The sequence below is a fragment of the Monodelphis domestica genome, chromosome 4 (assembly GCF_027887165.1).
Source record: "Monodelphis domestica isolate mMonDom1 chromosome 4, mMonDom1.pri, whole genome shotgun sequence".
Taxonomy (NCBI): Eukaryota; Metazoa; Chordata; class Mammalia; order Didelphimorphia; family Didelphidae; genus Monodelphis; species Monodelphis domestica.
In genome coordinates, this window is record NC_077230.1 from 264,136,516 (window position 1) to 264,280,694 (window position 144,179).

At 36.6% G+C, this 144,179-nt stretch overlaps 1 protein-coding gene across 1 annotated transcript; it reads left to right on the top strand.

The window, feature by feature from the left end:
• The first annotated feature begins 11,780 nt into the window (after positions 1-11,780).
• Positions 11,781-102,111, top strand: SESN3 (sestrin 3). Its single transcript, XM_007494989.2, has 10 exons — positions 11,781-12,389; positions 65,721-65,786; positions 71,555-71,752; positions 73,526-73,708; positions 77,392-77,625; positions 78,335-78,482; positions 84,525-84,643; positions 87,894-88,084; positions 91,002-91,146; positions 94,083-102,111. Exons 1-10 carry the CDS (start codon positions 12,306-12,308, stop codon positions 94,167-94,169), a joined length of 1,455 nt encoding a protein of 484 aa, XP_007495051.2. The 5' UTR covers positions 11,781-12,305; the 3' UTR covers positions 94,170-102,111.
• Positions 102,112-144,179: the final 42,068 nt, after the last annotated feature.

The following is a 144,179-nucleotide window of genomic DNA, read 5'->3' on the forward strand; positions in this document are numbered from 1 at the left end:
AAAATGCAAAATGGTAATGCTTCTTCTTTAATACTGTTTCCACTGATAAAATCATATCCATTGCTGATGCTGAACGAATCAATAGTGTCAAGGACTTTAGTGATGGGAACTTTCTTTTCTGGGTCTTCCATAGTTTTCCCCAGGGATCATTTCTCCAAGTGATGCTTGGCAGTAGAGGTGGGGAATTAGGATGGGCTGGGCAGGCAGCAAACACTGTTATTCTAGAGGCTCTTGGGTTCAGAACTCCTGATCTCTTTTCTCACTAAGTTTCTTACAGCAATGATTCCAAGGGGCTGGACAAAAAAAAAAACAGGACTATTATATGTAATTATAAGTGTGTGTGTGTGTGTGGGGGGGGACAGCTATTCAATGAAATGCCCCTCCTCTTAAATATGATTGCATATAATTTGAGGAAACAGGCCTCAAACAGACAAAGTGTGAAAATCATCACTTTTCAGATATTCAAGATTCCTCAGAAAAGGAGAAATCCCCAAACAAAAGTACCATTGACTTTTATAGAATTGGAACATTAAGATGCAACCTTTTACATTAAGATTAGGCCTTTCTCCTATGTACTCAGAATATTTGCATGAAAGGAAAGGGGAAAATATACTCTAATACTTATCTCTCAAAAATCTGGGGAAAATTGGGGGGGACCTTATAAAGTATATGCTTGTTATAAAATGGAAGTTAGGGAGTAATGCTTTACCATAATTTTCTACCCATAACAACCCAATGAAAATGGGAAATAATCCATTATTTTCAGGAAATGAAAGCAGATCAAATTTCTTTTTTGAGCAAATGACATCTTTTAGAGAATAACAATCTTATCTACAGACATTTATAAAAATTGCCACTAGGGGAGTTTTAGCTTAAATGTGTTTTTATACCAATAAAATGAAATTGGAGCTTGTGGGGTCTGCAACAGCAATGGTGGGCAGCAGTAAAAAAAACATTTTTTTTTGTCTCTTACAGATATTACTTTTGTCAGAAAAGAAAATGGACTGCCCTGAGAATAAAGCAAATTAAAACCCAACATGAATACTTAACACTATCCATCCTGAATAGGGTTATAAGATTTAAAAAGCAAGGTTCTAGAGAGGATCTTTGTCATTTAATAGGCCTAGAAAATTCATATATGCCATTAAGTTGGTATGTTCTACACTGGATAAATTATTTTATTATCCTACATAGCCAGTGCTTGAAGTGTTGCAAAGATTAAAGATTTTGGGTTTGGGGGAGTAGGATTAAAAAAACAAAACAACATAAACTTTCTCAATGTATCCATTCCTTCTTTCTGTGTATGGCAGTGACTTCTTTGTCCTATCTCTTCTAGGTTTGTTTTTGTTTTCCCTTCTTAGAATTATTCTCTCTAGTCCTCCCCCACCCAACCAAAAGTAGCAGATGGTCTGGGAACTAGTAGAAAATAGGGCATTCCTAAAAATCATAGCAATTTGGAGTTACAGTTAGAGGCCTAGTTCTTCTTTTTCTGTAACAAGAAACTAAGGTCATCCATTACATCTCAATCCATCACCATCTTGACTTTTACCTTGCCACTGGGTTTCAATGACTCTGGAAGAGAGAGGCTGACTTTGTGCATCTCTGCCACACTTAAATCCAACTAAAGTTTGAGTCAAAAGTCATCACTTAGGGATATCACGAATATATAAAAGATAATAACCACCAACAGATAAAAGAGGCAGGGAATGAAGATTCTCCCAATCCCTTGCCTCCTACCCCCACCACCCAGTCACACAGAGTATTTGTATTTGTCCAAGATTTAATAGCAAGGCCTACCTGGTAGTAGATTCTTGCTTTTGTCCTTTAAAAAGCTAGTGTCTAAATTATACTGCTATGCCCAAATTGAGCCTAATGGCAGCCAATAGATGCATCAATAGTTGGAGTAAGCTTCACAAGGGCCTGATGGAAAGGGATTGCAGAACCTTCTGGAAGAGTACAATAATCATAAGGTCTTACTGTCTCACACATTTAAGTATTGGCTAATGTACATTTATTTCTTTTATGGTAAAGGAAATATGTTATTCTAAACCTGAAAGGGAGGAAAAAAAAGATGTCTCTTGCACTGTAAGGAGAACTTAGAAGGTTGCAGGGGAAGTAGAGGACTCATGAGAAATAGTGCCAAAATGAATAATAGTAGTGACTCACATTTCTATAGCCCCACTTTTTTAAATTAACTTTGTATTTATGGTCTGTAAATTTTATATGTATTTTTATCTCCCCCATTAAAATGTAAACTCTTTGCAAATAGGAATCATTTCATTCTTTGTATTTGTATTCTGGCACATAGCAGCTTAATAAATACTTGAGTGATTGCTTTTACAGATGAAGAAATTGGAATTCTTTAGAGTTCAAGTGGGTTATCCATACTTACATGGGTAGTAAGTCTTGGAGACTGGACTGGAACCTGGGGCCTTCTCATCTGAATTCCAGTGCTCATACCCACTAATACCATTCTGCCTCCTCAGTGAATTAATTTTCCTTCATCCTCCAGTCATCAACAGATGTGTGTTGTCATGCATATGGGCATCCCCCTAAGGGAACAAATCACAACTTCACAACTCATTTATGCCTTCTCTCCCAAGGAATGGTCATCACTGTTTTCCTCAGATCTTTCATGGTGCATTTTGGAGGCCTCTTTCTAGATCAGTGATTCTTAACCGTTTTTGTGTCATGGACCATTTGGCAGTCTGGTTAAGTCTATGGACTTCTGAGAATGTTTTTAGATACAAAAAACAAAATCCATGGGATTAGAAAAGAAACCAATATTACTGAAATGAATATGTAATTTGTTTTTCCCATTCAAGGTCATAGATTCCCTGAAATCTATCCATGAACTCCTGCATTTAGTTTCTTTTTTTTTTTTTCCATTGTAGGGGTACCAGTGGAGTGCAATGGATTTGCAACTGTAATCCCTCACTTTTACACTCATTACAATGAATTTATTTTGCTTTTTAAAAAATGAGCTCTTCACAGAGTATTTATTTGAGGGGAGGAAGGATTTGACTATTCACAATGATAAGAATTCATAATCTTTTGACAGTATTTTTCAAAAGAAAACTAGAACATTGGTCCTTTCCTGATTATATACTCTTTCTCCTGGTGAGATGTGTATAAGGAAAGGAAAAAGCAGGGGCTAGGGGAGAAAAATACGAAGAACACAATTAGCAGCTCAAAGGGAGTAATCAATTTGCAACTGTGTGAAGTGGAAATTCCTTTGTGTAAGAGACAAATTACTGCATTTGCAAACTGGTAAATAATACAGCAATTTCTTAGGATCCTTGGGGTGGTGGGATGGGGGGCGAGGGTTGCATTTCCACTACAGTAAAAATGAGGAAAATAACCAAAGGGAAATCTTTTTAAAAGTCTCCATATTGTTTAATGGAATACCCATTTAGGAACCAACAAGAGAATCTAGGTTCTTAAGTCAATAGCCAGAGCACCAAGCAGGAGGCCTTTGCAGAGAATTGGTGAATCTTGAATAAATGTTTGTTGAATTATTTTTGACAAGAATGAGGGTATTCCTTTTAGAGAAACTAAGAATCTCCAGTCTCAAAATTAATATGTCTTATTTACATAGCTATATCTTTCAAATGTACCTTTATACCTATTAATTCCCTCCACATCCTTGATTTGTGGCAAGTATGAACAAAAGCAGTAAATAAACCACTAGAGAGGCAAAGCATTTTGTTGAAGGAGGAGGGAAAAAGAGACAGAAAGAAAGAGACAGTGATACAGAGACAAATACAGACATATAGAGATAGGGAGTGATAGAGGGGGCAGAGAGAAAAGAAAAAAAGGGAGACATCAGGAAGGAGACAGACAGAAACAGAAAGACATACACAGAGAGACCGAGAGGGAGAGAGAGGCTCAATGATATACAAAAATGAAACCTAAATTTTCTGAATCCCAGCTTATTACTTGTTCAAGAAATCAAATTTTCAATCAACAAATATGCATTGTCTACCACAGGCAAAGAGAATTCCTAGACTCTGTATTCATGGGACTATATGGACACATCACACAGGATGTATAGAACCTAAGAGCTTTAAGATACATAATTTTCCTTTCTTTGTCTGTATGTTATATCTCCCTACCACCAGGTAATCTCCTATGGTATGTGAGCAAATCTTCTTCCTATTCAATCAGAAATCAAAATTTAATCCAATTTTTCTACCTGATCCAAATTAAGGGTAGCTATACCAAAATGACTTGCCCAAGTCATTTTTTCCTCTTAAGAAACTGAGCACCTGGTTCACCATTTTTCTCTCCTTTTTCTCTCATTCCTTAACTTATAATATCCACTTAGATTATCCATTAAATTACCTAACTTTCCAATTTCTGTCTTATTATAACCTTTCCTCATACCTCATCTCTCATAAGCTCCCTGACTTCATTCCCTTCCTCCATTGTCTCCTTCTTTCCCCCAGTCTTTAACAAAGGTATGACTTTTCTCTCCATCAAGGCCAATCCCTTTTTATTTGTACTTTATACCTTCCCTTTTTGTCTTCTCCAAGAGGATGAAACTTCAATCATCCTCCTTTCAAATCTTCAACTTTTTCTTATCTAGTGATTTCTTCCTCTTGCCTTCAAATATGCACATGTCTCTCATCTTTAGATGTAGACATGAAATGGATAACTGTTGGATTGAAATTGAAAAGTGAAGAGGAATTGCAAAGCATGGGAATTTAAGGGAGAACCTAAGTGGATATTGGTGGTCCATTCTAAGGTCAAGAGTTAGGAAGAATAAAGCCATCACCTTAAGTTATCAATATATATCCCTCCTCCTTGATAAAGTTTCATTTCCTCTTCTCTCACTCACTACTCAACCTCAGTTTTAATCTGGTTTTTATTCTCAACATTTAACTGAACTTCTCCTTCCAAAATTACCAGTAATCTTTTATTAGCCAAATCTGATGCTCTTTTCTCAGTTCTAGTCCTTCTTGATTTATCTGTTATATTTGACACTGTTGACCATCCTCTCCTTCTGGATATTCGTCCCCTTTGAGCTTCCTTTTTATAAAATTTTTTCCAGGCTGATCCAATTTTTAGTAATTGTTTCCTAACATTTAGTGATCCATATTCTCTCCTCATTTCCTCTGAGTTTTCATTAAACTGACCTCTTCTAGTTTTGCTCCAACCTATATGAAGGCCACTTCATCATCCTCCATAGTATACTTATTAATTATGGTTAGTCTCCAAGTTTCTATTCTAGACCCTCCTTTTTCTGTACTTGAATCTCCAGTGCCAAGAGTATATAGTAGGTGCTTAATAAATGCCTGTTCATTGAATCAAAGTCATTCACTGCATCCTGGGCTACCACCAAACATCTTGACTTTTGTCCTGCCACTGGACTTTAATGAGTCTGGTAGAGAGAGTGAGACTACTGGTAGCTTTGGGCAACTACCTTACTTAAATCCAATTCATACACAAGTCAGGACATTGCTCCATAATGTCAATGGTCTTCAAAAAATGAAGGGCAAACCACCATTACAACAACAGATAAAGGTATATATAAAATAGATATGGGTTGATTGGAGGGGAGAGGGTATTAATAGTAGGAAAGAGGAACAGGAAAAAAATTCATTGAGAAGGTGGACATTGAACTGTCTTGAAGGAAAGGAAAGATTCTTGGTACTTTAAAATGTTTATTAAAATGAAATGTTTAAATCTTTGGGATCATCTAATATAGGGTGATAGGTAAATAGGTGAAGAAACAAGAGGTCCAGAGAGAAAAAAAACATGGCCTAAGATCACACAAATAGTAAGGTTCAGAGCTGGAACTAAACTACCAGTATTTTCTTCTTGCTATTATGCCAATCATTCTTGCTTTCAAAAAGAATCTAGATGAGAAGATAAAACAATGTGAAAAGTTCAATAATAGAATAGGAGTTCAATATGATATAAGAAATGTTACAAAGAGGTCTATTGTTAGCTCCCATATGACTCACATTTAAATTCAGAGGGAGAAGGAATCATTGTAGGCACTTGTGGTCTGGGAGGTCTTTGTAAGGAGGTTGATCTTAAAGGATGGGCAAGATTTTGATAGGCAGAGAAGAGAAGATAGGGTATTCCACATAGGAAGAAATGCATGATTTTTTAAAATGTCTTGTTCTATTCAATAATGCTTATAAAACTATATTCTCTTTTAGCTGACTCCTATTTTTTAAAATGACCTACAGTCAATGCAAGTAAAAGTAAAAGCTTAGTATATTTTCTATGTGGCACTTCTTTTAAGTACTATATGCTTTTTGCTTTGCACTTGTCAAGGTAAATAAAATTTCAGAAGTATTTCTTACTGATTTACTAGGTAAGCCTATCAGATATTTAGACTCAATTCAGTTCTCCAAGCATTTAATTAAATGCCTACTATATGCCAGGCACTGTCCTGAGGCCAAAAAGACAAAAAGGAAAACAGACCATTCCTCGGGAGCTTAGATTCTACCAAACAAATCCATGAGCTCATAACTAGTTCATAACAGAACCCTTCTAATCACTTGCTATTGTTCGCCATGCCTTTCTATTTATTCCCAGAAGGAGGATTCATCTACTGCGCCAGGGCCCACTCTGCTTCTTTTAATATCATATGGAGATACAATAAAGAGACAAATCAATTGCTTATCCTTAGCTCCAGATACTAGACGGACTTATCCCTTTCCCTATTTTACATAGGGTGATAGCTGGGAATCAGATCCAAGTCCTCTAGATTCAAGCGCCTTTTGATTAGCATTGTACAATGGCTTTTGGCTCATGCCCTATGCTGCAAGCCTCTATGCATCTTCCATTGACCTTGGGCTTACATGTATTTATGATTCTTCTGAGATCTGACTTTTCAAAGATTTTTAGCCATGTAGCATCAGTAGATAGAATAACAGTGTTAAATATATAGCTTTTACAACAACAAGCAAGTTAGGGTCATTGGAAGTACTATGTGCTTTCCCCGAATACATCTAATCCAATATCTTAATTCTGAACCCAACTGCCATGTACTTATATAAATTTAAGTATAGTTATAAGTAGACTAGCTCAATGTGCTGTCCATCCATCTTCATGCTATAATCTTCATGTATTTTGGTTTTCCAGCATGACTAGATAGATATCTCTTGGCTTTAACTAAGGAGTCTTCTCCAAGGGCTGCAACAAATTTAGTGGAATATTAACTATGAATAAGGGCCTTTATGAACTTTGGCATATATGTGTCATAGATAACTGAAATGCACAATAATATGAAACTTTGTTTTATCTAATGAACTCAATTTTTTTTAAACCAAAAATTTTTATCAGAATGGTTGATTTTAGCAGAATGACTACTGGAATTCAAGGCCCTGGGTCAGAACTCCAGATCTGGTACATACTAGGTTTGTGATCTTGGGCTAGTCACATAATTTCCCTAGATTTTAATTTCTTCATCTATTAAATGAAGAGGTTGGACAAAATAATGTTTAAGTTTCCATCTTCCTCTAAATCACTTCTCTCCTTTTAAATCAATGATCCTAAATATTAAAACTGATTGCTTATAGTCTCAATGCTTTAATTTTCTTAGGAAGGAGTAACAAAGGTCTTGGCTTCATTTATTCATTCAAGCATTAAAGCAGTGCCTTCTGTATATATAAACTGGATAAAAGTCGACAGAGAGAGTTGTCTTTATATCTCTCTGAAGTCTAAAAGCTGGTGGGGGTAAGAAGACGCATAGATAGGAATGAATAGGAAAGAATAGCATTTGGAATGATTTCCACAGCCAATAGCTAAAACCTTGAACACATACCAGATGACTGCAGATGAAGCAGAATTTGGCTGCTCCCTGAAATTAGACACTTTTTGGTCATCAGCAGCATGATGAGGAATTTTCAAAACCTGCCAACCTTCACAATGGACTTTTACATTAGCATGTTTAAAAAATACAAAGAACTCTATATGTTTAGTCATCATTAATGAAGATTCCTGTCTGGTTTTACCAATCCTAACAGGTGTACAAGAAAGTACAAGAAAGTACAAGGAAGTGTGTTCTGTACATTGAAATTTCCATATGCAGAGAGAGAGAGAATTCTGGCACAAACATTCACATTACTTCAAAGGGAATAAATGTGGTACAATGCAAAGGGCACTGGACTCGGAAGTCAGGAGACCTGAGTTCTAGTACTTTGCTGGTAACTGGCTATGTGTTCTTGGGCAACTCACTGATTCTAAATATAGACACAACACAGGGCTTTAATAATACCAAAGCCCTAGCAACAAAGACACACTGATCCCTGGGGTTGTAACTGTTTATTGTTTGTTTGTTTGTTTTTAAAGCATATGTTGGTTTGCTAGACATGGAGCATGGCTTAGTCTAAGTAAACCATGGGTATGGTGACCATATGTCCCAGATTTAGGGTTGGGGTGGGCAGGAAGCACAGTTCCAATTTCAATAAAATAAAGTTTACTTTTATCTAGGCTTTGCAAAGGGAATATCCTTTGCCTGATCAAGTAGCCTCATTTGGAGTATGTAAAAAATGGGCAAATAAACTCTTGGTGAAACTATGAGATACAGTTAATGTGACGCAAGGAAAGGAATATTGGATTGGGAGTCAGGAGACCTGGGTTTTAGTTCAGGCTCTGACACTAGTTGTATAATCTTGGTCAAGTCATTAAACTTTTCTGAACCTTCACATGTAAAATGAAGAGATTGGACTATGGTCATAGATTTAGAGATAGAAGGGATTTTAGAAGTCATATAGTCCATTCTAACCTCCTCACCTTACAGATAAGGAAAATAAGTCCTAGAGTGGACAAATGTTTTGACCAAAGTCATAGGTCAAGGTATCAAGTGGTAGGACTGGGATTCAAACCCATGTCTCTGTCTCTGATGTCAGTTCTCTTTCCATTAAACCACACTCATGGTCTTTAAGATTCTTTCAAAGCTCTACCATTTCATGATGCTAAACTGAAGGATAAAACAATATTTCCCATCCTTTCCCCTCCCCTAAACAGAAGCTTTGAACCTTGGGGGTAATCCAAGTTTGTCCTAGGTTTATACTTGTAATGATTCGAAAATGTTTACATGATTGCACATGTAAAATCTATAATTGAGTGCTTACTGACTCAGGGGGAGGAGAGTGAAAGAATTTGGAATTTAAAAAAATGTAAAGAATATTTTAAAATTCTTACACTGAGGAAAAATGAAATATTAAAAATAATAATAAAAGAATGCTTCCAAGGGCTCTTGAGTCAGTCCAATCTCTCTCTCTCTCTCTCTCTCTCTCTCTCTCTCTCTCTCTCTCTCTCTCTCTCTCTCTCTCTCTCTCTCTCCTCCTCTCCCTCTCCCTCTCTCTCTCTCTCTGAACGAGAGTAGAGCATCTAAATCTTAGGTCTTTGGTTAGTCCACTGTGTGTGGGTACAAGGGGAGAAGATTGGGGGAAGGCTGTATACTCACTAAAATACTAAAAGTACTGCTATAATACTATTTGCTAGAGTGAAATTCAGTGTTAAGCTAGATAATTTTGGACTCACTCCAGGGGAATTTAGTTACTGAACTACCTAAAGGACCTCATTAAGAAAATAGTTTCACCTATAAAGCCAAAAACAGCCACAGAAGGAGACTCCAGTATAATAGTAAACACAACTGAAAAGTTAAAATAACATTTGAGGATATTCAATCCTATGGACCAAATTCACTTAATCTTCAGAGTTCTTTTCCTCTAAAAAACTAATTCACACAAAAACTGCATTAGGAGGAGCCAGCCAGGATACAGCCCAAGAAATTTAGAACTAAAGGAGGAAACATATGTGCTCCAGTTCCTAGGAACATTGCCTCCCTGACTTTCTCATTGTGTCCCGTGTTTCTCTGCACTGAAGGACTTATGTTGTGTTTTTCTTTATAAAATTTCCTTGCTTTTACACTTTGATCTAGTTGAATATATTTTTCTCTTTTCCAAATCCCATTACAGGTTATGTCTTCACAGTTCCAAATGATGTGGCATGTAGTAGTTATCCGGTTAAGCTCATTAAGCCAGTCAACCAAACCAGATGAGACAAACTCTATTATCCATTTGATGAAATTGAAAATAATAAAAAAATAATTTAAAAAGCCTTTTCCATTCCCTTTGTCCAATGTATAGAGCTGCCTAAATATGTAAAGCTTTCACAAAGGGACTTAGTGGAGGCAGGTGCTAGGAAAGAGAGAAAAGGAAGGTTTTAACCACAAAATTTTGTATAACAGCTTTGATATGCAAACTTGCTAGCTCCTCCAAGTGTAGCTTTCAGATTTTGCATCACAACAAAACCCTAAGCTGGGGAAATCAATTGGTGTAGCTCCATTAAAAATGCAAGCAAACAGAAACAGTAGATTTAAATCACCCCTAGGATTCTGTCAACTGCAGTATCTCTCCAATTCTAGATATGCTAGAGACCTTTAAAGCGGAAGAAGCTGAGAACACTGTTCCTGTCCTAGAGGCAGAAAACAGGTGATGTCATAAAATGCTGCCATATATGCTCACAGCCTAGAAGGGCAGGTAGCTAGGATTCAGATAAAGGGAGAGCTCTCCAGAACCCCGGAGCCATAGGTTTCAAAGTCATCTCCAGATCTTACACTCGTGTGGAGGAGTTCATTCGCGTCAGTTCATAACTGTCTTTGTTCTCACTGGATTTCAAATTTCTCAGGTCACGGATTGTAAGAGTATTATACCCACCCAGTCGAACCGGGGCGTGGGGGTTTGCTGGCAACACTAGAGACCCAGTTCCACCCATCCTGAACTTAGACCACTTTCCACCAGACTCGTCCTTCTAATTATATAGTGTCTCTTCTTCGCATTAGCATGGACGCGAAAATCCCTGACTCACCATTTGTTAAAAGCCCTGGGGAAGAAAGCATTAACAACCCAACAGTTGTAAAAGGCTCTACAGATTTAGAAAGCATCTTCCTAGACCGAGCTCTGGTCTCTGCATGCTAGCGATGATGAACTTGTCTCAAAGAAGAGTTCTGGAAAGAATAGAGATGTGTCTCTATGGCCCCTGCGAGTCTCCCAAATAAATGCACTCTTCTATCACATTGATGAGAATGGAAGAATGAATGCTCTAAGAGCCAAGAAGCAGCCGCTAAACTAGGTGTCGGCTTTTGCTTTGAGACTGTTCCCTTAAAATGATCCCCTTTCACTCAGTACCTCATTCGGTCCTTCGTAAAACAAGGTTAGTGATAAATGATGTATAAAGTTCTTTGGGATTCTCAGATACAAGGTGTTATGAGGTTGCAAAGTCTTCTTATAAGGCTTTGCTTTTTCTCGACTCAGCTAGGTCAAACCCTAACCACTGAACCGTTGGCAACGAAGGCTTAACCCCGCCCCCCACCGAGAGCACAGAAAACATTTAGCTCAATCTCCAACCCGCTCCGGTTCTCTTGCCTCCAGCTATTTATCTCACTCTCCTTGTCTGCAGGGGCAGAGAAAAGGGGGCGGAGCTAGCCGCGAAGAAGAGGGCAGGGCTACCTGGATACTAATTTGCATACATGACACCCTTCCTCTCCTATTGGCTGAGAAGCGCACGCTGCGCTCATTGCCTTCCACTAACCCGCCATCTCCCTACAGCTCTGGCCTCAGAGATAAACTCAACTTGCCCGGAGATTCAAGGCGACTTCGGCCTCGGCGATTGGCCCGTGCTTCCCTGAGTCAGGGCGGCGGTCATTGGCTGCGGACTAGAGCCTAGGGGGCGTGGCCGAGGCCCTCGGATTGGACGAAGGGGGCGGTTCCGGGAGAGAGTGGAGGTGGCGAAGGTGGTGGGGAGAAAGGGGGCGGGGCCGATCGGAGTTGCTGCGGCGGCTGTGGCGGCGGCGGCAGCAGCAGCAGCAGCGACGGCAGCAGCGGCGGCGGCGGCGGCGGCGGCGGCGGCGGCGGTTCGTCTTTAGCCTGGTAGGGGGGAGGGGGCGGGGGGCTAGAGGAGGATGGGGGCGGGTGGAACCACGGGCCGGTGAGAAGCATTAGCCGCCGCCGCCGCCGTAGTTGTCCGTCGTTGCTGCCGCTGCTGCTGCCGCTGTCGTCTCCTTCTCTTCGGTCCCCGGCTGCAGCCGCTGCCTCACTTCCATGCTCCAGGTCCCGTGCTCCAGTCCTCCAGTCCCTTGCTGACCCTCACCATCCTGCCCCTTCTCACACACCCCCTCCCCACCAGGGGAGTAGGAGTCGGAGACTGGGGGGTGGGCTGTGTGCGACGGGTCCTGCCGAGGTAGTGACGGTCCACTTCACGGGGCACTTCCCCTTCGCGCCCCTCGATATCCCGGTCTCGGCCCTCGCCCTCTCCCCTCACGGCGCCCCTCGGCCAGGATGAACCGGGGCAGCAGCAGCACCCCTGCCACCGCCACCGCCGACTACCTGCTCTGCACCAACTGCCGGAAAGTGCTGCGGAAGGTACGGGACCCCCGTACCCCCGACATCGTTCCCCGCTCCCTCGGGGAAAGGCCGCCTTATAACATTGTTGGAGGGATCAGGGCTTATAGAGTTCCTAGGCTTCGGGGGCGCCCATCTGATGCTCCAGAGACTTCTTAGGGAGCTGGGTGAAAGGGGGGACTTTTTTATTTGCCCAGTGTGTATATGTATTTGGGTGCCTGATTGTGCTTTCTTGCTGTCTCCATTCCTTGGGGGGGGGGGGGGCGGGCGTGTGGTGGTAAGAAAGATGAAATGAGGAACCTGTTTTCAGTTGCCCTCTGCAACTTAATCCACCTTCTTCTGCAATTTTTTTTTATTGATATGCATTATCAGTCTGTATAAAATCTCTGTTTTTCCTAAAGAACCCGGTGAGCTCTTCGATGTAGGTTGATTCCATCTTTTTGCACACTGCCACCATCCATCTCTTACTTCCCCCACCCCACCAGCAACCCCAAACCCCCTTTTCCAGTCCTTTCCTTGTGTGCATCTATGCCTGTGACTGAAATACCAGAAAAAAAGGAACTCGAACTTTATGCCCATGGAAAAATTCTAATTAATATTTCAGTTCTTAAGTATCCCTCAGGAGGCTGAGGTAGGGATGTCTGCCCTCCCCCAGTTTATCGAACCCCACTTCTTCAAAACTATTTTCTTGATCTTACTGGATTATCAGTCTGTACCTTTCCGAGTGATTGATAAAAGTTTGTTCCAGTGTTTTTGCTAAGTATATCTGGCTTAATCTATTTTCTACTTGAAAGAAAAAAGGAAAGAAAAAAACCCTTGGGGGGGGGGGGAGTGCTCTTTTGGAATGAAAAGACTTTTAATCAGACTTCAGCATTTAAACATCCCACTGGGTAATATTATAATCAGTTTAGAATTCTTCCCAACCAATTTCTACATTTGATTAAATAGAAACATTAGTTGAGATGCTTCTGTTTGTCCAGTGTAAATGAATTAAAATTGCTGAGCTGTGCAAATGCATTGGGACCAAAGAACCAAATAGGAGGAATGCTGGACCGTTTTTAGTCAATTTCTCTAAATGCATTTTGCACTGGGATTGTTCTTGTAAATATTAAAAAAAAAAAACAACCATGTAAGTAAGCAAGCTCAAATATTTGCGCTCTTTGTCCAAAAACTGTTTTTCTTCCTCTGTGGGTCAGGCCAAGTGCCAATCAAAGTTGTTTTTCAAGCCTCTTTTCCCTGCAGTAGGGCTGCTGGCTTTTTTTTTGTCTTAGTTTTATTTGAGGGGGTGAGGGAAGCAAAGGGATTGCAGATTTAAAGTTAAACCAAAAGTGAAATATGTCTTAAATTGTGTTTATCGGTTACGTTTCTATTAAAAAAAGATTTTATTAAATGTGCATGCTTGGTATGTGCAGTTATTTTTTCCATAAACTCTGGGATCATATTACAGTTGATACTTGCTCAGCTCATTGTAGCGCAGCTTGTGAGAAATGTAATGGATCAGAAGTGCAGATCAGCGCAGTTGAATGTTAACTGTTTCACTGCAGGGCCAGATGTCATCTCACTGTTAGCTTTAGCTTATTTCTATTTTTTCTATCAAAATAAGTACAAATTATTAAAAATAAAAGTCGATGACAATTGCTTAAACTCAAGATATACGTTATGAAAGAATTGATATAACAAGTACTCTATTGACTTAAAGAATTTAAATTGATAAATTATAATACCATCCACTTGATTGATCTTTGAAGCAACCACATTTGGAAAGAATCTAAAATTACTAGCTTTAAAAATATTCCTCTTGTACATTAAACGCAATCTCTTTCCTGGTTGTTGATGAAATAAAGTATTTTTTAAAGCAAAAGTGAATGTTCTCCGTTTTCATGTAATTATACCAGCTTCTTGCAAATCTGTGCCATTTCTGCTATTTCAGTAACTTCGGGTGTATAATGTCATTATATGAAAAAAGCTTAAATTGACTAGGTGGAAATGGAATTGTTTGGACTAGTTGTGACTTGACATTACAGCATCTGTAGCTTTGGAGGTGTTGCTCCATTCTTGATTGCTCTGAAAATAAGTTTAGATTGCCAGTTTTGTCTAAATATTGACATTTGTAGATTGATGTTTTCTAACAGTTGATTATTTCTGCTAGTGAGAATAAACTTAAGTAAAATTCAGTTTCTCAATGGTTCCTTGAAAAATACTTTTTTCCAGTGTTTTACATGATTGCACATGTAAAGTTTATCATATTCCTTACTCAGAGAGGGGGCAGGGTAGGGAAGAAGGGGGAGAATTTATTGTTAAAAATTGCTTTTACATGGGAAAATAAAATATTTTTAAAAGGAAAATGCTTTTCCCTTTTTATCAATAATTTGTGGTTATTCTTTTCCTTCTTCAATCCATGATATTCAAGTGGCTCCCGAAATATTTTTAATTTAATGTGCTCTTTAGTTAAGGACTGTGTCAAGTATGTCAATCATGACTTCTGACTTTTTTTGCAAATGATTTCTACAGTTGGGAGAATAGATTGACCTTTTACTGTGGATGTTTCCCATGTGGGATTATAGTGGTTACATAGTTTATATTTTGAAACTTCAAAGAATTCAGAATTCACCTTCCCTTAAATCCTTGGCTTTTACCCCAAAGGGCATATGGGTAAAACCAGAATTTTCCATTCAATCTGAATTTGTTTCTCAAAAGTACAGAATAAATTTGGATTGCTTCTAATTTTTTTCATACAAATAGACAATAGACCAAAAAAAAAATAGAGGTGTATAATAGATTTTGGTAAAAACAACAACAACAACAAACCACGCCACTAAAATTCTTAATAATACTACCTCTTATTCTTCATATCCAATAGAATTGGTTCTGAACATTGTTGTGGTAAAGGTAGGAATTTTGATATTAGTTTTCTGAGGTTTGTAATATTCTTTTAGAGTGGAATTCTAGCTTGGCTAGGATTTTACTTTATATGTTTAATTACAAAGTTATAGGCAAAACTGAGGAGGGTAACTAAGTGTCAGTCCATAACAATATCTCTTCCTGTCAATAAGGAGTAACAGCTACATGGCTCAAGAGTGCTGGACCTGAAGTAAGGAAGTCCTGAATTCAAATTTGACTTGAGATACCAGCTATGTGACCCTGGGCAAGTCACTTAAACTTCTTTGCTTCAGTTCCTCATTTGCAAAATGAGCTGGAAAAGGAAATGACAAATCACTCCATTATCTTTGCCAAGAAGACCAAGGGGTCAAGAAGAGTCAGATGCAATTAAACAAAAACAAATGGCATAGTGCTATAATTAGGGATTCTGTAGTCAGTGCCTTTGATAAAATGAATGAGATTACTTACCAACCCATGAAAACTGAATGTTAATTTTTTGTGTCTGCAAAGCAATATAGCTTTGAAGTGACAACTGCCAGAAAATTTGGGCATTTTAACAATTTAATAGTCATAAAAGATGTTTTAAAAATTAAAATGACTACCTTAAGTCTCCAAATAGTTATTTTATAACTATTTTGTATTGTAGCTTGGTTTGAATTTATAACAACTATATCTTGCTTTGTTTAGTCAGACTTCTTGTTAACTTTTAAATTTTGCCAATGTAGTTTTTTTGTGCTATTTGAGAAATGCTCAAACTTTGTGAAACATGGGATTTTTCCTTAATAATGGTAGAGGCAAGAGTAACACTTTTTTTTTTACTAAAAAGTTCTTCATAGGGTGACTATGGCTTTTCAGACTTGGATCTTTTGGTAATTGTAGCTTTTCTGATGTGTGTGTAATTATGCTGTTCAGTAGAGACAAAGCTATTATGTTCTCAGCTAGAACTATTTATACATTGATTTTGAATTTGCATTTCTCTATTGGTATTCTACCTACTTAAAAATGCAACTTTTTATTAGATGTTTTAATCATTTCAACTTTAAATTGATTGAAACAAATTTGAAAACTTTAACAGAAAGAAATCCCACTAGCCAGAAATGAAGAATGAAATTGAGAGTTAATCAGAAGAATTAAGACATCTAAATCAGAGGGTAGGAAGTAATTCCCAAGGATCTCTCTAAGTTTTAAGATGAGGATAGGATTCCTTTCTTTTTTGTTACTCTTTAATGAAGCATTTTAAAAGCACTCACTATGTGCCAAGTTAAGGGTAAAATTACAGTGTGTTATGGGACACAAAGGCCATATGTGGCTGTTAGGTCTTTTTAAGATTGGGACAGGATTAGGCATATGGTTCTCCTTATACTTTCTGATATTTTATTTAGTTAATATTTATAGATAAGTAGAAAGAGGCAATATGGTATAATAGATAGTGTGCTGAATTTGGGTTGATGAAGAGCTTGGGCCACAGATAGGTGAGTCACTTAGCTTTTTTTTACCTCAGGTAACCATTCGAATGGATTGTCCATGCTACACATAGGAAACATTGATATATTGATGTAATATCTATAAGATAACTATACCTCACTGATTCTTGAGTAGATACTAAGGAGTAATACTGTAAATAAGGGGATATGTAATTTAAAAGATATGGTCAAGGATTATCTCTCAACTAAATACTAGGCAACACATATTTCTCTGAACTAACCTCTTCTCCAAACACCAAGCATCTGCTCTCTGTGTTCTAACCCAGTTGTATCCAACACTGAAATAGAAAATAATCTCTGTAGCTTGAATATTGCCTTAAAATATTTTTATTTGTTTTGTTAAAAATTTGGAAGATGTGCCAGTTTGACACCTTTGATCTAATAACCCTTGAGCTACCTACTTCAATATCCACTGAATAGCTTATTTTGAACAAAATTCCATACTTTACCAGCATTTCACATCATTGAAGTTTTCTTGTCCTATATCACAGAATCACTTGAATGGGAAAGGATTCAGAGGTCAAATAGGAATCCTCATGTATGATGGCTTGACGTGTTCATCCAGTTTCTGCTTAAAGATTTCTAGTGAAAAAGATCCCTTAATTTGTTAAGGATACCTACCTTACTTCATGCCTTTTGTACCTCAAGCCAAGTCTTCACATCTAAAGTGATAGCTAATTTTATAAACTAATTCAGCTTATAAATGGAAAGGGCCCTGAAAAAGTTTTAATAGTCTTTCTCCTCTGTCAGGGGCCATGTATTTTCATCCCAGATAGAAGAGAAACCAGTAACGGAGAACCTATCTACTTTAAATGAATGTCTCTATCTAGTACTTGGTAAGGCACATTCTAGGGAAATTCTGGAAGCTTGAAAGCAGACAAATGTGACCTCAGTTTTCTTAAACCCTTATCTTCTGTCTTAGAATCAATACTGTGTATTGATTGGTTCTAAGGCAGAAGAGTGGTAAGGGTTAGGCAGTGGGGGGTCAAATGACTTTCCCAGGGTCACACAACTAGGAAATGTCTGAGGCCAGGTTTGAACCCAGGATCTCCCATCTCTGGGCCTGGCTCTCAATCCACTGAGCCACCCAGCTGCCCCCAACATCAGTTTTTTAAAACCAGAAAAGGGGCATTCTGGAAACCATAATTTTTGAGCCTGATGTTAATCTCAAAATTCCCCAGTGGATTTTTAAATAGATGGTTTATTCCATAGAAAAGGAAGATCATAGAATTATAGTTGGAAGAGACCTTAGTGGTCATTATTTCAGTCACCTTATTTTACAGATGACAAAACTGAGGTCCAGAAGTGTTAAATGATTTGCTTAAAGTCACACAGATAGTAAGTAGCAAATCCAGAATTCAAACTTGTATTCATTTACTAAATCTAAAACTCTTTCCATTATTCCATGTGTCAGTACAAACTCCCTAAATCAAGGGAAACCACTCATTTGATTTTGTGTAGGGGTTTCTTGGGGGCAGGAGGAGAGCTTTATTAGCATGGTAGATCAAGGGAATGCTATAAATATAGCTTATATTTTAATAAGGCACAGAGTTGCTTGCAATGTATACAACAATTATGGGCTTGATAGTTTGGTGGATCCATAGCTTGTTGAACAAAATGGTGATTGTTAGAATAAAGTGTTGGATTTTCAGCCTGAAGGGAAGTGTAGCCCAGGACTACAGGACTCAGACCTCAACAATATCTTGTTTAATAATTTTTAAATCAAGAAGTTCTAGATGTATAAGTTTTATATATACTGTATTAATATTTGTAGATATTGTAAAGTTCAGAGTGATAACTAATCCATTGAGTAACAATAGCATCAAGATTTAAATATCTTGATGGGCTAGAACATAGAGTGAAACTAGATGGAATTTGATTGTGATAAATGTAAAGTCTTGTACTTTCAAGAAAGTTTGATAAGTATAGCATGGAAATGACATAACTTAATAGTAGCTTATGTGGAAAAGATTCAAAGATTTTAATTAATCATGAACTCAATATGAGTTACCATTATGGAATGATTGCTCAAGAAGCTAAACAATCTTAATTTCCATTTATATAAATATATTATTCAGAAAGAGGTGAAGGTCTTAATAAATTATGTGCTAATCATACCTTTCCTTGAGTTTGTGTAAAGCTCCAGGAGCCCCATTATCAAGACAGAAATCAACAAATAACAACCACCAATATTTATATAATGGGTTTACATTTGGAAAAGAATTTTTTTTACCTTATTTCATTTGAGCATCACAGTAACCTTTTAACTTTAAGGTAGATATTAAGTGGAGCATCAAGGCCAGCACCATAGGGTGGTCTGCACTGACTTTGAGATATTCATCAGAGCAAGACACTCAGAATGAAATTGCAGAGATGGAGATTTTACTTTGTATCCCCCACATTTTTAAAAACTGTTACCTTCCATATTAGAATAAGTACTGTACATTGGTTCCAAGGCAGAAAGGCAGTAATGGCTAGGCACTGGGAGTTGTGTGACTTGCCCAGGGTCACACAGCTAGGAAATATCTGAGAACAGATTTGAACCCAGGATATCCCATCTCTAGACTTGGCTCTCAATCCATGGATCCATCTAGCTGCCCTGTATCCCTCACATTTCTATACTTAGTATGAAGACCTAATTTCTGACTATATAAACCAATGACAGTGTTTCCATTTGTTATTATAAATTGTGGGATCAGTTGTACCATCACAACTTCTTAGTCATGATTTTAACCAGGCCAGATGTTTTCAAAAGCTGTGGAGACTGCGTTGAATTTAGAATCAGGAGAGCCTTGTATATAAAACCTTCGTCTAACACCTATTCGAAGTGATAGAAAAGCCATTTAACCTTCCTAGCTTCACTTTCCCTGATAAAAAAAAATGGATTAATAACCTATAGAGAATTAGTCTAATTTTCTCTCCATGAAATAACTACTTTAAATAATCAAAGAGGCAGCTCTTTGTGGTGAAATCCTTTATTTTTCTTGGCCAAACATCCATAGTTCTGCATCACTTTCTTTGACAACATGATTTTGAATCCTGACACCATCCTGGTTGAACTGCCCTGAATATACTCCCATTTGGGAGGGGCAACATAGGGTTAGGTTCAAGTGAGATTACATGTGATTTAAATACATACATACACTTTGATACTACATATGTGTATGTATATATTGTACTTTCTAAGCTTTAATAGCAGCTTATGTATATTTAGCACTTTATCCAGTCCCAACTAGATGGGTATCTGTGTTTTTGATATGTAGTCATGCAGTATCTGCACAGTTTCAAGAGGAGGTATATTTTTCAATGGCTTTTGTTGTTGAGGAGGAGGCCTTCATTCATTGAATTGAAAAATGTCTCCTTATAGCTTTGACCCATTGGTCTACTAGACCTGCCTTCTTTTGCCACATGGGATAAATATAATATGTCTTCAAAATGCCTCCAGGTATTTGAAGGCTATTATTATGTCCAGTTTAAGTTTTGCCTTCTCTAGTTCCTTCAACCATGAGACTATTTTTGAAGGATGAAGGGAAGAAGGAAGAAAAGAGTAACTTTATCTTTAACTGCTATAAGATATTTGAAGGGAATTGTGCCCATTTTTAAGTTTTACCTTTTCTGGTTCTTTCAACTAATCTTCACATTATACAGTTTTTGAGGGAAGAAGGAAAAAGAGTAGGTGGGAGAAAAGAAGGAAGGAGAGAAGCATTTATTAAATAGTTTCAGTGTGCCAGGCATGGGAGATACAAATAAAAGAAAAAAGACAGTCACCCCCTCAAAGAGCTTACACTCAAAATGGAGGAAGACAGCCCATAGAAAGGGGTCAAAAGAGGGATGAAGAGTGATGATTCTTGAGGAGGGCAAGTTTTTGAAGTCTGGAAGCCAGAAAAGGGGCCTAGAAGGGAAAGGAGGATGATCTGGATTCTCACCACAAAATGATGGAGGCTTTGGAAGACTTTAGCAACCAGATTTGGGGCTGGCTTCAGAGAGGGATATTCAGGTTGAATCGATCACAGAGAAAGTTGAATGTACCAGGGTAAAGAGGCCCCAGGAGCTGAGCAAAGTTGGAGGTTGAAATAGCGTCAAAGAGATGATCTTCAAAGTCTGGAAGCCAGAAAGGGAATTAATTCCCCTCATCATCCTAGCTTGTCATTCATATTAATTTTTTGGATGCTCCAGTCCATTGGTACATATTTCAAATGTTCACATTCTCTTCCCTGTAGGATATTCATTCAGGGGTCCTCCAGAGAGCTTTGCACAGAGTTCTAGTGGCTTCATGTAGAACTTTGACATTACAGTGGTATCTTTGGAACACACAAGTTTTTTGCTGCTGGATATGTTCCATATAATCAGTTACATTTAAATTCATTTAAGAGTACTTAACAAGTCCACAGAAACAATTGGTATAGTTTTATATCAAACACGATGGGGTTACCACATTATATAATGTTTCCAAAACTTTTCTGCAAATCATTTCAATGTTTGTTGTAACACAGTAGAGCATAGGCTGTCCAGAGGCTACTTTTGAGGAATAACTCTGGATCTTAGAATTAACTGTATATTAAAATAATTAAAATGTTAAAGAAAAACAAAACAAAAAAAAAAGAATTAACTGCATAAATAAACTACTTGGGGCAGAGAAATAATTCCCGAGTACTTAGTAACAAATGGACCCAGCCAAAAAGAGTTGAATAGAAATCTGAAAGATTATACTTAAAGAATTCTGGTTGAATCAGGATACAGAAATGAGACTGGTGAACTATAAACAAGCAACCTTTTTTACAGGAGAGCAAAAAAGAAACTTAAGAAATGAGAAAAGTAGCAAGATGAGAGAGTAGTGATAGTAATTGAAATTGTAATGGGGCAACAAATCTTGTAAGTCCTCTGCCAAGAAGAGAGTTATCAGCAGAATGATGGATTATTATCCATTATTTGTTCTGTTGAGCAACTATGTATTCTGGTGGACCAAACATCTACCAATATTGTTGTACAGGAGATCTGGAGTTTATTGTGTTTTTTTTTTAAACCCTTGCCTCTTCTGTCTTAGAATCAATACTAAGTATTGGTTTGAAGGCAGAAGAGGACTAGGCAGTAGGAATTAAGTAATTTTCCCAGGGTCACACCTCTAGGTAGTGGCTGAGGCTAGATTTGAACTGAGGACCTCTCATATCTGGGCCTGGTGCTCTATTCACTGAGGCACTAAGCTGGCCCCTATTAACTTGTTAAAAAAATACTTGGATATCTATTTTAATATAATTAGTTTCCTTTGTAGTTCTGTGTATTTTATATACTTAAAAACATTTCAAGAAAAGTCAATAGGTTTTACCATGCTTCCAAAGGGGTCCTTACCACAAGAAGGTAAAGAATCTTTTCTGTAACAAAATTTAAAGAAAAGATAGATCTGCTCTGGAATTTAGGGATAGTTTTCTGTCTGTATCTAATTAGCCTCTGTGACCATTAGGGAAAATTGAATAGCTAGGAATATAGTGTGCTTGAATAGAAGAAAAAAGACCTTTGCCATATGCAATATTAGAAAGACTAGCTAAGACCTAATATTCTATGATCCATGTACATTTACCACTAAAGCACAGTACAGTAGTTGATGTTTATAATGGTGGCCTATAAAAGTAAATTTCTATTTAGCATATTTTTGTTGGAGAAGATAAAAGTACTTAATACTTAGTTAAAAAGTACTTTTTATAAAACTTTCCATGAAAGAACTAAAAACAAATTACTGGAATCTAAAGGGGTTTTACACTGCCAGCTAGAAAACTACTTTTGATACTGATTATAGCTCAATCATTCCCCGAGGATTCTGGATTATCTGAATTTTTACTATATATGATTTCTTTTTAAAATCATCTAAAAGTGGTATTCCCTAGTAAAACTTTACTAGGAGGCAAAGAAAAATGGGTTTTGGTTGATTGAAGATTACACAAATTTCTTTTGTTGCAATTCCTTGTAGTTAAAATAAAAAAATACACATATTTACATATGTGTATGGGTCTTTACAGCAAATTATCCATTTTGTGCTATAGGGGTTCTTATATATCAAATGATCCAGTCTCTTATTTTACAAATGAGGAAATAGTTTAACAGAGGTGATGATGACTTATCCCAAAGGTAGTAAATTGCACAACTGAGATTTAAACTGGGGTCATCTGATTCCAAATCCAGCTGTCTTCCTATTTCACCTCACCCTTAAATATGCATTTTGTTATTTATGCCATTTAATTGTGCCCAATTCTTTATGACCCTGTGGACCTGGACCATACTGGAAGCAGTTTGCCATTCCCTTTTCTAGTGGATTTTGATTTGCCCAGGGTTACACATCTATTAAGTGTTTGAGATCAAATTTGAACTCAGATCTTCCTAATTTGAAGTAGTGGTTATAATTTAATTGAAGACTGGCATTAGTTGAAGATCTTCTTTATAGCAGGAATTCTAAAATAGACTGACTTATTGATTCCAACATACACTTTGTAAGATGTTGTTTTAACATTTTTAGTATGACATGAACTTTAAAACATTTTTCTCCTAAAAGTAGAATTAGGAGTTGGTAAAATACCAATTGAAGATTTATGTATTCTTGTTACTTATGTTTGGTTAATAGAAGTTTTACTTTAGAAAGCAATGAAATCATTTCTGATTTAAAATTTTTTAAACAACTACTTGATGCAAAGTACTATATTTTGTTAGTGCTCATTCTCTCTTGACAATAAATGTGTACAACAGAGTATACGCCTGATAAAGTAATAATAATACCTTGTTTTAAAAGCATATTTAAAACTAATTTTAAAAAAGCCTAAAAGTTGGTTAGTTAACTAAGGTGAGATAGTTGTTACTTTATGTTTTATGTACTTGTTTACTCTTATTTGTTGTATAGACACATCAGATGACAGGTAAGGTTTCAATTCAAAGAATATGTAGAGATAATGATTATACTAGAGCCTTTGAGAAAGGAAGATTCCTTTTGTTACCTATTTTATGCTTTCTTTAGATGTTTATCGGAGCATTTCAGATGAATTCTTATGCCACCTCATTCAGAATTCCTTAAAAAATTAGACTTTAGCAGGGAATATTCCTCTTGGGATTCCTAGGTGGTCTGTTTTGCCACAGAGAGGCTTAGCAGTTGCATTGGCCACTAAGTTATTTCTTGTATTGCAGTTTGGACTGCTGAATTTCAGTCTGCTTCCAGATTTGTCCCCTTAATAGGGAATCTATTTCAGGGCATTTCGGGGCGGGGGAGGGGGGTTATATGGCAGTCCAGAACAAACCTAAGCACCTACTTTGAAGTATTGCATAGATCAGTGGTGATGAACCTATGGCATCTATGGCATGCATGCCAGAGGGGGCACTCAGAGACTTCTCTGTGGGCATTCCTGCTGTTCCCCCAGCACAGTTTTTGCCAGAGCTTATTACTAGAAAGCCAGAGGGATGTGGAGCCAGGCTGCTCTCCTCCCCCTCTCCACACGTGCCCGGGGATCAGCTGCCTCTCTGAAAGGTTTGCCATCACTGTTTGGGCATACACTGTTCTCTGCTTTTGGAGCTTATATTCTGCTCTGTAATTCAACCAGTGATACTCTCATATTTCCTACTTCATCCCATTCAATTCCCCAGTACAGGTGGCCAAAGCTAGAGGCTGAGGGACAGGGTAAGGGTCTATTAGAATTAGGACAAAGGAGGGCTAGACATGTAGATTGAAATATGAGTCTTCTACCTTCCTAACAAAATCTTTGTGAAAGAGTAGTTGAAGAAAGAGTTAAGACAGTAATAACAGTTCCTGTTATAGGAGATACTTGAGCTGAGTCTTGAAGAAAACCAGGGATTCTTGAGGATAAAAGCGGGAGTTACTATTGAATCCTCATAGTAAGTTTCCCAAAATTCCAGGGAAATAATTTCTGCCTTTGGTTGGGGGGACTCCTAGACCAAATCTTCCCTGTTAATATCTATAGTCAGCTCAAGTGAGGAGTAGGAACATAGGAGATTTTTGACCTAGCAACACTGAAATGTGTTGGTTCTTTGAACACTCCAGTCCCATCTCTCATCTTTCCCCTTTCCCCAACTTCCACTCCTTAGGCAAACAGTTAAGAGACTTGCCCAGGATCACACAGCTCCCAAGTGTCTGAGGCCAGATTTGAATTCCAGAAGATGTCTTCTTGACTCTAGGCCCAGTAGTCTTTCCACTGCACCACCTGCTGCTTCCATCTCTCTTCCTATGCCTTTGTATTGGCAATCCTTCATGCTTGAAATGTTCTCCTTCACCTTGGGTTCCTTCAAGATTTTGTCCACATTACCTTCAGGAGCTTTACCTAGTCTTTTTAGGTGATAGAAGTTTTCCTTCTAAGATTACCTTCCATTTAATCACTGTATATCTTGTATATTCCTATTTTTACTTGTTTTCTTTCCTGTTAGTATATAAACTCTTCCAGAGCAGTGATTATTTTTGTTGCTGTATTCATGCACTTCACATCATGAGTTCTTAATAAAGCTTTACTTCCTGACTGACCTTAGGTGCTTTAGTTACAAAAAACTTTTTAGTTTTAAAATTATCTTTATTCTGAATTTAACAAACCCCAAATAAAAGAAACATGCCCATATATAGTGTAGAATAGGAGAGGATTGTACAGGAAACCACAAACTTCTATTATACAGAGCTTGCTTTTATCTTTAAGTATGCAATTCAACATATAACTTTCACAACTGTCCTGTTTGTTTCTGATTCCTTCTAGCGTACTAGAAATCCTTTTCTTCCAGCACATAGCAAACATGGCAATATGTCAGGATACTGAATGTTACTTGGGGAATATGTAATATGTTATATTCATTTATTACTTCTTGGGGTTCTAACATCTTATATTTTGTTACTCTTTCTGGTAGGGTGTGATAGACATTTCAATTTATGTATGCCACTAAAAATTTTATGAGACTATTGTATATAAATAAGTATAACTAAGCACAGAAATTCCTATTTTTTGGTTATGTTACACTACACTAGAGCTTCCTTAAAATTACTCAGATATAAAATATGTTTTAGACTTCTTTTTAGTCACATAGTTGGTTGGGTGATGAGATCTTTATTTACAAGCATATGACTTGTTTTTCTCTATATATAGTAAAAAAGAGGCTACGGAAAATCACATTATAATTACATGTTATTAAAATTACAACCAACAAAAATTTAGGTCAAATTTACCACACATACATGATTAATATTTTATTTCTTTGTTGAAGATTTCTGTGCTAAGTGTCAATTATATGTGTTGATGGCTCACCTCCAGCTTCATGCTAGAGATATTTCTGTATTGAGAAGTCTTGTAAAATGTTGTGTTGATAAAAGTAGATGTGACCGAATCGCTCAAGAAATTAATATTATCTAAATTTTCATATTCAAATAGTACAATTCTATTGCTACTTTCTTTTGTACCTTAGTGCGTAGAATTGTGCCTTTTATACTGGCAAATAGTCAATTTATTTTTACTTTGAAAATTCTCAGGGGTCAGGTTGATGGCTAAGTGGATTGAGAGACAGGCCTAGAGATGGGAGGTCATGGTTTCAGATGTGTCCACAGCCACTTTTTAGCAGTGTAACCCATGGCAAATTACTTAACCCTTATTACCTATCCCTTGCCATTCTTATACCTTGGAACCAATACACAATATTGATTCTAAAAATAGAAGGTAAGGGTTTAAAAATGAAAGGAAAGAAAAGAAAATTCCCAGTAGTGGATTAAAAAATATAAAGGAGTCATTTCATGGAAGCTCTCTTATTCAGGTAGTGCCAACACCCTTAAGTAAAATCTGGTTTCCCAGTCTTTCAAAAGTACTTTCCATTTTGCAATTTCTACCTCTAAAAATATTTTTGAGATGCAATCTAAAATTTTATTGAGTATTTTTATTTTTATTTTTATTACATAGTAATCAGTTTGTGAATTATTTGTTTGTAGATTCTGTGGCTAGTTTTTAGTCCCAGGTTGGATACTTCCAATGGCAGAGGATTCTCTTGGGCCATCTCCCCCTATTGCCTGGTCATCATGTTTTCAGGAAATAATGTTAATACACAAGTAAATCAGTTGTCAGGAATTTAATTTATACTATATTATTCCAAAACAAAATGCAATTTATTTTTGGATTTTTAATTTTATATAATCTACATAGTGGTGCTGCCATTATGAATGAAAAAGTACAACTCATGTTTATATAACACATGAAGATTTGGGAAATGCTTTCTGTATATTTGCATTTGACCCTCAAACAGCTCTCTGAGGTAGGTAAACATGTATTTTTATTCCTGTTTTCTTAATTTAGATGAAGAAAGTAAGATCAAGTAGTTTTCCTAGGACCCACATAGCTAATAAAAGATCAGAGTTTGGATTCAAACCTCGGTTTTTCCTGATATCCTAGTCCACAGCTCTTTCCACTAATGTCAATGTGCTAAACAAATACTTGACTGCTCCTTATTTTTGTTTGTATTGTAAATTTTCTTTTGACTAAACTTGTGTTTCTGTTGTCTTTTATATGAATAATAGGCAATGAATTGATTATTGATTATAAACTGATTTAATACTCTGCATGTTGTACTTACAAAGTATCTTCAGTTTTTATCAGTGAAGTGAACCTCATAAGTGAACTTCTCTTCAGGGCCAGGTACAAGGACAGTAAGGAGACTCTTGTTATAAAAATAAACTATTTATTAAGAATATAAAGATACAAAAAGATTTCTAACTCTAAGGAATTCTAACTCCACCCAAATAAAACTCCCTGGTTCCACAAGAAACCACTTCTCCTGTTTCCAAAGGCTACACTGATCCTTCCTGATCTGACTAATCAAAATTTTCACTTTTCTACAATAAGCTAAACACTATTATCCTTGGGTACTTCTTAACTTTGTCTCCAACTTATAAAAATAACAAAGCTAGCTGACTCAGCCTTGGTAAGAATCAAGTTAGAACCCTGAACCTTAACAGACTCAGAGCCCAAACCAGAGACCAGGTCTTTCTTTGTTCCTTCTTTTCCTATTATACCTTTCCTTCTTGATATGGTAAATTTTACTTTTGCTTTCTACTTGACTTTTAGCTTGAGGAGTAAAGTCTTGAGCTGTTTTTCCTTTACCCTATTCTTGTTTTGTAACTTTGAAGATCTCTTCTAACTCTGTCTTACTTCTTATCTCAACTATTTCACAATATCTTCAACCCAATGCCCAGATCTGAATCTAGTTTTCTTACTTTTTCTTTTGTACACCGTATCCAGAAGCTACCATTTATTAGCTCCTTTATTTTTCTCCACAAGGTTTAAACAAAGAATAAAGGAGGACTTATAGAAGGGAACCTGTTTAGCTTCAGAAAGTACTATTTTCTCATCATTTCTATCACTAAAAAACCCCTAAGATAACTGGAATGGGCTTTTAATAGCCTTTCTTGCTTTAGACTTGGGGTTAGGGACAAAGTTGCTTGATTATTCTTTCCATAATAGGGAAAAGAAACCCCAATGGAAATAGATGAGTGGCAATGAGACAATCTGAGACCTTCATTTGAAAGAAAAGAGGGTAAATATTTGGAAAGTACAAGTTAATAGTCCCTCGATAGCCTCCAGCCCTGGCCACAGTGGAAATCACTTGTCCTAAGGGGTTGGATGGGCGAGTTAGGAAATTGGAAGAGGAAGTAATAATCCCAAATTCCAGTGCCAGACTTGCAGTAGAAGAGATTTATCCCTGGCATACTAAATGGGAACTCTTAATACATTTTCTCATTGAAATATGTAGCACTTATAGTCTTCACTAATTTAGTTATGTTGCATGTAAATTAAGTTTTGTGTTTAACATAGTTTTTGTGAAAAATAAGTTCTGAGTTCCAAACAACTGATCTTTTTGTAAATTGAGAACTTCCTATACTGAGTACCCCAAATCAGTTTTCTTCTTTAGTACTTAAATTTTTTTCTGATAACTATCTTTTTAATGAGTTTACAGTGAGTAGATGTCTGTCTTTTAGAATTGGTTGTTTCATTTTCTTGGTATAGTGGAAAAATTACTTGACTAAGATTAGGGAACCTGAGTTTTGACTACTGATATTCAGCTAATTAAGTAATATGACTATGGGTTAATCACTTAATTTTTCTCATATTGAGAATTTATTATTCTATAATGCAGGAATAATATTTGCATTTCTAGAAAATGCTTTATATACAAACCACTACAGAAATACCTGCTTTTGTTATTGGGAATTGCTTTAATGTGATTCTTTCCTATATTCAGATAGAGACTGAGTCTAAAAACTGAATAGTTGAGGGAAAAAGAAGGTGTTAGGTGACAAGCTGGTCTGCCCCATTCTTCTATTTTTAGCCATAACAGGAAGTTTAGATTAGTTCATCTCATAAGTGTTCTTTCATTTCTAATATTCTGTGGTCTTTCCAAATAAATTGATAACATTATCACTGTTGACTCCTGTTAGGGTAAAATAGAATTTTATAAAAGGAAATTATATTAAATATAATCTGGTCTAAAACATTTACTTTTATAGATGAGGGAAACAAGACTCAGGAATGTTATAATTTGTCAAGGTCAGATGGCTAGTAAGTGGCATGGAACTATAACCCAGCTTGCTGGATTTTTAGTTCACCATTTAAATTCACTGATTTCACATTGTTCAGTAAAATCCTACTTTAGTTATATGTTGAAAGTTTCCATTTCATACTTTATTTAGAATTATTTATGGATCTATATTATTTTAGTTTTAAATGGTTTATAGTTAAGTATTCTACTAATTAGATTTAAATGGAGATTGAAAATGGGTACTATAAAAGGAAAAATGGGACTACATTAACAACAAACAGGTCAAGTACCAGATTCTTCTGATGCATAGTAATTTTATTTGGGGTTGTATGAAATAAGTGGATCATTATTTAGAATCCTTTATAAGGGGCAACTGGGTAGTTCAGTGAATTCAGAACCAGGTCTAGAGAGAGGAGGTCCTTGGTTCAAGTCTAGTCTCAGACACTTCCTAGCTGTGTCACTTAACCCCCATTGCCTAGCCCTTACCACTCTTCTGCCTTGGAACCAATATAGAGTATCAGAAGGTAAGGGTTTTAGAAAAAAAAATAACCTTTTTTGAAATGCTGTGAATGCAAAGTTTATATTTTCTTACCTCCACAGTGTGACCATACAACACAGATATTTTTAGAAAATTGGCTCATTCAATATGACTATACTAACATATGATACAGACCAGATTTCTTTATACTGTGAGTGTGGTAATTAGTTAGGATACCATTGATCATTTGTTTCTTTCAGGAAACCCAATTCAGTTGATGAAATTACAGAAGGGGCAGAGAAGATGAAGTGTTGATACCTTAAATGGTGTACAAGATACCTCTCTACCTTGTTTCCTTTTTAGGAAGTATGAAGTTTTCCCTAATGGAACCACAGGGAAACTTGTCATTGTGATGGTAGTCTTTAAAAAGCTAGCTAGAGAAAATGTCTAGATCTAAGGAGGAGTGTCTTGTTTGTGGAATAGCCACGAGGCCAGCATCACATGATCAGAGCCTGTGGGAGGCAGCAAGATTTTATCCTAGAAAGATAGAAGGGGCTAGATTATAAAGAGTTTTGAATGCTAGTCAGAGGACTTGGAATTTGATCATGTGGATGATAGAGAGCTATTGAGTAGTGGGGTGATATGTTTGGAGCTGTACTTTATAGGTAAGTCATACTGGGGGGATGAATGGAGGATGGTTTGGAATAGGGAAAGACTTGAGGCAGGCTTGACTATCAGGCAGTTTAAATGATGCTAACTTATAAGGGGAGAAAAGATGTACACATCTATAATGTAGGGAAGTTAAAAAAACAGTTTAGCAAAATAATGCTAAAAGAGGTGAATTTTGTTTTGAAGGAAACCTTGTATATCCTGGGTAGTAAACTTATGGAATTTGATTATTTCCATCTGTATGTCCTAAGGGAACAAGTTCAAGAAGAGTTTAGATAAATTACTAAGGAAAGCTAATTAATTATATCTTTAAAATCTCCTGGAATTGATGATGTAGAGAATTCCATCATTAAAGCAGAGGTTCTTGAATTCCACAGACTACCCCTCCCCTAAAGACTTCAATTTGTGAATATATTTCAGAAAGTCTGTGAACTTGGACGGGGAAAACAAACAAATAAATAAATAAACAAATTACATATATATATGTGTGTGTGTGTATGTATATATATATATATATATATATATATATATATATATAATTTATTTTTACTGACCTCAAATTGAAATTAATCAATTTTTCCATTTCTGAATATTGGACTTTAGCCAAAATGACAAAGAATTCTTTGACACACAAAAAGATTAAGAACCTGAATTAAGGTAATTTTACATTAGTTCAGAGAGAGAAAACCTGAGGCCACTAGTCTGACCCTATATGAAAAATGTTGCTAAATATTCTTTGAAAAAATACCCCTAAATAATGTACAAGTACCTCTCCCTTTCTAGATCCTTTTTAGTTTGAAACTAATGAAGGATGAGGAAACTTTCTGAAATTTGAGCTTGGGATATCAAAATAGAAATTTAGACCATCATTTGCGAGTATAAACTTAATATAATGCTATGCTATGTGTTTTGTGATGCCATCTTAAAGGTAAAACTTGCATTTTGAATAACTAATCATTCTTAGAGGCAGTCTTGCTGCCTAACCAATGAGTGTAAGTGCTCATTGTTCAAAGCACCTGGACCTCATTCTCAAGCTAACATGGATAAAGGACCTATAATGATATTTTGAGATATATATATATATATATACATATACATATGTATATATACATATATATATATACAGAGAGAGAGAGAGAGAGAGAGAGAGAGAGCTTTATTTATAGTTTAATCTGGGGGAAACCATAATTATTCACTTTATTGAAAGCTTATAGTATGCTTTATACCTTAATTAATTAATTTCACTCTAATTATACTTTCCCACTATTTGCAATGCTTTGTTCTCAGACAAGGGTAAAAGCGGTTTTTTGTTTCCTCTAGAATATGCATGCTTTCAATGAAATGATTAAGTAAGGAGGTAGAAATTTTACTGTGTAAAAAGAATCTAAAGAGTGTTTATAGGATCTCTGGAATATATGCCAGCATGATCATTCAAATTTTTTTAGCTATTTTTTAGTCAAGAGAGCAAAAAGTCTTATAAGCTATTGTGCTAAAATTTAAATTTGTGGTGACTGGAGAAGGGATTTCATCTGGAAATAGTTTATGTAAGCCTGGGTACTAGTGTTTTGGCTGCCATGATGAGAAGGCTATCTTTGAAATTAGAAAGACTTGGGTCCACAAAAGACAGAAAATTCCTAAAACCACAAAACCCACAACTTTCTTGAATCCATAATTTTCCATTGCCTCAGCACGTAATGTACAGAAATAACCTGCCTACACTACTTTTGGAACCTTTTGTAACAATTGTTTTTACATGGATTATAGCCACACGATCTTGTAATTAATTTTTTTTTACTTAAAATTTGTTGGTATTATTGATGCATAGCATGGTGAGTTAGTTATCAGAAAAAGAAATCTTTTATATCAGTCTTTGAAGTTTCATAGCCCAAAATGCAATTTTACAGTCATCTTTTTAACCAGGAGGTAGATCATCTGTTTTTAGTCACTTTCTTTCAATACTTAGATCTCACAGAATCTGAGTTGGATCTCAGAAAACATCTAGCCAAAATCCTATCTGAACAATTATTTCATGTCCAACACACCTGTAAAAGACATACCATATCTTTAAGACTTCTGGTGAAAAAGAAGCTTACCCTTGCTTGAGGCAGTTGATTCAACTTTAGGATAATTCTAACTTTGACCCTAGGTGAGTTATTTTTTCTTATATGTATTGATACCATGTTTTTAGCATTACATTTATTTATGAACATATCTCTCCTCCTTAACCCAGTAAAGCTGTCCCTTATAACAGTGGTGGTGAACCTTTAAGAAACTGTGCCGTGCCCCACCCCCTTCTTCTTACCTAACACAGGAGAGGGAGAAAGCGCTACTATTGGGCTACAGGGCAGAGGGTTGAATGAAGTGAGGAATGTCCTCAGCCTGGGTAGAGATGGAGAGGGGAATAAACGCTACCATTGGGCTGGTAGGGAAAATAGTGGGTAATGGAAAGGGAGCAGCTCTGCCTGAATCCCTCTGCCTTTTCAGTAATGAACTCTGGCAGGGTTTTGGTGGTGGAGGGGGGCAGCATGCCTACAGAGTGCTCTATATGCCATCTTTGACACACACATGCCATAGGTCCCTCATCACTACCTTATAACAAAGACTTTGTAAAAAAGAGAAAAACATGACTGACATTATATACCAATATTCTAAACCTAATCCCTGACAAAGAAGGAGATGGGATACATTTTCTTAGCTTTTCTGAAGCCATATTACTCATTATAATTGCATGACATCCAGATACTTTTTCCCCATTCATATTATAGTCAGTGTGAATATTGTTTTCCTCATATTTATCTTAAATATATTCATAAAAGTCTTCACATAGTTTTCTGAATTCTTCATATTTGTTTCTACATTTGTATACTGCAAAATAATTTTTATATTATATACAAAATTTTGTATATTGCAAAATAATGTTTCATTAAATTCACATACCACAATTTGCTCATCTAGTCCCAGTTGAGGGGCATCTATATACTTTGTTCCCAGTTCTTTTGCTACCATGCTAAATGCTTCTTTCAATATGTTCATATATTTAATATCATTGTTTTGACTTTGATCTCCTTGGATTATATGATTGACAGTGATCTCTTGAGTCAAAGAGTAGAGGCAGTTTATTCATTTACTTAGCATAATTTCAAATAGCTTTCCTAAAAGGTTAGATTAAATTGTAGCTTTAACAGCATTATATTAATATACCTGTCTTTCCATAGCCTCTACATCTATTCCCATCTTTTGTCATCTCTTTTAATTTATGGTGAAATCTTAGAGATATTTTTGATTTTCATTCCCCTTATTAACACAATTTAGAATAGTTCTTCATACTAATAATTTTTTATATTTTTGAGAGCTGTTGATTCCTAATCTTTAAGCACTTAAACATTGGAGAATGGCTCTCACTTTTGTATATTTGTGTTCATTGCCTATGTATCTTAGAATCAGACATGTTTTATGCAGTGACTTTTTCCTCCCATGAATGCTTTCCCTTTTTATCCTTATTGTACCATTTGCAAAAGTTTTTCAGTTTTATGTAATCAAACATTGTCTTTCTGTCTCTCTTGTTAATTCTCTTTCTTGCCTTAACCATGCATTTCAACCTTATAGTCTTTTATCTTTTTAAAGTTTATATTTAGATCATTTATACTTAGATAATGTGTGCACTTTTAGCTTATTATGGTTTACATTATATGATGTGGGCCTAAACCTTATTTCTGCTAAACTGCTTTTCAATTTCCCCAGCAACTTTTGTCAATAGTGAACTCTTTCTAAAGTAATCTATGTTGTGTTTAGTGAACTCCAGATTTTTGAGTTGTATTGTTTCTAATTTCTTTCTTATCTAGTCTGTTCTAGTGATATAATTTTACTCTTTTTTTTAAAAACAAGTTCCAAATAGTTTTAATTACTGCTTTGTAATAATATAAAGTACATAATAATTTAAGGTCTAGAAGTTGGATTGCTCTGATTTATTAGGAAATTGCTCCTTATATTAAATCCAAATTTGCCTCTTCATAACTTCCATGAATTAGGCCAAGATCTTTCACTTTGGAATAACTAGCAATGAGGTAAGCTGGGAAAGCCTCCTGTAGAAGTTGGACTTTAGTTGAGTCTTGACAGAGAAGACAGAGAAGCTAAGAAGTAAGCCAGGAGAGAGGTGATTAAAATCTGTAGGAGAGTGATGGTTGTCTGAGGGAAGGGGACCAGTGATGAATAAACTTCAGCCAATTTGAAAGAAAAGAGAGGCAAAACCTCAAGCCAAAATAATGGGTTTATTGAGAGAGAACAGTGTGTTGCAGCAATGCTGGGTCATTAGGCTTCCTCACACCTAAAGACAATTGAATGAGAGTTTCTCCTTATATACAACAATCTTTAACAAAAACTAGTATTTCTTACCAATTATGTCAAAGTGACTTTCTAGTCTAGATATCTCTGTGTGCCATCTGAGGTCAAGTCTTCTGCTCAGGGGGCATGACCTGTAGATCTTCTGCTTAGAAGACAGAACTTTTCTCTTTTCTTTTCTTTTCTTTTCTTTTCTTTTCTTTTCTTTTCTTTTCTTTTCTTTTCTTTTCTTTTCTTTTCTTTTCTTTTCTTTTCTTTTCTTTTCTTTTCTTTTCTTTTCTTTTCTTTTCTTTTCTTTTCTTTTCTTTTCTTTTCTTTTCTTTTCCCTCCCCTCCCCTTCCCTCCCCTCCTTCCAACCCCAAATGACATGCCATGCCCTTCACCCCATCAAGTTTTGGGTGTGCCCTGCCCCCCACACTAATTCCACAAAGGGGAGTAAGGAAGAGCTCTCATTGGGCTGCTGAGTGGGAGGGTGGGTGAGGTGAGGAATGTCCTCATCTAGTGTAGAGAGGAGGAGGTTGGGGAATGGCCTGAGTGCTCTCCTCCCCTCCAGCCCTGCCACCTGTGAATTGCCCACCTTACCCATTGTGCACTCTCATTGGGCTGCTGGATAGAAGGGCTGGGGAAGTGAAAAAATGCCATCAGGCATGATGGAGAGGAGGAGGAGAGCAGCTCTGTCTAAGTCCCTCTTTCTAGTAATGAACTCGGGGGAGGGGTGGTGGCCAAGTGCCATCTTTGGTACCCATGCCATAGGTTCAACATCATTGTTCTAGGATAAGGCCTTCAGGGAAATTCCCAGTTAGTACATGTGACATGAATAAAGATATATCCAGCAAAGGAAACTGAATAGACAAAAAAGATAAAAAGAATAGACATAAAAACCCAACATGGAGATAGTGATTGACAGTGTCAAAGACTACAAAAAAATCCAAGAGGGATGAAGATTGAGAAAATGTAATAAATCAGGTCTGACAATTAAGATGTCATTGATAAGTTTGGAGAGGGCAGTTTTAGTTTAATGAGGAAGTCTAGAATCAGATTGCAGAGAATGTAAGAGTGAGAAGAGAGGAAAGAGGAGGTTCCCTAAGGTAGACCAAGGATGCCAGATAGCTGGTTCAAAAGGCTTTGTAGCTAGGAAGAGATTGAAAAGTAGATAGAATGAGATAATAGCAGGGCAGATTGTAATTTGCCTGGACCCACACAGATAGTAATTGTAAAGGTAAAACTTGAAGCCAGGTTAGCCTTCCTCTATACACTAAGCCATAATGTCTATCTTTATTCTTTGTCCTACTTTATCTTCTGAGATAAATCACTAGTTCTCTGCAGTGTGTGTGTGTGTGTGTGTGTGTGTGTGTGTGTGTGTGTGTGTGTGTGTGTGTGTGTGTGTGTGTGTTTTAAATAACCCTTACTTTCTGTCTTAGAATCAATCCTGGGTATTGGTTCCAAGGCAGAAGAGTGGTAAGGGCTAGGCAACTGGGGTTATGTAACTTGCCTAGGGTCACACAGCTAGAACATGCCTGAGGCCAGATTTGAACCCAGGACCTCCTGTCTCTGGGCCTAACTCTGAATCCACTGAGCTACCCAGCTGCCCCCTCTGCATTGTGTTTTGATAAATTAATCCATGTAGGGTATCAATAACCACTAAAGGATAATACTGCTCTTCTAATCACTGATAAACTTTAAAAATGTTAGTTATATGATACCTGTGTGGTTTGCAAAAATGTTTCTTGTTCTGATGACTTTTATGTGAACTGTCATGGAGAATTTGTCACAAAGAACTACTTTGATAGTAAATCAACTTATTGTGAACTTTTGAAAAGTAGCTAAGAAATTAATTCAAATTTAACACCCCCCCCCCATGGTCACTTGCATATTTTAATTAAGTATTAGTTACACTTGAGAGATGGTATGGTGTAAAGAGCATTGGGCATGGAATCAAAAGATCTTGATTTAAATACTGACTTTGGAACTTAATACATGTAACTTGCAGTAACTAAATCACTTAAATTCTCTCCCAGACTCAGTTTTCTGATCTACAAAAAAGTGAGTGGGGAGGATAATTGCATTATCTCCTTCTGAAGGTTATTATGTGGGAAATGCTTTGTAAATTATAAAATGCTACATAATGACCTGCTGTTGTTCTGCCATTTGAACTTTTAATGTATTCAGAACTTAATCAACTCTGTAGACTGTAATTTTAAAAATCATTTTGCTCTCCAAAGTGCCTAACTTGCCTATAATTTGACTACCAGGCATGACTTCTTAGGTAATAGATGGGGGGGGGGTGATTATTTTCATTACATGAAGACATTTCCTTTATGCTTTTTTAAAACTTGAGATTCCTGACTTTTTTGTGTGTCATCGATCTCTTTGGCATCCTAGATCCCTTCTCAGAATGTTTTAAAGTACACAAAGTAAAATGCATTAAGATTACAAAGGAAACCCATTATATAGAAATATTTAAAATAATAAAACAAGTTTGGTCCTCAGGATAAGAATTCTGAATTAAAACTGCCATCATATATCATATCATATTGTATATTTTGGGATCATGAACTCTTTGACAGAATATACTTTTAAATTTAAAATTAGTAAGTTTAAGTAAATGCAAAATAAGTAATAGTTTCTAAATTTATTATGTCAATGGGAAAACACAATTTAAAATACTGAAATTTCTTTCATATACCCTTGATATGGGACACATCTAATGACGAACTGGTTAATTATTTTTAAATTCAATGAATGGTTTAGGCTATGTTTGGTTTCTTATAGTTGATATTTGTTGTTCTCTGGTAGAGGTGATTTTCAGTGATTGGTAATGGAATATAGAGCTATTTACTCCAGGTCAGTGTTTTATTTCCCTGAAAGCTAATATATCCAGAGATATTTAATGTAGCTACTTAATAGAAGCAGTTTTATAAATTAAGATGGTCTTGATTGAATTCATTTCCATTTTTAAATTGTCATAACTGAGAGTTTCCATTTTTAAAACAGCAATAGAGCATGGAGATTGAACTATTACTTACTGTATCATGTGGAAGGATAACATTTTGGAAGGCTTGAGCCATTTTAATAAAAAGGCATTTTGAAAGACAGCTGGTTATCAGACTTATTTAGTCTAGAGAGTAATCAAATGGACATTTTTATAAGAGAGAATTTATTTTTCAATTCCGTTTTTACTATATCCTGTGTAGCATAATTTATTTGGACAAAAGAGATGGAAAAAGGTATTGGGTTTTACAACTCATTGATAGAAAATCTTTAAAAATGTATTAATTGTACCAATCCCAGATTTAGGCAGGTTTTTTTTTTGCATGTATTAAAGCATACTGACTCCTAGCTTTCCATTATTTTTTAACATTTTCAAATTAAGAAAAATGAATATAGATCTTATAATTTATTGTTAACCAGGCTAATTGAGAAGATATATCTGAACTTTGGCATGCTTCCTATAACTAAAATACTCAAATAGATCCATGAGGCATTGATTTAGGTTTTCTCTCTAGTGTACAAATTGCAAGCCATTGTGGAATTGTCTCTGATATTAACTACCTGCAAAACTGACCACCTACAAGTTCATCACAGAATCTACCATATACACAGCATACCAACTATGCTGGAGGCCTTTCTCAATTTCTGGTAGCATCTCCAGAATAACAATGCAACACTCAGGCAGTCCTCCTGTTATTTCTCATCTGTGTCATGTGACCAGCCCATCTTCTTTTGTAACTGTTTTCTTAATGACATCCTTTTCTACTTATTTCTTATATTTTATACACACACACACACACATTTTCAATTTTTTTAAAGACCATTATGCCTCTGTATCTGAAATAAAGTGAAAACTGTTTCCAGAAATACAAATTTAGGGTGAAGAATGGCATAGCAGCATTGACATTTGGTTAATTATAATACATCTTATCTTCTTAAAGTATTTTGTCCTTAAGAAAATGCTGTATTATTTCAGAGTTGTTGTTTTCTTATTTCTAAAGTAAAAACTATCAGCTTCACAGCCAAGATTAGTATTGACAAATTAAATTTTTTCAAACTCTTTTGGGCAGATTTGATCTATTCAAATTGTTAGAAATTCTTTTAAACTGATTCTTAAACTTGTTGCTTCTTCATTTATAGATAGTAAGTTATGTGAAATTCTATACAGGAGACATATCTTTATATTTTTTGAAGTTTGGATTAGGATGAACTAGTGTAAGCTCTGAAAGACTGCTTTTCTGTAAGACAAATGCATTTTGTTTTCTTCAAATTTTATCTAGGACAGTTGATTGTCACTTGAACTTATTTTCATTATACATTTTGAGATAGTATGCTTTTCACCCTTATTATTTTCTTCTAACTAAATATTCTACTTTATTGATATATTTTAAACAAAATTAGGGGGAGTATATCATTACACTTTTCCCTTCACTGTTGAGTATATTAACTCAAATAGAAACATATGATTACTTGATACAAAGGGATGGGGATTAGAAGCTTACTGATGAACAAAAGCTTTTCTATTGGCCACATTCATGGCAGTTACCTTGCCCAGGGGACAGAGCTTGGGACTTGAAGTCAGGAAGACATGATTCAAATCCTGCCTCAGAGGAGCACTAGTTGTGTGACTGAACAAATCATTTATCTTCTGCCTCATTTTCATTGACTGTAAAATGAGAAAGTCAATAATAGCACCTACTTTACAAGTTTGTTGTAAAAATCAAGTGAGTTAATCTAACGTCAAGCCCTTGGTAAACCTTAAAATGCTGTATAAATGCTAGCAAATATCTTTATCATTATTATGATTTGTCTTCTACTGTGAGGAAAAGACATATATAACTTAAAGTAGAATTGTTTCCATGATAGTGGGCAGTTTGGCTTTTGGCTTTGAGATATAAAGGGAAAAAATATTTTTAAAAAGAATTTTTGGAGCAGCTAGGTGGTTCAGTGGATAGTCAGACCTGGAGCTAGGAGTTCAGATTTTACCTTCCTAGCCTTGTGTCCCTGGACAAGTCACTTAGTCCCAGTTTCCTGGTCCTTACTATTCTTTTTGCCATGTAACTAATACTTAATATCGATTCTAAGACAGAAAGTAAAGGTTTCAAAGAAAAAAATTTTGATGCTTTGAAATATCAGCTTCAAATTATGAGGATATTTCTTGTCACTTGTTTCATAACTGCTGAGATTGATGAAGTTTTTTACATAAAATACTTTTCTGAGACTTTCAAATTGCTAAAACATCTTTCCCATTTATAAATTTGAGATAAATATTGTCTTCAGTGTTACATAAAAACTGAGAAATATGGATGTACATTTGTGGGTGGAGCCTAAGAATGGAGGCTAAGTTAAAGAGGGAATGTACATTCTGGAGTTAAGACACAAGACACTGGCCTTAGGTTGCATCCTTTTCCTATAACAAAAAGAAAGCAAAATTGAATGTTATTACTTATGAGGAGAATTGGGGAAAGTTACAGAAAATCATGCTGCAGCAATATAATTCCTAAGGTCCCACATTTTGCTTCTTTCCTCCCCCAACATAGTGATTCTCGGGCTTCTTTTTTATTTCTAGAGTGCTTTAGTTGAGAAAAAAGATAACTGTGTCCTCATTTTAACTTATTGCTGTTGCCACTAATACCACCATCTGCCCACCACAAGTCTGAGTAGTTCTTTATAGACATATCTCTGAATACATAATTCAACCCTTGATATGAGGTTTTTTGGAAGGTAACAAATAGGAGAGAGGAAGATGATCAAAATGTCAGATTTATTCTTCCTTTATTTTCTTTCTGTGTGCCTGTAGGTGGTCTTCACATCAGTGATCAGAGGTAGACTAGCCCTGTCATCTCTTAAATTAAGATTGCCTCAGTAACTCAGCTTAATACTTTCAAGCTGTATATAGTTGGTGAACTTCCCACAGTAAAGTCACAGAGTAAACATCCCTTTCATTACCTCTAAGCTAACTGGGAATCTTACACTTCCTGCCCTTTGAGACCAATCCTTGTGATATTTGAGTGCATACTGTCTGAGAACACTGTTAGACAAAGGGCAGAATTAAAAAAAAAAAGTTTAAAATTTAGTTATTGCTGGTCAAGAGGTATCTCCATTGACAAGAGATTGTGTTTTCTGGATGTGCGATCATAAATTGAGGGTTAGAAGGAATATCAGAGGCCATTTAATACATCCCCTTCCTTTTAAAGATGAGGAAACTGAGTCTTAGGTAAAAGGGAAACAAGGGGAAGGGACTATACTAAACATATTTTACAAGTATTATTTTATAATTGGCCTGGGGAAATTTAATGACTTGCCCAGATCTATAGAGGTGGTAAGCATCAGAGGCAGGATTTGATCCCAGATCTACTGATTACAAAGTCAGTAGTTTCTCCACTGTGATATCTTGCCTCCTCACAACTGGAAACTACTTTGGCTCTGCAGTCAGAGGACCTGGATGCTGATCCTGTCTTTGATGCTCACTATTCCTTGTGTGACTGGGAAGCAAATCACTTTAACTTTCCTGGGCTTTAGTTTCCTTGTCTTTCAAATGTGAGGGGTTTAAACAAGATGGGCTTTGGTGTCCTTTAGAGCCCTAGATGTGAGAACCTGTGAAGAGTGTTTACTTAATGTTGGTCATAGTCAATTCCCTAAACTGTCAGAAGCCAAAGGATTAAAAGCCTCTCAGCCTTTGGCTTAACTCCAACTGTTTTTCCCAGTAATATTCCAAATGGAATGTTCCTTTTGACTGACAGATGATGTCCTTTGCTTGCATGTATATTCTCTCTTTTACAAAACCATAGTGTTAAAAGATGATTAATGGACCATCCTTCCACTTACTAAATATATTTTTTATAATAATTCATTTTATTCTTCAGTTATGTTTTTAACAACAGAGTAAAATATGGTGGTTTTGCCTCATTAGTAAAATTGGTTTAGCTCTGTGTGACAGAAGCTATATAAACCAAGAATTAGCTAGAAATGCCTTTCTCACTTTAGGTATTGTGACAGGATCCTATTCCATATCTTGTTTGTAATGCAGAAAAGTTATTTTTAAAAGTTTGTATCTAAACTATTTCTTTTTAATCTTTTCTATTTCTCTAATTCTAGTTCTGTCCCACTCAACCAGCATCATATACCTCCATTACTGGACAAAACCCCATAAAACATGTCCTTGACAAAAAAGGAAGCATATTCCCTCAATTTATATTTAGGTACCTATTGTATGGGTGTATGGGGTGTTCAGGGAGGGGTAGTATCTCTGGTATGGAGGGCTTGTCGTGCCCTCTTAGGGCAGCTCTCCAGCCTCTGACCCTCACCTGACACCCAGCTCTCACTGGTGGCTCCCAGTAGCTGCTAGCATGTAGCAGTGGCCACACCCCGGGCAACAGCTTCGACAGGCCGGCTAAACCTTATGAAGGTAGCCATCGGGTCGTAGACCCCTGGTGAACCAGGGCTTTGCTCACCCAGCATATGAAGACTGCTTTGGCCGAACAGACGGAAGAAACCAATAGGAAGGTTCAACGGCTGAGAGGGCGACGCAGCAAAGCACTGTGGAGTGCTCAGGGCGTGTTGGAGCACAAAAGACAACACAGCCATCCAATGCAGCTGAGGAAGTCTCCAGGCGTAACGACTGTTCGTGCCACTGGGCCCAGGCTTCCAATGCCGAGAGAGTGGGACTGTCTCTGTGCATCGGCTTTTCCACTTAAATCTCCTTCACGCACAAGAATCTTTGTGCACACTCATCTATCCTAACCCCGTCCACCCTCTTCAAGACCTGCGACAATGGGGGAGTGGTGACGCAACAGGTGGAGGTGACCACTGGCAGTTGTAGTCACGATCCTGCATGTAGGCGGCCCAGGGACCAGTGGTCGCTCAGCCCTGTAGGGCAGCAGGGAGGTTCGGCAGCATCCTGGGCGACTGAGCAGCCCTCTCTAGGACAGCACTGCTCACCCTAATCAAGGGAGGGGACTAGAAAAGGTGTCCCAAATATCGCCTGCCCTACAAACACTCGGTCAGCACACCGTGGCTGGCGGGTCATCCCTTTAAGCGGTCGAAATCAAAGAAAAAATACAAAGAAACTCCTACTAGGAGCATGGAACATCAGAACATTACTTGACAGAGAGAATACCCCAAGACCTGAGAGAAGAACAGCTCTAATAGGTAAAGAACTGGCGCGATATAACATCGACATCACAGCCTTAAGCGAAACACACTTACCAGAAGAAGGATCACTCAGCGAACCCACCACTGGATACACCTTCTTCTGGAAAGGTAGAGCCACAAATGAAGACAGAATCCACGGTGTTGGCCTGGCCATCAAGACCAGTTTGCTCAAACAGCTGCCAGACTTGCCTATGGGCATCAGTGAGAGGCTCATGAAGATCTGTTTGCCTCTCAGCAAAGACTGGTATGCCACAATAATCAGCGCATATGCCCCAACACTGACCAGCACAGAGGAGACCATCGAGAAGTTCTACTCTGACCTGAGTGCTGTCCTGCACTCTAGTGCCCACAAATGACAAGCTGATACTACTGGGAGACTTCAACACCCGCGTTGGCCAGGACCATGAAAGATGGAAAGGAGTACTCGGCAAACATGGCGTGGGCAAAATGAACAACAATGGCCTACTGCTACTCAGCAAATGCTCAGAGTTCGAACTCACCATCACGAACACTGTGTTCAGAATGGCGAGGCCCCAAACAACGCAACCACCAGAACTGGTTCGACGAGAACAACACTGCTATTGAAGACCTATTGAGCAAAAAGAACAAAGCCTTTATGGAGTGGCAAAATAACCCACACTCTGCTCCTAAAAAGGATAGATTCAAGTCTCTCCAAGCCACGGCACAGTGTGAGATCAGGAAGATGCAAGACCGATGGTGGGAAAAAAAGGCAGAAGAAATCCAGTGCTTTGCTGATACAAAAAACTACAAACAATTTTTCAGTGCCCTCAAGACTGTCTATGGGCCATTAAAACCCACCACCACTCCCTTGCTATCCTCTGATGGTGACACTCTCATAAAAGATAAAAAAGGCATCAGCAACAGGTGGAAAAAACACTTCATTCAGCTTCTCAACCGACTCTCTTCAGTCGACCAAAGTGCACTTGACCAGATCCCCCAAAACCGCACTATTGAACAACTTGATGTCCCTCCTTCAATAGAGGAAGTCCAAAAAGCCATTAAACAAATGAGTGCAGGCAAGGAACCCAGTAAAGATGGGATCCCAACCAAGGTGTACAAGGCCTTAAATATAAAGGTGCTCCAGGCATTCCACATAGTGATGACCAACATATGGGAAGAGGAAGACATGCCCCTAGAACTCAGAGATGCCTCCATCGTAGCCCTATACAAGAACAAAGGCTTATGAGCAGCCTGTGACAACTACAGAAGCATCTCACTACTCTCCACTGCTGGAAAGATCCTCTCCCGTGTTATACTCAACAGACTCCTGTCATCTGTTTCAGAGCAGAACCTGCCTGAATCACAATGTGGCTTCCGACCAGATCATAGCACCATCGACATGGTCTTCACGGTGAGGCAAATGCAGGAAAAATGCCTTGAGCAGAACCTGAGTCTCTACATTGTCTTCATAGACCTGACAAAGGCGTTCAACACAGTGAACAGGGACGCATTGTGGGTGATCCTTAGCAAGCTCAGTTGCCCAGCAAAATTCATCAAACTGATCCAGCTCTTTCATGTCGACATGACAGGGGAAATCCTATCTGGTGATCTGGTGGAGAGACTTATGATTGCTTCAACATCTTCAACGGCGTGATACAAGGCTGTGTCCTTGCTCCGATGCTATTCAACCTATACTTCACCCAGGTATTACGACATGCTGTGATGGATCTAGACCTGGGCATCTACATCAAATACCGACTGGATGGCTCACTATTCGACCTTTGCTGCCTGACTGCAAAAACAAAGACAACAGAGAGACTCATCCTGGAAGCTCTCTTTGCAGATGACTATGCTCTCATGGCCCAAGAAAATCATCTCCAAACCATTGTGGACAGGTTCTCTACAGCAACAAAACTGTTTGGCCTGACTATCAGCCTCAGCAAAACAGAGGTGCTGTTCCAACCTGCACCAGGGAGGCCAACTAACCAGCCCGTGCATTACAATCGACAGCACGCAGCTTTCTAATGTCAACACTTTCAAGTACAGCACCATTGCCAATGATGGGTCCCTAGACCACAAGATCAATGCCAGGATCCAAAAGGCCAGCCAGGTACTCGGGCGGCTGCGCTCCAAAGTCCTCCAACACAAAGGTGTAAGCACTGCGACGAAGCTCAAAGTGTACAACGCAGTGGTCCTCAGCTCGCTCCTGTATGGTTGTGAGACATGGACACTGTACCGGAAGCACATGAAACAGCTGGAGCAATTCCACCAATGCTCTCTCCGGTCAATCATGAGGATCCGATGACAGGACCGTATCACCAACCAGGAAGTCCTTGACAGAGCCAACTCCACCAGCATCGAAGTCATGGTCCTCAAAACCCAGTTACGATGGTCTGGACACGTCATCTGCATGGACCCACAGTGAATACCAAGACAGGTATTCTATGGTGAACTGTCAGCTAGACTCAGGAAACAAGGCCGACCGAAGAAAAGATTCAAGGATCAGCTAAAGTCCAACTTGAAGTGGGCTGGCATTACACCAAATCAACCAGAACTCGCTGCCTCTGACAGAAGCAGCTGGCGAACCCACTTTTGCCATGCTGCCACCACCTTTGAAGATGAGCGACGTTGACATCTTGCCGCTGCGTGTGAACGCCGACACCAGGCCACAACCGCACCTCCCATAACAACTGCCGTCCCATGCCCCATGTGCCACAAACTCTGCGCCTCAGCCTTTGGACTTCAAAGCCACATGAGGGTACATCAATAGATGATAATGCACAAAAAAACAATTGTCATTCTCGGTCACCGAGAGACTACCACTATAGAGGGAAAAGATAAAAGAATTGGGCTTGCAATTTAAAATATTAGGAAGAGAACAAATTAAAAATCCCCAGATAAAAACTAAATTGGAAATCCTAAAAATCATAGTGTAAATCAATAAAATTGAAAGTGAAAGAACTACTGAACTAATAAATAAGAGAAGAAGCTGGTACTTTGAAAAAAAAACACAAATAAAATAAAGTACTGGTAAATTAAAAAAGAAAGAATAGAATCAAATTATTAGTATAAAAATGAAAACGGCAATCTCACCTCTAATGAAGAGGAAATTTCAACAATAAGAGCTAATTTGCTCAATTATATGGCAATAAATATGACTAGGTAGAATTGACAAATATTTACAGAAATATAAAATGCCTGGATTAACAGAAAGAGGAAATGGAATACTTAAACAAGCTCATCTCAGAAAAAAGAAATTGAACAAGCCATCAAGGAACTCCCTAAGAAAAAATACCTAGGATCAGATGGATTTACAAGTGAATTCTATCAAACATTTAAAGAACAACTAATCCTAATTCTACATATACTATTTGACAAAATAAGCAAAGAAGGAGTCTTAACAACTGCTTTTTATGGGACAAGTATGGTACTGATTCTCAAGCCAGGAAGACCAAAAACAGAAAGAAAAGTACAGACCAATCTCCTTAATGAATATATATGAAAACATCTTAAATAAAATACTAGCATAGAGACTATAGGAATTATTCACTATGATCAGATGGGATTTAAACCAGGAATGTAAGGCTGGTTTAACATTAGGAAAACCATCCATATAATTGACCATATCAATAACCAAACTAACAGAAATTTCATTATCTCAATTATCTCAATAGATGCAGAAAAAGCCTTTGACAAATTATACCACCCATTCCTGTTATAAACACTAGAAACTATAGGGATAGAGGGCCTTTCCTCAAAAATAATAAAAAAAATATTTATTAAAAACCATCAGCAAGTATCATCTGCAATGGGAATAAGTTAGAAGTTTTCCCAGTAACATCAGGAGTGAAGCAAGTATGTTCTTTATCACCTCTATGTATTAATATTATATTAGAAATGCTAGTGGTAGCAATTAGAGAAGTAAAAGAAATCCAAGGGATTGAAATAGGCATTGAGGAAACTAAACTATTATGCTTTGCACATGATATGATGGTATACTTAGAGAATCCTAGAAAATTAACCAAAAATCTAGTACAAATAATAATTATAGCAAAGTTGCAGAATACAAAATAAACTCACATAAATCATCAGCATTTCTATATATTTACAACAAAAACCAGCAGCAAGATTTAGAGAAACTCCATTTAAAATTACTCTAGGTAATATAAAATATTTGGGAATCTATCTGCCAAGACAAACTCGGGCATTATATGAACACGACCACAAAACACTTTTCACACAAATAAAACTAGATCTTAACAATTGGAAAAACATTGTTTATGGATAGGATGAGCTAATATAATAAAAATGACAAACCTACCTAAACTAATTCAGTGCCATACCTATCAAACTGCCAAGAAACTTTTTCATAGAATTAAAAAAATTACAACAAAGTTCATCTGGAAGAACAAAAGACCAAGAATATCAAGGGAACTAATGAAAAAAAATGGAAAGGATGGGGGCCCAGCAGTACCAGATCTTAAACTGTACTCTAAAGCAGTGATCATCAAAACATTATGGTACTGGCTAAGAATTAGAAGGGTAGGTCAATGGAATAGACCTCAGCAAGTTAGCGTTTGCTTAACCCAAAGATCTGAGCTTTTGGAACAAGAACTCACTATTTGACAAAAACTGCTGGGAAAATTGGAAAAATTAGGTTTAGATCAGCATCTTATACTCTATTCCTAGATAAATTCAAAAAGGGATAAGTGACTTAAATATAAAGAGTAAAATTATAAATAAATTAAATAGAGTAGAATACCTGCCATATCTATGGGATAGGAAGGAATTTAAGACCAAGCAAGAGATAGAGAACATTACAAAATATAAAATGAATAATTTTGACTATATTAAATCAAAAGGCTTTTGTACTAACAAAACCAATGCAACCAAAATTAGAAGGGAAGCAATAAACTGGGGGAAAATTTTTATAACAAAATTCTTTGACAAAGGTCTAATTTCCCAAATATATAAGGAATTAAGTTAAATGTACAAGAAATCAAGCCATTCCCCATTTGACAAATGGTCAAACTATATGAATAGGCAATTTTCAGATAAAGAAATCAAAACTATCAATAATCACATGAAAAAATGTTCCAAATCCCTTCTTATTAGAGAAATGCAAATCAAAACAGCTTTGAGGAACCACCTCAAACCTAGCAGATGGGCCAATATGACAGTAAAGGAAAATAATAAATGTTGGAGGGGATGTGGCAAAAATGGGATGCTAATACACTGCTGGTAGAGTTGTGAATTGACCCAACCATGCTGGAAGGCAATTTGTAAGTATGCCCAAAGGGCTTTAAAAGAGTGCATATGCTTTGATCTAGTTATACCACTACTGGGTTTGTATCCCAAAGAGATAATAATGAAAGATGTTTGTACAAAAGTATTCATAGCCACATTCTTTGTAGTGGCAAAAAATTGCAAAATGAGAGGGTGTCCCTCAGTTGGGGAGTGGTTGAACAAATTGTGGTATAACATAGTAATGGAATACTATTGTGCAATAAGGAATGATAAACTGATTTCCATATGATCTAGAAAGAATTCCACAAACTGATAAAGAGCAAAATGAGCAGAAGAAGGAGAACATTGTATACAGAAAATGAAACATTGTGGGATGATCATATGTAATGGATTTTGCTAATAATAGCAATGCATTGATCCAGGATAATCCTGAGAGACTTATGAGAAAAAACTGGGAGTAGAAAGACAGAAGGAAAACACTTGAGTTATTACTGGTTTAAGAAGTGGGGTCTTGGTTTTTAAAGATTACTCTATTACAAAAATGAATAATGTGGAAGTAGGTATTGAGTGATAATATATGTACAACCCAGTGAAATTGCTTGTTGACTGGGAGAGGGGAAGGAAAGAACATGCATCATGTAACCATGGGAAAATACTTAAAAAAAAGAAGTGTTTGTAACTTTTAGTATGCTTGGGAATTTAAAGAATTTTCCTATATTAATAAAGCAAGATGGGTTTTTTTTAACAAATCTAAAGGCAATTTACTTTTTTCCCATTAAAATGTAAGTTTTTAGTTGTTTTACAGTACTCTTTTTCCAATATAGATTTACTTTCTCCCTATGAGCCCTTTAGTTTAATTAAAAAAAAAAGAAGAGGAAACAGACAGCAAAGCTAACCGATATATTGATAAAGGCTATCATCATATGCAATGTTCAATACCTAAAATACCTCACTTCTGCAAAGAGACAATATAGGAAAAGGTCTTCTACCATGTTCCTTCTTTGAGGCCATGCATCATTATATTGCAGCATTCAGTTTGATTACTTTGTTTTTCTTGTGTTTTCCATTTGCATTGTGGTCATTTCCCTACAATTTATGTAGCCATTTTCCATTTAATAATTTTCTAATTTGTTTCCAATTCTTTGTTATGACCAAAACAGGCTACTATAACTATCTTGATGTATATGGGAACATTATTTTTCTTTGACTTCATTTGAGTATATTCTTAACAGTGGGATTGGTAGGTCAGAAGGTATGGGTGTTTTAGTTATTTTTTTAAGCTTAGTTGTAAATTGCTTTCCAGAAATGTTGGATTATTTGTCTCCACCAATAATTTATTCCTGTACCTATTTTTCCATAACCCTTCCAATATCTATTGTATCCACCCTTTGTCATCTTTTCCAATTTTCTGGATGTGAGATCAAATCATGTCTCTTATTGGTGATTTTGAAAACTTTCTTATGGTCAGTTTCATGTCACAATTATTCTTTTGAAAAGTATTCATATTCTTTCAACACTTCTTTTTTGGGCAGTAGCTTTTGTGTTGGATGGGAAATGTCTTGCTAGAAAAGAGCCTATAAGATGCCATTTTATTCTAACATCAAGTGCTTTTTGGTCTGTTATTGAGTATTGCTTGCCAAAGCCTGCTTGTTTCCTACTAAGGCCTGCATTAAGGATGACCTTGATCTATCTATGTTTGGAGAGAAGGCTTATGTACAAGTCAGTAGTTATTGATGTTTTTTTCAGATACCTTTTAAAAATATAATAATAAGGCCTTGAGGTTTTTTCCTCCACACCTTTAGTATCTTTCTTTTCAAATATTTGGTTTATCAAGTCTTTTCTTGACCTCACAATTGTACTTTCTCAAGCTAAGATCTCCTTACCTTACCTGAAATCCACAATCCTTACCTTACCTAAAATCCACAATTAAGGAGGTAAGGGGAGAGATCACTCAGAGTTGGTTCAATTCAGGTGCTTTCCTTTCTTTTTACTGCCATTTCTACCTCTTTCAAGGACCTCAGGGACTGTGGTAGACATAGTAATTGATTTTTAAAATGTTCTGTGTATCCTTGATGGAGAAAACAACTTGGTAAAATGTTTTTTGCAAATCTTCCAAATTTTCTTTTTTGTTTGTGTTCTTTCCATTTTCATCCTTGAATGTCTTTGAAATGACTTTAAATCAAGCTTGGCAAGAGAGTCAACTAAACAAACTGATTATCCTCTCCTCTTTATTTTTTGATTGAGACAAAAAATGCTAATTGTTTATCTCCTTTTTTTTTTGTAATGTGAGTTTATAGTCTACCCGAGTGTTGCGTTTGGTAGCTTTTTTCATTTTGCAAGTGAGATGTTGGCTGATCAAGGCCCCTTATGGACTATTGTTTTTCTTATTGAAACAATTTAACTTTTGTTTTAAGTCATAATGAATGGTATCAATGTCTTTTTTTCTTGTCCACCCCCTCCCACCTTTTTTTGGTTCAGTGACCTAATTATGAATAACCTAATTTCAGGTTAATTTTTTAAATGTTATACCACATATTTTTCTCAACCATATTTTTAAAGCAATTTTTGTTCAGTCATTGGTCAGACTGTACAAACATGACCAAATGATAATCTCTATATTAATAGCAAATATTTTTCTATATTCAAATCTTTTTTTACTATTAAGATAAAATAAAATGTTGCAATATGTAAAATCATGGTGAAATTATATGTTTCAGACTTTATATATATTGAATTTTACTCTTCACATATCAGTGACTTTATGTTTTCATCAATGGTGGTACTGTTATCATCACTGTCTTTTCATATCCTCTAATACTGTATGTGTTTTTGTATATTCTTCATAGAACCATCCACTGTGTTTGGAAGTCTTTGTGGTACTTTATGTGGCTATTTACTTTTTCACTATCACTCAGCTTCTTTTCTGTTCATGTTTGGTATTTTATGTCTCTGTGATATTTCTTCATATTAAATCTGGTTTTAATTTTCTTTGTGTTTCATATCATTGAGTTTGTGTTTTATTCTTCATGCCATTGTTCGGCTTCTTTTATAGAATATGTTCTAGCTCACTCATAGCCACCATTGCTCTTCAGGTTACCTGCAGTTGTGATTGTTCTAAGACCATGATTCTATGATTCATAGTAATACAGTATCTCCAGGAGATTATTGGTATCAAAGAGTTGTACTTTTTATGTATAGAACTATATGGAGTTGAATTCTTATATATTTAGATTTAATGTGCTTTTAAAAATGTGGTATCTGGCTTTCCTATTTCTTTTATTTTTATGCATTTGTCCTGAAGGGTACTTTTCTAGTCATTAATAGAATATTGCTAATTTTATTTCCTGTATAAATGATTTATATAAAATGTTATAGGTACTGGGAATACCATTCCCTTGTTTTTTCCCATTTTTTGTTAATTTATTTCATTATTTAAATATTAATCTTTAAAAGTCTTATGGCTCCAGCTTAATCTAAGATATTATCTACCGTTTTTCCAAAGTATGATTGACACTATTAATACTTCTTCCTTTGCTTGTTTGCCTTCATGTTAAGACATTTTCCCAGCTGACCTCTTATTTGCTATCCCCTCTGCACACTCATTTTAAAAATTTTATTAATATTCTTTTATTTTTAAATTTTGAGTTCTAGATTCTCTGCCTTTTATCCCTCCCCATCCACTGAGAATGCAAACATATTAATTATGCATATGAAACCTTGTAAAAATTCCTACTTTAGTCATATTGCAAAAATAAAAGCAAAAAATATAAAGCAAGAAATAATTCTTTTTCTATTTAAGATGTCATAAATTTTCTCTCTGTGGATATACAGGAGTTTTTCATCATGAATGTTTTGGAATTGGGTTGGATCATTGTATTCATTAAAGTAGATGAGTCATTCACAATTGATCATTATTACAACATTGCATTTATTGTGTACAATGATCTCCTGTTTCTCCTCTCTCTTCACTTTGTATCAGTTCATATAGATCTTGCCACAGTTTTTTTTTTCTGAAACCATCCCCCTTGTCATTTCTTATAGCATAATAGTTCAGCATCATAAATATATGCCACAACTTGTTCATTCATTCCCAAACTGATGAGCTTCCCCTCAATTTCCAGTTCTTTGAAGCCACAAGAGCTATGCTAAAAAATTTTGTTTATATAGGATTTTTCCTTTTTCTTTGATCTCTTTGGTGTATATACATAGTAATGGTATTACTGGGGTTTAAAGTATGCAAGTTGTATAGCTCTTTGTTCATAGTTTCTCATTGTTCTCCAGAATGGTTGGAGCAGTTCATTATTCCACTAACAATTCATGAGTGTACCTATTGTCTCCTCATTCCCTCCAACATTTGTTATTTCTGGTAGGTATGAGATGGTACTTGAGTTTTTAAAATTTGCCTTTCTCTAATCAATAGTCATTTAAAGAATTTTTCCCATATGAATGTAGTTAGCCTTGATTTCTTCTTCTGAAAACTGTGTGTTTATATCTATTGACCATTTATTAATTGGGGAAAGGCTCTATTTTTATAGATTCAACTCAATACTCTATCTGAGAAGTGAAACCTTTATCATAGAAACTTGCTGTGAAATATTTTGCTTTTGCTTTATTGTCTTTTTTGTTTGTTTTTATACTTTTTCAAAGTATAATTTCCCTGATTATCTCTTTCAGTTAAATCTAATTTTGCTTTTACTTTGTCTGAGATCATGATTGCCACCCTTGCCCCCTTCACTTCAACTAAAACATAACAGACTAGCCCTGTATGTGTCTTTCTGCCCCCAGTGTCTCTCTTGTATACAATATATTGTTGGATTCTGGTTCCCAATCCTTTCTGTTCCCACTTCTATTTTGTAGGTTAACTCATAATCAATCTACGTCTCTGACCTTGGTTTTTCTAATGCAATGCTCTCAATACCCTTTTTAGATATAAAAACACATTTATGGGATGTTAGTACAGCAGCATCATATAGCTCACTCTAAATTCTTAAATAAATCTACCTTTCTGGGTTTCTCTGGACTCTTGTTTTTTGTATTTTAGAGTTCCAACTGAAAATTCCAACACAAAGTCCTGTATTCTACTAAAAGCTGATTTTTCTCCCTGTAGCATTGTACCCAACTTTGTAGACTGTTACTCTTTATTGTAAGTCTATAGTATACTGAGGCACATTTTCTAATGCTAGAGAATTTACCTGAGGCACAAAGATGTTAGATAGCCATGACTTGACTGTAATGGAGGGGGAGAAATAGAATCCCCCACCACTTAATTCAGGATTACAGTGTGGTAGAGATGGAATGGAGCTAAAGGGTGAAGAGGGGGGATAGATAGTTTCTCCCCTCTCTTTCCTCAGTAAACCCACACTGGCTGTCTTCGGGGTTGCAGACTATATTTCTTCAGAAACTGAGTTGACATAAAATCCAGGATTAAACTGCTGCTTCTTCCTTGGGGAGGAAATATTGTTCTCCTCCCCAAAGCTTCAAATCCCTCTCCCTAAATATTATGAGCAGGCACTTGATCTATAGAAATAGTTATTTATTTTTGAGGGACACACAAAAGGGTAGGGTAAGTGAGATTGTGGGATAAGGTAACGGGAAAATGGGAAATAGGAAATCCCTAAAGATTAACAATTGAACCCCTTCTCCCCAAATCCTGCAGGGTCAGATTTCGCCTGCCTTAACCCTCTGGGGTCAATTGTGAGAGCTGTCTTGACTTCTAACTGCTCTAGTTATGATATGAAGTTCAAGGACTGCTTTAGAGGTATAGAGAGAGGAAATTTTCCTGGGGTGGGTAGCTTTATATCAAAGTCTTATCCACTACTGTTGTCTTCTACTGGATTCAGAGGGCCTGGATTCACAGAACGATGATTAAGACTCGGAGATTCTCTCAGCTCAGTCTCTCTGGAGAGCTCCCCAAATAGAAGTGAGTTGATTATTTGGATCTTCTCACTTCCTCTGTTCCTTCTCCAGAATTCTCTGTCCTTCCTGCTCTTCTCCCACTTGAGTTGGTCTTCCAGTGTAATGAATCTGCTTTCCTCTCTTACAACTCTGAACATCAAATATCATTTACCTTTTGGAATATTGTATTCCAAGATCTCTTTTGTAGGAGAAGCTGTCAGGGCATATAATACCTGTACTGTAGTTTCTTAGTATATGGATGATTTTTTTTCATGGGTACTTACAAATATTTTTCTTTGATATGAGAGCTCTTGATTATGGGTGACATTCCTTGGACTTTACTTTTTGAGGTACCTTTTAGGAAGTGAAAAATGGGTTCCAGGATTTTTGTGGGTTTTTTTTTTGTTAGAATTTTCAGAGAGTTCAGTGATTCTTTAGCCCTCCTTGATCTGTTTGTTTTTTTTTAGGTCTTTAAAAAATATCAAATACCTTTTATTTTCTTCTATTTATTACATCTTTGTATTTCATTCTAATATTTTTTACTATCTCACAAAGTCATTGACTAGTATTTGATCTATCAAATTTTCAAGGAATACATTTTCTTGGATAAGGTATTCCTCCCTCTCTTCTAAACTACTTAATTTCCTTCTAATTTCTTTCCTGAAGAGCTTTAATTTCATTTGCTATCTCTCACTTCATTTCTTCTAGGAATTCATGTGGTACTTGTAGGAAATGAATTTCTTCCCTTAATTTTTATGCTTAAAGTTATCATAAAGTTAGATTTGTAATAGTTTTTAATACTGAATGGTGTTTTCTTTGATTAACTCATTATTTTTTTCTTTTGTGACAGGGATAGGCTTTTCCTTCCATTGTGTTTTTGTGTGTATCTCTTTCTACTAGAGTTAGGCCACTTGCATCTTTGAGATTGAGAGTACTGGATATCTATTTCAGAATATTTTCTGGTTTCTCAGGAGAGAGTGATAGCCTCAGAACCCTCAGGTCTGGGTTGTCCAGTTTTGAGCAGTAGTGTTGGTCTTGTCAGAACCATGTAATTAGCACCTTTTCTTGCCACTCCATAAGGCTTCTAAGGTTTCCATTCTGGAGATTTCTGACTACTTGTTCTTACTGTCTCTGGACTAAGAATTAGAATTGATAGAACTTGGAAGGCAGTTGGATAAGAAGGAAAAGAAGAAAAGAAGATGACTCCCAAGGTTACACGGACAGTTGGGAAGATTGTGACATCCCCTAGCATCAAGGAAATTTGAATGAGTGATGGATTTAGGAGAAAAATTAATGAATTCCATTTTGGACTTTGAGAAGCCAACAGAATATCCAGGTAGACAGATCCAGTAGATGGCAACGGAGGGTAATGTGATATATAATGGAAAAATTTTGCTGGATTTGGAGTCAAATGGCCTGCACTTGAATCTTAGCTATGTTATTCAGTAACTTTATGACTATCACTTTACCTCAGTTTTCTTTTTTGTTCAAAGAAGGTGCTTAAATAGATGGTTTCTAAAGTCCATATCAGCTCTAAATCTATGATAAGAAGTTCAGAATATTAAGAATTCATACAGAGATTTGGATATTATTTCTATGGAAAAGATCAAATTTGTGAGAGCCAGTGAGATTATCTCAAGAGTGTATTGGGATGGGGGCAAATAGGTGCTCAGTGTTTTAAGAGCCAGGCCTAGAGATGGAGGTCCTGGATTGAAATGTAACCTTGGACCCTTTCTAGCTATATGACCCTGGGCAAGTAACTTAACCCCCTTTTACTCTTGTTCTGCCTTGGAACTGGTACTAAATATCTATTCTAAGTGGTGAGAATTTTAGACATAATTAAGGTGGTTAACAAAAGAGTCAAGATTATCAAGGAAGTATTAGAAGTCTTGAAACAGGATAAACTTTAGGTTCAGGTAGAATCTAGCAAAGAGAGACAAGTGCAGGAAATGATGATCAGAGGGAAATGCAGACTTGTTGAGGAGCATGGGAATGGAAAACCTCGGAATAATGGTGAGATCTAAGGTGTGATTGCTTCCTATTAGAGGTAATAGAAAGGGATTTAATAGGTATTGGGGCTGAGGCTTGATTTACTGGTCTGCAAGGATAGAATTAGATAGAACCTGCAGGAATTTCCAAAAGAGAAATGCAAATCTTGTATAAAGAACCCCAAATTCAGTAAGAGTAGATAGGGCTAATTTGTACTTGAGAAGTTGTGCAGCCTTTTCTGCGCTCCATGCTGCTTGCTGGTGCCAAATTTTATCTTTTTAACTGATATGAATGTCTTTAAATCATAGCACACTGGAAAGATGCATAGTGGTTAGAAGTGCCCTTAGCATGTTGCCAGCAGTATCTTGTGTTTGAGCACTATGTACATCATGAAAGACATTTGCAACAGGAAAAGGAAGTGGATTGGCCACCCAGCAGATGTGAGAGATGAGGTAGAATGCCAGAATATTATAATGGTTCCCACAAAATATTTAAAGAATTAAAGTAAGGTGCCACATGAGTAGGGCAGTTTCTTCTTGGTAAGATTAATGAAAAGACATAGATTAGTCTCATAGGAGAAGGCACAGAGATATATGAGCTTTCTCAGCAGAGGGAGCACCAAAACCAATGAGATCATCATGTCCATTATCTCAGGAAGTCAGTGGAATGGATAATCCAAAATAATTTTAAAAATCATTCGTGTTAGCTTGGTTATGATTTATAGCATACAATATTTTTCTACTGATTTTGTTTTATTTATTTACATACATATTTGTTTTATTTACATAGATTAAAAGTTATTTCTTTTTCCTAGGAATACATTTGCTAAATAGTGGTAGGAGGCATTTGAAAGTATGTTAGGGAGAAAGGGAGAAACAAAATGCTATTAAATTCACTTGATTATCTACATGTAGATAAATGAATTTATTTTATGAATACAGAGGTAACTACTGCCCTGTGGAAGAATAGTGTTTTTTTAGTTATAGAGAAAAACAAAAAAAATCTTACTAAGCAATTTATTTTTGTATAAGACTAATTTATTTACAAGTAGCTAAAATAGTCAATAAAGGGCACATAATGAAAGGAATACAAAAGAGGATATATAGGGTACATTTATTTAATACAAAGTAAAAATTCATGTTCTCAATAACTTCTTATTGCACAACTTTAAAGGTAGTGGAACTTTGCAAATATTCCAAGAAGTTTTGCTTTAGTATAAACAAATATCAGCCAGTAAACTAGTATTTATTGTGTCCCTTATATGCCAAGCACTGTACTAAGTGCTAGAAGTACAAGGAATGGCAGAAGACAGTCCTTGCTCTCAAGGAGTTCACATTCTAATGTGAGAGACATTATACACACACTTATCTGCAAACGAGATATATAGGATAAACTGAAGTTAATCAACAGAAGGAAGACACTCCATTAAGTGGTATGGAAGGGTATATGGAGCTAGGGAGCATAGTAGGTTGAGTACCAGGCCTGGAGATGGGAGGTCCAGGGTTCAAATGTGACCTTAGACATTTCCTAGCTGTGTGACCCTGGGTATGCCATTTAACCCCAATTGCCTAACCCTTATTGCTCTTTTGTCTTGGAAGGGGTTTTTAAAAAAAGGAGATATTAGGAAAGACTTTTGCTGAAGGTGGAACTTTTGCTGAGACTTGAAGGAAGCCAGGAGGCGGTGAAGATGGAGAGAAATCCAGGAATGGGAGATACAGTGACTGAGAAAATGGCCAGAGTTGAGAGAGAGGATATCTTTTTAAGCAATAACATTTAATCTAATAGTACATGGGGAGACTATTTAAGAACATAAGGAGAGCACAAAGGTAGGAAGGGTCCAGGTTAAGATTAAAAATTAATATCTAAATACGTAAAGTATTATATTTTTATAAGAACTTACTAATTGACTTGAAGAAAAAGGAAAATGATACCCTTGGCAAACCAACCTGTGAAAAGCAGTAAGAAAGAGCAGGGAGGAAAGCAGGGAAGAAGACTGAAGGTGGGGTAACAGCAAACTTATTTACAAAATGTAAGGATACAAAGTGGGGAATGTAATCCAAGGAATTCTGGGAAAAGTAAAGGAATTCTGGGGAATGTAGTCTTGGGGAACACAATTCTATTTTGTTAAAATTAAAATTAGATCTCAATAATAAAAACAAAAAATATTTTAGGAGACTTATTACTGATCATTCGAAATCAAGGAATAAAGCGGATACAAAAATAAAAGATCATGTACCAGTGTCTGATTAGCCATTTCAGAATCCCCACTCACCACCCTCCCCATGTTGACAGGAAGCCAAAGAGTCTAGCAGGACCACCCACTCAATATTTATCCCCTGTCTATAGGAAGTACTGAATGACAGGAAGTCAGTGGGCTCCTGGGAAATGTAGTTCTTTTTTTAGGGTAACAGATTTTCTATTATACAACTTACAAGTTATAAAGGGTTTTAAAAGCCACTATGTTCTAGAGCAGCATTGGCGAAGTAGTAGCATGGATGCAGAGCTGGCGCTTGGGGAGATGCTCAGTTCCCCCTCTTCCCAGTGCCTGAGGATATTTTTTGCATACCCCACCCCTAAGTCCAGCCACCCAAAGCAAGCACTTCTTCCCTCTGCTCTCAAGGATAATGCTGGGGACTGATAGGAAGTTTGAATTTGCCTTCTGGGCACTTGAACTCAAAAAAAATTTGCCAATGCTGTTCTAGAGGCTGGACTTGAACCCAGGTCTTCTTGGTTTCACTACACTATACTTCTTATTGTTAAATGGATAAACTCTTCCCTAATTGTTAAAGATCACAGAATTTAAAAGATGAGAGAAAAATGAGGTATCTTTCAGGGCTATGGTTAGAGTAAATTCATAATCAATAAAAGGGAAAATAGCAAAAGACAAGATCAGTTTTGATCATAAAATTAAAAGGCATTTGTACAAATATCTATACAATTAGATTAAGAAAAACCATTGAGTTGGGAAAGAAATCTTTGCCTCAAGTATGGCTAAAACTGATCTCCAGATGTAGGAGATTGATACTGATACATACTATTTATTTACATTTTTTATTTTAACATTGTTTTAAAATTTTGATTTCTAAATTGTCTCCTCCCATCCCTCCCCCACCCTCTGAGAAACTAATCAGTATGATGTCAGTTATGCATGTGAAATAATGCAAAACATTTATAATTTAGCCACAATTTTTCTTTTAAATGCTTAATATTTTAATCTTTTTTCAACTACATGAAAAAGCATTTAATTTTTTTTTAATTTGAGACAAATTCTCACCCTCCCTGTCTTTCCTTCCTGTCCCTGAAACAGCTAGCTAGCAATCTGATACAGATTTTGCATGTGTTAATAGTATAAAACATCTTTCCATATTAGTCATATTATGAAAGAGAACTTGGATAAACTAAAGAAAAATGAAGAAATAAAGCAAAATACAGTGTTCTCAATCTGCATTCAGATTCCACCAGTTCTTTCTCTGGAGAAAAATGTTTTTCATCATGAGTCCTCGAAGACTTTCTTGGATCACTATATTTCTATGAATAGTTAAGTCATTCATAAATGTTCATCATATGATATTGCTTTTACTGTATATAATGTTCTCCTCACTTCACTTTGCCTCAGTTCATGTAGGTCTTTCCAGGTTTTTCTTATCATCTTTCCTGTCATTTTTTATAGCACAGTAGCATTCTATTATAGTTTTACACCACAACTTGTTCAACTATTCCCCAATTGATGGACAACCCCTCAGTTTCCAGTTCTTTGTCACCACAAAAAGATGTGCTGTAAATATTTCTGCATGAACAGGTACTTTTACCTTTTTAAAAAATCTGTTTAGGATACTGACTTAGTAATGGTATTACTGGATCAAAGGATATGCACAGTTTTATAATGTAGCCATATTTTAAAAAACAAAACAAGAAAAGTAAAATAAGAAAATTTTACTTCAGTTTGCAAGAGTTCATCAGTTCTCCCTGTGGAGGTAGATAGCATTTTTTCATCATGAGTCCTTTGGAATGTTCTTGGATTATTTTTATGAGAATAGTCAAGCCTTTCACAATTGGTCATCATTACAACATTGCTGTTTGTATGCACAATTTTCTCCTGGTTCTTCTCAATTCAATTTGTATTAGTTAATTGTCAGTCTTATTATTTTTTACCTGAAGCCACTCCCACCTTGTTCTTTTCTTATAGCACAATAGTACTTCATCACCATCATATACCACAATTTACAGCCATTGCCCAATTGATAAGCATCCCTTCAATCTCTTTTACATAAAAAAGGTTTGTTCTCTAAATATTTTGGTACATATATTTCTTTTTTTTTCCTTTGAACTCTACAGGACTGATAATGGTATCTGGGTCAGAGGTCATGCATAGCTTTATAGCTCTTTGGACATAATTTTATTCTCCAGAATGTTTGGAACAGTTTTCCTCTAACAGTTCATTAGTGTACCCATTTTCCCCTCATCACTTCCAGCATTTGTTATTTCTGATAGATGGTACATCAGAGTTTTAATTTGCTTTTGTCTAATCAATAGTGATTTTTCAATTTTCATAGAATTATTGATAGCTTTGATTTCTTTTGACCATTTGTCAATGGGAGAATGTCTCTTTTTGTAAATTTGACTCATTTCTGTACTCAGTATATATGTATTTGATAAATGAGCCCTCTATCAGAGGAATTTATTGCAAAAAATGTTGGTATTACTACATTTTTATGTTACTTTTACCAAAATACAATTTTCCTGGCTGTCTTTTTAAATTAGGTCTATTTTTGCTTTGTCTGAGATGATGATTGTCATCCTTGCCTTTTTAAATTCAGCTAAAGCATATTAAATTTGACTTGAGCCCTTTATTTTAACTCTGTGAGTATCTTTCTCTTTTAAGTGTATCTCTAAAAAACCTCATATTGTTTTGGATCCTAGATATCTGAGATCTGATCTGGTATCCATTTTTTTACCCACTAATGTTTTATGAATGAGCTCATCCCATTCCCATTCCCAGTTATGATAAATGTGTTTTCCACTATTCCATTTTCTTCTTTTGGTTTTATTCTGTCCCTCCTTAAAAGTCTATTTTGCTTCGAACCATAACCTCCCTTAATTCACCATCCCTTTTATAATCTCCACTCCCTCTCTTTTTATTATCTCCTTCCCCTTCTATTTCCATATTTGGTAAGTTAGATTTCCATTCACAACTCTGTGTGTATGTGTCTGTGTGTGTGTGTCTGTATCTGAGTTCCAATGAGAGCAAGGTTAAAGCATTGCCTCATTTTCCCCACTACTGAAAAAGCTTTTCTTTGAATACCTCTTTTATGTGAGAAAAATTTCTCTATTTTACCTCTTCTTTCCCCTTTCTCCCAGTCCATTCCCTTTCTTACCCCTTCATTTTTTTAGATCATTCTAACATAATCAGCTCACCCTCATGCTGTATGTCTATGCAAGTTCCTTTTAATTGCCCTAATGATAAAGTTCTTAGGAGTTACGTGTATGATCTTCCCACATAGGAATGTAAACTATTTATTGAGTTCTTTATGATTCCTCTTTCCTTTTTACCTTTCTATACTTCTCTTGAGTCTCATGTCTGAATGTTAAATTTTCTATTCAGCTCTGTGCTTGAAAGTTCTCTGTTTCATTAAATATATATTTTTCTCCTGAAGAATTTTTGCTGGGTAGACTATTCTTGGTTGTAATCCTAGCTTCTTTTGTCCTCTAATCTATCATGTACTAATAAGCCTTCCACTCTAATGTAGAAACTGCTAAGTCTTGTGTTATACTGACTGTAACTCCACAGTATTTGAATTATTTCTTTCTGGTTACTTGAAGTATTTTCTCTTTGACCTGGGAAATCTGGAATTTGGTTATAATATTCCTGAGTATTCAGTTAGGGGGTCTCTTTTAGGAGATGATTAGTAGATTCTTTCAATTCTGTTTTACCCTCAGAAATTAAGATACCAGGGGAGTTTTCCTTGATAATTCTTTGAAATGTAATGTCTAGATTCTGCTTTTGCTCATTCAAGTAGTTCAATAATTATTAAATTATCTCTACTTGATCTGTTTTCCAGATCAGTTGTTTTTCTGTTAAGATATTTCACATTTTCTTCTAGTTTTTCATTCTTTTGACTTTAATTGTTACTTGATGTCTCATGGAGTCATTCGCTCCCACTTGCCCAGCTACAATTTTAAAAGAATTATTTTCTTCAAGTGACTTGTGCCTCTTTTTCCATGGCCAGTTCTGCTTTTAAAGGAATTTTTTTCTCTGGTGAATTTTTGGGCCTTTTTTTGCTATTAGACCAATTCTGTTTTATGAGGTGATATTTTCTTTAGTATTTTTGTGCTTCTTTGTTTTTTATCAAGTTGTTAAATCTTTTCATAATTTTCTTGTATCACTCATTTACTCTACTACTTTTATCTCTTTCTTTAATTTTTCTATGAATTCTTGAAGACATTTTTTCTTTTCACGTTATTTTCTTCTAAGTCTATGTGTTGGTCTTCTCTGTCACCTATTCTGTTTGAAGAGGAAAAAAATTAAAAATAAGGCATCACAGAAATAGTAATTGGGCAAAATTGACATAGCAATCTATTTGTTGGCTATTTAAAGTTTCATAATTTGAAAATTTCAATTTCTGCATTGCCATATCTATATTCATTACAACCTAACAAAAAAAATGATGCCTGGATAGTAGTACCTTGCCTGATACAACTTATAATTTCCTTGGCAGAAGAGTTATGTGACTTTTAAAAATGGCTATTATTATTCTGGTAATGATCCTCCCCAAAGTTGGCTTGGCTGGCCCTCATATGATGGACATATCATTAGTAGACCTCTTCTTAGCTGGCTTTGTTTGGCCAAGTTAACCTTCAGTTCACAAAACAGTACTAAAGAACCACCCTTTAAATTTGAATCCATTGTAAATGTATTAGCCCTTTATAAAAAAGTCTAATTTGTTTTTCCTTAAAGAATTTTCACTGCTATTCCATGTTGGCATTCTTGTCATTTTAATTCAATAATTTATAGTGTCCTCAACTCTTTTCTATAAGAAGAAGCAACTAGGGATCATGGATAGAGATAAGAACTGACTTCTGAGTCAGGAAGACCAGGGTTCAAGTCTGGTTTCTAATGGAAGTCTCTTTAATTTCTCAGGCCTCTAGGTACTTCTTCATAGTCCTATATTGCCAAGGATTGTCATAAATGGGGTTTCCTCACAGAGAGTTCACTAAATAAGTGGAATGATAGGTCTGGACCTATCTATCTCTCTGTCAATCTATCTGTCCATCCACAGAATAATACAGAGTTTCTGCCAGTCTATTAGTGAAACTGTCTACCATGAATAAAATGTACAAGACAGCTCACCTCTCTCCTCCAAACTTTTCATTTAGGTCTAGTTAGGGGAGAGTATGGATTGAATCAAATGTCACAGGATATTTGACTTTGAATTGCTAGTCCCTGAGTCTGTAGTGAAACATATGCTAGACATCAGTGTTCTGCTTAGGAAGTGAAGAGTACGATATTGCTTTATTCTGTTCCCGTTGTTTAAGTCAAATTGTTTATGGAACCCCCCACCCCCCTTGCTTAATTTCTACTTATCAGTTCTTTCTCCAGAGGAGGACATACAAGTCATTCTTCAAATAATATTTCTGTTTCTCAGAATTCTTTTTGACAGTCTGTATTTTCTGTTTGGCAAAATTTATAAACTTGCGGTTCAAAGAATTGATGTCTAGGAGGCTGTAAGTAAGTCTTCCTAATGGAGGAATTAATTATGAATTATGTCATAATATTTGTTGTAAAGTATTTCTATTTTGGCAGAATGCTTTACATATTGAATAGATTGTTTAAAAAAGACTTTTAAACTTTTAAAGTATCCCTTGTATAAAATAATAAATAAAAGTAAAATTCTACTTTTATATTTAAATTTCATTTGCTGATTAGAGAACTTGAAATAGCAACAGCATTTTGCATATTTGGGGGTTTTACTTTTTATCAGAAAATAACCCAAAGAAGAATGAATGAAAATTGAATTTAAGAACTTAATCAAGTACTTACTAGCCTACAAAATAAAAATAGCAGGGCATTTTCATTGGTGTAGTACCTTTTGAGAGACTACTGACTTTATTCTCATTTTTATTTAAAGCTCATAATTTGAAGAATTTATTGGTCTTCATCATCTGTTGGGACTAGCTAGTAAATTGATTAACCTTAACAATTTTCCAAATTTTGAAAAAGATCATTTTGGTGTTTTTACAGTTTGTTTTCTGTTCAATTTAACAGGCATTTATTAAGTTTTATTTTGTTTAAGACACTGTGATAGGTGCTTTTCATAAAAATACAAAAGATAAAACCTGAATAAGTCTTGCTTTCAGGTATATTACATTCAATTGGGGAAATTAATATATACAAAGAATATTAAATAAAAATAGGTCAAAGTATTAAGGGATAGTTACAGATCTAAAATTAGGGAATGTTATATTATGTTAAACATGCAAATAACTGGGAATCATCTAATACATACACAGATGTATGACTAGCAGATGAGGGGGTCCAGAAAAGACTACCTGCAGTAGGTGTGATATGAACTGAATCTGAAAGAAGCCAGGGAAGCTCAGGTGAAGGGGAAAGAGTAGAGAATCTCAGACCTGGTGGTTAGCCAGAACAAATGTCCAGAATCCTGATATTCTGTGCTCAGAATGTGGATTGTAGAGAGTGTAGAAGGGGAAAACTAGAAAGGTAGGAAAGGACCCTTTCAAAAAGGACCCTTTATATGGCCAAACAGAAGATTTCATATTTGAAGTTTGAAGTAATAGAAGAGCCACACAAGTGTGTCTTTTGGTAGAATGGGGGCATTGTGCAACATAAGCCCAGGCAGGCTTGCACTTAAGGAAAATCACCCTGACAGCTTAAAAGAGCTATGGGAGAGGTGAAGGGAAAAATCTGGAATGAGTGTGAGCCAGGGATAGAGGATGCCATTAAGATTTCAAGAGACAGAGAAACCATAACTAGAGACAGGCTTCAGCATACATCTTTCCACTGTCCTGTTTGTAACCTGCAAATTAGCTTTTAGCTGCAATTTTGTTGTATAATTTGTTGTATAATTTGTAGTATTATAGTAGCACTGGGAGAGAATTTGTGTTCACCAGGTGGACCTTTGTGGTAGGAAACTGCTTTAGATCACCCCAAAGTGCAACATAGTTTCTCATATGTGACATGGCTTTCATTTGCCCTGTTTGACTGTGAACTTTTCTCATTGTTCATCTGTAGTACTCTTAGAAATGGGTGCTGACAGACTTGAACATTTCTCCCAGCATCTGACAATCTGTGTGATATACTTTCTTCTCCATTATGTTTTTTTTCATTGAAGAGACCTAAAGGGTTTCAGGGCTGGATACAATCAGCATATTACCATTCACAAATGGTAGCACCTGTAGAGCATCACCATTAATTAGGGAAAATCTTTCATTTTGAATTTTGTGTCAGGATATCCTCTGACAAACTGGCAAACTCCTTATGTGCTATTGATAGTCAAGAGAATAAGTGAATAAACTTAACTTTCTGGTTTCTTCTGTCAAGGAATTTATATTCTCCTCATATATCCATAGGAGAGATGTCTTGTTAGGGTCCTGCAGTCTGCACTTGTATAAATGTACATGTTAAAAATTTCTGCAATGACTATAAGACAAATACAACTTTTCCTAGGAAGTCAGCAGTAATATGTAACTTTTTTTTAAAAACAGGAAAAAAGAATCAGAGTATCTCAGCCTTCGACAAGAGGACCAAGTGCCTTTATTCCAGAGAAAGAGGTAAGTTAAACTATTTCAAGAAATTATAGTGAAAAATTATGAAAAATCAAGAATATTATTGTCTGGACCAAAATCTAAATTCTTTATTGAAGTGTAAGTCTTTTATTGTTTGAGAAGCATTTTTCTGTGGAAAATCCTCAGAGTATTCCTGAATTAACATTCACCATTCTGACTCTTGGGATTTTAAAATGTCTGTAATTTTAATAATCGCTGTTGTTAAGGATGTGGTATAATTAGGTTTGAAAATATGAAAAGGTACTATATCACTTGAAGAAGTCAGAGGGCACAGTGAATAGAGCACCAAGCCTGTATAGCTATATGACCTTGGGCAAATCACTTAAGCTCTGCCTGACTCCATTTCTTCATTTGTAAAATAAGTATTAATAATAGCATCAACCTCCCAAGGTTGTTGTGAGGATAAAAAAATAGCATTTGTAAAGTGCTCTGTTCTCTTTATATACTTAAAAAATGCTAGCTATTAGGGTATTATTATTGCTATTATTATATCAGCAATTTCATAGGTAGTTTTTCTGAAAAGGCACCTTAAATGCATTAAAATGCATGGATCATTTGATAGATTTGCTTTCATTTCAAACAGCCAATTTTCTAGTATTATGAGATAATATGAATTTGAAGAGATATTTCTAAAAATGGAACAATCAGTTATTCATTTCTTGATGGAGCTTTTAAAGAACATGAAATAAGGAGGGAATGTTACATTGCCAGTATTATATCTTATGTGATTGGTTTTTAGTCACTTGGATGGCCTATCATGGAATCTATTTGCTATCTTTTTTGAATCTAGGAAAATTAGACAGAGTAATAGTATTAAATGTTTACTCTTTGCAATGTACCTTTTCTCTTTCTCTTAAGATAAATCTATCATATAAATTAATTCTTTTATCTGAAAAATATGGATAAATAATACCTGTAATATTTACTTCACTGTATTAAGAGACTCAAATAAGATAATCTAAGTAAAGGACTTTTGAAACTTTATGTTGTTATGATTGATTTTGAAAGCTGGCCTAATTAATTGAGAGGAGGCAGTTGTATAATTTCTTTCCATCAAACATTCAGGGACTTCACCAACACACCCCTATTTTTTAATTACATATGTGCATACATATATGTTTATATGTCTACATAAATTAGTCATTCCCTTCCCCAAACAAAGGTTGAAAACCCACAATCTAAAAGGCTGTGGCTAATGTGTGTGTATCCTTTTCTTGCTGACAAAAATGTTGCCATAAGAGAAGTGGTTATTGTTTTAAGTTCATATATTTGAAGGGCTATCAAGTGGAAGAAGAGATTAGTCTTGTTCTGTTTGTCCTCCAAAGACAGAACCAGGATTATTCATTGAAACATGCAAAGAAGTTTAATTTGATTTGATGATTTCACTAAAACCTCCCTAACAATTACCCTTTCTTCACTGGTCTTTTATGAGAAAATGAGGTTATTCTGTTACTTTGAGGAGGGGATGAAAACATGTTAGCTATTTATGATCATCTCTTCATTATTCTATATCTTCACAAAATATTTTTTAATAATGTGCTCTAGAATTTTACCAGGAATCTAAGACAATCTCACTGCCTTTAAATAGGTTCAGCATTTGCCCTTTTCTATTCCTGCCTACTTCTTTGATTTTTCATGATCTTTCAAAGATCACTGATGGTGATCTGAACTAAAAATTACATCTGCTGGCTCTTTTAAGTACTTTGGGATGTAATTAGTCATGGTCTGGAGACTTAAATTTATCAAGGGCAGCTACGTACTCCTATCCTTGCTTACTTTGGTTTTTAACTGCTTGTTAGCCATTTTTGTTTGGTCTATTCCTGTTCAAAGTCATGCTCCTTGATAAAGAGAGCAAGTAAAATAAAGGCTGAATTATTTTTCTCTTCATTTTCAACTAGAATATTTCCATCAATCCAGAACAGTTGATTAGTTTTTTTTTTACTTCTTATAAGCTTTAGTGTATAGATTTGGCAATGTTAGGTTTAATTTGTTATTAATTGAATTATATAGCAATAATTAGAATATAGAGAGATAGATACAAGAGAAAGGATTCTTTCCTGTTCCCTGTTATATAGGACCAGGGAAAGACCACAGTGGTCACTTTAAGAAAGATTTGCATGCTGGGAAGAGAGTGAGGGGATTCTGGACATTCTCTGGTAACTGACTGGAGAGGTGGTTTCCCACTTTTCGATGCTTAATATCAGTTAGAGACTTTGGCTAAACTTAACTTGGAAACCTTACAAGAATATCTGTGACGGTGGGAAGAGTTTTTGTTTTGCTGTCAGAGCTGTTCTCCTGAGGAGTGTAGCTACAGACTAGAGTTATTTTACTCTCACTCAATCAGTGCGAGTTCTGACTCAAAGCTGAGAAGAGTCATAGGAGACATTTTGATCTAACTGCCACATTGGTCAGTTAGAGACGACAACTTATTACTTTTGTTCTATAATTGCAAGGAGGTTAATAATATTGGAGTTTATATATTATATATTAGGATAAGGACAGATAGATTTGGGTATTAGAAAGTGGTGAACAAGAAGAAAATCCTTGCGGATCAGTTTTGGTGGAATATATTTAGTACATCTTAGATTTAGAATAAGACTTTTCCTATTTTATCTTTACCTCCTTTTCCGTTCCCTGCCGCTCCTAACAAATGTAATAAATAGGTGTCGGATTATACTGTGTCCAGCAACTTTATACATCATCTACCATCAAGTGACCCCAACAGTTCAAGTCTATAATCAGCTATAATGTTATCAACAACAGATAGCAAGATCAATACCATCTATAACAGCAACATGCAGTTTGGCTGCTTTAAGGCATTTATTGCTTACATTTTTCACTCTTGACTATGTTTTGGGCAATTGAGGTTGGCCAGGTAAATGAAGAATTAATGTTGCATCTTAGGCTATAGATCTTCAAGAAGCTTCATCATAATAGCACACACATATTTAATTCTCTATGATTACAGACATATTATACATATGTATGTGTGTATAAATGTATATATATACATATATATATTTAATAAAATTCCATCTTAACCTGATTTAATACTCACAGCAATTTTATGAGTTGAGGATACTACCATTTGAAACATACTGGTTTTATTTTTTTTAACGTTAGGGGAAACTAAGACTCAGAGAATTTAAGTGGCATGGACTAGTCAGTTTAATTATAACAGCCAAACTTTAACACTGTTCTTTTAATTCACATTTGAGTGTTAATCCTCCTCAAGAGAGGATCTCTGTGGTTTGGAATTGTCTACATTCATGTTTCTCTCCTTTGGAGAATATTTTATACTAATAATATCTAGATATAGGGGAAGGGGAGGCAATGGATGAAACAACTAAATAGTTTCTTGTTCAAAAAGAGGCTCTTGTTAGTATAATTGGTTTATATACTTATCATTCATCTTTTTTATCTTAAGTTTTAAATGTTTTAGTTTTAATAATTTCCACATGAGTTTTCTGAAATTGTATAATAAAATTGTCTCCTTCCCTTCTTCCCTTTCCCCTCCTGGAGCTGACATGCAGTCCAATCTGGCTTATACATAAATTATTATGCAAAACATGTTTCCATATTATTCCTTTTTGTAAGTGAATAATTCTATAAAACCAAAACCCTAAAATTTATACATCAAATAAATAAACTATAAATCATGTGCTTTCTTCTGAATTACTACTCCATCATTTCTTTCTCTGGAGGTAGATAGCATTCTTTTTCATAAGTCCCTGAGGGGACTTATATTCTGGATCATTGTATTGCTGTTAGTAGCAAATTCTATCCCATTTGATCATTCCATAGTATTGCTGTTACTGTGCATAATGTTTCCCTGGTTCTGCTTACTTCACTCTGTATCAGTTCATGTAGGTCTTTCTAGCTCTTTCTGAAATCATCCTGTTCATCCTTCCTTATAGCACAATAGTATTTCATCATCATCATATACCACAATTTGTTCAGCCAGCCCCCCAATTGAGGGACATCCCTTTTGTTTCCAATTTTATACCACAAAGAGAGCAGCTATAAATATTTTTTGCTTAAAATGGGTCCTTTCTCATTTTTTTTAATCTCTTTGGAATACAGAGCTAGTAGTGGTAGCACTGTCATTGATCATCTTATTGATCTTTCTGTTCAACTAGAAGATGGACAAATTGACCAATGCTTACAAATTTTTTAAAATGGAAATTCTTATTTATATTGTTGCAATTTGTATTTCCTCTTAATTCATACCTTCTTTACATTGATTTCCTAATTTATCATTTGCCCAAATTTGAATTATAGTCCCAATAATTTGTGTTCATTGATGAAAATCAGTGCAAACACTGCCTTTTTGATGAAATCTTTCCTGACCCGCTTTCTCTCATTAATTTGTATTTATATGTTTATTTTGTATTTTTTGCATATTTACATTTGTATATGTTGTCTCCTTTAATAGAACATAAGCACATTCCTTAGAAATACATAATTCCAAATCATGGTATATGATAGTGATAGAATAGTATTATGCTATAAGAAATGATGAGCAGGATAATTTCAGAAAGAGCTTGAAAGACCTATATGGAACCAATGCACAGAGAAATAAGCAGAACCAGCAGAACATTATACATAGTAACAACAATATTGTATGATGATCAGCTGTGAAAAATTTAGCTACTCTCAGCAATACAGTAGTCTAGGACAACTCTGAAGGCTCAATGACAAAGAATTCTATTTTTACCTCTAGAGAAAGAACTGTGAAGAGTCAGAATGCAGATCAAAGCATACTGTTTTTCAATTGTGTGTTTTTAATTTGGGGGTTTTGGTGTTATATGAACCTGCTTTTATAACAATGACCAATATGGAAATATGTTTTATATGATAATACATGTATAACTGACATCAGATTGCTTACCATCTCCAGGTGGGCAGGGAGGAGAGAGGGAAGGGAGACAATTTGGATCTTATACCTTCAGGAAACATATGTAGAAAATTATTGCATGTCATTGTGGGAAGAAAATACCTTTTAAAGTAAATAAAATAAAAAATGAAATACATAGTTCCTGTGTATTAATCTTTTGACTCAGGAGTCCCTTGAAGCTCTGTATAAGTATTTGTTCCTTAGGAGAGGGTTTTTTTTTGTTTGTTTGTTTTGTTTTTTTTGATTAACAAAGTTGACAACAGCAGCTGGAATTCAGTGTTTGTAATCATTGTTGTTATCCACTCTGAAATTTTTCTCTTGGACTCCAAAAAATATAAAATTCTTTAGTTTATTTCTTATTGCATTAAGTAAAAGGTTGGGGGGGAGGGTAGAGGAATCAGACTGAAGATGCATGTCATAAGACATTGAGAGTATGCAACTTCATAGGTTCCTGAGATGAATTTGTAAAATCATATGACCAAATATTGGGTTTAGGTAGAAGTTCCATCAACTAGGCAAATAAACACTCAAAAGCTTTCAGCCAGCCCAACCAAACAGATGGAATTGTGTTTTTCTCCAGTTTTGCAGGTAAACAGCAAATGTCAATTATCAAACAAACTTTGTCTTTGTAATAAATTTTAGCATAGCATGCAAAAAAAATGAGAATAGCTTTTCTTTTTTATTTTTATATTCAAAGTATGAGCAACTTTTAGACTTTTCAGGATTTGTTAATAGGTTAACACATTTGTTTTAATGATTCCATAATATCAAATTGTACCTTGCTTGGCTTAATAAAGAAGATATTTATTTTGTAATAACTGTTTTTTTTTCTTTATTACTTTTTTTTGGCTCTTAGGTTGTCCAAGCAAATACAGTAGATGAACGTACTAACCTCCTTGTGGAAGAATACTCTACATCTGGGCGCCTAGACAACATTACTCAGGTCATGAGTTTGCACGCTCAGTACCTAGAGTCTTTTTTGCGCAGCCAGTTTTATATGCTTCGAATGGATGGTCCCCTTCCTTTACCATACCGACACTACATTGCTATAATGGTATGTGTGCATAATCTGAAATTGAAGCTTTAAAAAACAAACTATGAATAACAGATTTTCCCCCTCTCTATCCTTTCTTCCTCTCAAGAAAAGTATTGGGAGGGGCAATGAGGTAGCTCAATGAATTGAGAGATAGGTGGTCCTACGTTCAAATCAGACACTTCCCAAGCTGGGTGATCCTGGGCAAGCCAGTTAACCCTATTTGCCTAACTATTACCTCTTCTGCCTTGGAACAGGTACTTAATATTGATTCTAAAAAGGTAAGAGTTTAAAAAAAAAAAGGAATACTGTTTTATTAAGTAAATTGGTGTTCCATAGTTATTTTTAGTATTGCCATTGAAATATTTATGGAAATGTTCAGAATTGATGTTGTAGAATCATGTAAGCCATACTTAAAACAACATGAAAATTTTCCATTTAATTTATAAAAAATTTAATCTCCTGTGCTTTAATGACAATTTTTCCCCTAGTAAGGCTTGTCCTATTTGGAGAAAATAATTTACTTTAGGTATCTGTAAAGAATCTTTTTACACACATGAAAAAGTCAATATTTTGTAATTTTTTAAGGGAAATCTCTTTCTGAATTAGTGAAAAATCTGAATGGAGTCCTTTTACAGAAATTATTTTTTATCACCAATGTACAGATTTATAAACTTAGTTAATATAGATTGGGAGAAAATTGTGATTTGGGCAAAAATGAAGGTATTGCCAGAATTTTGCACTGGTGCTAAAGAATCATTGAGAGAATTGTCTATATGTGAGTGGAGGAGTAATATGGCTGGGAGGAAATGCCAGGAGGTAAAGATTACATTTGTCACAAATTTGACCTGTTTATCTTTCCATGGCTCCACCAATGGATAAAACTGATTTGAGCTGTAACCAGTATCTTGATACAAAATAAAATTTAGCAGGATTTCATTTTAGCTCATGTTATTTTTTTGGAACAACAAAAAAGTAAAACATAGTCATAATGATTAGGAGACAAAGAAGAAAAACAATAGAATGGATAAAATCAGATACACTAAGTTATATAAGAAGTAGCCATATAGAAACATGAGGTCTCAATTTTACCTTTCAGGGAACTAGCAATCTATTGGTAGCAAATTTCCACTTCATAGAGGGAAAGATAGTTCCTAGGAGGTAACTAATGAAGGAACTACATGTGTGGCTGCTGTAATCAGGATTATTAACACAGTCCAAAAGTTAGAAATCCCCTAGAAGTAATTATAAAATAAAAATGAAAGGTGTCCATCTTCTTTTCCTTATTTCTAAGTTGATGGACTACAATTGAATAAAATTTTTAACATGCTTATATTTGTAAATTAATACTCATCACAAGGAAAATAGATATATATTTCTTGTTGTATTATATGGAAGTAGGGATCTATTGATATCATCTTTGAATGTGGCAATCGCTGATTTTATTTTGTAACCATTCACTTGGGCATCTACCTGCTTTGTGTTTCTATCCACCTATTAAGTAGGAGTGGGTTGTTCTAGAGCAGTGATTGCAAAACTTTTAGAGATGGAGTGCTGAGCACACATTCCTTTCCTTCTAAGAATTTGTAGTAAGGGAGATAAAATATGTCTAGAAATAGTTGTAGTACAGATTGGATGATCAGTATGGAGGAGAGTTCAAAGTTCTGGAGATTTTTGAACTTTCAGAGGAGACATTATATATAGCTATGGGGTGATTACTTCGTAAAGGTAATAAAAATGAAAATATACACTTTTTCTCAGCTGTTATTCTCTACCTTTTCCCCCCCATTTAAGGCTGCAGCTAGACACCAGTGTTCTTACCTAATAAACATGCATGTGGATGAGTTTCTAAAGACTGGAGGTATTGCAGAGTGGTTGAATGGTTTGGAATATGTCCCACAAAGACTGAAAAATCTCAATGAAATAAATAAACTGCTAGCACACCGACCCTGGCTAATCACAAAAGATCACATTCAGGTACCACTTAATTCTAACTAGATTTACTATTTTGGAAACATTCTTTTTAATTAATATTCAATTTTTGAGTTTAGTGTTTTATTTAAACAATTGGTTAGAATTTGAGAACTGTCAACAGTATTGAATATTTTTATATTGAGAAGATAAATTGGAGGAAAATATCTTTTATAGGAAATTATTCTTTTTACCTGAAATATAAATACTTGTTTTGTGCTAATGTTTAGGTGATTTATTTTGAAGAATTTTAATTCATCATTTGAGGAAGTGTATGTAGTAATGGAAGCAGTCAACCAGGGGTTAGGAATTCTGTGTTTTAGTCCCATTTTTATCACTGTTGTCTGAGTCTCCATTACCTCATTTTATAAAGTAAATGGGTTGACCTAACTGGTTTTTAAGTATTCGGCCAGTTCTAAAATTTTATAATCTATTTCATTTAATTGGCAGAAATTTCTTACAAGTATAAAGGTATTTACCAATTGTTATGTGAATGCTTCATGATAAAGTACAAAATTCCTCTAGGAAGATTAACCGAAACATTCAAATTAAAATGTATAATTTTATTATTTCCACTGAAGGCCTTTATCCAGGAAAGTTCTTTTTATGGACCAGAAAAATCTTTGCTTTTTTCTAGTCTGTCTGCAAGAAAAGTATTTTTTTTTCAAGAGAATAATTACTACCTTGAAAATCTAACTATCTTAATTTTTTTAGTAACATCTTTATGTTCAAACACTTAGCCTTGTAAACTTAACCTTAATGTGTACTGGGAGTGGGACAGCATGGCATCATGATATTAATAAGATACTGTGAAGAAGCTGACAACCTACCTTGGTATAGGAATTTTCCTCTCAGGGAGTTCCTATTCCAATAAAATCACGGGTTCAATTCCTACCCATGATCTGGGATGACTATATGTAGGACTTTGAGCAATGCAGTACTTATCTAAGGCTCAGAGTTATCTGTCATTCATCCAGGTAATCTAGCCTGAGTTCCATCCCTATTATTTCTACATCATCCTAGCTAGAGGTTGGCTAGAGAAGAGGGAATTTTGCTTCTTCATGATGCAGTATCTTGATGCAGCACAGTGGATAGAGCACCAGACCTGAAGTTGGGAGGTGCTGGGATTGATTCTGGCTTCAGACATTTCATAGCTGTGTGACCCTGGGCAAGTCACTTAACCCCAATTGCCTAGCCCTTAGTACTCCTCTGCCTTGGACTGATACTAAGTATCCATTCTAAGATGGAAGGTGGTACGGGTTATTAAAAAAGAAGTAATATGAGTCCAACTCAGGTTTTGTTACCTAAATAAGTATTTTTTCTTCTACTGAGGAGCTAATCAGAACTAGTTCTTCTTTTGGTTCCTTCCTTCCCTGTTGCCTATTAATACATTTCAGGCTTTCCCATCCCTAAAAAAATCCTCACTAGATTCTGCCATTTCCACTTTCTGTTGTTTAGTATCTCTTCCTCATCTCAGCTCAGTTCCTTGAAAAAGCCCTCTGAGTTCAGTGCTTCTACTTCTCTTGTCCTACTCTCTTCTCACATGGTGGCACCTTGGTTTCCAGGGTCATCACTCAATTGAAAATGCTCTGTCCAAAGTTACCAGGCATCCCTCTTTCTATTTAAAACCATGAACAAGTAGCATATTCAGTGGAAATCCATTAGAACCTTTTCCAGTAAATAAATGATTAAAGCAAGGCAGTCATTTCTTTCAAACAATGCTGGTTATTTTTTTCTATTTATATCGTTTTAGTCATCATGTATATTGTTTTCTTAGCTCTGCTTCATTCTGCATCAGTTCATGTAGATCTTTCCATGCTTGTCTGTATTTAATACTCATCATTTTTATACTCTAGTAATTCTCCATTACATTCATGTAGCACAGTTTGTTTTTTTGTTATTGTCATTCAATAGTTTTTGAGTCATTTCTAACTCTTTGTGATCTCATCTGGGGATTTTTGGCAAAGATACTGGAATGGCTTCCTATTTCCTTCTTTAACTCATTTTCCAGATGAGGAACTGAGGCACAGGGCTAAATGATTTGTCTAAAATTATAGAACTAATGAGTGTTTGAAACTGAATTTGAACTCATAAAGATGAGTATTCTAATTCCAGGTCTAACACTGTATCCACTATACCACCTTGCTGTCCTCCTATTTAATATTAGTATGAATTTGTTTTTAAAAGTTACATAGAATTCTCTTGTTTATCCATTTTCTAAATATTTTAATTACTCTCCTTTCCTTTTTCCTGAAAAAAAAAGTTTTTTAATCAGCAAATCTAATGGACTTTTTGTTGATACTTGCCATTTTTGACCTTTCCGTAATATCTGACACTATTGACTAGACTGTCCATTCTGGGTTTTCTCTGACATTGTTTTCATACCAATTAAATGTAGATGTATATCAGAGCTTTTTCCTGGACCCTCTTCTCTTTTTTTCTCTACACACTCTCAACTCAGTGATCTCATCATATCCCACAGGTTCAATGATCATTTCTATGTTGTTGCTCCGTATCTAACTTATACTTTCCCATCTTCCTTCCAATAACATCATTTGCTTATTGGACTTTCAAACTGGATATCCCTTAGGCACCTTAAACTCAACTTGTCCCAAATAGAACTGACCATTATTTTCCCCTAAGTTCAAAATATCTCTTAGACTTCCACATTTCTGTAGTCATCCAGGAGTAAAACTTTGTATTTTATTGAACTCCTCATTCTCCCTTACTCCACATATCCCCATCAGTTTACCACTTTATGTCCACAGCATCTTTCACATATCCCCTCTCACTCTACTCACATAGCCCTAGTTTTGGGTCTTGTCGTTTCTCGCCTATGCTATTTTGGTAACCTTTTATTTGGCTTCCTTGCCTCAGTCCTGTCCTTACTCCAAATTAATCTGCCACTCAGCTAACCAAGTGATTTTCCTGAAGAGCATGCCTGACCATGTTATCTTTCTACTCAACAAACCAGTGGCCCCCATTACCTCTAAGATAAAATATGAATTCTTCTGTCTGATATTTAAACCTATCCTGTCTTCTACCTTAAAAGTCTCAATCTTTCCTCTCTTCCATGTGATCTGTGATATGTCATACTTGTTTCTTACTCATGACTCTTCATCTCCCTTCTCCATGTGGTTCCATTGGCAGTCCTCTACCTTTTGGGATTTCTAGTTTCCTTTAAGACCAGCTCAAGTGAATCTTTTGCAAATGGACTCTTATGGTTATTACACCTCAAAGGTTACCTTGGGTTTGTTCTGTCTGTCTGTCTATCTGTCTGCTTTGTCTCTTTCTCCATCTGTCTGTCCTTTCCTCCCTCTGTCTCTTCCTCTGTCCCTCCGTCCCCTACTCCCCCATATCAGAGGTGAGAGATTAGGTGTTTGAAATTTTAAATACACTAAACCTATGATCTTTCTTTGCTTTTTGTTGGCTTTATTTAATCCCCCTTTTTAATAAAGATTAAAAATTTTTATGTGAAAAAACCTATAGTTATTAACCAAAAGAATCCCTAAAATATTGGTGAGGTGTTTCTTTGGTAGGAAATCAGCATTTTTAATGTACTGATGAACACCCTTTTTTGTTTTAAGGTTTTCAGAATAAAAGATAATCAATGTGATTGAAGAATTTTTATATTGATTTGTAAATGGTCTTCTTTGCTCTCCCATCCCCAATCTTTCCTTTAATTTCAGAAACTTGTCAAAACTGGAGAGAATAATTGGTCTCTGCCTGAACTAGTACATGCTGTGGTCCTGTTGGCACATTATCATGCCTTGGCTAGCTTTGTTTTTGGTAGTGGCATTAATCCGGAGAGAGATCCAGATACTTCCAATGGATTCAGATTAATATCCATCAACAACTTCTGTGTCTGTGATCTCGCCAATGACAACAACATAGAAAATGCATCCCTCAGCAGCAACTTTGGGGTTAGTATTCCAAATCCATCTTTGTCATTTTTGCTTTAGAAATTTTGTGCTACTTTGCTTATTTTCTGTGCTTATTAATCTCAAACATGTGAAATGATTTTCTTATTTATATTTCTTCAAATAAGCCCATTTTCAACTCAATTTTTATTATGATATATGCATTCCTAATACTTGAGTACCACTTTATCTAAATTATACCTTTTCAGGCCTTCATAATAAATATAGATAAATATTTTCCTAATGATAAAACATTTAAAATGTTTCAGCTTTTTCCTGAATCATAGAGTCTTTTAGCTAGAGTCTGGGAGAGTATTCTGATCCACATGACACCAACATAATCAAATGGAAAGTTTAAAATAATAATTGGATGTATTTATCTTTGTAACATCAACTAGATTAGTCTTTTGACTTATTTGAAAGTGGCAAATTTGTGGCATTCATATTTTTATACAGAATGTAATGTAATCCAAATTCATATTGGAATAATATTTCTCCATTTATTAGTTATTTTTTGTTTTTGGACTAAAGTCAACAAAAATAATATACTCTTAAAATTTGAATTAAGTGCACAATTTTAATAGGCAATAATAATAAATAAAACAGGTGTTACTACCACCATAATAAAGTATGTTGGGAGCATAATGAGACATACCAGATTGTTTTTTTTTTTAATGGTACTAATTCTCAAAATTATCCTGTCTGAATATAGATTGTGGATTCTCTAAGTGAGCTAGAGGCTCTAATGGAAAGAATGAAAAGGCTTCAAGAAGATAGGGAAGATGAGGAAGCCTCCCAGGAAGAAATGACCACTCGTTTTGAGAAGGAGAAGAAAGAAAGTCTTTTTGTTGTTTCTAGAGGTATTTTCCATTCATTTTGTCTTATAGATGCTTTTAAAAAAACTATTTTTTCAAAAAAATTTTTATACCTGGATTTCCCTGAGCATTCATTTTTCCATTAGATTTATATTCTCTTGGGGGGTCAACTAGTTAGCTCAGTAGATTGAGAGCCAGGCCTAAAGATGGAAGATCCTAGGTTCAAATCTGGCCTCAGAACCTTCCTAGCTGTGTGGCCCTAGGCAAGTCACTTAACCACCCCATTGCTGTGCCTTGAAATCAATATACAGTATTGATTCAATGATAGAAGATAAGAGTTTAAAAAAATGATTTTTATTTTCTGTCCACAGAACTCCCAATATTTATTTTCCATATTTATTTCCATAAATATATTAAATATTTTACTTATGGATATTTTAGTATTTTGGATCCTTGACTTTCTCAGTAAGGAGATGACTGTCATTGATGCTGATCACATTCACAATTCTTTTCTATGTCTTTGCATAAAATCTTCCTTTTGTGTTACTTTTCCCATAAAAATCTTCATTGATAACAAGTCACAGCCTACCATATATTTTCCATTAGCCTTTTCAGATCCCTATTATCCTCCAATTTAGTTCTTACAGGCTTGTTGACTGAGACCAGTTTAGTTAAGTAGATTAACCCATTACCTGAAAGGCAGGCACAAAATAAAAAATATTTTAGCCATGTTGACCCTTTAAATAGTTATATTGATGATCTCCAAATATTGTACCTATTTCAGTTTCCCCTGTGGTTCCTTATGTGCTCATTAAATTACATGTAGCAAAATTATATTAAGCCAAATGGATTTAGGAAACTTTAATAGAGTTGTGTATTATATTGTATAGACTTGCATGTACATTTGGATCCTTAAAAATGTGATGTGAATTTTAAATAGCAATTTATTTACACTGCTAGATTTTTATTTATTTTTTAATAATAGTTTCTGAAGTTACATGAGTGCCTATAAAAATGTTGGGGTTTTGTCAAAAGTTTCAGTCTTGGAATATTAACTAACAGTGAAAGGGAATACTAAGAGGCTTTTCTTATAAAACAATCCATTAGAGATTGTTTTTAATGCTATAAAGAATTTTGAAAGATAAAGAACATTTCAATACATATTTTCCCTTTATTTTTTAATCAAAAGATTTTTGTTTCAATCAAGATAAAAATTTCCATGATATTAAGGGGCAAACCAAAGACACTTCTTTCCTTATGCCTTTGCCATTATAATTGGAGTAAAAATTATTCAGAATTAACTATTTTACTACATGTTGGTACTAATCTGCAATCTTTTCTCAATAGAAATTCCAGTTTTTCTGTATTCTCTTTCATTATTCAAGTCCTTCATTTTACATTCTTCATAAAAAGTGAGGTTTTGTGGTGGGCAGTTTGGAAATCATTTAATGTTGAATTTTCTTTGTAATATTTAGCCATTATAAGAAAGCCAGCTGTCCTGTAGCATTTGGTGTGATGTTACAGTTTATTAGAACACTTCTCCCTAGCCATCTCTCATAATCTTGGGAATTAGAACATCTTTTTGTTCATGTCTGAAACGAGTCTCTTTGGCAGCTGCAGCTCTACATTGTAGAGAAAGGAATATCAACTTCTTTCTACCAGTCTGATGGGGATATTGAACCATATAAATTGACCTTGTGATGAAGTCAGTCAACAAGTATTAATTGTTTATGATGTGTCGGACTCTGGGGACACAAAGACAAAAATATAAGTCCTTGGCATCAAAGAGTTCATGTTCTAATGGGGAAACAGTCCACAAGTTACTATGACTATACAGAGAAAGAATAAGATGTCCTTCAGAAGGGATAATTTGAGCTGAAACTTTAAGGAGGCCAGGGAAGGTAGGAGGCAGAAGTTATAAGGACAATGTAGAAATAGGGTACAGTCAGTGCAAATGCATGAAATTGGAAGATGGAGTATCATGTACAAGAACTATTGAGTAAGCTAGTACATGTGGAGTATAGAGAGCCTGGAGGAGAGACTAATGTATAAGAAGGTTGGAAAGGTAGGAAAGACTTTAAATGACAAACAAAAGGACTTAATATTTGATCCTGGAGCTATTACGGATCTCCTCAAGTTTATTGAGTGAAAGTAGGAGTGATGTGGTTGGAGGTTTTTATATTTGATCCTGGAGGTAAAAGTGAGCCACTGGGGTTCATTGAATAGAGGAGTGGTAGGGTTTCACATATAATAAATCATATTAGCATTAGTGTCTGTAGAATCTATTTGTTCCTTTTTTCAATTCTGGGAGTAATAAATTAATCCAATGAGGATTTGTTTACTTTGCGAATGATTCTCAAGATAATCTTGATATATAATTCTTGGGATCTAGCCAAAGATCCTTTTGAGTTCTGACTGGAGATGTTTTATTTTTTTAGGAAAATCTCTTGTGTAAAAATTCCAGAAAAAAGTGTGTTATTTTTTTTGGTATACTTTTTTCAATTCTCCTATTCCCAAGTGATTTAATTATTAAATATATAGATACAAAAAATTAAAAAAGATTAACTCAGTTTGTTGATGAAATTAATCATCTAATTAAATTTCCAATACTGTTAAGGAGAAATTTGAAATGATAGATTTCAAGAGATATTGAATCAAAATAGAAGAAAATATGCATTATTTCTTACCTCTGCATTGTACCTGTACAAAAACCATTCATTTCTTAAGACATCAAGGCCTCACAAATGCAGAAAAACAAAATATATTCAACAATCGAGTCTTAAGAGGAAGAAATTGAACAGACTATATACGTGAATTTTCAAGAAGATAAAGAAACTCAGAATTAGATGGCTTTACAAGTGAATTATATCAGATTTTCAAAAAACAATTAATAAAATTGCACAAACTCTTTGCAAAAATATCAGAAGAAAGGTTCTTACCCAGGACTTCTTTAGCACAGATATTATCTTCATTCCTAAAGTAAAGAGAACCAAAGCAGAAAAATATATACCAATATCCCTAATAAACATTAATGAAAAAATATAAATAAAATATTAACAAAGAGGCTAAAGCAACATGTTACAAAATATTTTAGCAGCTCTTTTTGTAGTGGCAAAGAATTGGAAACTGAGAGATCTATTACTTGGGGAATGAATGAACAAGTTGTGGTGTATAGTTGTAATGTTCTGTTATTGCTCCATAAGAAATGACAAACATGATGAGTTCAAAAAAATCTGGAAAAGCTTACCTGAACTGATGCAAATTTAAGTGAGGAGAACAATGTATACAGTACAATGATCATCAAAATCACAGAATAGAAAGTAAATCCATGAAAATAATAAATACTTTTATATATAATAGCAATAGTTTTCAAGAAGAAATAAAGAAACAATGTTTATAATACTTGACAATCTGCCTATTGAGATACATACAAGAGCTATAGTAACTACAGCTACATACTGTTGTTTAGAGACTACCCCTTATTCCTCTTTGATGGATCTCATTTAGGTTATTCCTTCATAGGTATGTCCTATAGGGCTCTATCCTGGGCTAAATTGTCTTCTCCCTCTATACAACTTCACTTTGTGATCACATCAGCTTTTAGGGATTTAATTATCACCCTGATTCCAAAGGATAAATAATGAAATACTGCTTATTGATAGTAAAGTGACAGATTTAGATTGCAAAATGAGATAACTTTATTTTTGTATGATCAATTAGTATTCATTAAGCATCTACTCTGTGCCAGGCACTGTACTAAGCTCTTAGGATATAAAGAAAAGCAAAAGACAACCCATATGTTCAATAAGCTCTCATTCTACAGCCAATGGGGGAATTTGTTTTGCTTGGCTTCATATTTGTTACAAGGAATTTGTCATTTTTTTCTCTTTTTTCCTTTGGGATTAGAGAATGGGGGAAAGAGAAAATAGATTTCTATTTTAGAGGTTTTTTAAAAAGAGGTTGGGGACACTAAGATGTTGAATGTTGCATGCACTTTCATATAAGGTTAATTTATCATTTTACTTTGTTATGATAGACCTCAAAGAATTGGATAATTTAAGTGTTTATAATGCAAAACCAAAACATCAACAAAACTTTTTAAAAATACTTATTGAAGATAGCCAGAAACTAACATCAAAGGCCAAAGCAGCCAACTTCTGAATAGGAAAATCTTGCCCTATAAATAGAGTTGAATAATGAAATCACTTGACTGTTTATTGAAGAAATAGAAGATAATACTTTAACTCAAAACCATATTTTGGTCACACTGTAGGCTTCTTAACTTTTTTTTCCTTGGTATAATCTTAAATCGTGGTTTTCAAGAACCTCTAGTTGTTATAGCAGCCATAATGTTGCTACTTGTAAGCTACAATTAATATTATCTTTAAATTATAAGTTTTACTAATCATAAATAAAAATAATTGAATAAAAACAAAGAATAGAAAATCTTATATAAACCCTTATTTTTAATGAGGTAGAACCAAGAAACAAATTGCTTTTCTATATCCCATTTCATATCTGCCTAGAATTCTGTATAAACTACATTTCAGACTTTTAGTTATTATATAATAGAAAAGAATAATAGACTTTGAGAGAGAGTACACTAGAATTTTATTCCTTTAATCCTAATAGAACAAGTTATTAAAGTTATCATGTACTTTATCATCCTCCTCATTATGTCATCCTTCAGTGAGAGTTGTAACAATATGAGATCATGGTGTTAGTGACTTGTGATATTTTTGATTCTGAAGTGTGTTATATGCATAAGAATTTAGAATTCCACAAAATTGGCAAAACTGGCAAAATGTCAGAATATTTCCCCATTTTGAGGAAGGCAAAGTTCATCACCCTGAAGAGTAATATTTGATCTGACAGAAAGTGAATATCTCTTTGTACTTTATTGGATGAAAGGAGTGATGAATGGGAAACAAAATCAGTAAAATAGAATATTTGTGAAAATATCTAGCACCACACGATGATATTTAACATAGGCTGAAGTCCATAGTTTTGATGGTATGCAATTGTTGATGCAGTGATGAGAATTCCTTGAAGTAAACTAAAATCATCCTAAAGTATCACCATTTATCATTTTAAAAGTAATTCTTATTAATTAGTGGAGGCTAGGTGACTCTGTGCATTGAATGCTGAGCCTGGAGTCAGAAATGAAGCCCTGAGACCAAATGTGGCTTCTCAGACATGAGCTTGCTTTGCCAAATCATTTAACTAATATTTGAGAAGGAAATTGGAAACTACTCCAGTATCTTTGTCAAGAAGACCCTTGAATCACAGGGTCATGAAGAGTTAGACATGACTTTATATAAGGCATTTAAAAAAATACTCGGTTTATAAAATTTATCATGTCCAGTGGCATTCAAATAGCTTATTGTTTTAAAATCATGTGTTGGATTTTTATACCTCCCTAAATGGCACTGTGAGGATTTTTGAAGGGTATGGAGATAGCAAATCTCATAAACATTCATATCACATGGATTTTTTTAATTGGGAAAAATTATTAAATTGTACTTACTGTGCATGAACACTTTTGAATCATATGTAGAATACTTTTAATGAAGCTTTATTTGGCTAGTCTAAAGGTGGTCTTTCATAATCTAAACCATCATAGCAAATCCTCAAAGGGTCATCAAAGGTCCAATCTAAGACTCTTCTGAAATATGCAAACAAATAACTATCTAGCTTCTTCTTGGAAACATTACTTAGTCTAACTTCAGCCATTCTGTGGCCAAGTAGAATAAATATAACAGAGTGCATTCTAAAGGAATGTTTTTTCCCCTAAATGATTCTTTTCCCCATCAGTGGAAGGAGTAGGCTTGCCTGTAACCTTTCTTATTTCAACTTTTCAACTGAATTAACATCTTTGGCCTATATACATGGCAGTTAAATACTGTTGGCATTTATTAGAGAAATTGAACCCTGAAACTCTTAACAAGACATGCTTCTATAAATTTAAATACCAAAATGAGGAACTCAATTTCAGAAATGACATTTTTTGTTTGAAGTGAGGAAAATGGAGTTCAGGTTTTGACTACTTACAATTCTTTTAATATTCTATTTTATTATTATCCTCAGCTTTTGATGATGATATAATTTCAACATCTGATGTCTCCAGATATATTGAAGATCCTGGTTTTGGGTACAAAGACTTTGCTAGACGAGGAGAAGAACATTTGCCAACATTCCGAGCTCAGGTATATGATTTCTTTAAAGCAAATCAGAATACTGTGGTTTTAACTGTTTTAATTTTATTGGAAAATAAATTGAAATATGAATGCATTAAGTAACAAACATTCCTATCCAACAAGAATTTATTGAGTATAAGCTATTTAAGAGACCTGTTACTTATTTGCTTTAGTACAGTTTGGGGCATTAGGGTGCTTTCAGGTACTAATGGATAGTGTTAACCAATTATTTCCCTTGCCAGGAACATAATGGAAAGTGAACCTTTTTGATTCTTTGCTTGCTTATGCCTTCATAGATAAAGCATAAATGGAATAGTACCAATAAGTAGAAAATTCAAATTCATCAAAGGATTTATGATCTTTGAAAACAAATTATATTGTTCATGTATTCAATAAAAAGGCAATCTATTCTTTGCTTTATTTTTATTGTCATGCAAAATACAATTCTATATTGGTCACTGTTTTAAAAGCAGGCTCATACATAACTAAAACTCTAAAATAAAATCATAAAAACAAATATATAAAGGTACTTTAAATAACTGAATAATGCCCCTATCCTAGTGGGAGGAAAAGAAAGAAAACAACTCAAGTCCATAGTGATTAATCTAATTAGGTATAGACTTAATAAGTACCAAATAAACCAAAAATTTATAACAGTGGTGCTAATCTGGCTAAGGAAGCCCCAGAGCTGGGACTGGGGGCTAACCCAGGGAACCTCTTAGATGGTCCTGATGGATCAGAAAGTATGCTAATTATGAAAGTCATTTCTCTCAATCTAGGGAGAAAAACAGTTTGGAGGTTTCCAGAGTCACAAACAACTCCAAAAACTTACAAAGATTTCTGATTCTACTTAAATGTTTATATTTTAATATCAACTTCAAATTCTACCTTTATTTCTAATCTGATTTTGTTACAGTGGTTAGTTGTAGGGTCTTTTGGAACTATAGTAGTAATTAAAGTTTGATATCTGTAGTTGACATTCAGATCATACTTCAAAGGAGGTGTTACTCCTCTCTTTTACATTTTTGTCACTCTCACTTATATGTGCTGAACCTCTCTCTTAGAAGAGGTTTATACATTTTTGTTGCATTGAACCATAGCAGAAAATACTGGAAACATAATTATCAGTAAGTTAGCAAACATTTATGAAATCACTAAGTTCCAGGTACTAGGCAAAGCAACTGAAGATACAATTAAAGGTATACAATAGTCACTACCTCTGGGAATGCACAAGTATAATGGGTGAAGACAACAGGAAAACAACTATGTACAAAAAAGACATATGCCAGATAAATAGTTGATGATCAGAGTGAAGATACTAGCATTAAAGAGGTTTGGGAATGACATAATAGAATGTTTTTTTTAGCTGTGAGTTGAAGGAAACCAGGAAAGTCAGAAGAGAAAGAAAGAAAGAAAGAAAGAAAGAAAGAGAGAGAGAGAGAGAGAGAGAGAGAGAGAGAGAGAGAGAGGGAGGGAGGGAGGGAGGGAGGGAGGGAGGGAGGGAGGGAGAGAGAGAGAGAGAGAGAGAGAGAGAGAGAGAGAGAGAGAGAGAGAGAGAGAAAGAAAGAAAGAAAGAAAGAAAGAAAGAAAGAAAGAAAGAAAGAAAGAAAGAAAGAAAGAAAGAAAGAAAGAAAGAAAGAAAGAAAGAAAGAAAGAAAGAAAGAAAGAAAGAAAGAAAGAACTCATTAATTACAGGCATGGCTGGCAGTCATTGAAAACAGAGAAAGGCAACTATGTGGCACAGTAGATAGAGTGTCTGGCTTGGAGATGGGAGGTCCTGTATTCAAATGTGACCTTAGATACTTCCTAGCTTTGTGACCTTGGGCAAGTCACATAACCCCAATTGCCTAGCCCTTGCTACTCTTCTGTCTTAGCATTGATACATAGAATATAAGGGTTTAGGGGAGAAAAAAACCAAATATATAGACTTGGGAGATTGTCTTTAATCCAGGGATATGTGAGATTTAAAATGTTTGAGGTCTTAAACTGTAGTGAGTTAAAATGGTGGAAGATATAAATTGTGATAGATATAAGAGAGGGTGAGTAAATTTGACCGCAGAAATATGTTTCACTACAGTGTCTTGGTTTTTAAATCAAATATAAGGTGGTCGCCAGGGAAATATTCCCAATTATTCAAATACCCAAGTCAATTGGGTTTTATAGAGATTTTAATTAACAATACAATGAGTAATCAAAGAAAGAGAGAGCAAGAAAGGAATAAGTATGAAGGGCCTCAAGCCAATATGGCCTAGACCTGAGTCTTAAGAGAGAAATCAGTCAGTTTTTTAACACTCACCACAAGGTCTGACTAAACAAGGATTCTAGTGACACCAGGCCAGCTCCATCTCAGCTGACTTCACCAGAGAGCCTTCCAGCGAGACCTCCTTAAAGATTGTCCTCCAAGAGCTTCCCTTCTCCAGAGCCTCTCTCAAGAGATTCTTGCCAAGCGATCCTCATCAGAGATCCTCCAAAAGGATTTCTCCAAAAAGATCTCCCCTCAAGAGATTCTGCCTTTTCTTATATAGGGGTTTTTCTCCCATGTCACCTCTCCTAAGTCCCTACATCTACCAATCACTGTAGACGCTTTCCAAAGGACTGCCCATTTGAATTCCTGCTAAGTCGACAAATATCCTCAGTAAGTCTGAACCAGTGAAAACACAGCTGAGTCAACTAATCTCATTAAGACAAAACTTGCCCAACCCTTTTAGGTACCTAGCATCCCATTGCATCAATTCTAAAAACAGGCCTGGCTCAAAGAACTCCTTGCCCTACCATAAGCATGGATCCAAGTACTTTCTTTGTTTAGCAATGAGTTTTCTCCCCTAAAGCAGTCTTAAGTACGGGTGGAGTAGAGGTCCTCCCATTTCTGATCCTGGCGAGTTCTCACATCAAAATGGGGAGTGTTTCTCAGTAGGGAATTTGTTCCAATTAAGAATTCCCCGATGGGGAAATTTTTAACATTCACAAGTCTGAGAGATTTCAAGATTTACAGATACTGGCCCCCTTGCTGTTGTTCATAAAGAATATGTGGAATTCAGAGGTCATAATTAGTTAATTTTCCACACAGGCATGTTAACCCACAAAAGCAGCTCTTCAGAAAATCTTAAATTGTTTCCAAAAAAAGTAAAACAGCAAACTTCAAGAGTAAAATGTCAAATTATCTCGTTTTAAGAAACTGGCTAAATTATGGCTATTTACAAGAGGAAGGAAAAGAATGGAGACCCTGCATATTTTTTATCTGAACTTTTAATTCTTTTAGGACTATACATGGGAAAATCATGGGTTCTCCTTGGTGAATAGGCTTTACTCTGATATTGGTCATCTTCTTGATGAAAAGTTCAGAATGGTCTACAACCTCACTTACAATACCATGGCAACACATGAGGATGTGGATACAACCATGCTGCGAAGAGCTTTGTTTAACTATGTTCATTGTATGTTTGGAATCAGGTAGGTGAATTGTAGTAAATGTGCTTGAAACTATTTAATATTTGGACATAGAGAGTACATTTCTGCCCCAAAATATTGATGGGTTCCCGACAAAAGCAACTTGATGCTGAAAATGTAGATTTTCTGTTTCAAATAAATGCTTGCATTTTAATGTGAATGTAAATATAAAATCAGTGTTTAAGTATGCTATTGGGAGAAGATGGATCAGCAGTTTTATTTTCTGTTGAAAGGGAATAGATAAAATTTGGAAAGACTTACAGGAAGAAAAATTATTAGTAATATTAGCCACTTATTGAACATTGTCTAATGTGTACTCTTTGGCAGTCTATAAAAGGATAGAAGAGATAATCTACTTATTCAATACCATCCTAGTTAAATCAGAAAAATTTTATTGGGTTAGAAAAAATAATAGCAAAATTCATTTGAAAGATTAAAAGATTAAGAATATCAAAGGTCAAATATCAGCCCAATAATGAAAAAGTGTAAAGGAAAGTCTAGCAGTACCAGATTTTATGAAAGGAATATGTGAGTCAATAAGAGAGAGGAGGGAGAGTATTGTGAAATATAAAATGGAAAATTTAGAGTACAATAAATTGAAAAGGATTTGTACAAATAAAAAAAATGCTACCAAGATTAGAAGGAAAGCAGAAAATTAGGGGGAAATTTTTAGACAGCCCTTCAGATAGAGGTCTCATATCTCAAATATGTAGTGAAATTTGTCAAATCTGTAAGAATAAGAGCCATCCCCCAGTTAATAAATGAGCAAAAGATATGAGCAAACAGTTTTGAGATGAAAAAATTAAAGCTTATATGTAGGAATATGAAAAAATACTCCAAATCAATACTCATTTTCTGCTTTCCTTCTAATCTTGGTAGCATTTTTTTTAATTTATACAAATCCCTTTCAATTTATTGTACTCTAAATTTTCCATTTTATATTTCATTATTCATTCATTAGAGAAATGCAAACAAAAGAACTCTGAGGTATTATTACTTTACACCCACCAGACTGGCTAAAATGACAAAAAGTCAGAGGGACAAATGTTGGAGGGGAGGTGGAAAAACAGGGATAATGATACACTGTTATTGGAGCTCTGGACTGATCCATCCATTTTGGAAAGCAATTTGAAATTACACTCAGAGAGTTATAAAACTGTATATTCTTAGACCCAGCATTTTCTGGGTCTGTTTCCCAAGGAGATCAGGGAAAGAAGAAAAGAACCCATATATTACAAAATTTATAGAAGCTCTCTTTGAGGTGGCATAGATTTGGAAACTGTGAGAATACCCATCAATTGGGAAATGGCTGGACAAATTGTGATATATGAGTATGATGGAATACTACTATGCCCTAAGAAATGATATAAGACTAATTTTTTTAAAACCAGGAAAGAACTTTACAAGACAATGAATAATGAAATGAGTAGAACTAGAAGAACATTATACAAAGCCACAGAACTAATATTGGAAGAATAAACTGAGAATGTTATTTCCAAAAAGTGAACAGAAAGATAAAACATGAAAGACTTAATTTATATGAGCATGTTGTCCTCCCTGACAATATTTTAGGTGATAAGGTGATATGAGACGAGTTGAAACATTGTGAATAGGATATATTATGTAGATATGAAGAAAAGTAAGTTAAACATATAGGACATTTGTGATTTCATTTGTGTAATATCTTTCTTCATACATGGAAATGCTTTAATTTGGATTTTTAAACATTTTGAATGATAATTTTTTAAAATGTCAAATAGAGATAGAGGAGATATTTCCTACCCTCAGAGCTTAAAGCTTATAGACTATACACACACACACACACACACACACACACACACACACACACACACACACACACACACAGAGGTATAAAAGTATCAAGTGCTAAGGAAGGCTAGAACTATGAACTCATAAGTGTTGAATGTTATTGATCAGGGAAAGCCTCCTAGAGAAATAATATCTAAACTAGGCTTTGAAACAATTTATGGAGAAATGTAGCCTATTCTAGTCAGGAACAGCTTTATTGTTATACCACTCCATAAATCATGCTGTAACTTTTCTTAACTTTTCCAAAAATTCTTGAGACTGGAATTAGAATTTAAATACTTGGAGTTTTATTTTCTATAATAATTCTAGATTTCTAAACTAAAATCTCAATCCTAGAAGATTTCTAACTAAAAATCAGCATACTTGTCAGAGGAAAAACAGAAAACACATTTTACTTCCAGAAAAAGTAATAGTATTAGCTCTGAAAGGAATCTTGGAGGTGAGCTAATCCAATTCCTTCATTTCATAAATGAGGCACTGGAGGCCAGAGAAGTTAAATGACTTGATTGCCTTTACATTGCTAGTAAATTGCAGATGGGGGCTTGAGCTCAGTTCTTTTGACTCTTAAGTTAATTGTGTTCACTAGGCCACTGGGTGGTGTAAGGAATAGAGTGCTCTAGCTGTGGCATCAGGAAACCATGATATGAATCCTGCTTCAGACACTTACTAGCTATGTGACCCTACTTGAGTCAGTTGACCACTATCTGCCTTATTTTCCTCAACTGTTAAATGAATATAATGAGAGAGAACCCACCTTGCATGGTTGTCATTAGGATCAGATGAGAAAACATTTGTAAAGGGCTTAACACAGTGCCTTGCACACAGCAGACACTTAATAAATGCAATTTCTCTTCTTTTCCCACAGTAGCATCTGTGATATTAATAATTAGTTTTCCTTCTTTGACATGTAGAGGATTCATTATACCATAAAGAATAAGATTGGTAAGAGTCTTTTAAGAGATCCCATGAGAATATTATGAACTTAGTCTAAGAGAAAAGAAGACAAAAAGGGACTTTCTAGAAACTTGAAGCAAGTCATTATTAATAAAGAATTATTTCATAAAACTGTTTTATTGCTTTTTTTGCTTAGGTATGATGATTATGATTATGGAGAAGTTAATCAGTTACTTGAACGAAGCCTGAAGGTTTACATTAAGACAGTGACCTGCTATCCTGAGAGAACTACCAAGCGCATGTATGATAGTTATTGGCGTCAGTTCAAACACTCAGAAAAGGTGAGCCTTTTGTAAGAAAATCTACTCTGGCAGCAGCTCAGTGGCTCAGAGGATAGAGAGCCAGGTAATAGGTTCATATCTGGCCTCAGATAATTCCTAGTTATGTGACCCTGGGCAAGTCACTTAACCCCAATTGCCCACCCCTTACTGCTCTTCTGCATTGGAACTGATATTTAGTATTAATTCTAAGATAGAAGATAAGAAAGAAAATCTCTACCATATCTTAAGATCATAAGTCTAGAGTTTAGAAGGAATTTCAAAGACCATCTAGTCCAGCCTTATTTTACAGATGAGAAAACTGAGGCCCAGAAAGATTAAGTGACTGATACATCTTTATGCTGTATCAGACTTGACAAAATCAAAAGATGGCATATGAAAGTATCCATACAACCAACAAAACTCTCCATACTTAGAGAGTAGAGTTTTGCAAACTTGTTAACTACTTATTAACTATTAAATTCCACTTGTGTCTGATTTACTAATTAGCCTCTTGGTCATACTTTTTGCCACTTGTGACCACACAAAAGGTAGAATAACAATTGCTTTTGAAAGTTTTGTCCAAAGTGCATTCTTCAAAATATACACTTAAAGAAGCCAACATTTCTAAAGATATTTTGTTCAGGGGGTGATCAATAACCTTCTCTCTCAGAGTCTCTATTTTAGATGCTCCATTAAATCTCCAGCTGCTAGACAAAATTCTGGGATCTGAGATAAACTAATTTTGATGTACAGTTCCATTTGACTAAGTTCATCATACAAGATAAAACGTACTTAATGAAAGAAACATGAACCTGAAAGAAATTGTTTGTAAAAGAAATCATATTTTGTCATTGATTTCCATTGTGTATTAGTGAAGGAGATCATTTGGCTATAAATAGAGCAATCTATTTGATGCTAAGATAACAGAAGTATTGTTGAGGATCTGAGGGTACTTATTGTTAGGGGTAGAGGTCAATTAATCAGTCATTGAGCATTTCTGCATTAAAAAACAACAACAACAACAACAAAAACCTCTTACTGTCTGTCTTAGAATCGATACAAGCATCAGTTCCAAGGCAGAAGAGTGGTAAGGGCTAGGCAGTGGGGTGGGGCTGGGGGTAAATGACTTGCCCAGAGTCACACAGGTAGGAAGAGTCTGAGGCCACATTTGAACCCAGGACCTCCTATTTCTAGGCCTTCGATGAGCATTTATTAAGTGTCATTTTGTGCCAAGTTCTGTTCTAAGTGCTAGAGCTACAAAGAAAGAGAAAAACAGTTCCTGCCCTTCAGAAAACTTCCGTTCTAATGGAGAGAAACATGTAAATAACTAGATAAATATAAGAAATATGTAGAGTAAATGGGAAGGCTATCTGTGAAGAGATAGCATTAAAAGCTGGGGTTAGTAGGGGACAGGGGTATCATAAACAGCCCCCTTCAGAAGGTGAGGTATGAGCTCACAGTGTCATATATTGTCCCTTTGTATAGTAGAGACTTTTGTCTGGGCTAAATGTGCTTTAAATAAGAGTACCACCTCTTAATTAGACAAATATATTTTGTTAGCTAAGAAAGAGAAATGATTTGAATACAGTTAAAATTCATTGATTTGAAGTGATTAAGAAACTCAGAATAATCAAGTATAGAATAAAAATATAATATTTTAAAAGAAAGTAATTTGTTACAAGAAATCTTATATTTACTTAGCACTTTAAAATTTCAAAAGAACTTTCATTTTAATATTTGACAACATCTATAAAAGACTTATTAAGCACTTCCTGAGAACCTCTATAAGAATTCTTACATGTACCATGTCTAGAAGGGGCTGTGTATCTCTAGGGAAAGTCCTAGATACTTTTTAGCAGCTTAGATAAACTTCTGTCATGGCTTTTCAGAGAAAGAGGGATGTGTGGCAAAAAAATCAGGCATTTCTAAGTACAACCTGAAGTGAGCAGTCTGAAAAGTATAATCTGAAAGAAAAGAAAAGCGTGTTCCTGCAACTCAGTGCAATAGCAAAATGGGAAATTATATGGTTTAGTGTGAAAGCAAATTGTGGGAAAATGTACCTTATGTAAATTAATTATGTAAAATTAATATTACTTTGTTTAAATAAATGTCATAGCCATTTGCAGCTAGACTAAGCTATCTGTAACTAGTGGCTCTTAAATTGGCCCAAACCATTTTCTGAAATATTTAGAGGCTAATGAAACTATTAAGATTATAACCTTATAAATGAGAAAAGGTAATATAAAGTTCTATTCACTTGAAGATTTACTCTTCTTTGACTAACCAGAACAAAATTCTTTTTAAGAAGTAGTATTATTTATTTTTCTTTCCCAATAACATGTAATAACAATTTTTCAACATACATTTTCTGAAAATTTGAGATCCTAATTGTCTTTCTTCCTCCCTCCCTTCTTTCCCCCTCTTCCTGTGATGGCAAGCAACTTGACCTGGTTTATACATATATGATCATGTAAAAGATATTTCTACATTGGCTATATTGTGAGACAATACTCATATAAACCCCCCAAATAGAAACACACACAAATAAAATAAAGTGAAAAATAGTATGCTTTGATCTGCTTTCAGAGTTATCAATTCAGAAACATATTCTTAAAACCTTAATAACTAGTTTAAAGATATCTTTAACTGAGTTTTGCTCTTAAGCAAAGTATTAGTAGTTTTGGTGTTATTTTGAATAATAACCTTTTGGGGTCCATAAGTCATTCATTTGATTTTTTTAATAAAAATTTTTTATGTTTCAGGCAAGGTTAATGTGACAGAGAGAGAAATCTTTCTACAAATGTACTGGCTCTACACAAGACTGTAAAATTTGCAGATATTTGTGTTTATATATTTAGGAAACATCTTTCTATTAATAATTATAAATCAAATTGTGAAAAATGAATGCAGAATTGCTTGCCATAGTGCTAACAGAAAAAAAATACTTTCCCCCTCAGGTTCACGTAAATCTACTTTTGATGGAAGCCCGCATGCAAGCCGAACTTCTGTATGCTCTTCGCGCTATAACTCGCCACCTGACCTGAAGCATCATTGCAGAGGAAGCGCCACGTCACTGATGTGTGAAAGACCTTTTCACAGAACATACGCACCAGAAGCTGCTTGTGATGTAGCATCAAAAAATGATTCAATTCTCTAGTGTCCAAGTTTAGCCGTGTTTTTTTGTTTTGCGGCTGTCATGTGCAATGATGTGTTTTATTTTTCTTGATGCTTAACATTACTAATGATAGCAAACATAACACTGAAGAGCACTACTTTACATCGTTTCTAGTTGGATTTTTAAAATACTGGTTACAAATCATGACCCTGCTTTGTTAAAGCTTAACTTTAGTGCTTTGAGGGCTGTGTGTGTATGTGTGTATGCATGTGTGTGTGAGTGTTGCATTTTTTGTTTGTTTTCTTCAAGTGTAGGAGAAGCGCTTATGTTCTGTTTAAGCCATCATTGTTCAGGTTATTGGAATGAATCCAGCTAGGAATGTCCCCATCTGGACATTCTCAGATCATAATGCTGTGTCCTAAGGCTGGCAGAGGAAAAGCATGTGCTGGGGAGCCGAGCTACTGCTGCTCGCTGGGTGCTCCTTTGTCTCCAGGAGATTCTTTGTCAGGCACTGGTTTTTCTACAGCTATTGGTGATATCGTGAAATGTGATGCAACCATTGTCCACAATTTAATGTGAAATTAATCATGATGAATTCTATAGCATGCTACTGAAATGCCAAATTCAGCCATTTTCCTTTTGTTTGTGCAACAGAAGTTTTAGTTCTCCATTTCAGCTGTACATAGTAAAGTGGAATGATGCACAATCCTTTCTATCACTGACAGTAACCCTCAGTCTTCTGAAGGCATGAGTGCTTATAGTGCTGCTTACAGTTCAGTTCGTGGGCACCTATAAACTTTCATACACACAAGACTGACCAAAAATTTTTTCTTTGCACATTTTTCCTTTCTCACACTGCTTTTCTCTATGGCGAAAAGCAAAGGAAGGCTAATATATTTTTCCTGTTAGGTTTTTAGGAATTATTTCCCATAATTCTCATTCATTTAATAAGTTGAACAGTTTATTCAAAGGTAAAAAAAAATTGTGTTTCTATGCATTAATGTGAGTGAACAAAAAAAAGTGCAATATGTTTTTTTTATTAAAATCACCAACTTTCCCCCTATTATGTCACTGCAAAAGTGTCCTTCTAACTATAGCCATAAAGAAATTGAGTCAAATTTCTTTATTGCACAAGGCTTAACTTTTCTGTTTTACCTTACTGGAGTTGAACAATCTGCTCTTAAAATGCCAAAGCATCCCCTTCCCCAGAAAAAAAAGCTCTTTAGACAATGGAGAATATCCAAGTGGGGGGAAGTTAGCTGCCAAAAAGTCATCTTTTAGCATTTGGTTTTTGTTGCTTGACTAGACTATCTTCCGAGAGCACAAAATGTCTGTGTTTATAGCTTTACTTTCTGTTGTGTGGATGAATCAGTGAAGTGCCTCAAGAGATGCTTACACCTATCCAGTAGGACACAACCACACTGTTCAAGTATTCTGGGGTTAAAAGTGACTTGATTTTCTTTTTTTACATATACAGACTTTCTAAAAGAATTTTCAGTTTTCCATGGAAAATATGTGAAAACCCAAATTACCCATGGAGATTTCATTTGAGACTTCTTAATTTTGGTCATCTTCAAGTAGGATAGGGCTAATTTTTTTTCCATGCAATAATCATGGATCCATAAGTTACTAAAATCAGTTCTCCCCCTTCCATTTCATCATTCCTTTCCTGTGACAAGACATTAGGTTCTTTTGTTTTGTTTTAGTTCAAGATAAGAAAATGAAAAAAATGATTGTAAATGTAATATCAGCTCAGCATTTGGGAATTGCAGACTTTTGCTTGAAATCTTCCTTGTGAGGAAAAAATCATAAATTTTTATGAAGACAGGGTGGTTTATTTAAAGAGATTACTCAAAGAAGTGCATACCAGAAATCTCTTCTGTTTTTTTTATTATATAGACTATATTTTGACTTTATTCATTATCACATATATAAATATATATACACATATACACACAATTAACAAATGTTATTCAGGAGAATGGTGAGAGGCAGACAACGACCACATAAATGTCAGTTTGACTTAGTGACATAGATGTTTCAAGTCGAGGATACCTAGTGCTCTTGACATTTAGGATTTTTTTCAAGTGAAGTTTCTTCAGTTAGTAGCCCCACTCTTATTACAGATAAGCTGTACTGTAGTATAAAAATTGTACTTCAAAGACATGAAGGGAAGAGTTCTCACAGATCATCAGAGGAGCTTTTAGAAAACAGGGTGTGAAACAAGGTTCAGGTAACTAATATAACCACCTAACGATAGTTTTCTTGCTTGAAACTGAAGTAGTTGGAATTGGGACTATGGAAATATTAGTGCCTTTACTGGATCTCTTACCTGACAGAGTTTCCTTTGAGCTCAGCATTCATTTTGTCAGTGATGGGAAAAGTAGACATGGAATTATTACTAGAAAATAAAACTATTTCTTTGTGAACCTCAAAGAATCAGCCTAGAGAAAATGATTTCTGAAGGTGGCAAAGCACCTTCCACAATGCATCATGCACAGCATTGCAAGTGGTGAATGCCATATCACATATTATGAATTTGCTGTTACTTTTCTGCATAGATTGCAAACTTGAAATTCTGATGCGGATTTCCAGGGTGGTATTTTTTCAGAGTTTTGAATTTACTATGTAATGATTTATAGTATAGCTTTTATACTCAAATGTAATATTTTTAAAATAGACATTTGTTCAGAATAGGTGTAAAGTTATGATTATACCATATGCTTACCTACACCTTGGGCTCACATTGTGCCAAACTTAAATGTGCAAATGGAAGTTAAAGAAAAAAATACTCGTGTGAATGTGAATCCTTCAGCTTTGTTGTTTATGTTCTGAAAATTCATTTTAACAGTCCCTTGAAGCATATGCTCAGCTATCCTAGTTCACCCCAGTAAAATCTAAGATCCTCAGCTGATAGGTAGATAAAAGTTGATTTTTAATCAGAGTGCTTAGATGAAGGAGGAACTAGACAGATCTAATAGAATCTTCCAATCAGATAGACTTTGAATTAATTCATAAAATAATTAGAAGGGAGGGATGATGCCTTTGAAAGAGAACTACTTGTTAACACGCTTCTTTGAATTATGTTCATAGCCAGCCCCCGAAAAGGATCATAGCTACATCTTGTGATAATATTATGATGCTCAGAGACAATTAAGGTAGACTCTTGGGGGGAAACTACTTGCCTTTCATTGTACATTTTACAATGCCAAAGCAAAACTAAATTTAACAAGCTTAGTCTTATTCATATCCTCTTGTTTAATTTTTTAAAAATACTTTTCTATGGGAGTTTACATTTGAAATGTATTTAAAAGCCCACAGCCACTTTTTTCTTTCACACCATAGACAGTTTTTCTATGACCAAATCTCTTCTTTATCTGCCTCAGTAAAATAAAAATATTAATGAATGTTATTGAAAACAGCATAGTTGGATGGTCACTGTTTTGAGGCAGTTTGCATGCATATAAAATAGTAACTTTTTATTGAAGCTTTAAGGATGCATCAATTAGGAAAAAGGTTAAATTTCAGTGCATGTTATAGAAGTGATTTTGCACTCTGGTGGTCAGATGAGCTTATTTTGTTTAAAAGAAAAATTGTAAATCCTTATTTCTCTGGAAAAGCAAGACCTTAAATTCCTCTCTATCAAATAGGACTTAAATTTCTTATGCAAATGATATGGTCTTGCAAGAATAAAAAGTATGCAATGGGAAAATAATGTAAATGATATAAATAGAATACTTTTATAGATATAGTTTAAGCCACAGAAACTACTTTAAAAAAATAAAGAGATACATGGTTCCTCTATTCAGATTAAGTTTTAAATTGTGTAAAATTTGTATGGTAAGAATCTTCTCTATTCTATTTCCCCTGTGAAATCTGGGATTCAAATTTAGCAGTCTCTTCCCCAAACAGTACAGTAATGTGAATGTATTCATCTCAGTCAACAGAATGTGAGTGACTGTTAAATATGGAGCTCATTTTAGTATTCATTTGGCTTACTTGGCAGAGTGTGCTCAGTAGTTTCGAAATTTAAGACAGAGATTGAAACAGGTTATGGACATGGAAGCACCATAGTAGAGCCATGTGAGGAAGGAATTCCATCCAGCATTGCCTGGAGTTGGAAATGTTTCAGGGAACATTTGGAATATAATTCTTAGTGTATGTCTGTTCTCAGTAGAGTGCATGCAAGACAGAAATAAAATGTTCAGTGTGGGAATCCTTCATGCATATCTTAAACTTTCCTGCCTGCTTTATCTTCCTCCAAGTGCCTCAGCCTTTCACCTGCTTCCCCTAGCCTATCTCATCCCCAAACTATCACCAGCCATCTGCTTAGAGCCACCAATTCCCATCTGTCTTCATCCTTCCAGAAAATGACTTTGTTCCATTAAACTTCTTCAATCCCTTCACCACCCGGCTATCTTGTCTCAGATTTTTTCCACCACCCAGACTTTGTCCCCAGAAACCATACCTTGTCTTAGCAAGCACTAGACTAAACTTTCTGGACACTTTAGTAAACTTTTTCTGACCCTACAGATCCCAACCTGCCAATAGTTCTCTTCTCCTCTACCTCATCTCTGAAGAGAGTATTAATCATTAGTGTCCAGCATTTTTGTGGATTTACTTTTTAAAGAGATAACCAGTTATTCAGGAGTACAAAATTTCAGGTTGTATATTTTTTTAAAAAGATTTTTATCTTCTACTGAAGTAGGAATCTTATTCATATATAACATAGAACTTGAAATAATTCAACAGTGCAGAATTTTGAGGGGATTTGAAGTCATCATCCTAACTGGGGTCAATACCAGAGCAAAAACATTAATCTTTATAAAGTTATTAGAATTTAAAATTTTTCCCCATTCATCAGTTTACTATGTCATATTTTGGAGATTTGAGAAATCTACATCTTACAAAAGTATATTGTTCCAAAAATTCATTTATAACTTGGTTGTGTGGAATGGAAAACACTTCTCATAGAATTATGGTGCTTAAGATCTCAGGCTATTTCACAAAAGACTGCTTAATTCACAATGTAAAATACACATAGCGACATATTGTGTTAAATAGACTTTTTGGAGCTATCCTGGGAATTCTCTCTCTATCGCGATCTCTGTCTGTCTGTCTGTCTCTCTCTCTCTCTCTCTGTCTATCTCTCTCTCGTTCTCTCTGTCTCTCTTCTCTCTCCCCCCTCCAAAAAAACAAAACAACACAAAACATTACACCATTTTTCTATGTGAAAATGTGTTGTATATCAAGAAAGTAGTGCTCTATGGAATGTTTCTCCTCCAGCAAAGGTTTCAGGTGTCTTCAGGAAGTGTCATCAACAAAGATTCTTGCACTTGAGGTATCTAAAAAGAGGCCTACTGCAATATAGGCTTAGCTATTTACGTGTAAAGACCTTCCTAAATGAAGTAATAGGGGGAGTGCAAGAAGTAAGCATTTTTTAAGTGCCAGATGTTATGCTAGACCCTAGGGGATACATAGAGAGAAACAAAATAGTCCCTGCCCTTGAGGAACCTAGAGTCTATCTCATGAATATGTCTTACTTGCAGAAAAACAATAAACCAACCATTATAGTTTGGATAAAACATGATCCTGTAATATTTGGATATTATTCATTCTCACTAATGAAGAACTCACTCTGACTGCAGTCAAATAAGTCAATCAGTAAACATTTATCAAGGGCCTACTATGTGCCTGGCACTGCACTAAGGGTAGACCTCAAGAGGCCAGGAACAAATTGCTGGTCCATTTTGGGAGAAAGATTTAACAATGCCTAAGGAGCTTATTTTTACTAAAGCAAGTCATAAGGTATTATAAACCTATTATGGATGCCCCACGACAAAGTATAGATTCAAGAAAACAAAGGAGCCCATATTGTTGGGATTTTGATTCTTTTTTCAGTGCCTGTGGAAATCCTGGAAATAGGACAGACTGTAAAATGGCCTTTAGAACAAATAACTATTTTACAGCTCATAGGACACTTTGAGCATTTTGAAAAATCGAATGATGATGGTTTTAGTGCTGAAATTTTATTCAAATGTTGGAGTTTCTTATACTCGTCAACTTAATTTCTTGAAGGTGAATGCACAGCAGAGCATATGTAAACACTTCTTTAAAGGAGAAAGATCCATTTTCTATATTCCTAACATGAAGTATTAGTTGTGAAGCCTGACTGGCTTTACTGCACATGTTATGAAGCTTGCTGTTGAAGTTGGCTAAAGATCTTTTCCTGAATAAGGCTTCTTCATAAACTTATAATTGCATGTCAGATTAATTAGGCTATTTTCTCCATTTGGTTAAGAAGCCACAGTCAGGGAGAAGTAGGAGGTAGGGTGGAGAAGGAATGACAGTTGGACAGCTAAGTGAACAATTTTCTTTTGTAATGTTTGAGAAACAACTTCTTTGCTGAATTTCACTGGTTCTGTCAATTGTGTAAGTTAAAATGAAATGTTTCGTGATGTTCTCAAATGAAAAATAGGCTGGACTTTTGTTCAGTACAAAATCATTTTGTTTTGTGGTCACAAGAGCCCTCCTCCCCTCTGCCTCCAGCTTTCTGTTTCACATTTCCCTTATTCCCTCTGCTACCTAAAATAGGACAGTCACAGAAAGCAAACTACATGGTGGTTAGGAATTTTCCTTATGCTAATAGGACAGGCAATCCACACACAGTCTATACAAGGCAAAGAGACATGTCTTAGAAACCTGGGCTGTTGTCTCGATACTTAGATTAACCTCTTAAAACCTGATAATACTTTTCCTGATCATGGTAGAACTGGATGTATCCTGTAGCTTATGATAGGATTTGAACTTGAAATTCTTCTTGTTACTGATTTTGCTGAACCAGCTACAATAATGAATGTATATATTAAGACTTTGTAGCTGATATGCAAATCAAAATCAGATTGCCAACTTCTTGACTTTTGGTTTTAGACGTGGTTTTATCCAGAAGTTGTAAGCAATAGATGTAGCATGCTGTGAACGTCTATTATCTTATATTCTTTAATTCATCAGTATTAATACAAATTCTCTTTTGTGTTCCTTGGTACTTTTTATCCAATGTAATCAGAAGCTGTGATGTTTTGCCTTTGTAGTCCTGTGCTTTGTTACTGTAATGTTTAATTTTGTTTTTTATGAAGCACGTGACTTTGGGCTAATGTGAGGCAGATGGTGTGATCTTTATGACTGCCATATTATACTACATAAGGTTTCAAATTAGAATAAGCTTTTAACAAATAGACCATTGATGCAATTTAGGATTCACTCATTCAATGCCAAACATCAGTCTTATATTTAATAGTTTAAATTCCAAAAGTAGCAAATGACATATCAACAGCCACTTTCAAATTGCCCTTGCTATAAGCAAGCCTGCTATACATAAAGTCTAATGTAGTAGTTTAATGATATGCCTTTACAAATCCTGTGCCCACTACATGAGTCAGCGGTTAAGTAAGACCTTTTCTTAGGGGAACCATGAGAGCTTTTTGCATAACTAGTTGTTGTTTTTTTTCCCTTATGTTGCTGTTTTTGTAACTGACTATAAACTGACATGAACAGATCAGTTGGAGTATAATATTCTAGTGCTTTTTAGTCTGAATTTCTTTGGGGGAGAATGGTAGTATCATTTGACCAGATGCAGAAGGAACTGTTAGTGAGAGTCAAGACAAACAACATTTTAAATAAAGGAATTGTGTATTAACATGTTAACAACAATTCATAAATCTGCACTTTTTATGACATTTTGAAATTCTATTTATAGGTACGGAACAATGGGGTTTGTTAAACTGTATCACATTTATACTTGCTGAAATTTCTTTCATTGTTATTAGTAGGAATTTTATTAGTTCAATAAAATTGGCAAAACCAACCCTGAATATTTGTCTTTTACCTGCTTACTGAACATTCATAGCTGAGTAAAACTTGTTGCCATAGTTCTACCTTGCATGATTATTTGTGCTCCAAAAGATGGTATCTGATATCCTGGAGGCATTTTCTTCCTCTCTCCTTCCTTGTCCATTATTGTCATGGAGTTTTAAAAAATCATTTGGTGAAATTTACATTAATCGTTTATGAACAAGTTGCATAAAATTTGTTCATTTTATAAATTTAAATGTATAGTCATCACTGAAACCTCTTAGCATGTCAGTGGGTCTTTTGGTGGTCGAGGTGGTGGTGGGACCATACCTGTCATTTCACTGCTATAGAAGACTCCAGGTGAGGGCACTCCCTCTACCAAAACAAGTCAATTCCTTGCTCAGCAACTTGCAGGCTTAGAAAAGTATCTGGGGCCCTGAAAGGTTAGGTGATTTGCCCAGAGTAGATGTCTGAGAAAAAAACAGGACCTGAATCAAATGACTACTCTTGAGTCTACCTTTCTATTGACTTGAAACGGTTCAATTAAAACCATTGTCAGCTAGGAAATCTAGAGATCCCCAGTTTATTTAGTAGGGAGGTAGAAACCCCAGGTTTTGACCTTGTCACAGGAGAGGTTTCCCCCTGATGGAAGGTCTCACTTCACCAGACAATAGACATCCACTTCAGATGGGAGGTAGACCCCATCCGAAGTCAAGTAGCTCTTTTGTCTCCAGAAGCCTTTCCCAGTATATCACACCCTCCTTCCGAGTATCAAACTCAGGACCTTCAACTTTCGAGACTGACACGCTACCTACTGCACCAAAGCTGAAGTGAATGTTTATTGCCTGGTGAAGTGGGACCTTCCCTCGGGGAAAATTCTCCTGTGACAGGGTCAAAACCTGGAGTTTCTACTTCCTTACTAAATAAACTGCGGACTTTTAGATTTCCACGTTGATACCATAGACAGTATCTCACAAAACCTGGTCAATTCCACTAAAAACAAAAGATCTTGATACAGTCTTATAACCAAAAATAACCTGTGTCACATGGTTTAGTATAATGAACCAAAAATCAAGAAGCTCGAGTATCATCCTATAGTGGAAAACTAGAACTGAATAGGAACTTTGAAATATAAACACAGGTTAAACACAGGTTTGAACAACTGAAAGTAACTATGTGATGATATGGTGCTAACATTCCAATAGAGAGAACCCCTTCAGAATCTTAATGCCTTTAGAGGGTGTTGAGGAAATAAGAAAAATAAGTATCTATGGGTGGTTTGAAGAGACAAAGAGAAGGGAGCTAAAAAGAATAGAGGAGAAAGAAGAAGAGGGTGAAACTTGCTGTTTCATAGAGTACATGATAAGAGTATATATACATCTATAAAAGGAGAGAACACATCAGATGAATCTTGGGAATGAAGAAAGGTTAAACAATGTGGTACATCAAAATCACCTAATTCAAAAGGAAAATTTTTATATATAGCAGTAGTGTTGCAAAAAAAAAAAGATCCATTGTAGCATTTAAAAATGAACATAAGCACTCAGAAGAAGGATAAGCAGAACTGTTTTGAAAAAATAATATGGAATTAAATATAAAAATGTATAAAATGGGGACTCGATTTTATATACAGTCCTCTTGGGATCTGAATCTATGGAAATCTTTTTTTTTTTTGCTGCTTAAGTTCAGAAACAAAAAGTTTTATGTTGAATAGGAGAATGGATACAAAGCTCAAGTTTTTACAGGACCAGCTTTCCAAAAGCTAAAGATGTGAGCACATTTCCTAAAGGAAATCTTTTGCTTTTGACTTCTAATTAAAATAACATCACATCTCTATGTGTAACCCCTTCATGGAGCTCATCCTACAGAACATATAGGACTGCTTGCCTGACCCTTACAGTTGGCCATGTGTTCTTTAGCAAGGGCTCACCACACAGCATTTATGAATCCTTGAAAGGGAGTACTGTGTGGGGACAGACATCTCCTGATGGAATCGCCTTCACTATGCATTAAAGATATTAATCTCCTGGTCAACAGTAACTTGTATGATTAACATTTTCTAAACTTCAACAAATAATACTTTGCTACTGTGTGCAAAGCACTATGCTAAGAGCTGTGATGATATAAAGACATAAATCCATCTCTGCCTTCAAGATGCTTACGATCTAGTAGACAAGAAAGTATAAACAAATAACCAGAGTTAAAATTAAAAATATTGGACCACACAGTGGTTAGTTAACAAAATGCTAAAGGAGAAGCCTCTTTATTTCTATTTTGTGTCCTTAAATATCTAAAAAAGTACCTGGCTGAAATGTGTAAATATTTATTGAATTGGACTTGAGAGAGCTTCATGAGTGAATGGCATTTAGATTTTGAAGAATGGAGAGCATTTAAGAAGGCTAACAATGGGGGTAGGTAATAAGGTACATTTGGACATACCACTTGCAACAAACATTTAGTCCATTTTAGCTCCTCCCACCCATCTTCAAACAATTTTTTCATTTTGATACATTACACAAAGCAATTCCCAATGAAATGTCCTATGACAAATGTACCCCTCCAAACAGTGAAGCAGTGATTCTATTTAATGGTACCTACAACCCTACATTTAGTTTAACCTTTGTGAAAAGAAAGGAAGACCTTGGGTTTTCCTGTACCAATATTTCTAGTACCCAGTATTGGAGTATACAGAATGTTCAGGGAGGACAAGTACCTCTGGTATGGGAGTCCTTTTCAGGGCTGCTTTCCTCCTTTGGGGTCTACCTGCCACCTAGCTCTCACCTGTGGCTCCAAGGAGCTGTAGCAAATGCAGTATCTACAGGTAGGCTAAACAAGTTTGAGGGTAACGGGTGGTTTTAAATTCACCATTGAATTAGTGAAGTGTCTGCTCTGAGCCTGTGAAGACTTCCCCTAAGGGAAGGGGGAGATGAGAACAATCTGTTCCAAGAGCCAAGAAAGGGCTGAAGCAGGCACTGTGGACCTCTTAGAGCTTGATCAGACACCCAAGAAGCCATGGTCATCTACCATATCCAGGGCCATCCCCAGTTGTCTAGACTTTTGTCTTACCACTGAACTTTGATGAAGAATGAATCTGATGATAGCTCTGCCTCACTTAAATCTGTGTTATGAGTCAAAAGACTGATCACCCAGTGATATTTTGGCCCCTTTTGAGTACAAAGGATAACATTGTCCAATTTGAAAAGCTGATTTTTTTTCTAATCATTGAGTCCATTTTTCTTTTCATTTTGTTTGCTTCACTTTGCATCGTCATATGAATTTTCTTGAATTTCTTTTAATTTTCCATATTCATTTCATGAGTTCATATGAAATTGACCAAATAAAAATGTCTAAAAATGAATTCATTTCAATTCATATTCCTTGGAATACAATAATGGGGTTTTTGTGTATTTGGTTCCAGGACAGAAGAGCAGTAAGGGCTAGGTAATGGGGGTTAAATGACTTGCCCAGGATCACACAGCTAGGAAGCATCTGAGGTTAAATTAGAACCTAGGACCTTCTGTCTCCAGATCTGACTTTCAATGTACTGAGCCATCTAGCTGCTCCCTTCAATGATGTCTTATATTAATATATTGTAATTTGTTCAAGACTCTCAATAAGTAGGCATTTTATTTTAAACATTTAACCTCATTCTTTCTACCAACCATTTCTTTCCCAAGAGTTAAATCAGCTAAATAAAAAACATTCTGCCCTAAAAACCAAGCTCTCATTGGGATTTCATAACTAAAGTAGAACCTCTGACTGCAGCAGCTGGATAACATCTCCTGAAAGACTTGAATTAACCACACTCATTCACCACGTTCATGGCCCCTAAGGCTATGGCTTGATTTCTTCCCCATAAAAAATAACCCATGATTGCCAGTGGCCTTTATGAAAAGTGCCAATCTAATCCAGGAGACCTTAACTGTGTCCCCACTATGTGTAAATATCTTCCTCAGCACCAGGGATACAATGAAGAATGGAGCCTGCCCTTAAGAGGTTTATTTTTTATTGGCAGGATATAAAATTAAGATCCTATTTAAGTGTGGATAAAGGAGAGCTAGGTGGTGCAGTGGTTTGAGAGCCAGGCCTAGAGAAAAGAGGTTCTGGGTTCAAATCTAGCTGCAGACACTTCTTACCTATATGACTGGGCAAGTCACTTAACCTCCGTTGCCTAGCCCTTAATGCTCTTCTAACTTGGAATGAATATACAGAATTGTTAAGGCAGAAGGTAAGGGTTTAAATAAAAGAATAGGTGACAAACCATGAGAGTTAAAAAAAATACTGTGGAGAAAGCTTGCATTGCTTTTCTCCCCTTTTTGGCTTGAGTTAAATACTTTGCTCTACATAGCTGTTTAGAGGATTGGGGGGAAAGGAATCTCAACCTGGAAATCACTAACCTCTGCCAGGCTAGCCCGTTATAAACAGGGAATAAGAAATCTGAGTCTGTTCTTTGTCTAAGGAGCTCCCTCTTAAAAGGCCATATATCTGTCTTTGAGTCATTTTACTTGTAACCCACACAGTGGATGATGAAGGCACTATTTGTAAAAGCTGGGGATAGCCAGCCTTCGCCAGAGACCACAATAAAGCTCTAAAAAGCACCAAATTCCTTTTCCCCAGAGAGTTTGAAGCTAAACAAGCAAGCAGATCCTAGGAGAGAATGCGTCACTGTGGAGGGCATCCTCTGACAGCCTTTCCACTTTGACTTATATCTGTTTTATTTTCCATTTTCTTGGTTTTAAGTAACCTTAGCTTTTTCTCTTGGTCAGAATTAAATGCTAACAAAACCCTCTGTAACTGCAGAGGATCTGATGTGGTCATTTCAAACTACCACAAGAAACCAATTTTTAAGGTTTTATTGATGCTTTTTTTGTTTTTTATCTTACTGTGACTTCTCTCCAAACCCTTACTCCAACCTCCCCTATAACAAAGTAATTAAGCAAAACAAACCATCACTGTAACTGAATGAAAATGGCTGAGTATGCAATGTTGTAACTCTTACCCCTCACCTTCCTACTAAGAGGAAGAAACAGTATTGTTGTTCATCTTCTGAAGGAGCCTAGATAGTGTTGCATTTGGTCTGATTGTTTTCACTCTTTTTCCATTTATATTAATAGGGTCACTGTGCAGCTTGCTATACCAGTTCTTTTCTGTCTTTCTTATCTTTTTCTTTGATCGCATCAGTTCATACAAGTCTTCTCATGTTTCTCTGAATTCCTTATCTTCTGTGTCAGTATTCTCTTCGCTGGTCTACATCTACCTTTTAGTAAATCCCTTGAAGGGGATCTACTCAACACACTTGTGTTGATTCCTCTCAATCATCTGCTAGCATGTTTATTCACAGAAAGAAGGAAAGTAAACACTTTACTTTTTATTTAGCACTTTTACTAATATTTGCTAAGCAGACACAGTGCTAAGCATTGGGGATAAAAATGCAAGCCAAAAAGGAAAACAGTCCCTACCCTCAAGGAGCTTACATTCTATTGAAGGGGGGGACCCCAACATATAAAAAGGAGCTGAAAAATACATGGGAGTGGAGAGATTAAAGTATCCAGCTTGGAGGGATGGGGCAGCACTTTGAATTCCACAAATTGGGAATAGGGCTAGCATTAATAAAGGCACAAAGGGAAATTCCAGAATCAGAATGACAGAGCAGCTGAATCAGTATAGTTTTGAAAATCTAATAGTCTGAAACAGGGCCAAGCAAGGAAAGGATGGCTGCCCTGGGCCCATCTACAAATTGAAAAAGAATGTTAGAAGGTCAAGGTTGTTGAAAAGTCCTATGAAATTTGGACAGCAGCAACTAGAAAGTGGGAGATTTGGTAATGCAGCCTAAATGAGCAGACATTTAATTGTATCAGAGATTGAGAGATGGAAGGGATCTTAAAGGGCCACCTTTCATTTTAAAGATGAGAAAAGAATAGTCAAGAGAGATTAAATTACTTGCCCAAAGTCAAGAGTAAATAGCAGAACTGAAATTCCTATATAACATTTTGAGTTCTAAATTCTCTCACTCTCCCCAACCTGTCCTCCACCCACTGTGACGGCATTATTATACCCATTTTGCATGTGAAGTCATGCAAAACATTTCTATATTAACCATGTTGGGGAAAAAAAGCCAAAAAAAAGGGGGGGGGGAATTATGCTTCAATTTGCAGTGAGCCCATCAGTGCAGAACTGAGATTTAAAGTACATTCATGCTGACTTTATCTGGATTGTAGATAGCAAAGCAGATATAAGGCTGTTAGTCTGGTTAAATTTTGAAACAAGAATGCTAAAAAAATATATACCCAAACAAAGATAACTCCATGGGAGGTTGTATACTTATTTGATAAGGTTATGTGGGGTGTTCTGGGAGGACTAGCACCTCTGGTATGAGAGCTTGCCAAGCCCTTATAAGGTCCACTCATCCATGTTTGGTGTTCATACCCAACTCTAACTTGTGGCTCCAAGAAGCTATATAACATGGCGGCAGTCATGTCCTGGTACAGCTGTCTCAGAAGATGGGATGAACCAACTTGAAGGTAACTGACAGGTCTCTAATCCATCAGTGAATTAGGGAGATGTCTACCTCAGGCATGTGAAAAATCCCTGGCAGAGTGGGAGTATGAGAACAATTTGTTCCAAGGACCATGAAGGGTTTGAAGCAGGCACTATGGAGCACTTAGAACTTGGTCAGCCATTGAAGAGGCCAAGGCCATCCAGTGCATCCTGGATCATCACCAGGTTGTTCTGACTTTTGTCTTGGCACTGGATACTAATGATTCTAGAAGAGAGGGAGAGTCTAACAACTTTATTTAACTCTGTCTCACTTAAATCCAATCCACATGCAAGTCAAGATATCAGCCCCCCAATGTCATTGCTCTTCATTGAAAGGAAGGATGAACCACAACGCTGAAGAGAATTTGGAAACATCTTTTTGGCAGAAGCTGGAAACAATAAGACCAGGATCTCTCTATCCAACTCTGTAAAGAGCTTTGAGTAATCAATCTCCATCAATGAAGAGTCCAGCTATGCAAAAGGATTTTGAGCCCAAGGGTTATATTGCCAATCTGTTAGGACCTTTAATTTAGATATATGTATCTTTCCATTAATTTGGGTATGATTAGTCCATTTGAAAAGCATTTCCTATCTGTTTGAAAGTGCTGGGATTATAGCAGTGAAAAATTACAATCCTTGTCTTTATAGAGTTTATAACTTAGTACTTACTGGATTTGTTTTGGTTTGTTGTGGCTTTTTAAATTCTACATTATTGACACAAAGACACAAAGTTTGGCTTAGCTATATGTTTTTGATATTGCCAAAATTATGAAAAGCTTGGAAATATGTTTGCCAGAAATTGTCCACATGTGTTAGTGCTGGTGAATTAAAGAAAAAAAAATTAAAGTGGGGATGGTCGATAATAAATGGGACTTCTGACTTGCAGACAGAATCTCAAAGGACTATTAACTACTATTGGGAAAAGGTACTGGGAAGAAGCACTGTATAATAGAAAGTTTTTATTGACCTTGGACACCCCAGCCCTACCACTTCCTAGCTGCCTGATCTTGGAGAAGACACTAAAATTATGGCGCTAATAAATTAACGTGGTTGAATGAGATGAGTCCTAAAGTCTCATTTAGCTGTTAATATTTTACTATCCAGGGTTGCAAGGAACTTAGAGGCATGAGTCACTGGTCCATTTGTTTGCACAAAGATGGAAACAGCAAGCAAAGATCTGGAGGATCTACTTTGTTGTCATTTAGAATGAAAATAGATTTGAAGGCATGGATCCTTTTTTAGGGAGGGAAAGTAGATCAAGACACCAGGAAGCAGATTTTACAGGGTACCCATCCTCTTAAGACCCATTTTAATATAACCTGAGGGGGAGAAGTCAGAGTTGGGTTACTTAGACTTGAAGCAGTCTGGAAACCTGTTTTGTTCCCTTGAAACAAGGATGTGGCTTTCTTCCTTTAATTGCCCAGAAAGGCAAAAAAACCAAGCCATTGCTCACCAGACCTATTTCTTAAATAAAGCTATAGAAAGCTACCCCTTTGGACCTTCAAATGGGGAAAAGTGCCTGTGAATTTACACCCCAAGCCACTAAGAGCTGAAATGTTAGGCCATAATCACAGGCTTCCTTGGGATAACAACTGGGTTCCTGTGACCATAAGGCATTTGGGTTCTGTGGGATACCAGAACAACAAAGCTCTTCCTTGTTCCTTTGGGTTAAGAAGAGGACCTAACTTCTTAGCACTAACTTAAAAAACATTTTTGGGAAACTCATTGGCCCTTAATGACATGGGCTCTCATGCTACAGGCCCAGGTGTGGGTGCTTGAAAAAAACATGGTTGGGGCGATCCCTCAAGCCCCCCCTATGCAACCAGGGGCCCCCTCTCTTTGTTGAACAGATCAGGAATATAACACAAGGGCAACAAATGGCAGAAGAAGACTTAAGAGATTCTGTTCCTTTAATATTTTGAAAGATTCCTTCCCCATTTTAGTATAGGGGTTCTCAACCTTTTAAAATATTATGGACCCCCTTTGTCAGCCTGGGGAAGTTTATGTACCACTTCTTGATATAATCTTCAAATGCATAAAAGAAAGTGAACAGGTAGGGACATTAATGCATTGCTGGTAGAGTTGTGAATTGATCCAACCATTCTGGAGGGCAATTTGGAACTATGCCCAAAGGGTGATAAAAGACTGTCTGCCCTTTGATCCAGCCATCGCACTGCTGGGTTTGTACCCCAAAGAGATAATGGACATTGTACAAGAATATTCATAGCTGTGCTCTTTGTGGTGGCCAAAAATTGGAAAATGAGGGGATGCCCTTCAATTGGGGAATGGCTGAAAAAAGTGTGGTATATGTTGGTGATGGAATACTATTGTGCTAAAAGGATTAATAAAGTGGAGGAATTCCATGGAGACTGGAACAACCTCCAGGAAGTGATGCAGAGCGAAAGGAGCAGAGCCAGGAAAACATTATACACAGAGACTGATACACTGTGGTACAATCGAAGGTAGTGGACTTCTCCAGTAATGGCTTTACAATGTCCCTGAACAACCTGCAGCGATCTACGAGAAAAAAACAAACAAACAAACAAAAAACTATCCTTAAGCAGAGGACAAACCAAGGGAGTAAAAACACCGAGGAAAAGCAACTGCTTGACTACAGAGGGTGAGGGGACATGATCTAGGAGAGAAGCTAAATGAGCGCCCTAATGCAAATACCAACAACAAGGAAATGGGTTCAGAGCAAGGACACATGTGATACCCAGACGAATCGCGCCTCGGCTAGGGAAGGGGTGGGGTGGGGGTGGGGGGGGAAGAAAATGATCTGTTTCCAAAGAACAATGTATGAAAATGACCAAATAAAATAATGTTATAAAAACTTAAAAAAAAAGTGAACAGGATTATACAGGAAATCAGTTATGCTGAAATGCAATTTTCAAAATATTGTTTAAACAGGCAAAACAAGTTCCAGGCCCCAAGTTAAGAATCTCTGTAAGGCTCTACTAGCAGCAATGCAATGACCCAGGACAATTCTGAGGGACTTGTGAGAAAGAATGCTATCCACATCCAAAGAAAGAACTGTGGGAGTAGAAACACAGAAGAAAAACAGCTGCTTGATCACATGGCTCCATGGGGATATGATTGGGGATGTAGACTCTAAATGATCACTTTAGCACAAATATTAATAATATGAAATGGGTCTTGATCAATGTAAAACCCAGAGGAATTGTATTTTGGCTATGGGAGGGGGTTGGGAGGAGGGGAGGGAAAGAACATGAATCTTGTAACCATGGAAAAAATATTCTAAATTAATTAATTGAATAAAAATGTTCAATTAAAAAATAAAAATAAAAAGAGAGAGAAAAAAGAATCACTGTAAGGATATGGCCAAAAAAATTCATCACTTAGTGACCACCCTTTAAGAAATGAGCCATGTAGACCTCTAAAAATGTGGCCTTTCTCTAGTTGCACACTCAGGGCCCCTCCAGCTTTACTGGTTCTGCCATAGCTTGGATGCTACAGGCATCCTCTTTGAGAATTCTGTCATCTTGTACTCCTCCCCATAGTCATGGGGTTCTTCTGGGCACCCAGAGAAACTCAAACACTTTGTAAAAATGAGGTGTAACAAAGCTAATGTTTATATAGAGCGTCAAGATTCATGATGTAACTCCCGATCCTCACAAACAAGAATTACTATTCTATTGTTCTGGGTCTAAGGGTGAGGGTAGGAAGGGGGATGGATATGCCTCTCAACCAGGAGCAATCATCAGGATTTGCAAAGAGGCAAAATGCAGTTTGATAGATTTCAGGAAAAAAACAACAACATTCTATTAATAGTAACTCTTGAAAGGTAGAATTGGCCACCTACATAAAGGTTTGGGCGTCCCTTCATTGGTGATCTTCAAGAAGAAGCTAGTGTGTTGTTATTAGGGATTCCTTTGGGGGAAAGAAGGTTAGTTTGTAGCAGATGATTGCATCTTTTCTGAATTTGAAATTTGGTGATTCTGTGAAATGTGAAACCCAGGTTTTTCCTGACTCCATGCCCACCACACTTTAAAACACACACAAATCCTTCTCTTCTTTTCTTTCTTTCTTTCTTTCTTTCTTTCTTTCTTTCTTTCTTTCTTTCTTTCTTTCTTTCTTTCTTTCTTTCTTTCTTTCTTTCTTTCTTTCTTTCTTTCTTTCTTTCTTTCTTTCTTTCTTTCTTTCTTTCTTTCTTTCTTTCTTTCTTTCTTTCTTTCTGCTTCATAGCACAGTGAATAGAGAGTGGACCTCAGAGTCTAGAAATCCTGGATTCAATTCCTGTGTTTGATAAATACCATTATTTGATCCCAGAAAAATAGCTAAAGTTCTTTAAGACTAAAAGCAGTAAAGAAGTGGCCTACCTATATGGGTAGAGGAACTTTCCTCATCCCCAAGTTCTCTCCCTTTCCTAGCTTGCCTAATTCTTTTTGGTTTTATATTATAGTCATTTACACTTATATTTTTCCTTCTTCCCTCTATTCTTCCATTCAATCCTTTCTTGAGACAAAGAAAAATGATTAATAATAAAATCTATTAATAATTTTCTAATTAATTAATAAAACAATTATTCTAAATAAAATTAAAATCTAATTAATAATTATCTTTAAAATCGAATAATAATTACTAATAAAATTATATTGACAGTGACTAGATCTGTATAACATTCCTTGCCCACATGTAGTTCTCCATCTCTAACGAGGGAGTTGGTAGCCCTTTTTAAACTAAACCATGGCATCTTTCAGATCCCCAACCCCTCAGAGGAATGTCCCAGTTCATAATCTAAATACAATTTAGCTGTAAACTATTTAGTTTACAGGGATAATCAAATACATTTGTGGATAATTTCAAAAAAGGAGATTAAATTAGATGATTACAAAACATTTCTTACCATTTTCTATATTGCTAGGCACGGTGCCTCTGAAAATACATGAACAAGCAAAATGACATTCCATACCTTCAAGAAGCTTGTAGTCTGATAGGGGGAAGACAATATATAAAAGGGAAGCAGAAAGGCCAGCGGGAAGTAGAGTAGTCTAAAGAGAAGGGAGCTGATTTGGACTAAAAGTGAACAAAATGGAAACAATTCTTGTGGTCACTTTCTCAAATTTAGATATTGAGGTGAGAGGAAAGTCCCAGGTTGGGGGGTTGGGGGAACATTATTAGCAGGAAAAAGATGCTGTGGTTATCATTTATCTTTCCCATTTTCTTTATCCCAGTTGGCTTGGGGCTAGATCTAGTAGTTTTTCATAAGGTCCTCAGAATCAGATTTCTTTGTGAAAGAGGAGTTTTTAGCCAATCTGTACCATCTTTAAATTCTTCATAAGGGGACCAAGATGATGGAGTTGAAAGACGCAGCAGAGTCCACTTCTCCACTCCCACTCTCCACTGAACAACAACCTGAATACTATAGGGCTCATACCCCTACTTCCACCCCAACAATCTGTAAATAAGATCCAGATTCCATGAAGGATGAGGTAGGGGGTGGGGAAGTGAGCCTGAGCCAGACTGCTTTGTAATTTTTAGAAGGTAAAAAAAAGTTAGAAGAGGATGGGGAATAGTTTAGCTGGTTTCAGAAGGAAAGGATTTCAGAATAGTAAGGTAAATTTTAAAGAATCTTATGTGCCTGGAACATTGTAGGTGCTTAATAAATGTTTATTGACTGATTGATGTGACAATATATTCAAAGAATCCTTGAAAGTCAAGAGAGCAAGGCCTGGAGGCAGAAGGTCTCCAGTTAAAATCTGGCCTCAGACATTTCCTAGCCATATGACCCTGAGCAAGTGACTTAATCCAATTTTCCTAGCCCTTACCACTCTTCTGCCTTAGGACTGATATTTAGGATTGACTTTAAGGCAGAAGATAAGATACTACTTAAATTACTTTTCTTATTCATTGACATTCCAATTAAACACAAAGGGTTATTTTGTAGAACTAGAAAAATAATAACAAAACTCTTATGCATAAGAGGTCTTTGAAGTTTGCCCAGTTCACCTAACATGGAAGCACTCTTTGTCCCCAGTCACATAGGTGGGTGTAGCCTCCTTTCATTGGTTAGGCTGAGATGATTAGTCTCATGACTAACAGATGATTAGATATATATATGTAATTTTCTCCCTTTCTGTCTGTCTGTCTGTCTGTCTAATATATATATATTTATATATATATGTGTGTGTGTATATATATATATATATACATATATATATATAATTCCTTTACCTTCCCAAAGTAAAAAGAAGGTGGTACGAGGGGAGAGAAATATTAAGCTCCACATGTTATAAATTTGTATATTTGTGATTTACATCTTTTGAAGAAAAAATTACTTTGTAAAAATGTATCAGTTAATGATTAAATGAAATCGGGGAGCAGGGGATCATCCCTTACAATTAGAAGAGCACTACTGGTGAGAGCTAGTGCCAATGACAGAGAAAATCGACACTTCCTAATCCTTCTGAAGGTTAGCAGAGAACCCCAGAGATGGGTTGAAATGTAATATACCTGGCATTTGGGCAGTGCAAGACCAGAGTAGCAGTGTTACATATATTATATATACATATATTATATGTAAGAAAGGTCAAAAATCTCTAGGGAAATTATGAAAAAAGGAGGAAGGAAGGGAGGCAGTGTCAGATCTCCAACTATAGTACAAAGAAGTAATTCTCAAAACAACTTGGTACTGGTTAAAAAATAAAGAACTCTATTGATAGATGAGATTAGCTACCCAACATAGTGAAGTAAACAAACCCTGTAGCTTAGTGTTCAGTAAACATAAAAGCCCCAGCTACTGAGATAAGACTTTACTATTTCATAAAAACTGCTGGAAAAATTGGACAGCAGTATGGAAGAAATTAGATTTAGACCAACACTTCACACCTTAGACCAAGATAAGCTCCAAAAGGACATAATCTAAAATTTTAAGGTGCTATCACTTTTTAAAATGGAGAAACATGAGGAAAGCTATCTATCATATCTATGGATAGAAAAAATATTGACTCAAAAAGAAAGGAACAGAAAGAAAAAAGGATACTTGTGATTACATAAAATTTAAGTTTTTGTACAAACATCATAAATTTAAGAGGAAAAGAGAAATAACTATCTGGAAAAATATTTATAATCAATTTCTCTTATAAAGGTTTCCTTTCTAGGATATTAAAATTTATAGAAATAAAAGCTATTCTCTAATTGATAAATTAGTATAAGGATATGAAGAGTCAATTAAAATTTTTTCTAATCTTCTTAGAATTAATTTCCTTATTCAATGTCATACCAGTCAAACTACCAAAAATCTATTTTATAGAGCTAGAAAAAATAATAACAAAATTCATCTGGAAGAACAAAAGATCAAGAATATCCAGGGAACTAATGAAAAAAAAATGTTAAGGATAGTTTCCTGATGGTACCAGATCTTAAACTGTACTATAAAACAAACTGGTACTGGCTAAAAAAATAGAAGGGTGGATCAATGAAATAGACTGGGGGTAAATGACCTCAGCAATCTAATGTTTGATAAATTCAAAGATCCCAACTTTTGGGATAAGAAATCACTATTTGAGGGGGCAGCTGGGTGGCTCAGTGGATTGAGAGTCAGCCCTAGAGATGGGAGGTCCTAGGTTCAAATCTGGCCTCAGACACTTCCCAGTTGTGTGACCCTGGGCAAGTCACTTGACCCCCATTGCCTAGCCCTTACCACTCTTCTGCCTTGGAGCCAATACACAGTATTGACTCCAAGATGGAAGGTAAGGGTTAAAAAAAAAAGAAATCACTATTTGATAAAAACTGCTGGGAAAACTGGAAAAAAGTATGGCAGAAACTAGGTATAGACCAATATCTCAAACCCTAATGGTATATGATTAAAACATAAAGAGTGAAATCATAAGTAAATTGGGGGAACAGAGAAGTTTACCTATCGGATCTTAGGGAAGGAAAGAATTTATGACCAAAAGATAGAGAACTTTACAAGATATAAAATGAATAATTTTGACTATATTAAGTTTAAAAGTTTTTATACAAACAAAACCAATGTAACCAAGATTAGAAGGGAAACAATAAACTGGGGGGAAATTTTTATAATAAATTTCTCTGATAAGAGTCTCATTTCTTAAATATATAAAGAACTAAGTCAAATGTATGGTAAGTCATTCTCCAATACACAAATAGTCAAAGGATATGAATAAACAGTTTTCAGATGTAGAAATCAAAGCTATCAAAAATCATATGAAAAAATGTTCTGAATCCTTCTTGATTAGAGAAATGTAAATTAAAATAGCTCACTATCAGATTGGCCAATATGAAAGTAAAAGAAAGTGATCAATATTGAAGGGGATGCTGCAAATTTGGGTCACTAATGCATTGTTGGTGGAGCTGTGAACTGATCTAACCATTCTGGAGGGCAATTTGGAGCTATACCCGAAGGGCTGTTAAACAATGCATACTCTGATCCAGTAATCCCATTTCTAGATCTGTATCCCAAAAAAGATAAAAAAGGGGGAAAGGCCCTGCTTGTACAAAAATATTTATAGCATCCCTTTTTGTGGAGGCAAAGAATTGCAAATAGAAGGGAAGTCCATCAAAGGAGGAATGGCTGAACAAATTGTGGTATATGTTGGTGATGGAATACTATTATGCTATAAGAAGATGTAGCAGTCCACCCCTAGCTATGGGCAAGGGGAACAGTTGGTATGTACAGAGAGTCTTTGAGAGCATGCTCAGTATTGCACATGGCTGGGAAAGCCTTTGACCCTTGACTCCAGCTTCCCCCAGGTTAGGCGGGAACATAGGTTTCTTTGTGCTCACCTGGTTAAGAGAAACCACACCTATACCTTGTCATTAACCAATGAGAATCATCCCTATGTACTGTGTATATTTGCATATCAAAGATTATATATAGTCCAGCAAGCTCCGCCTCTCTCTCTCTCTCTCTTTCAGGCTAGCTGATGGCTGTCCTTGCTGGAGCCTGGCCTTGGGCCAGGCTCCATTTCTAATCTTTCTCTATCATCTCTCTGACCTGTGTGGTATTAAATGTGGATCTCTGGACTGGTAAAAGCCTTCAGAAGGGTCCTTTGATCAAAGCTTGGCTGTGGCTTATGGAAAATTAATAAAGACTCATTCCTGCCACTTCATATCTCTAATTTGACTCCGTCATCCCCCTCATGGTATCTAAAACTTCTATCCTGTCTCTATCTTCCTACCTTAAAGCTTCTCTCCCCTCTGAGGAAGCTTTAGAAGCAGTGAGCAGAATGATTTCAGAAAGAGCTAGAAAGACCTACATGAAGCAGAGTGAAAAAAGCAGAACATAGTAACAGCAATATTGTAGAATGGTCAACTGTGATATTTAGCTAATCTCAGAGATAAAATGACCTAGGACAATTCTGAGGAACTTGGAGCTACTTAACTTCCCTTAAAAATATAACTCTCAGCCAGTTAGCATCCAGTTATGCTACTTATCTCATACTTTTGACTTAGCACCCAATGAAAATCCCCTGTGTGTGCAGGGAATCCTGTTCCCAACTCAGCCAAGCCAGAGTTCTCTCTCCACCTATAATGATGCATCAGTCAAGGATGATAAAGAATATATCGAGGATGGGTGCAACTAGGTGACCCAATGGATAGAGAGCCAGGCCTAGAGAGGGGTGGTCCTGGATTCAAATCTGACCACAGATCCTTCCTACCTGTGTGACTTTGGGCAAATCAGTTAACCCCCATTGCCCAGCTCTTACCACCATCCTTTTCCTTTGGAATCAGTACATCGTCTTGATTCCAAGTCTGAAGGTAAGACTTTTTTTTTTAATTAAAAAATGTCTAGTTTCTGATTAATATCAGTAATGAATCCCCTAAAGTGGTCATATGTATTTGAATTCACACTATTCAAAGTTACAATTATGTAAAATATGATGATTGGTTCTAGCCTAATGAAAATGTGTGATATGAATTTGAATAATGTGACCACGTCAGGGGTCTGATTATTTGCACTAATCAGAACTTAGCAGTATCTCCTCCAAACACAAAAAAGATCTTTTCCCCTAGCCAATCCACTGGCTTTGATAAATAACATTCTAAACCACACATTAGGTGTTTCTGATTCTGGATGTGACATTGTTAGGTGATAGTCGATGGTTTCACAGTTAATTAAATGGTTAAGATTGCTGCCCCCTTGATCCAGGGCTGTTGACCTGCTCTATAATTAGCAAAGCCAAGAGAAACTGAGGCAAATGGGGTTAAATGACTTGCCCGGGTCACATAGCTAGTATGTGTGACTCCAGGTCTGATGCTCTATTTACTGGGCCCCCTACCTGCCTGTGGGGGGAAACGGGGGTAAGAAAATACAGCTTCTTAATCATAGTGATTAGACTGCAATCAGCAAGATTATTAATCAAATATGATGTTACTTCCAAGATAGAGGTGAGAGTGGCTGAGATTTAAAATGTTTCCATTAAACAATAAATGAAAAATAGTGTATTAGACCAGGATTGGAGAACCTCGAGGTCTAACCTTTCTAGCTATATGATCCTAAGCTAGTCTTTTAATTCTTGCAGTTCTTTTTTCTTCTCTGGGAAATGTAAGGGTTGTACTAGATAACTTGGAATTTCCTTTCTTGCTCATCTTTCTTTGGCACAAGGTGGTGTTTTGGACGAGAGGATGAACTCAACTGTGAGGTTCGAAGATCCCATAGAATTTTATTTCATGGGCTAATGGGACATTTTGTTTAGCATTTGGCCCATTTCTTACAAATGCTACATTTACCAACTCTTTTTCTCAGCTCTTTTATTCTGTGGCTATTTAACCTTAAGAGAATGATGCTAACTAGTTAGCTGGGGCTAATTATAGCAACATTTCCCTCCAAGACAGAGACACTGACTGACCACTTGATAAGTACACATGGCAGTATGAACAGTCCTTTCTACTCATTCTCTGCCTGAGTTTAATTAAGATCTTCATTATGCTTCATCTGGCCCCGAGGTGTCAAACATCTGCCCTGTGGGTCACGTGTAGCCTACAGCACTCCTGAGTCTGGACCAAACCAAATTAAAATATAACTGGGAAATATTCAACTGAATAAATAAAAATACAATACAATATAAATGATGCTAATATATGGTTTTCCAAGTCCAACTGTGACCCACTAGTATCTATATTTGTGGTTTAGTGGATTGGTCTCCATTTCTTTTCAAGTCTGACACCACTGATCTGGAATACCTTGTATATATATATATATACATATATATATATATATATATACATATATGAGCTATTCTAGATAAACTTCCTGTTCACTATAGTGATTATAACTTCCTTTCCCCCAAATTGGCCCAAAACTTTCTCTTTAATAATAAATTGTATAATTTTTCTAGGGAACTAAGTAAAGCTTATCAACCTAGTTCAAAGAATTCATCTTTTCTTTATGCAGATTAAATCAACAGTAATTTATTTCCTAGGTTAAGATCATCTTTCTTTCCCATATTCTATATATGTGTACATACAAAAAGAAATACAAATTTAAACTGTATTTTTGCTTAATTTTATCTATTTTTCTCAATAACATAAACAAAAAAATTTAACATTTAAAAATTTTAAGTTTTATATTCTCTCCCTCCTCTCTTCTCCCTCTCTGAGAAGGCAAGCAATTTATATAGATTATATATGTACAGTCATTCAAAATAGCTTTCCATATTAGCCATGTCGCAAAAGAAAACACAGACCCAAAAATTTTTTAAAGTTTTAATAGTATACTTAAATTTGCATTCAACTTTCATCAAGTCAATAGGTTTTCATTATGAGTCCTTTGGAATTCTCTTGGATATTGTACTGCTGAGAATAGTTAACTCATTCACAGTTAATCATTATATAAAGCTATTACTGTGTACAATGTTCTCCTGGTTCTTCTCATTCTCCTTTGCATCAGTTCACATAAGTCTTCCCAGGTTTTTCTGTAAGGATCCTGCTCGTTATTTTTTATAGCACAGTAGTATTCCATCATAATCATATACCAGAATTTGTTCAGCGATTCCCCTATCGATGGACATCTACTCAATTTCTAATTCTTTGCCACCACAAAAAGAGCTACTATAAATATTTTTTGTACATATAGGTCCTTTTACTTTTTCTTTGATCTTTTTGGAGTACAGATCTAGCATTAGTTTTGCTGAGTCAAAGAATATGTATAGTTTTATAGCTCTTTGGGCATAGCTCCAAATTGTCCTCCAGAAGGTTGGCTCTAAACTGTATTAAATTATGAAGAGGAGATCAAAGAGACCTTAGAGAATTAAAAAAAAATCAGGGATAATTTCCATCTGGAAGCATCAGGGAAATTTTCATGTTGGAGGTTGAAACTGAGCCTTTAAGGAGAAAGGATTACAAACCCCCCTGATTATTCTCCTCCAGTTTTAGGGGTCCCCTGGTAGCATAGTTCCATTTAGCCACTTAATAGTCAGATTTGCTTTTACAAAGAAATATTTTCTTCAAAGGTATTTCAAGAAATATTTCCAACCTGCCCTTCCAAACTTCTTGAGGATAGCCCTTTTATACTATTCTTATATTATCTCTGTCTTTGGATAGGAAGGGGGATTAGGTTTTAGAGCTTAATTTAGTTCCTTTATAGAACAATTCTATCAAATCCCAAGTTCAAACCTCCTCTGGGCATGTATCCCAGGACCCTGGTTTCTCATAGTTTCCCTTCTGGGCTGGCAGCAACATCCACTCTGAAATCCTGGCTGCAAGGGTACCATAGATCATGCTTTGGGTCTGAGGACTTTCCACTGCCTAAAAGGATAAATGAGACAGATCAAAACTTCAATTTTGAATCTCAAGTCACACGGTTAAAAGCAAGGAGAAATGGACCATCATTTCACACCCAATTTGTTGCATGGGATCTATGTTTTGAGTCAATAGACCTTTAACCCCTGGAGGTAGCTGGAAAATGAAGTCTAGACTGTCCCAGTCTAGAAAGAAAAAAAAAATTCAGCTCATTCCAGTTGCATAGCCAATATAAAGTAATTGTTCCCATTCACTTGGAAGGGGACTACAGGATACCTTCTCCCAGAATCAAGTACCTGCCATTTCTTACTGGTGTCACTGTCTCAGGTAATGTGGGCATGTATAAATGTACCAGTTATCTAGGTTGATACAAAATGGAGACAGGACATCTGGGGGTAAGAGAGGAACTGGTAACTAGGGAGTCCCAGAAAGGCCTCCTGTAGAAAGTAGCACCTGAGCCAAGCTTTAAATGAAATAGGGAGTTCTAAGAGGCAGAAATAAGAAGATAGTGATGTCCAGACATGGGGAAAAGCCATGCAAAAGCACAGAGACAGGAAGGAGAGGGTTGTGGGGGTGGAGGGACAGCAAGAAAAAATGTTTGGGCAAACTATAGAATGAATGAAGGTGAGTTATATGTGATTAGACTGAAAAGGTAGGTTGAATCCCAACTGTAAAGGGCTTAAATGCTAAACAGAGTCAAGCCAATGTTACTAAACACTAGGCACTAAACTAAGACCAAAGACACACAGCAAAGCAAAGCAAAGCAAAACAAAACCATAAAACAAAACAAACAAAAACTAGTCATCCTAACGGAGCACAAAGTCAAGTGGAGGGAAGAAGGAAAGAGAAAATACATGGAGTTGTAAGAGATCAAGTACCTTGTATGAGGACCAGTAAGGAGTCCAGTGTCACTAGATCAGAGTATCTATTAAGGATTGGAGGTGGGGTGTAAGGATTAAGAAGACTGAAAAGGAGCAAGATTATAAAGAATTTTAAGAGTGAAATAAAGAAATTTGATACTGGAGATAATAGGGAGGACTGAGGTTTATTGAGTAGAGGAAGAGGTAGCATGGCCAGACTCATTATTTTAGAAAGATAATTTTAATGTCTGGTGTGACCGCAAAAATGTGGGTTCAAGACTGCGAATTGCCAAAACTGTAAAAATAATTTTAGTGTCTTGATTTTATATTAAAAATAAGTGGTTGCCATGGGAAAATTTCCAAATATGAAAATACCCAAGTCAGCTGGGTTTTATGGAGATTTTAATTAATACGAATGAAGGAATTAAGGGAAGGTAAAGAGACAGAGTAAGAGGAAATAGTAGGAAAAAGCTAGGGTCTAGGCCAAATGGCCTAGGCCTTTCTCTTTAAGAGAGAAACTAAGTCAGTCATTAATCACTCACTACAAGATCGTTCCGAGCAAGTTCTAGTGTTCAGAGAGACCCTCCAATTCAGCTTCCAAACTCAACTAAATTCAGAGACCCAGCTACTCCAATTAGTCCCAGCTCCAACTACCCCTAAGTTCAGAGAGCCAGCTCCTTTTAAAGAAAAATTTCTCTTATGTCACCTCCCCTAAATTTTCACATCTACCAATCACAGTAGACGTTCACATCTTCTTTTGTTAATCACCTTCCCTGAGTAGACTAAAACTTCACACCTCTTGCTAAGCTTGCCCTTTGTAAGTTGTTTGACCTTTTAGTGATTAATTTAACCTTTATAGGTACTTAGCACCCTTTTGTATTAGATCTAAAAATAGACCTAGCTTAAGGTTTTGGCCTCACTATAAGTATGAGATAGGGACTTTTTTATTGTTCAGTAAGGAGTTTACAACTTTATCTTCCCCTAAAGTATGCCTAAGTATGGGTGGAGTAATTTTAAAGTTTCAAATACATTCCTGATCAAGTACCTCCATTGTTTAAATGGGGAATAGCCTTAACCAAATGTTCCAAGGTAGAGTCTGAGCATTTTTAAGATTCACACTGGATGGAGGGTAAACTGAAAGGGGAAAGACTTGGGGCAGGGAAACCAATCAACAGGATATTGCAATAGACCAAGTGGGAAGGGATGATGTCCTGTGTCATTAGAGGGAAGGGAGGAATGTAAGAGAGATGTTGAGAAGGACGAATTGACTGTACATGGTAGCATATAGGAGGGGGTAGGAATGAGAGAGTGATAACTCTAGGATGACACCTGGGTTGTGAGCCTGGGGATGTCCTTGATTCTAGAAGCAATAGGGAGACATTTGAGTTTATTAAACAGAGGAACAACATGGAAAGAACTTTTTGTAACTATGTGGAGGGTGGCTTAGGGTTTAACATACTTGAGAGGGAGAAAAATTAAAAGACACTAGTGCCTAGTCTAGGAATTACTGTCTGTATATTTTCAATGGCAACAATAGAGTTAGCATATTTAGAAGATATTTGTGTTCTTTAAATAAGTAGGCTTAGATCCTATTCATGGCAGTCATTGGGGCTGGAGCTGTTGAATTGGTTTGGCACAAGTTGTCAAGAAAAACTTTCCTAAAGAAGAAACATCATAATTTGTTGTTGTCGTGGTCTGATGACAAATGAAAAAATCAAACTCTACGTGAAATGAAGAAAGAATACAATTGAGTATTTGCTGGTACATCCTCTTTGGTTACCCACTCTGGATGAAGTCCATCCCTGATACATTTTTACCATCCCCACTTGGTCTTTTTAGGTACTTGGGTTTCTCCTTCCTTTCTGCCTTGATTCTGATGACTAGCCATGACATTGATAGGAAAGACAAATTATTTATTAATAGATTCATGAAGATGTGGTTTGCAGATGGTATGGGAAGGATTTCCTTCCAGTGCCCAGTGGGTATTTGGGACAGTACAGAGCACTGGAAAGGGCATTTGATTTGATGGCAGAGAAGCTAAGTTCAAATCTGAGCTCTGCCTGTGTGCCCCTGGGCAAATCTCTTCCTCTTTCTATGTTTTGATTTCTTCATCTGAAAATAATGTGTGTGTGTGTGTGTGTGTGTGTGTGTGTGTGAGAGAGAGAGAGAGAGAGAGAGAGAGAGAGAGAGAGAGAGAGAGAGAGAACATGCTGTTACAAAACCACCCATGTCAATAGAGCATGCTTGAGTTGTTCTAATCTTAATGCACATTGATTTATATTGATTCCAGGGTTTAGTCCAGGCTGGGCTACTCCAGGTAAATGGTGCAGCTGTATTATAAGAGCTTATTTATCTCTAGGCAGTTTTTAAAATTAGATCTCTAGTGGAAATGCTAGTCTTTTCTAGCATAATTTTAATGAAACTTATTTTTTCTCTTTTAGTTATTTATCATGAATCTTGATATCAACACAAATGGCAATTAGCAGGACATTAGATAACCCAAAGTAACAAATAATTGTCTTTCTTTGAATGGTATCCCATTGCTGCCCTTATCCCCATTTCTCTACTCCCAGCAAATATGTTTTTCTAATTATGTTTTGCTTATATCAATACTAAAATATTTATATCCTCTGAATAGTTGGTTGAGATGCTAAGGAGAAAATGCATTTAGAATTACAATTCATTTGGAATGATTAAGGGTTGACTATATGATATAATCATAGGTCCTGGGATTGAATCTTGTTCTTCCATTTGCTTCCTTTTTTGAACTTCCTTTGTGTTTTATCTTTTGACAAGTTCAGATAAGAGTGAATTTTAAGTGTTATCTGCTCTTCCCAGCTTTCCCTCATTGTTTATGTAGACTTCTAATAGAGTCTTTTATGTGGTCTTCTAATTGTTTATAAAGTCTACCCTAATTATAAGATATTTTAAGAAATCAAAATTCCAGTTGAACTTGTACCCATGCTATACTTTTCTTTGAATCTTACTTGTAGATATTTTGGAGTCACTCTCTTCTAGGTTTATGTGTTGAGTGTCTCTGTCACTAAAATATTTTTTTATGGTGGAATTCTTTTTTATTTTGCTTGTTCATTCTTCCATCCTACTTTTTGACTTCACTCTTAATGTTGGGGCCAAGCTCTGAATATTTCTGGTGGGAAGGTCTGGACTGACTCTGTTGCTGCTTCCTTAGGGTATTGAGTTTTGTTTTAATCTATGATTTCCAGGCCAGTTCAGATTATTGACCTGAAAGCTTTCAGTATTACCAGTGGTCTGATCTAGCATGAAATCTTATAATTACTCTGCTGCTCTGAGTCTTAGTTCTGAGTCTAAGCAACACATCTGTGGCTTTGCCTCCTGTTGGAGTTCCAGTAAGACTCCTGGATTCAGCCACTGTCAGTCAACTAGAAGCCCCAGCAAGTGATAGAACTGCAAGTTTCCCTTCAGGCTGGGATTCAGGAAATGCTTATTCCTTTGCAGAATTCAAACTAGCCTCTAGGCTGAATTTGAGGACACTCTCCCTTTGTACCCCACCCTGGCTTTTCTCCTGGGGTCAGAATCACATAGTTACTGCTTATTTCTTAACTCGCTGTTTGTTCAGGACATAGCCTAGGAACTACAATTAATTCTCATCTTGAACCCTTCTTAGATGCAAAATTTCTCTTCAGTATGACATCAACCTGTGAATAAAAAGTTTGTAGTGAGGGACAGAGTGCAGTTGGTACCTGTTTCTGTAAGTGGGGCCCCTCTATGTGGGTCTATCTTTCAATACCTGCACTGGAATGTCTACTCCCTGTACCCAGTGTCTTCAGAGATCCTTTTCTATCTCTTTATGCCACACTGGAAATGTGGCTGGAAAAGTGATTTGTTGTGATTTTTTTCTTGGATTTCTCAATCAGGACTCAGTTTGATACCTTATCTAGATCTTATGAAATTTTGTCATTTTTTAAACAGGGTAGTATCTCTGGTATGGAGGGCTTGTCGTGCCCTTCTAGGGCAGCTCTCCAGCCTCTGACCACCACCTGACACCCAGCTCTCACTTGTGGCTCCCAGTAGCTGCTAGCATGCGGCAGTGGCCACACCCCGGACAATGGCTTCGACAGGCCGGCCAAACCTTGTGAGGGTAGCCATCGGGTCGTAGACCCCTGGTGAACCAGGGCTTTGCTCACCCAGCATGTGAAGACTGCTTCGGCGGAACAGGCGGAAGAAACCAACAAGAAGGTTCAACGGCTGAGATGGCGATACAGCAAAGCACTGTGGAGTGCTCAGGGCGTGTTGGAGCACAAAAGACAACACGGCCATCCAATGCAGCTGAGGAAGTCTCCAGGTGTAACGACTTTTCGTGCCACTGGACCCAGGCTTCCAACACTGAGAGAGTGGGACTGTCTCTGTGCACCGACTTTTCCACTTGAATCTCATTCACGCACAAGTGTCTTTGTGCACACTTATCTATACACCATAGATGAAAACACACAAAGACAATCATCATCCTCGGTTACTGAGAGACTACTACTACTACTGTGTATTGGTTCCAAGGCAGAAGAGCAATAAGGGCTAAGCAATAGGGGTTAAGTGACTTGCCCAGGGTCACACAGTTAGTAAGTCTCTGAGGCCAGATTTAAACCTAGGATCTCCCATCCCTAGGACTGACTCTCAATTCACAGAGCCACCTAGCTGCCCCCGATTTTTATGGAGTCATAAGGGAGTATGCCATCTTAGTTCTGCCCTGAAAGTACCACTTTCAACATGTAACTTTCCAAATGCCCTTAAGGGCTTAGTGATCTCTCCATCTAGATCACCTTATATCTACTTTGTACATATTTTGTATATAAACATGTCTTTCCTAGTAGAATGAAAATTAGAAATTGGGATTCTTCCACTTACATCTTTGTATCTCCAGCGTCTAGGATGTATTGGACACATAGAAGCCAGTTGAGAAATGCTTATTGATTGATGGACTCATTAAGAGAAATCATGACATATATCTGAGGTTACTCTTCCCCCACAACACACAACCTAGTTCCAAGTAATTTATACATATCATCTCACTTGTTCCTTTCTGCAACTCTACAAGGAAAGTGGAAATACAGATTTACCCATTTCAGAGGAAAGATATTGAGTTCAGAAAAGCACAGTGAATTTATTCAAGGTCAAAGAGCAAGTAGGTAGAGTACTAGGACCACAACCCTTTGGATTCCACATTGCCTCTAAAAGTATTCGTCATTTGTGGCCTTCAGAGATGCCTCACTCAGGTACCTACTCTAAACATAGCTTCCAAACAGGCTCCATACTAGCAGCTATAAATGATCTCCCCAAGAGATGTCCTGAACTACAGTTGGGAACACTGGAACCAGCAGCCTGTTTGCCAACTCAGATTCTTTTGAAGCCACAGTTACTGAAAACATGCTCTCTTGCCAACTCAGCCTCGGTGGGATTCAGACCTAACAATAGCTGCAGGGTTAAGATGGTGAACTCTCACCAGTCTGCTTGGTGGTTTGCCACAGGCCAGGGTGGGAATCTCTGCCCCGATGTTTGCCTTCTGCTATTTACCGTTTTGCTGTTTTTGCTTTTCCAGGAGGATGCTGGCATGGTGAGTTAACTCTCTGATAAAACTCATCCACAAATATCCACAAACATACATGCACACTACTCTGAAGCCCCCTATTCTATTTGCCTGATCCACCCCAAAAGGGCAAGGAGATAGAAGAGACTGGTTAAGCTTTAGATGGTTCTGGGATAGGATTTAACCCAATATATGGTGGGGGTTGTGGTGGGTGGAGGAGGTGGAACTCATTCAAACAGGATGGCCAGCACTACTTCCCAGCTAATCCCTTCCTTCTATGGCCAAGTCTCTATAGATACCAAGGCTTAAAAAAAATGTCATGCCTCCTTTCTACCACCCCAACCCCGCAATGAAATAAAACTGTTGCTTGCATCCGCCATAACTTTCTGATGTCTCTTTGGTGCCAGGTTCTCAAAATCTAACCTATCAACTCCCCAAAGCAGTTACCCTCCTCTAGTGATTCTGGGCCAGTTATCCAGGTCTTCTGATTTCTGGTATTACCTCCTCCTCTTTGTTGCCTGCTTTGTGACTTTCCTGTGCCCTTCTATGAAAGGTTGGTCCTAACTATTGGGAAATGTAGTCTTCCACCCACTGGATTATTTTCTCTATAAGTGAGTTTTCTTTAAAGCATTTCCTGAGCACCTCCTATGGACTGTAAACCTTAAAATTTCTTAGACTTGTGAATGTTGGAAATTTCACCATTGGAAGGTTTCATGCTTGGAGGGAATTTCCTACTGATAGTGGGAACTCTATTGGAATGTGAACCCCATTGGCATGGGAGGTTCCTTCTCCTCCCTACTTAAGATTACTTTAGGACAGAAACCTTTTGCTGAACAATGGAAAGGGCTTTGACCTATGCTTAAGCATAGAACAGGAAGTTCTTTGAGTCATGATTGATTTTAGAATTGATACAATAGAGATACTTGGAATGACAGAACCAGGTCTTGGAACTTCCCATCTCCACCCTGCTCAGGGTAACAGTGATTTCCATGTCACAGGACAGAGGTTGCTGTTATTTCCAAATCTCTGTGACTTCAGGGTACACCCACACTGACTACCACCCTTCCATCCCTTGGTGTTCATAAGCTCCTAGGAACATAAATGTAGAGCTAGGTGGCACCTTAGAGTCAATAGGGGTGGTGGAAAGAATGCTCAATTTGAAATAAGAAGACCTGGGTTTGAAATTTGGCTCTGCCACTTATTATGTGTATGACCTTGAACAAGTCACTTAATCTTTACAGACTTCATTTCATCATCTGCAAAATGAGTAGGATGATGCAGATGACCTCTAAGGTTCCTTTCAATTCTATATCTATGCCTACATGACTATGACTATAATCTAGTCCATTGACTAGATCATAACCAATAATCAAAAACAAAACATTTTTGTTCTATGAACACTTTTTAACAATAACATCAACAAATCAGGATAATTTAATATACTAATCATTAGATTTTATAATTATTTAATACTTAAGTCGTCATTAAAGAATTTTTAGCATCAATCTCTTAGACAATTTACATGAACCCCTAAGGGGTTCTCTAAAGAGAAACCACTGATTCCATGCCAACCCCATTTTGTTCCATTTTACTGATGAAGAAATTGAGGCTGAGAAAAGTTAGGTGCCTTGTCCAAGTTCACACAGGTAGCAGGCAGCAGAGGCAGAATGTTACCATATGGTTACCTCCAAAAATAGTTATTAGCTCATGGCCAGCCTTCTCATGAAGAACTTTTCTGAACTGAGCTAAGATGGTGCTATGATAATGGGCACATAATGGACTTAGGCTGGATGTCCTTCAGGTTTGGAAGAATATAGAAGAGCTTGAGCCCTTCTGCCCAGGGTAGCCACCTCCACATCATTTTGGGGTGTTCATTACTGCCCTGGGAATGAATTTGGGGCCTCAGCTAAATACTTCCTCCTGTTCTAATGAACACCTTTCATTAACTCTAAGGAGTGGATAATAGGACATGAGGTTGGCTACTCCCCACTCTGCCTCAACAGAGACAATTCTGCTGGAGCGAGGGGGGGAAATGTTTAATGAGGCTATGCAGGTGAATGCACTTTCCGAGGTATTTTTGACTCTCAATGAATATGCGAATCCATCTGAACCAACTTTCATAACCTGAAGACATCATTCTTCATAGTAACTCTCAAGACCCAGATGCAAAAGTTTCCTGCAGACAGTATAGGATCTGATAACCTCACCTGGCCTCAGCTAGGCCTGGACATGAAGCTCCAAACTGGGCAGAGACAAGAGAGCTACCACTTAGTCCTCACTAGCCAGAGATGAGAGGTTGCAGAGCTTAAGGAAAGGGAAGAGCTGGCTATCAGGCATCACTCTCTGCTATAGACAAGTCAGAAAAGCAGAAGATCAGAGGACCAAGTCTAGTTTGATAAAAGGTGGCTTTCCTTCTCCACACTCTCCTCCTTGTCACTCCCCTAAAGACTGAAGGAAAACATGCCTCTTGGGAATTCTGGGGTAAAAAATAAATTTATTATTATTATTTTTTAGAGATGAGACATACACAATAGATTTATTAAATGAGCAACAAATTAGAGATGATACGGACACATAATCTATACACATTATAATGTTTAATATACACATACTTTAAAAAATCTATATTTAAAACTTGTGTACAGCAATTATAAAATAAGGATAGTATGGGGAAGGTTTATTTTTTTTACCCCAGAAGGCAGCTCTATAGATCGTGTGTAAGGTCCAGAGTCAAGTCCAAGGGTCCAAGACTCACAATCCTAAATTCAAATCTGACCTCAAACACTTATTAGTATTCCAAATAACTAAGCCAGATCTGAAGATCCCAGGCCAATTTTCAATGGAGGACTAATTCTGTTAAAAAGCAAAACAGAAATCCCCATCATTGCAAAGCTGGGTGTGAACTGGTTTGAATTCCTAGCTTCCTGGACCTTAAGTGCTTTATTCTCTTCATTTCGGGTAACTCATCAGGCTCTAGTCATCTCTTAAGCAAAAATGAAAAAACAAACACTGAGATCTGGGGCCATATTGAGTAGGCAACATGTCAGCCTCAGATGGGGAAGACCCAAGATCTCTCTAAGCAAGCATGGTTTCTCACTCGAATGGCACCCAACTGGAAAAAAGAAAAACCAAGAGAAGGGGGTCAAGACTAGGTCAAACATTACCTTTTGAATTACCTCCAGTTCTGGCTTTAAAACCACAGTTAATTCAACAGATTGTTCTTCACCATGTGGTTAGCAGACTGGTTCCAGTGACAGAATGTCCTCATTGGCTTCAAATCTCACCAGGAAACTTTCATTAGAAGTCATCACACTGCTCCTGGAAGTAGGCTCCCTGTATTCTTCCATGAGGGGAATTATGTTAGTGGCACTCTGGGTATGTAAGGATTGAGTTCATTGGCCAATTTCTCCTTAGGCTGGTCTTACTCAAAAAGGATTTTTAAGTGCCTGCTATGTATTGGGCAGGGACAGCTAGGTGGTGACATGGATAGGGTGCTGGATCAGGAAGACTCTTCTTCTTAGGTTCAGATCTAGCATCAGACACATAAGCTGTGTGACATTGGGCAAGCCACTAAACACTTTTGCCTCAGTTTCCTCATCTGTAACATGAGCTGGAGAAGGCAATGGATAACCAACCATTCTAGTATCTCTGCCAAGAAAGCCCAATGGGGTCATGAAGAGTCATATATGACTGAAAAATGACTGAACAACATTTACCAGACATTATGCTGCGCACCAAGAATATAAAAACAAATGAAATAGTTCCTTTTCTCAAGCAACTTATAGTCTGTTAGGAGAAGGTAACACAACATATGTATTGTGACTCCTTGAGGGCAAGATTATCTTTGGCCCTTTTTTGTTTCCCCAGTGCTTAGCACAGTGCCTGCCTGACACATAGTAGGTGCTTTATAAATATTTATTGAATTTATTGTATATATCTGCAATACATGGGTGAACCAATGGGTGCACATAATAACATACCTAGGTACACATGCACATTATGTGTATACTATATAAATGTATACGTGCATACACATGACTGTAGATTACATACACATATATAAATACAAAGTCATTCTAGGAATTAGCCATAATCAGCTGTCAAGTTTGAGTCCAAATCAGCTGTCTGACTTAGATATTTTGTCAAGGTACTCAACCCCTCTAGACTGAAAGTCATATTGGTGCTGCTTACTTCTCATGACTATTGTGAGCAAAGTGCTTTGTACACACTTTTAAAGCATTATAAAAAGAAACTATTATATAGGGATTTCTCTTCCTCTCCACTCTTCCTCAATTCTATCCATCCTTGAAAGAAAGAATCCTTAATCCTTTTTTGTCTCATTGACCCCAAGTCTGTGAGCTTTATGGACCAACCTCTTCTCAGAATAAAGTTTTTGTGATCACAGAATAAAATACAAAGGATTACAGAGGAAATTAACTATATTGAACTATATTAAAACTTTTTAAAAAAATTCAAAAACCCCATGAAATCTTATCTATGGGCTTGAGGTTAAGAATCATTGCTTTAAGACTAGGTCATATGCTTCATTCTCCATGCAGCCTTCCCAGTTCACCCTTAGCCTGGAATGATTTATCCCACTCTCTGTTATTTTGAGCCTCTCCTTTGCACTTATTTTCTATCTTATATTTAGCTACCTATATATACGCCTCATATCTCCCTCAGCACAGAAAACCACAAAGTAAAAACTATTAAAAATTCCTTTCTCTTTCTTCCTTCCTTCCTTCCTTCCTTCCTTCCTTCCTTCCTTCCTTCCTTCCTTCCTTTCTTTCTTTCTTTCTTTCTTTCTTTCTTTCTTTCTTTCTTTCTTTCTTTCTTTCTTTCTTTCTTTCTTTCTTTCTTTCTTTCTTTCTTTCTTTCTTTCTTTCTTTCTTTCTTTCTTTCTTTCTTTCTTTCTTTCTTTCTTTCCTTCTTTCTTTCTTTCTTTCTTTCTTTCTTTCTTTCTTTCTTTCTTTCTTTCTTTCTTTCTTTCTTTCTTTCTTTCTTTCTTTCTCCCTCCCATCCTTCCTCCCTCCCTCCCTCCCTCCCTCTCTCTTTCTCTCTCTCTTCTTTCCTTTCTTTTTCTTCTCTGTCTGTCTACCTGCCTCTATATTTCCACCTATCTGTCTGTCTATCAGTCTATCAGCCTATCTACCTATCTGTCTGTTTGTCCAGGTAGCTATCTCCCACTTGACTGTAAGCCCCTTAAAGGTTAGATCTGTCTTTCTCATCTTTGTGTTCCTAGGGACTAACACAGTGACTTGCAAATTAAAAAAAAAAATGACCCTTTGATTTCACTGGACCAGAGAACTCCTAATGAGGAAATCCCCTTTATCAATGCAGATCAACACCTGCTTTATAATTTATAGTCTGAGAAGATTTGCCCTGAGCACTAAGAGGCTTAAGTGAATTGCTCAGGTTCACCCAGCTGGTATGAGTTAGAGGCAGAATTTGAACCCAAGTCTTCCTGACTCCTAGGGTAGCCCTTTATCCACTCCACTACTTCTCAGATGTTTTGCACATGATAGATGAATAATGATAATGAAAATTACTACTACTACTACTACTACTACTACTACTACTACTACTACTACTACTACTACTACTACTACTAGCAGCTAGTATTTACACAGTGATTTGGAGTTTGAAAGGTACTATACATATATTGCCCATTTAGTCCTCACAACAACCTTGGGAGGTAGGTGTTATAGTCCCCATTTTACAGGTGAAGAAACTGAGGCTGAACAAGATCAAGTGTCATGCCAAGGATCACACAGCTCATCAGTGTCTATGGCAGGAATCAAACTCTTATCTTTTTGATTCCAAGTCTAGCATCCTTTCCGATGCTCCACTTGACCATCTGATTAATAATTAATAACTGCTCCGTTGAGTTGAATTAATTTGAAGGCTTTACCAGTGCTCAGTTTTTTCTTCAGGCTCTGGGCTCCCTATCCTGTCCCATTGGACAGGTTTGGATTCCAGTTCCCTGTATGCCCTGGCTTCTTCTCTCAAGCCTCTGTGGTCCTGGAGAATGCCTTGAGGCTTTCAATGCTGAGCCAACCAGGCCAAAGGCCAATAGCTTTGAAGTTTTATGGAAAGCTTTGGTGGAGAGATTGCTTGTGGGGCTTTGCAGAGCAGACACAGAAGGGCTCTAGACTAAACTGCATACATCAGGACTGGTTAGGAGCAGTTTTCCTGCCTCAGGCTTCATGGGGCTCTGTAGTCAACTTGGGACTTAGGTAGATGTTTCAAAATCAACCCAGTGGAAAGGTGGTTTGCACCTGTTCCCCACCCAGTGATCCAGTCTTTTCCAGAACTGCTCCATGATAAAGAGGTTCCAAAGAATGTCCTCCTCACCAGGGACCAGGCATCTTGGGGCCCTGTCACAACTGAGCCCAAACCAAGGATTTCCATGAAGAAAGAAAGGAGGGTCAATAAAAGGGATTGATAGAGATATAAGGAGAGCTCCACTACCAGCTTAGCCTTTTAAAAGAGATATGCACAGAAGCTATGCATATATACATATATGTGTACATATACACAGGGTGGGCCATCCTGGGCAAGTTTCTTGACTCCCATGTGCCTCAGACAGCTGTCTAGGACTCATTTTCAAAGTCAGAGTTTGGGCTGAAAAGGGCTGAAAGGGCCATTCTCAAGTTGTTGAAATCATAGACCACAGGATCACAGAGTTAGAGCTGGAAGGAATTTTAGCAACCATCTAAGTTTAATTCCACCAGATGAGATATCTGAGAGTCAGAATTTGACTCCTCTAACTTTATGTAGAGAAAGGCAATGCTGGTATTTGAATCAAGGTGGAATTCAAACTAGTCTCTGACTCCAAAATGAAAGTCTGTTCTAGGATTCTTCATGTGATAAAAGGATTACAAAGCACTTCACATAGTTTATCTTATTTCACCCTCACAACAACTAAGGGATATGTGAACTATAGGTTTCATTATCTCCATTTTAGAGAAAAGGGAATTGGGAGCAGTTAGGCATGGGAATCAGGATACAGTGGAAAACATAAAGGATTTGGAGTCAGAATATTGTACCTGGATCAAACTCTACATCAACCATTGGTGAATTCTTTCTACAACTTACTTTGTGTGGAGGGGTTCAAGCTTGTTCTATTCCTGTCTTCAGAACCATATCTCTGTCTCCGTCTCATCCTAGAACTTCCCTCAATGTTTGGGGGCTCCTTGCCTTGGAACATCCAGCCACTTCTGCAGCCTTCTCAACTAGGAATTTCCCTATGAAAGGCCTCCCCTGCTCCTCCAGTTGGTTAGTTGTTCATGGGGGCTCCATTTGGTGAAGGAGCCCAAGTCAGTCTTTGTTCTCATTCCAGTCCTATTTCTGACTTCAAGACTTCAAAGCCAAGCCCCTACCTGGGCGCCTTAATCTCTAACCCCTCTTCCCTACCCCCTCCATTACAATGAGTAGAGACTTGTCTTTTTTTTTTTTGGCTTGTATTTGTATCCCCAGAATTTAGCACAGTTTCTGGAACCTAGATTAATAAATGCTTATTTCCTTCCACTCTCTCTCCCTCCTTCCTTCCTTCCTTTCTTCTTTCCTTTCCTTCCTTCCTTCCTTCCTTCCTTCCTTCCTTCCTTCCTTCCTTCCTTCCTTCCTTCCTTCTTTCCTTTCCTTTCCTTCCTGCCTTCCTTCCTTCCTTCCTTCCTTCCTTCCCTTCCTTCCTTCCTTCCTTCCTTCCTTCCTTCCTTCCTTCCTCCTTCCCTTTCTTCCTTCCTTCCTTCCTTCCTTCCTTCCTTCCTTCCTTCCTTCCTTCCTTCCTTCCTTCCTCCTTCCCTTCCTTCCTTCCTTCCTTCCTTCCTTCCTTCTTTCCTTTCTTCCTTCCTTCCTTCCTTCCTTCCTTCCTTCCTTCCTTCCTTCCTTCCTTCCTTCCTTCCTTCCTTCCTTCCTCCTTCCCTTCCTTCCTTCCTTCCTTCCTTCCTTCCTTCCTTCCTTCCTTCCTTCCTTCCTTCTTTCCTTCCTTCCTTCCTTCCTTCCTTCCTTCCTTCCTTCCTTCCTTCCTTCCTTCCTTCCTTCCTTCCTTCCTTCCTTCCTACTGTGTGATTGGACAAGTCACTTAACTTCTAGGAGCCTCAGGTTCCTCTACTGTAAAATGAAGGGGTTGGACCAGTTTGCCTTCTTCCATACCTAAAACTATTCCTATGATGTCTAGGGTCACAAAGTCATTGAAATCTTAGGTAGGATTCAAACCTAGATCATGTCTCCAATCCAACATTCAAGAAATGAGGAAGACAAGAAACATATAGTAAATAATTAGAAAATCACGTAGGACGATACATATTGACATCTAAATTCTGTGATTCAGAGTGAGAGTGTTCAGTATTGAACTTCACTTTATCAATTAAAATCAGAAGTAAATAGAAATCTCTTCAGTGTTCTGAGAAAGGATGGAATATGAAGGAATAACACTTTCGAGAAATGATTCTTTTGTGGGAGGTGGTTAAGGCCTGGTGTGCAATTGTGGCTAGAATTCTTGCCAAGGAAAAATCAGTGGGATTTGCTGAGGGGCCTGGATTTGGGGCCCAAAGGAAAGAGAGGAGTTGAGGAGGGTTATGGCAAGCATTGGAGCTTGGGTCTCTGGGAAGATTGTGGTATTGCTGGCAGTAATGGGAAAGGTGGAAACAGGGGGTGAGGTCTGAATTTGATGCTTAATTGTAGGTTGTGGTAGAACATCCAAATGAATGTAAAGACAGTGAAAAACATGAGGCTGAGAAAAGACAAGGCAGCTTGAGAAGAAGATGGAAGTCATCTAAAACCAGATGTTAAGTGAATCCACCCAAGGGGCCAGACTCCCTCCCAGAGCAAGTGTAGGAGAGTGTTAATAGCTCACATTTCTATATTCTTTTCTTTTTTTGGTCTGGACCAAGTGATGGCATTAGCATTAACTACTGGCCAGGAAATGTCCCTCTATCAATGGATAATAGAGAATAGTCTGGGGTCCTGATTCATTAAATGATTTGCCCAGGGTTGGAGAGCTGGTGGGTGTCAGCTTTGAACCAGGTCTTCCTGGACCTTTATCTGTCTTTCATAGAGCTTTAAGATTTATACTCACTTGCCTCCCAAAGATTTTTGCAAAAGAGGACATATAAAGTACCCACTGTCCCCATTTTACAGCAGAGGAAACTGAGACTTAGGTTAAGTGACTTTCTTAAAGTCATGAAAGCTAATGCCAGAGCTGGGACTTGTTCTCAGGCCACCCCACTCAGAGATCAGGCCACTATCCACTCTGCCATTATATTCATCCAATAACGGTCACTCAAAAGGAATGACTCAGAGGAGAGGGTGAGAAAAAAGAGAATACAGAATGCTGAAGAAGAAATTTTTGAAAAAGAAAGTGATTTCTTACTGTCTAAGGGAGGGAGGAGGGATGGGATGGGTTGAGGGGACAAAAAGGGGAGGGAGAGAATTTAGAATTTAAAACAATTTTAAATAAATGTTAAAGAATGTTTCTACAAATAATTGGGGGAAATATTTTTTACAGCAGTCATCAGTACAATGATGTTCAGAAAAATTTATATGAACTCGGATATTTTTCAGGGGGAAAAAAGAAAAAAAGAGAAGAGAGGGTGATTGGTAGAGGCTCCAAAAGCAGGGGGTTTGAAGGGAGTAAGACCTAAGTATGAACTGTTCAGGACAGGGTAAAAGTCTGATTGCATCTCATGGAGAGAAAATAGAGGCAATAGTTACAGGGATTATGTTCCATTCCATTTAAAATAGTCCCTGTGTTCCTTAGATTAGTGTATAGAGAGTCAGACCTGGAGTCAGGAAGACTCTCCTTCCTGGGTTCAAATCTGACCTTAGACACTTAGTTGCTGTGTTACCCTGAGAATTAACGTAATTCTGTTTGCCTCAGTTTCCTACTCTGTAAAATGAGCTGGAGAAGGAAATGGCAGACCAATCCAGTATCTTTGCCAAGAAAACCAAATGGGGTCATGGAGAGGCAAACGGGGCTGAAAATGATGTGAATGACAACAGCATGTACACGGAGGAGTTACATAGTGTAAAGGGTGGTAATTTCAAAAGAGAAAGCACTATCTGTGGGACTAGAAAAGACCTCTTGCAGAAAGTGAGATCAGATTGAGTCTTGAAGGAAGAAGGCAGAAGTAAACAGGGAAATTACTCCAGGAAAAGGAGCCACCAGTGAAAGCCCACAAAGTAGAGAGATGGAGTCACCTGGGAGAAACAGTCAGCTTGTCAGTGTCACTGGATTGCAGAGGATGTAGAGGGAAGGAAAGTGTCAAAAGAGTGCAAAGGTAGGAAGGGGCCAGTATGTAAAAGGCTTTAAAAAGCCAAACAGAACACTTTTTATCTGGTTCTTTAAAAAAACAAAACAAAACAAAACAAACAAAAAACCCTTACTTTTCTGGCTTACTAACAACTCTAAGACAGAAGGGTAAGGGGTAGGCAATGGGGATTAAGTGACTTGCTCAGGGGGTACACAACTAGGAAGGGAAGTGTTTGAAGCCAGATTTGATCCAAGTTCCTCTTGTATTCAGACCTGGTACTCTATCCATGCTGCTACCTAGCTGTCCAGTATTTGATTCTGAAGGTAATAGGGAGCCATTGAAAATAAGCAAATAGGGGATGGAGCGAGTATAACTGGTTAAACCTGCATTTTAGAATTACTTTGATAGCTAAGTAGAGCACAGACAAGAGAGGGAAGAGATTTGAGTCAGGAAAACCAAGCAAATGGATTTTTCAGGAGGCAGCTAGGTGGATCAATAGATTGAGAAAAAGGACTAGAGAAGGCAGGTCCTGGGTTCAAATCCACCCTCAGATACTTCCTAGATGTGGAATCCTGGGCAACTCAGTTAAGCCCCATTGCCTAGCCCTTACCACTCTTCTGCCTTGGAACCAATTTCCATTGATTCTAAGATGGAAGGTAAGGGTTTAAGAAAAAACAAGCTATTACAATAGTGATGAGAGTTTGCACCTGAAAGACTGCTGTGTGAATGGAGAGATTCGGATATATAAGATAATAACAGTAACCAGTATTTATATGCATGTAAAGGTTTATATTCCAAGGCTAGATTTTAATGCTGAGCTTCCTCACAAAAGGGTTGGCTCTCCATTCATCACCCCACCCAGCTATCTCTGACAAGACTTGGAAATGGGGAGTGAGTCAGTTGAGAGGTTATGATTAAATAGAGAAGTTTGGAAAAGGAAAGGGTGTGTGTGTGTGTGTGTGTGTGTGAGAGAGAGAGAGAGAGAGAGAGAGAGAGAGAGAGAGAGAGAGAGAGAGAGAGAGAGAGAGAGAGATCCTAAGTTTAGTTTTGGACCTGTTGACTTTATCCGGTTGGAGATGTCTAATAGGTGGCCAGTGGTGCCAGACTGGAGGTCAGGAATTCATAGCTTCACCACAGACTGAATAAGTAGCCTACACACTTAGGACTCAGAGGAAGAGAATGGGAATACGGCTAGAGGCAGAGCCCCAAGTGACAAGGGTGATCCTGAACAGTGAGATAGGAAGTATGATTTATTGATAAGGATGTCAGACCTGGAGATGGAAGGCTTGGGCTTGAATCTTGTCCTTTCGGTTAACTGGTTGTATATTCTTGGGTAAGTCTCTTCTCCTCTGTAGGTCTCAAATTCCTTATCTCTCAAATGAGGGAATCAAACAAAATACTTCTAAGATTCTTTCCAGCTCTGACATTCAATGCTGTGAAAAATAGTTCACTGTTGCAAAGAGAAGTTTTGGAATTCAGCCCTTGTAGATTGCCAATCCCAAAGCCAGGGAGTTTGGCCAGGGCACAATTCCTGCTAACTTGGTTGTTTTCATGAAAAGTTTGGCCATTTTTCTCTGGTCTGGGCCAACCAATCTGTAACCATCCCAACAAAAACTGGCTGGGAAAGGCAAGAGCAAGCTTTGATGTCCAAGAATGTTTTGGAATAGGGCTATTGGTTCCCCTGGGGCAGACCATATTAATTCTGAGGGGAAGTAGAAGAACTATTAGACTGGCATGAGGAAACCTGGCTTCCAGGCTTGGCTGCCACTCAATGAATACATTACTTTGAACAAATCACTCTATCCTCCCTGTGACTCAGTTTTACAATCTGTAAAATGAGACTGTTAGACTAGATGATCTAGTTGACTTTTGTCTTAGCCCTGTTCTTGTGCAGTAGACCCCACAGGATGCTTCAACTCATCCTTGGATCTAGCCAGAAGAGATATTTTGCCAATTGCTTGGTGTCTTCCACCTCCTGCTCAGATAATCAAATCAACATTAATGTTACTACTACAAGGGGAATGACAATCTATTGCCCTATGGCTTCACTATGCCCACCTAGACCAAACCTCCCTTCCTCGGTCATCATTCCTCAATATAACTTGAATTCTTTGAATGTGACATAAAGTCCCAGAGAGTAGGGACTGTCTCACCTTTATATTTGTATCTCCAATGCCAGGCACTAAGAATACTCATTAACTGATTGATCAATAAGGTTCCTTCCTGTTCTAACATCCCATGTGTCTATTTCTCCACACTAATGACTCCTCAATTTCATGGATGTGAAGATTGTAGGATAGGCCCCCCAAAGAAGAGAGAAAGGGTATTGGTTAGAGGGAGGAGGAAGTGAACTTTAAGGAATAGGGATAATTTAACAGCATTCAATGTCTCCACTCAGCCCCCATCCTTTTCTCCCCTCACTCCTGTTCCAAGCAGTGTTGCAGACTCTGGACAAAATATGAGGAGGCAAGGATTAGTTTCCTGTCTTTTCTTAACCAGTTTCCTCATTCTGCTCTACTTGACCAAGATGTCAAGAGCCCTTACTGCATGGACCATCCAGGCTGCCTACCCAGGGCAGTACTCTCTCTCCTCAGATCCTATCAGAACATGCCTACCTATCTATTCTTTGTCCCTTTCCCATAGGGCCCTGCTATCAAGAAGTTGTCATGTTGAAAAAAGATTTGGGTTTGAGTCCTGGTTTCATTCCTCATTATATGTGAGTTCTTAGGCAAGTTACAGAATGTCTCTAGACATCAGCTTCTTCCTCTTTAAAATCTTTGAACTAGATTACCTTTAAAGTTTCTTCTTTCTGGCTCAATTTCTAATTAAGGTATTAATGAGTGATATATATAACACATTAATATATTATTCTTGCACAGGGGCATTTCCATTTTGACAGGGAGTCAGCTGTAGGCTAGGCCAGGGAGCTGGGATCTTACCCTCCTGACACATCTCCAATCACATCCCAACATGGTACCTTAGAAATGGCACTGGTCTTGGAGCCTGAATTCACATCTTGTTTCTAGCACTTGTTGGCTGTATCCAGCAAATCATTTACCTTTTCTGTCTCAATTTTCTGATCTGTAAATGAGGTCATTGTTGTGAGGCTTAAATATAATACCTGTAAAAGTCAAAGGGTGATCTATAATGGCCAGTTATTATTCTTGTCACACAGGCAGTGGATGACAAGAATAGTGAGTATGCTACAGGTTGGCACCATTCCCTAAGGCAGCCCAACTTTTGAAGCCATTTGCCTAAAATGATCCCTTAGCAGAGCCTGAAGACTCGTCTTTGTTCCAGAAGCAAACATCAGACATATCTCAGCTGCTTTTAAGCCCTTGTTAAGTCAAGTCCCTTTTCATCTGAAGAAAGACAGGTTGGTAAAAAGTCATCAGGATATATGAAAAGTCAACTTCTTTCACCGAGTTGAGCTCAGCACCTCAAAGTGCTTTTTTATCTTATACACTGGCCTAATGAACTTTGATTCTTCTGACCTCACAAGCTTTCCCTCCCTCCTCTTTCCATTCTTTGCTCTGAGGCAGCATGACATAGAAAATAGGGTGTTGGTCACAAGTCAGGAAGCTAGTCATTTTTCAGTGGTGTTCGACTTTGTGACCCCATTTGGAGTTTTCTTGGCAAAGATACTGAGTGGTTTTCCATTTCCTTCTCCAACTCATTTTACAGAGGAGGAAACTGAAACAAACAGGGTTAAGTGATTTACCCAGGGCCACACAACTAGTAAGTGTCAGAGGCCAGTTTGAACTTAGGAAGATGAGCCATCCTGACTCCAGGTCCAGCTCTCTGTCTACTGCACCATCCGGCTGCCCAAGTTAGGAAGGTTCAAACCCTGCCACATTTGTTGTCTGCCTCCAAGATTCTACCCAAAGTCACTTTAGCCTCCCTAAGCATCATCTATCAAATACAAGTGATGAGCCCTCTTAAGCTTGTTACAGGATCAAATGAGAAACCATATGTAAAAAACTTTGCAAATCTTAAAGAATGAAACAAATGAATTTTTGTTGTTATTCCTATTCTCTCCATTCAATAACCTTATTCTAAGAATCGCTTGGCTCACAAACTCTGTCTTCTCTGATCATGTGACCCTTCTCCTTCATACGGTAGCTTGGAGGCTAGATCTTTCCTCAGCCATGCGCACCATCCTGTGCTGCCCCTGGCCAGGTCTCTGAGTATCTGGGTCGTCTCTCTACCATCTGCCCCCACCCCCATTCTCGGGTAACCTCTTAGGGCCACGCTTCCCTTAGAAAATGTCAAATGTTGAACTTTGCTTTCTTAAAGAGGAGAGTTGACAAAGGTAGATGGTACCCCTCCATAAGCCCATGGGGCTCATCTTATTTCTTGTCACCTGCCATGTAATCATGGGAAACATCTCAGATATCAAGGACTGCCACATTGAGTGGTGATTTATATATTGCTGACTGGCTTAATGACTGGTTGGGAGTGAGGAGCTGATTCAACTCAAATGGTATTGTGAGGACATTGAGTTCCTGGGTCACAGATTTAGAGGCTATTGGAACCTCAGATAGCATTTAGTCCAATCCTTCATTTTATAGATAAAGAAACAAAGGTTGAAATAATTGTGTTTCCCTATGGACATCCAGATAGTGACAGCAGAGCCACAATAGACTCCAAGTTCCTGATTTCTAATTCCAGAGCTCATTTAGGAACCTCACTAGGAAATTACTAACTCACTACACTGAGGAAAACATTGTGGTTCTAGAATTTAGAATCAGGTGATTTGAATTCAGGTTCTAGTTCTGACACTTACTAGCTCCATGACTATAGGGGTCACTGGTGACATGATCCTACCAACCTGAGCTTCAGTTTTCTCCGCCATAAATTGGGGGATCTTAATAATTACATTTACTCCCTATCTCACAGACCTATTGTAAACAAGTATTTTCTCAATGCTAACATACTATATTATTATAAAAATGTATCAATATTTGCCAACCTCTCTTCTCCCATCTCACCATGTTTCTTCACCTGCTCTTTTCTCTCAGACTACCTTTCTTGTACAGCTAGGTGGCCCGGTGAATAGAGTGCCAGACCTGGAGTCAGGAAGACTCTTCCTGAGTTCAAATCTGTCTACTAGACCCTGGGCAGTCACTTAACCCTGTTTGCCTCATGAGCGGAGAGAAAGAAATGGCACACCACTCTAGTATCTTTTCCAAGAAAAAATCAAATGGGGCCACAAAGAGTTGAATATGGCTGAAAAACAACTGAACAACAATGCCACCTCTTTTGGACTGTAGGATGGACTAGATTCTTAATTGGTCCAGGGAAATCCTGAAAGGAGAACTCCCTAGATCTCGGCAGATTCTCTCGAACTTCTGGTCACACGGTTTTATCTGAGGCACTGAAAGATAAAGTATCTTGCCCAGGATCATACAGCCCACTGGCCAAACTTGAACCCCAGTCTTCCTGATTCTGAGGCTAGTTTTATATTCACTAAACCACTCTGTCTCTCATGTTATACTATACCAAAAAAAAAAATGACGTCCATCTTCTCTCCCAAGCCAAACTCAGTCCTGGGCACTGATGCCTTTGTAAGGCTAACAAATAAGTCTCTTCTTCCAGTTAATTCATCTTCAAAAAAGGTGGGCAATTTTTTTTCCCAAGGAGAAGCACATGGAGCCTCACAATAAAATAGGCACTTGAATTTATAATGGCACCTTCTTTCTGAAAATCAGGAAGGAACAGCCTCATTCCATAAAGAAAAAGGGAATAGCAGAGCCTAGAGTAATGAATAGAGAAGAACAGAGTAGCCTCTCCCTGATCCAATAGCTCTATCAGCAGCAGTGGTGTCTGAGGAGACACTAGCAGATACACCAACTTCCTAAAACAAGTCTCCAGCCAGGATGTTGCTCACCCATTGGAAGGTCTTTGCCAGAGTATAGTCTGGATGTGCCAGACACTGCAGGCACACCCAGCTCCAAACGCTCGGGCCCTGGCAAAACCCAAAGGGTATTTCATTCAACCTATTTCCCCAACTTTCTGCTCTTGAAGGGAAAGTTACTGGGTGTGTTCCTGGATCCTTGGCCTTTGCTCATTAAAAGGGTTGAGGCAGATTTAAAACCAAGCAGGTCTTGGACCCTAGTGATAAAAGCACATTAAGCCTCCTTTTCTTAGAA

Excerpts from the sequence above, each read along its gene's own strand:
- SESN3 (XM_007494989.2), top strand. The coding sequence starts at position 12,306 with ATGAACCGGGGCAGCAGCAGCACCCCTGCCACCGCCACCGCCGACTAC. Across the intron at positions 73,709-77,391 it reads TCACAAAAGATCACATTCAG|AAACTTGTCAAAACTGGAGA; the intron begins GTACCACTTAAT and ends CTTTAATTTCAG. Across the intron at positions 78,483-84,524 it reads TCTTTTTGTTGTTTCTAGAG|CTTTTGATGATGATATAATT; the intron begins GTATTTTCCATT and ends TATTATCCTCAG.